The sequence below is a fragment of the Somniosus microcephalus genome, chromosome 9, assembly GCF_052327205.1.
Source record: "Somniosus microcephalus isolate GS21.2 chromosome 9, FLI_Smic_1.0, whole genome shotgun sequence".
NCBI classification, from domain to species: Eukaryota; Metazoa; Chordata; class Chondrichthyes; order Squaliformes; family Somniosidae; genus Somniosus; species Somniosus microcephalus.
Genome location: NC_140995.1, coordinates 94,189,379 through 94,333,557, shown reverse-complemented (window position 1 = coordinate 94,333,557; position 144,179 = coordinate 94,189,379). Strand labels below are relative to the sequence as shown.

Genomic DNA, 144,179 nt, shown 5'->3' with positions numbered 1-144,179 from the left:
CTGTTTTGGTGCAGCTCCAACAACACACAAGAAGCTCAACACCATCCAGGATAAAGTACTCCGATTGATCGGAACCCCATGCACTAGCTTAAATGTCCACTTTCTGTAATACCATCCACTCCAGTACTGTAGCTGCAATGTGTGCTATCTACAGAATGCATTGCAGCAACCTGCCAAAGCTTCTTCAGCAGCACCTCCCAAACCCGCAACCTCCACCACCTAGAAGGACAAGGGCAGCAGGTGCAGAGGAACACTATTGAGCTCCCCGCCAAGTCACGCACCATCCAGACTTGGACATATATCGCTGTTCCTTCATTGTTGCTGGGTCAAAATCCTGGGAGCTCCCTACCTAACAACGTTCTGGGAGCACCTACCACCTTCTCTGGGCAACTAGGGATGGGCAATAAGTATCGGTCTTGCTGGAAATGTCTACATCCCAAAGCATGATAATAAAAAATTGAGTCTAAGGTCCAAAAACAACTGTCTGGCGTGCACCCTCTGTTGCTGCTGCTGTTACTCATCCTCCTCTTCCAGAACCTTCAAATACAGTGAGATCAATGTTCCCTTTAAGCTGCGAGGCCGCGCAGCGCTCTGGAGCTCACTCGCTGTTGACTCACCAGCTTTTAAATGGGAAAAAGTGGGCATGCGTGTTATTTTGAATGGGCCGCGCAGTCCCTTAAAGGGGTCGCGCACCCAAACAAAAATTAAAGGGAACATTGAGAGGATCCCCAGAAAGATACCCATAGAAGCAGTACACTATGTAATTGATATACCTATCAATTCGTCCAATGAAAAGCGACGAGTTAAGAAAGTAATTATAGGTTTTTATTGACTAAATAACAGAGCCCACCCTCGTGGGTGATCGGATCCAAGAAGGAGGAATACCAGCCAGTCGACCACCTTTATACCTGGGCAGGTAGGTGGAGCCATGGGCGGAGTCGGCAGTGGTCAGCCCAGGTATAGCAGCGTGACAAGAGGCGACCTCGTACAGTGATACAACAATGTGAACAGTGATAACTATAGGGAAACGATCTAACAGTGATAACTATAGTGTAACGATAGTGAACGGTAAAAGTGGTTTACCACATTCACCCCTTGATTAGATTTGAGTCCGGCGGGGTGAAGTGTACTACCAGTTCTGGTATGTCAGTCTGCCCGGAGGCCTCGTAAGCCTGTCTGATCGTCGCAGCGGCGGTGTTGCGTTCTCCGGTGTTAATGCTGGCGTCTGCGAGGTAGGCGAAGGCTCTTGGGGTTCCGGCGTACCGTCTACCTGGGCTGGAATTGGGGGGGTGGTGGGGGGGGGTAGCGGTGGTGTCTCCGGAGTGCCCGAGGGTGCGAGGTCTCGTAAGGAGACTGTGTCCTCCCGCCCGTCTGGGTATGCCACGTAGGCGTACTGGGGGTTGGCGTGCAGGAGGTTCACCCTCTCGACCAGGGGGTCCATTTTATGGGCCCTCACGTGCTTTCGCAGCAAGACAGGCCCCGGAGAGGTCAGCCAGGTTGGTAGCGTGGTTCCCGTAGTCGACTTCCTGGGGAAAACAAACATTCGTTCATGGGGGGTGGCGTTAATGGCAGTGCAAAGTAGTGACCGGGTGGAATGCAGCGCCGCCGGGAGGACCTCCTGCCAGCGAGAGGTTGGGAGGCCCTTAGACTTTAAGGCTAAGAGGACGGCCTTCCATACCGTCGCGTTCTCTCTTTCCACCTGGCCGTTCCCTCGGGGGTTGTAGCTGGTGGTCCTGCTAGTGGCGATGCCTCTCGCTAGTAGGAACTGACGGAGTACCTCGCTCATGAAGGAGGCGCCCCGGTCACTATGTATATAGTTTGGGAACCCGAACAAGGCAAAGAGGTCGTTCAGGCATTTAACGACCGTGGTGCTGGTCATGTCTGGGCAGGGGAAGGCAAAGGGGAAACGGGAGTACTCATCAACAATGTTGAGGAAGTACACATTACGGTCAGAGGACGGGAGGGGCCCCTTAAAATCGATGCTCAAGCGCTCGAAGGGGCGGGTGGCCTTGATCAGGCTTGCTCTGTCCGGCCTAAAGAAGTGCGGTTTGCACTCGGCACAGGTCTGGCAGTTCCTGGTCATGGTCCTGACCTCCTCGATGGAGTAGGTCAGGTTGCGGGCCTTAATGAAGTGGTAAAGCCTGGTGACCCCGGGGTGGCAGAGGTCGTTGTGGAGGGTCTGAAGTCTATCAATTTGTGCGTTGGCGCATGTAATTCGCGATAGAGCGTCAGGGGGTTCGTTCAGCTTACCAGGCCGGTACAAGATATCATAATCGTAGGTGGATAGCTCGATTCTCCACCTCAAGATCTTGTCATTCTTGATTTTACCCCTCAGCTTGTTATTAAACATAAAAGCGACCGAACGCTGGTCGGTGAGGAGGGTAAATCGCTTGCCTGCGAGGTAATGCCTCCAGCGGCGTACCGCCTCCACAATCGCCTGGGCCTCCTTCTCGACCGAAGAGTGTCGGATCTCAGGGCCCTGTAGGGTCCTTGAGAAGAAGGCCACCGGTCTCCCCTCCTGGTTGAGGGTAGCGGCTAGGGCGAAGTCGGATGCATCGCTCTCCACTTGGAAGGGGATGGACTCATCCACTGCGTGCATAGTGGCCTTAGCAATGTCTCCCCTGATGAGGGAGAAGGCCGCGCGCGCTTCTTCCGTAAGGGGGAAGGAGGTGGACTTCATGAGGGGTCTGGCTTTGTCCGCATAATTCGGCACCCATTGGGCATAGTAGGCGAAGAGCCCCAGGGTTCTCTTCAGCGCCTTTGGACAGTGGGGAAGGGGTAGCTCCATGAGGGGACGCATTCTTTCGGGATCGGGCTGCTCAAGTGACGACATTTTAAAATTTAGTCAATAAAATTGATATACCTATCAATTCGTCCAATGAAAAGCGACGAGTTAAAAAAGTAACTATAGGTTTTTATTGACTAAATAACAGAGCCCACCCTCGTGGGTGATCGGATCCAAGAAGGAGGAATACCAGCCAGTCGACCACCTTTATACCTGGGCAGGTAGGTGGAGCCATGGGCGGAGTCGGCAGTGGTCAGCCCAGGTATAGCAGCGTGACAAGAGGCGACCTCGTACAGTGATACAACAATGTGAACAGTGATAACTATAGGGAAACGATAGTGAACGGTAAAAGTGGTTTACCACAGTAATATTACTGACAAAACAGGCGGAGCTAGCGGATAGAGTGTAGCTTTAAGTTGACAGTAATGTTATTTGTTGGAACAACAAAAATAGCGGTAAGGTAAGTGAAGAATATGCAGCTGGTTCTTGCAGCATCCATACAAATACTTTAAGAGCAAGGATGAGGCTTGCTTTGCAACATTATGGGGCCCAACATTAATTAAGATTTTTTTTCTCACCCTTAATGAGCCTAGCGCAGGACTGGAGTGAACGCACTGAGCGCCATCGTGTTTTCCAGCTGGATTATAGTGCGTCATGTGTACTGGGTGTTGAGTAGGCCTCAGGCTTCAGTACGCCATAATGTGAGGAGGCTGTGTCTAAATAACATAATTTAAATAATTGTCTTTTTAAAGAGTTAGTTTAAGGTAAACCATGAAAAGAATTGTCAAATTTATATTGAGAAAATAACCTGTCCTTATTATAATATATTTTCTAGTTATGTTTGAACTTACTTTCAACACATTACTAAATTACTTTGTAAGGATGGTATATGTGAAATAAAATTAAAAATAATTGTGCATGATGTCTGGTCTTTTATTTGTAAAAAGTCTGACAACTCCCCCTCATCCATCCATTAGACTAATTATAGAGTATGGCACCAGAACATTGCCCGTTAATGATCAATTAATCTGTCAAATGCATGTGAAGACTGTTAAAGAAATGCAGTCTGTGCCTGGTAATTAATTTTAACATTTTGAAATTATCAGTGTGGGTTTTATTGAAATTCAATTTGCTCAGAAAGGTTTTGAATAGCATAATTTTTTTTGGAATTTTTCACTGGGAAGATATAATTTGTCAGATAGAATTTTTGAAAGCTGAACACAAAGCAACATTAAATGATCAATTACAGCATGATAAATGTTTTTAACTGTTCTGCACAGGCTGATTTTTGGCTCTCAAGTTTATCTTTGAAATTAACTATGATATTGACAGCAGCACTCTGCCTGTGTACAGTTCAGACTCAGGGTTTTGTGATACAAAAATTCAAAAAGCAATGGCTTGCTCACAGTGGTTTCATTCTCTTTAAGTCACAGGTGTGGGCTGGATATCGATGGTTTACATGCAGGGAATTATTGATCAAGACGGAACTTTTTGACTCCTGCAATGGCTCTGAGTTTATCCAGTGTGTAGCTGAACCATACAGACCAGGACGGTTGCAGGCTCAATCTGCAGTCTGATTCAGATGATCTTAGCCACGAGGCAGTGTGGATGCTGTAACTGATCTCAGCGCTCCTGGGTTAGGGACGAGAAAATAGGCTGTGGTTCCTGCTCATGACCACTATTCAATGACCCCTCCTGAAATTGTGCATGTGTGGAAATAGGGTGAGAACAGACTTGGCAGTGATGCCCTCTGCGGTTGAATAACCTGCTAACAAACACTATCAAGATTCACAAATTAAGTTTGGCCACTTGATTGAGGTATTGAAGATCAGCCTGCACCAGGAACCTATAAAATCATCACAGTTTACAGCACAGAAATATGCCATTCAGCCCACTGTGTCTGTATCTGCTCTTTCCTAGCACAATCCAAAACTACTCCCAATGCCCCACTCTCTCTCCATAGCCCCGTATCTTGCTCTGCTTCAAGTGTTTATCAACTCTTCCTTTAAAAGATGGCATAGCTTCTGCCTCATCTACTTCCTGTGCCAAGGTAATCCATGTTCCAACATCCCTCTGTGTAAAGGAAATTCTCCCAACCTCTCCCTCATGCTTTTAATTACAATTTAAAATTGAAAACCCCTTGTCACTGACTCCTCCCACCAGAGGCAATAGTCTCTCTCTCGTCACCCCATCAAAACTTTTGATAATTTTAAAACCATCTATTAAATCTCCTCTTAGTCTTCTCTGCTTTAGTGGAAATAGCCTAAATATCTCAAGTCTTTCTTCATAACTACAGTTTCTCAGCCATGTTATCTTCTTGGTAAATCTACACTGTACACCTCTATAGGTTTAATGTCCTTTCTCTAATTGGGTGCCAAAAAGTGCACACAGTACTCTAACAATTTCCTTGTACATATTTATCGGGGACTCTTTGCTCTTTTATGCTATGCCTCTATTTATAAATCCAAATATGCTATCAGTCTTTTTTATGGCATTATCTACCTCTACTTGCACTTGTAAGGTATTATGCATTTGCATCCTAAGGTCTCTCTGTTTCTCAATATCCTTAAACTTCTTTTCTTTGAGAGTGGTCTCCCATTCCTTGTGTTTCCTCCCAAAATGCATCATGTTGAACTTTTCCACATCAAGTTTCCTCTGCTAATAGTTTATCTATTCTGCTAACACAATTACTGAAAGTTAACATGCAGGTACAGCAAGCAATTAGGAAAGCAAATGGTATGTTAGCCTTTATTACAAAGGGATTGGAGTATAAGAGTAAAGAAGTCTTGTTACAATTATATAGGGCCTTGGTGAGACTACACCTGGTGTATTGTGTACAATTTTGGTCTTCTTACCTAAAGAAGAATATAGCCTCAGAGGGAGTGCAACAAAGGTTCATGAGGCCAATTCCTGGGATGAGGGAGTTGTTCCAGGAGGAGAGATTAAGTAGACTAGGCCTATATTCCCTCAGGTTTAGAAGAATGAGGTTATCTCATTGAAACATATAACATTCTTAAGGGGCTTGACAGGGTAGATGCTGGGAGGATTGTTAGGATAAAATTTGGTTTGAAAATAAACTGATCTTTAAACATCTGCAAAAAAAACAATTTTCTATAACATTTGTATTGAACATTAAAGTTTAAATAGAAATATTCTTAAGCCATTAAATTCTACATTAAATAAGATTGACACTCAGTGACATTAGCAAATAAAATGGAACTAGGATCTGACTTAAGAAACCACTAAGATGCTCAATATTTGACTAGTATAATATGTCTGAAAGGTACCATTCAGTCTTGTTAGGCTGGAAAACAAATGCAAAGCACCATGGGATATTTGGCTATATTAACCCTTTTTAAACTAACATAAATAAATTTAGCTGACCAAAGACATTCTGAAGTGTTGCTTGTAATTACAACTTGGTGGTAACTGTTTAAGAACGAGCCTGTTCTTGGAAGAGATAAGAGTACAAAGGCACGATTAATGAATAGCAGCAAATAAGGCCTTGAAGAGTAGTCAGCCAGCTGCATAATTCAACGTGGCTTTGTATTCATCCAGCCATGTCTCTGCTGAAAATACCTTCCCATACCGATAACAAGAGTAAGAGATAGCTCATGAATACAGAAGTTAGAATGAAGCCTCTACAGTCGATAAGCTTCTTACTGACATATCCAGGGGGTACTCGAATTCAAAGGACAGGCCTAATAGTTGATTGATTAATCATGTAAACCAATGAAGTATTAATATTCTCATGTATACACCCCCATTAGTAATAAGTGGGTGTTGTCTAATAAACTGTATAAACTAAGCTGTATTGCCACTTTTTCCCTTGGGAACGATGTCTCGCTAAGGGTAGCTGAGATAGTTCTCCCGTGTGCACTCGTAATAAAACTATTGATCTGGTAGTCTGTTAGTTCTGTTATACCTTCCAGATTTTCCTCGCTTACAGGATGTTTCCCCTGTCTGGGAAGTCTAGAACCAGGGGTCAGTCCCAGAATAAGGGGTTGGCCTCAGAATAAGGGGTCGGCCATTTAGGACCGAGATGAGGAGAAATTTCTTCACTCAAAGGGTTGTGAATCCTGGCAGGCTCAAAGGGCCGAATGGCCTACTCCTGCTCCTATTTCTTATCTTCTTATGTTCTAACCTATCTATCTCCTCCTGAGTCTTTACAGTCCAAATCAACAAACAAGAACAAAAGTGGACCCAGCGCTGATCCCTGGGTTAACCACTTCTAACCCTTCATCAAGCTGAGCAACACACATTAACTCTAACACTTTGTTTCCTGTCCATCAGCCAACTTTCTAACCAAGGCCACGAAATTCCACGTAGTAGCGCCGGCCGTTAAGGCTGGTTTTCTTGAAAAAATGGCAGCCGCTTTACATCCACCCACTTCAGGTGCGGGACATGGCGGCCGCCATTTTCACAGAATCACAGAAACCTCACAGTACAGATAGAGGCCATTTCAGCCCATCGAGCCTGCACCGACACATATCCCACCCAATCCCCGTAACCCCTACACCAACACATATCCCACCCTATCCCCGTAACCCCACGTATTTAATCCCCCTAACACTAAGGGTCAATTTTTATCATAGCCAATCAACCTAACCATTTTGGAGAGGTCGATAGTGCTGCTGTTGTCAGCGCTCACTTCTGCAATGCAAATGTGCAGATCGTGAAGTCAATCGGCGTGTAACGCCTGATTTGATGCACAACTATGATTTTGGACATTGCTGCAAGCTATAATGCCCTCTCCTGGGTGCCCTTTCCCTGGCCTGATGAACCATTTGTATTAGTGCTGAAGCAATTTTACCATTTTTTTACGTGCAGAAGGCAGTTCAGTTTTAAAAGCTGAAGACTGCCTCGTTTGGAATGATTTATAATGGTTTTTTTCAGAAGGCAGTTGAGCTTTAAGGGCTCAAGACTGCTTTCTAAAATGACAGCCTTGTTTTAAGTGAATGCAGACCTCGCTCCAATGGCCGCTACAGTGACGCAAAATTGGGCCTCCTGCTGAGTGCACAGCCTGAAGCAACACATTTGTTGCTGGGCTGTATGCTGAAATCATTCAAATCAGCAGGCAGCACCAAAATAACGTGCAGTATGTGATTTTTAAATGGGCGTGAGCACATCTCACACCATGGTACCACAGCCGGTTTTTGGGCCTTATCGAATTTCTAGGCCCATGTTCTTACATTTCCTCTTAAACCACTAACTTGGCCAGCGCCCCGGAAAAATTAGTGTCCCGTGGCTGAAATTCATCAGTAGTGCCCCAAAAGGGAAACGGGGTGCTACTGGAAGTACCCCGCCTCCCTCTTGGGGCGCTGCGAGAGAATATCACAGCGCTACATGCCATGGTACTGCAGGCCTTCCTCCCCTTCTTAAAGGGAAAGGGCCTAGCGCAGCGCGATCCGGGGCCCAGCTGAGCCACCAGGGATCAAGAGAAGTGCTGGGCTCACGGAGCGCAGCCGGCACTTCGCGGGGGGGCTTTAGAGGAGGCCCGGGACGGCAGAGGGGGCAGGTGCTGGCAGGCGGCCAGCAACATAAATGGCTGCCTGGCACCTTCCCTTTAATTAGCACCACCCCGGCCGCAGGTAGGCCCCCGTGACCCCGTCGGACATAGTGTCCGACAGTAAGTCAGGGGGCGGTACCTGTTGTGTATGTACCTTTAAGAGAGAACTGCTTTTATGCTGTAGTACCGGCAGTGACCACCCCTGTATATAAAGCAGTAGCAGGCTTCTGTACTCTCAGTTCCAGCATACTCTCAGTTCCAGCATACTCTCTGTTCAGTAAACATCTCTTATTATCGTTCTCCTGCAGTCCGTGTGTTATTGATGCGCGGACACTACAGTACCGAAGATCGCGGCCGGCGGCACAGCACCGTGGGGCACTAACGGTTACCGCTGCCACTAACCTCCCGCTGAATTTCGTGGGAGGCGTTGGCGGCGCCACGCCCGGGCGCTAGTTGCTTTGCGCCTCCTCTTAGGGCGCTAACGGGAGGCGCAAAGCAACTGAATTTTTAGGCCCTGAATTTTTTAACAACTTGTGAGACACCTTACCTAACATCTTCTAAAAATCCATATACACTACATCTACTGCATTTCCTTTATCTGTACAATCAGTTACTTCTTCAGTAAAAAACTCTATTAATTTTAACAAACACAACTTACCTTCAACAAATCCATGATTTGTCCTTGATTATCCCATACCTCTGCATGGAGTCAATGCCTTAAGCAGAGGAGGAGACAAGGTGAACATAAATAAATACAAAGTACATCATCTGTGCATGTACAGTGGCAGCATTTAAACCATTCTTTCTGGTTACTGATCTACAAATACCATATTGTTCTTAACAATCTAAAAGTAGTAACTCAATTAAAGGACACCAATTCAGCCTAAAGAGTATTTTACTGGGATCATGCACGTCCATATTGGATCCCAGACTGGTTCAGGATTATAGCCTTCATTAAAATGATTACAGATACTCTGGGATACATGCAGTTTGTCTCTGTAAGTGGATCTGGAGAGAAGGAGACCTAAAATGACAGGTCCCTGTGAAGCTCAAAAATCAATGGTATTTCAATAGTGGCATTTTCCCCCCCACATAGAGCTGGGGCATACTTTGAACAAAATATTCTCCTGCTAGACCCTGCTCTGAAAAATGTGACTTGTGGAAAAATCAACCCCGGCCTGTGATCAAACTGTTTAACTGAACTGGCCCTCAGGCTCAAATAAAACCTCTCATCACTTATTGCACAGAAATGCGACTGCTAAACAGAGGATAAATTTATCTGACTTTGCTGCAGCATTAAAATTCAGTATTCTTCGCCGTCGATTAAAATTGAATTCATTAAAGTATTTACAACAGTTATTAAAAGTTGACTGCCAATCAATCAAGACACAGATATTATTTGCAATATTTTTGTTAAGACTACATTTGACATTTTTATCTAAAGTGTCAAAATATAAAAGAAATATTCATGAACATGTTAAACATAGAAAATAGGAAATCAAAAATGCTGATACTAAGCCTGTCTGCCAGAGGATTTAATATTTCACTTGCGATTCATTATTTTCTGCTTGAGGAACGAACGTGATTTTAAATATCCCATTTCCCATTAAATGCAATACCTTGTTAGCAGTGTATGCCGAATTGCCCATCTAAAATGAAATCTTCTTTGAAAATCATTTCTCCTTGCGCCTGCTTTATCCATCCATGTAGAAAATTAGTTAAAGTGATGTTTTTTTTAATGAGGAAGCCTTCAGTGAATTGTTACACCATGTCAGCAATAGCAAGTGGGGCAACTTATGTCCCTACTTCACTAACAGTTATCAGGATTATAAATGATTGACAGTCACTGGCACAAAAACAAATGGTAAACATGTGATGAAGTATACAAATGTTGTGTTAATCCAGTCAGTTATTTACTGTAACAAATCTCTTTAGTGATATTTTATGCTCATGTATTAATCTTGCTAGGATAAGGATATTGAAATATCATTTGTTGTTATTATATTTTTTTTCATCTTCACTATTTTAGACAATTGCTCTGAAATTCTGTGGAGATTTGTCACGATTTCCCACCATAACATCAGCAGGACATTGGCGCAACTCCTGGAGAAAAGGCATGAAGATCTTTCAACATCCTTTGATGCTGTTTCTTTCGGGGATCCTGCCAAGTTTCTGCTGGATTTACAGTAGGAGAACCCCAATAGAGTTTCCATGCCTATAACTTTTTACTGAGGTACAATTCCGTGAGCAATGGCAGCCCCCAAGTATTTCACCCAACTGCCCAACGCATTACCGGCACCCGGCTACCGACCATAGAGCACATATACCAGAAACGCTGTTTACGGCGGTCACGGTCAATCATCAAAGACCCTACCCACCCCAGCCACAGTCTGTTCGCCCTCCTGCCATCTGGGTGACGCTACAGATGCATTCGCACCCGTACGATCAGATTTAGGAACAGCTTCTTTCCCAGGGCTGTCATCCTACTGAACTCCACAAATAAACTCTAAAGCCTGCACATCTGCCAATGCACTTTATTATGGTTATGTTTATGTTAATGTATTACAAGCCAAATGTATGTTGAATGTTTAAATGTCTTAATCTAAATGTACACTCTCGGGAGCCGCAAGCCTACATTTCGTTGTACTGCACTTGTGCACTAACAATGACAATAAAAGTTGATTTGATTTGATTTGATTTGATTCTTCCTGTGTGATCCCAGACAACAGGGTTAGCAGTCTGCTTGTCTGTGTTAGGTATCAGAACAGAGCTCAATCCTGGCCTTGGATGGGCCATTGGTGGTCACCATCTGTTTATAGCTACCAGTGATCTGTCTGAAGACAGAACACTGTAGATCAATTAGATCAGAGAAATCTTCACTTATTGTTAACTCAACTCATTTATAAGAATGTCCAGCCATGACTGTAGAATAGTGCTTGCCATGTAACTTAAAACCTTTGGAAGCAATGCTGCTATGTTACAAATTCCCTCAGTCACTGAATTATCTATTGCATTTACCATGTTAGTTGGTACCCACTCCACAATGGTTTACAGTGCTGCCATTTGTTTATCTAGCACATTATGGGCTGGATTTTGTCATTGGGGCGGGCTGGGGTCGTGTCATCTGCTTTTCGTGTTATCCACCCGATTCCAAATCGATGTGGGAGATTGATGCAATTTTCACAAAATTGGGGAATTGAGTTCCAGCGTGTGGGAACCCATGGCCCAATTATTTTTTTCAGTCTGAAACTCGCCTCCGATGACGTCATCATTGCTGCTGCATTTAAGGTCTGCAAGAAGCCTTGCTTCTTCTGCAGACTGACAATCTTTTAGCCTTTGCAATGAGAGGACCTGGAGGCAAAATGAGCAGCGGGAGACCTAAGTCTGCTCCCAGATTTGATGACGCCGCCCTGCAAGCTTTGGTGGAGGGAGAAAGAGCTAGTAAGGAGGTGCTCTTCCCTTCTTCAGGGAGGAAGAAACCACCCCAGCAGACCAAGGCTGTGTGGATCCAGGTGGCCCAGGAGGTCAACTCATTGTCGATGATCCGCAGAACCTGGCTGCAGTGCAGGAAGAGGTTTCATGACCTTCTGTGCACTGGAAAAGTGAGTATGACTTTCCCAGCACCCTCAATCTGATCCCCATTGCCTCTCCTCACCAGCACTCAGCTTTAGCAACTTCTTCCTCCACATCCCACTTGACACTGACATCCCTGCACCCTTACCCATTCCCTCTCTCTCTATGGTCACATTCACCTATCTATTCGACTATGCAGCCCTCACACTCCCTATCTGTGATGCTATGAAAACAACTTACAAAACACAGGGAGGGCCCTTGGTCTTGCCAACTCACTCCATCTTTGTCTCCTTCTAACCATCAATGATATGGATTCTCTACACTCACTCCTTCATTCTTACTCAAACTCCACTTGTCTCCCTCATTGCAGGAAAAGAGAGCTCACAATAAGAGAGAAAGAGCGAGGACAGGAGGAGGGCCACCCTCAGTAGCCCACCTCACCCCTTGGGAGGAGGCGATCCTGGAGATCGTGGGACTCGAGGATGATGTGCAAGTGGGGGACAGACAGACGGTGCATCAGAGAAAGCTGGTGACAGAATAGTTTTTCATCTCTCTCATTGACATTGCATGAGTCGCTGATAATGATTCTGAAGCTCCAACAGATGGACTTATGACCATCTGCAATATGCAATGTGCATGTTGTGATGAAATATTCCATTCATCACTGCCTGTGACTGTGGTTGGTTTCAGTTTCACTTCCCTTACCTCTGTTCCGTTTCCTCACCATTGTTTTGTACTATGTGTAGGGCTCCGCCCATACCTGGCCCATTGTATTGTACTATGTGTAGGGCTCCGCCCATACCTGGCCCCTATGTAAGCTGGCCCAGCCTGCAGCACATCCAGTACGGCAGAGCTCTGGATGGAAGATAGCTCTCTCCTGTGTGCTACCTTCTAAGTCAATAAAAGCCTTGTTTTGTTTCGCTAACATCGAGTCTCGGATTTATTGAGGCACATCACATGTAACCTTGGCCTCACATCTCTGACTCTTTCCTTTACTCCCCCACAGGACCATCGCAAGCATCCGTCCCCACTATCCAGGAGGAACAGCCTGAGCCTCCAGACTCCTCAGAGGAAGCTGCAACCTCTAAGGGTGCAGAGTCAGCAGAATTCAGCCAACCCAGCACCAGCGCAGACACTCACACCTCAGTGGGACCATCGCGAGATAGAGTACTGTTGTCACCTGGTGTATCACAGCTCACAAGTGAGCATCAGCAGATTGTGGAGACAGGGACAGCAGTGGAGAGTCCTAGTCGGAGGGCACAGGACACTCCCAGCTCAGCTCAGCTGCATGTCGACCCTCTGCCTCTGGGTCATTCCAGAAGAACAGCGGTACTGGAACTCCAGGAACAGGTGCAGGAGTCTCTGGCAGGTTTTGTCTCCAGGGTCGCTGTGAGTGTGGAGCAAATGGAGGAGTCCATCGCAAACATGAGCAGAGCCTTTGTGGAGTCATTGGCGCATGAACGCATCACCACGGAAAGGATGGCAACTTCCGTGGAAAGGATAGCTACAGTAGACGAGAGGATGGCTACGGCCATGGAGGAGCTAAGTCGCCAGAGTGTAGAAAACATGGTGAGTGTTAGGTCCGTGATTCTGAGAGTATGATGTTTTTCAATAACCACACGGATGCTGTAACTTAACAATAAACAGGTATTTACTGGAAGAGGGTAGTCTCAAGACTGGGGGTACAGAGGCATGCGCAAGGCTTATTTACAGGTGTGGTCACTGCCGGTACTACAGTATACAGGAGCTGTAAAAGTAGTTCTGTCTTAAAGGTACATACACTACAATTCCTCCTCTTTTAGATTAGTAGTACCCCTAATATTCAAATAACAATTAACACTTTAACATGTACATTAGACAACAATAGTCCATTTATAGATTCAGTCTTTGGGGCGGCTTCCTGACCCTTTCGGGATAGCGCCTTTCCTGAGGTTCTCGTTCTTGGTGCAGAGGCGATTCTGGCCCCTTTTCATCGGGTAGTTCATCGGTTTCCACTGCTACTGGTTCTGAGGTAGATGCTACCGGCATGTCGGGTTCATCCCCAGGTACTCGAGACATGGGGTTGACTCGTTCCTGTGACGCTAAGATCTGATCGACGTGGCGTCTCACAATGTTCTCCCCGACATCCACTGTGTACATTAATGGCCCCTGCCTTGTGCATATCGTTCCGGGTTGCCATTTCTCTGTTCGGTAGTCACGGGCCAAGACTGGTTGTCCTACATTGAAGCTCCTTGTCGGCTTCTCATTGATGTGCTGGAATTGTTTATCCTCAACATTTCTTCGCACATTTGGTCTGAGCAAGTCCAGACGAGATCTCAACCTTCGGTTAAAGAACATTATGGCCAGGGTCTGGTTGGTAACTGCATGTGTCGCGTTTCGGTAGGCTAATAAGAAATTGTCCACCTTATGCTGTAGTGGAATTTCATCGTCGCACATGGCCTTTATCGCCTTCTTAAAGGTTTGTACGAACCTCTCAGCCAATCCATTTGTGGCTGGATGATACAGGGCGGATGTGTAATGCCTTACCCCATTCCTTCTCATAAATTTTCGAGACTCTTCAGACACAAACTGTGGTCCATTATCAGAGCATATCTGCTCTGGCAAACCGTTTCTGGCAAATATGGTCCATAGGACTGCAATCGTTTTCTCTGTAGTGGTTGAGGACATTTTTATCACCTTAGGCCATTTCAAATGAGCATCCACTGCTATTAAGAACATTGTGTCCATGAATGGACCAGCAAAATCAATATGCACCCGTTGCCATGGAGAGGAGGGCCACTCCCATGGGTGTAGAGGGGCATGTGGTGGTGCATTTTGGAACTTCTGGCATCCTGAGCAGCTCTTAGTTAGGTCTTCGATTTGTTGATCGATTCCCGGCCACCACACATAAGCCCTAGCAAGGCTTTTCATTTTCACTCCCCCCAGATGACCTTCATGTAGCTCATTTAGCACTCTCTCCCTTAACTTGGGTGGAATTACCACTCGGGATCCACACATCACTGTCCCCTGGCATACTGACAGCTGTTCTCTTCTGGGTGAGAATGCTGGCAACAGTGAGTCGCCATGTGTTGGCCATCCCCTCACCGTCAAATCATATACCCGAGACAGCATCGGATCATTGCGGGTCTCCTTCTCTATATCCGCGTTCGTTACTGGCAATCATTCAATTATTGATGAATAAAATATCTCGATAGGGTCCACTGCTGGTGCTTCCTCCACAGTAGCCACTGGCAGGCGCGATAGCCCATCAGCGTTCCCATGCTGTTTCGTGCCTTTATATTCTATTTCATATTGATTCGCCCCTAGAAACAGGGACCATCTTTGTAACCGTTGTGCAGTCATCACTGGAATGCCCTTCTTAGAATTAAAGATGGAGACAAGTGGTTGGTGGTCAGTCAGCAAGGTGAACTTCTGCCCATGCAGATAGTGGTTGAATTTTTTTACTCCCCATACTAGGCTGAGGGCCTCCCTGTCTATCTGGGCATAGTTGCGCTCGGCTGAGGTTAGTGACCGAGACGCAAAGGCTACTGGCCTCTCCAACCCGTCTGGGAATTTGTGCGACAGCACCGCTCCAATACCATAGGGTGATGCATCACATGCCAAACGAATTGGTAGTGCTGGGTTGAAATGGGCCAACACCTCTTTTGATGTGATCAATTCTTTACACTTCTGGAAGGCTCGTCTACGTTCGTCATTCCACTTCCATGGTACCCCTGTTTGCAGTAGGGTGTTCAGTGGGTGCAATACCGTGGACAAATTTGGTAAGAACTTGTGGTAATAGTTTACCAGCCCGTGGAACGACCTCAGTTGTGACACATTTTCCGGTGCTGGAGCCTTGACTACTGCCTCAATCTTTTCAGGGGACTTATGTAACCCCTCTTCATCGATGACGTGGCTACAATACGAGATCTGTTTCTGGAAAAACTCGCACTTGTGGTGATTAGCTTGTAGCCCATACTCCTTTAATCTGGTGAGCACCTTCTCCAAGTTGGCGAGGTGATCATTGTCATTTTCGCCCGTGACCAGGATGTCGTCCAAATAACACTGGGTCCCTGGAATCCCTTGCAGGATTGATCCATTGCCCTTTGCCAGATAGCCGGAGCCGAGGCTACCCCGAACACCAGCCGGTTGTATTGATAGAGACCTTTATGAGTGTTAATCGTAAGGTATTGTTTCGAAGGTTCTTCTACCTCCATTTGCAGGTACGCCTGGGCTAGATCAATTTTGGTGAAGTGTTTACCTCCAGATAGCGAGGCGAAAATATCCTCAATTCGTGGAAGCGGATATTGTACCATGTGAAGGACTGGGTTCACTGTCACTTTAGACGCGGACCTTCTTTGGTTCCCCAGGCGTATTACTCAACGACCTCTTCATTACAGGAACGATGGGTGTAGCCCACTCGCTCCAGTCCACTTTGGACAGTACTCCTGAACGTTCCAACCCTTCCAGCTCTGCTTCAACAGCTGGTCTGATCGCATAAGGCACTGGTCTGGCCTTAAGAAACTTTGGGCTTGCAGTTTCCTCTATTTTAATCATTGCTGTTATGCCTTTTAGTGTTCCGAGTCCCTCCTGGAACACTTCTTTTGCATCAGTTAGCATTTTTGACAGTCGTCCAGGTGTGACGTCGTCATCCTTTTTGGCCTCAACCTTCAGTGCCTGTATGGAATGCCAATGTAATTGTATCTTCCGGATCCATTCTCGTCCTAGCAGTGGTGGTCCTCCATCTGGCAATACATATATATCCATTTTAGGTATTTCCTGGCCTTTATATATCACTTTCACCCTTATTTTTCCTTTGGGGTAGACTTTTTGCCCCGTATACGTCTTCAAGACAATCTCTGTAGCTTTCAAGGGTATATGTGAAAATAGCCGCTTGTAGTCCCTTTGGTTTATGACTGTTAGGGCTGATCCTGTGTCCAATTCCATTTTCACTTGGACTCCGTCTATCTTGAGTGTAACCCAGATAGACTGGTGATCCTCCATTTTGGTTACCTTATGTAGTTTCAGACAACCCAGCTCCTTGCTTCCGGAGTCTGTGTCACTTTTCTGTTCATCTGAACCACTGTCCATCACCTGGTGTACCTTTTTGTACTTCTCCTGTGGAGATTTCTTACTGTTGGTTTTCTTCCCAGACCTGCAGACTCTTGCTATGTGTCCTGTTTTCCACACTGTCTGCACACTTGGTCCTTGAACCAACAATCCTTCTGGTCATGTGTTGTTCTGCCGCAGCGATAGCACTTCCCTGCTCCATAGGACATTTCATTGGTGCCATATTCTTGCGGTCTCCGTTGTATCTCTGCAGCGCCTCTTGCGGCTGCTTCGTGTGATACTGCCATACTGAAAGCCTTGTCCAGCGTAAGATCCTTTTCTGATAGAAGCCGTTTCTGGGTTCCTTCACTTTGTAGCCCACACACAAACTTGTCCCTGAACGTATCTGCTAGTCCCGCTCCAAACTGGCAGTGTTTTGATAGCTTGCGCAGTTCCGTTAGGTACTCAGCATTGCTTTCGTCTTTGTGTTGGTTCCTTTTATGGAATTTAAATCGTTCTGCTATCAGCAGCGGTGTGGGGTTTAAGTGGTCCTGTAGGATTTCTACTATGCTTTCGAAACTCTTGTTCACTGGCTTCTCTGGGGTTATTAGATTTCGCAGTAACCCATAAGTTTTTGCACCCATGGAATTGAACAAAACCAGTGCTTTCCTAGCATCTGGCACTTTATTCGTCCTGCAGTACACCTCAATACGTTCCACATATGTCGCCCAATCTTCGACTTCATTGTCGAACGTAGAGATACTGCCACTCTTCGGCATCCTTGGGTGTGATTTAACTGTCAAAAATGGCATCTCCCGTGCTTCCCCTTCTTCTCCGCTGGCACAAAATGGCGTCTCCCGTGCTTTTCCTTCTTCTCCGTGGCTCAATGGCGTCTCCCGCGCTCTCCCTACTTCTCCCCGCGGACACTGTTCAGCCCTTGAGCCCTGGCTGTGCTCTGCGCGTTCTTTTTTTTTTTCTCGACGCCGCTCGGTCCTGAACCCGGCTGTTGCTTTACCCTCTCTCTCTCCGTTTTGTTTCTTTTTTTCTTTTTTCTCGACGCCGCTCGGTTTTCAACCCCCGGCTGCACCCTGTGCGCTTCACCCTCTGTCTTACCCTGTCGACGCTGCTCGGCTTTCTCTCCGCCGTCGGTCGGCTCCAGCCGCCGCTGTCCTGGAAGGGTCTGTGCTGGACCTGTCGTCAGTCTCTTGCTGATCGTCATGGCTGGGGAACCAAACCCGGCTCTCCACAGCCTTCCCTGCGATGTTCACTCTCTGCCGGACGACTGGGCGGTTGCTCGTGGTCGACGCCCGTGTTCCTGGCCTCGACTTTCTTACACCGCCCTCCCGGAGCAAATCCTCGAAGGGAAATGCAGAGTTGCAGGTAGATTCGAATCGCCACTCGTCGCCACTGTTAGATCCATGATTCTGAGAGTATGATGTTTTTCAATAACCACACGGATGCTGTAACTTAACAATAAACAGGTATTTACTGGAGGAGGGTAGTCTCAAGACTGGGGGTACAGAGGCATGCGCAAGGCTTATATACAGGTGTGGTCACTGCCGGTACTACAGTATACAGGAGCTGTAAAAGTAGTTCTGTCTTAAAGGTACATACACTACAGTGAGTGTTCAGAATAGACTGAAATCTCTGGAGGAGCGATGGTCAGTTATGAAACAGAGAAACCAGACCTTCATGGAAGTCATTCTGAGTAGGACTGCCAGTGCAGAAACGGGTCCCCATGGCCCCCCTGATGTGCAGCAAGGTGCTCTCAAGCCACTTGCAAGCGCTGAGGTGGACCTGACCCATGAGAGTGATGTTGGTGGCAGAGAACAAGGAAGTGGGGGTTCCTCGCCAAATGCCCACATTTCCATGCCACTGCCAAGTCCTCGGTCAGAGCCCCACCAGAGTCCCCACCCAACTGAGATCGGCGTCTCAACACCTGCACAGCCGCAGGAGCAGCAGACTGTTGCCGAGCCCTCATAGGTTCGCAACCCCAGAGGACGCCCGCCAAAGGTGTCGAGACAGGAGCAGCAGGAAAGTGAGCAAGGGGCCTCCACATCTGCTGAAGCCACAGGGGAAGCACCACGTAGGAGCACGCTTAAGAGAAAGATACTGCACAAATAGTCACAAGGGTAGTCACTTGGGTGAAATCTTGTGTTTATTTTTAAAATGCCATCAGTTGGTTATTGTAAATAAAAATTCTGATGGCAACTGTTGCAGTTGTGGTGTTTGTCATATCGCAAATGGGACTTCCACATTGAGGGCTTAGGATTACTTACAATTGTCAGTATGGTGGTCAGAGTGCTAGGAATCCGTTGGTTCTTGGCCATTGTCAATGCTCTGGTAAGAAGCTGCGAGGCAAAAGTGTTTGATTGGCTAGGCTAAGCAAATCTGGCCAGGATGAGTGCGTTCCTTGCATCCCGGGCAGCAATGTTCTCACGTACTGCTGCCGCTGGTTGATGCGCCTCTGCAAGATGTTCATTTTCGCTCTCCTCCTCCTCCTCAGATGAGGAGGATATGTGAGGAGCCATTTGGTCCTCAGGAATCTGCAAGCCACGACGCTGTGCCATGTTGTGAAGTGCACAGCAAACCACGACGATTCTGGAGACTCTGGCTGCTGAGTAGTGCAGGGCTCCACCTGATCTATCCAGGCATCTGAAGCGCATCTTCAGCATGCCGATGGCTTGCTCAATTATGGATCTGGTGGAAATGTGGATGTAGTTGTAGCTCTCCTCAGCTTCGTTGGATGGGCTCCTTAATGGCGTCATTAGCCACGTCTTCAGGGGATAGCCCTTGTCTTCAAGTAGCCATCCGTTAAGATGGTCTGGCGGACTGAAGAGCGGAGGCACACTAGACTGGCGAACTATGAAGGAGTCATGGCAACTGCCAGGGTACTTGGCACAAACATGCAAAATATCCTTCTAGTGGTCACACACCAGCTGCACGTTGAGGGAGTGGAAGCCCTTGCAGTTGACAAAAATACCTGGATTACGATGGGGTGATTAAGGGTCACATGTGTGCAGTCAACGATGCCCTGCACCCTTGGAAAGCCTGCCAGATTAGCTAATCCAACTGCACGCACCGTGACACTTGCTTGATCCTTGGAAAAATGGATGTGATTGTGTGCGATTTCAAAGAGGGCATCGGTTACCTGCGTGATGCAAGTATGTGTGGCCGCCTGGGAGATGCCGCTGATGTCTGCTGCTGATCCCTGGAATGAACCTGAAGCAAAAAAGTTGAGTGCAGTGGTGACTTTGACGGCCACTGGTAAGGGTTGTCCACCTGCTCCTCTGGGCTCCAGGTCTTGCTGCACCATTGCGCAGATGTCACCCACTACCTCTCGCAAAATTCGGAGCCACCTTTGGCACTGCTGCTCACTCATGCTGAGGTAGCTGATCCTCTGTCTATAGACCCTGTTTGGGGGGTATCTCCTGCGCCGACGGGCTTCCATGGGCTGGCACCTTCTGGCTTGTGCAGCTTCAAGTGGGTGAGCAGCAGCTTGGCGCTCCTGTTGTTGCCGTTGCTGTTGGTCTTTGTCTGAATCTGATGTCCAGGAGGAAAGGAAATAAATGGTTCCCATGCATCTGGTAGATGCCTCAGTTGAGGAAGCACTCAGTCAAGGTGGTGAGAGGGGTTTCCCAGGAGGTCATACTGGAGATGGGTGTCAGTCTCCAAACTTCCACAGCTATGGTTATACTTCCCCCAGACCTGAGACAACAAAGTCCTGCCACCTGCAAATGATGACTGATCAAATCTCCTATTTAATGGTGGAGTTGCAGCTGATAGTCAGCAATCCAACTGTGCTCCCGCCAGGTTTCACCGTCGTGTTTCAGAGGAGACGTGAATCACGTGGGAAATGTGTTAAAATCGGAAAGGCCTCTCAAAATGGGATTATAGAGGCAATTTAGTGGTTGTTCAGGGCCTTAAGGGCTATCCCGCCTCTTGGAGGTGGGACGGAGACGGGATCAGAAACCACGCAGTTGGGAAAATTGCTTGGAGGCGGGATGGAGGCGGGGTCGAGCCCGCCCACCACTTTTTACAATTTTAACACCCCACACGCCTCCATTCCCGCCTCCTCGAGCCCTATGTATACTGAAGACGAATCTTTCCATCTTACTGTGTATGGTGGCATTGGCACCCAGAGGGTGAAAAACTTGTAGATTAAGCCATCGAAGAAGACAATATAAATGGATTCAAGACATAGTTAGAAAGTATTGAAGGATACGAGGACTAATTCCGTGAATTAGCTCTCCAGTGGGGACTGACACTCGTAGAGAGTGCACCTTTGAAAATCACAGGCACGTAGCCCGTGATTTCCATTCCATTAAAATTACCGGATGAAAATTATGGGCTGTGCACCTGCAGTTTCCTAAGTTTCCCTCCCTGATGATTCAATCTCCTCTTTAATCTGAAACACATTTCTGTAATTCCAGCATGTTATTGAGCTAAGAACTCTAATGCAGTCTATTGCCAGTGCCGGAATAGTGACAGATGACTTAATTGATGATGAAGACAGATCAATAGAAGGCAATACTTGAAGAAGCGTCTGAAGCAGATATTGTACAGACAGCCTATTTGATTGATTATTTTGAAGTTTCAAAGCTATAGGGGATTTTAGCTGGCAGTGGTTCTCGGGTGGGCCGTGCATCAATTCCCCTGATGGCATCAACTCGAGGCCCAGGCTATTTAACCTCATTTACATCCCGCTGACAGGCAACGATTGGGCAGCCCAGTAGCCCGGGGTGGTGGGGGGTGGGGTGTTGGCTTGGCAGAGACCCTCAGAACCCCCTAGGTGAAGAAATTTCCCCTCAAATCCCCTCTAAACCTTCCCCCAATTACTTTAAATCTGTGCCCCCTGGTTTTTGACCCCTCTGCTAAGGGAAATATGTCCTTTCTAGCCCCTTTATCTATGCCTCTCATAATTTTATACACCTCAATAAGTTCTCCCCCCAGCCTCCTCTGTTCCAAGGAAAACAGACCCAGCCTATCCAATCTTTCCTCATAGCTAAGATTCTCTACTCCTGGCAACATCCTTATAAATCTCCTCTGTACCCTCTCTAGTGCAATCACATCTTTCCTGTAATGTGGTGACCAGAACTGCACACAGTACTCTAGCTGAGGACTAAATAGTGTTTTATACAGTTGAAGCATAACCCCATGCTCTTGTATTCTATGCCACGGCTAGTAAAGGCAAGCATTCCGTATGCCTTCTTAACCACCTTACTTATCTGGCCTGGTACCTTCAGGGATCTGTGGACATGCACTCCAAGGTGCCTTTGTTCCTCTACGCTACTCAGTGTCCGACCATTTAATGTGTATTCCCTTTCCTCGTTAGCCCTCCCCAAATACATTATCTCACACTTCTTCGGATTGAATTCCATTTGCCACTGTTCTGCCCACCTGACCAATTTATTGATATCTTCCTACAGTCTACAACTTCCTTCTTCAGTATCAACCACACAGCCGATTTTAGTATCATCTGTAAACTTCTTAATCATACCCCCTATATTCAAGTCTAGATCATTGATATATACCACAAAAAGCAAGGGACCTAGTACTGAGCCCTGCGGAACCCCACTGGAAACAGCCTTCCAGTCACAAAAATACCCATCAACCATTACCCTCTGCTTCCTGTCCCCAAGCCAGTTTTGAATCCAACTTGACACTTTGCCCTGGATCCCATGGGCTTTTAACTTTGTGACCAGTCTGCCATATGGAACCTTATCAAAAGCCTTGCTAAAGTCCATTGGGGGAAAAATTCAGTATCGCCCTGTTTGGGGCGCCATTATCGGCCGTGCGCAAAGTTTAGCGCCTGGCGCTAATTATCACCTCCGGCAGCAAACTTGGCCTTTATCGCCCCTGGAGGTGATTGGAGCGCCAAATCAGGTGCTTCACACCTGTTCTAAGGCGCAAAGGCCGAGGAGCGAGGCGCTACCTCAGAGCGCTGGCGAAGCAAGGAAGAGCAAATCAAAATGAACCTGCAAAGTGCTGCTCAGTACTCAAAACTCCTTCACACAGCGTTGAATCTCTCCAGAAGTCTCTCTCACTCTCTCAGAATGCGTGATGCAAAAATGTCACTGACAAGAAAAGGCAGGAAGCGGTCGCCTTTAAATAGCGGTCCCCTAGTCCCTTTCTGACAGCATAACGCTCCCCTCAACCTGTCGTTGCTAGTGGCAGGCGGTAAGGCAGGGGGCGCCACTCAATATCCGGTCTGGGGCACTAACAGGCTGTTGCGCACTCAACTGATGTCACAATCTGCCGGCGCAGGAGGTCGTGGTGGTAGTGTTTAGCGCACCGCAAAATGTCTAGTTAATTTCGCGAGCGGCGCAAACATCGTCGTGCCCGGGCGCTAGTTGCTTTGCACCCCATTAGCGCCCTCTTAAGGCGCTAACGGGAGGTGCAAACAACTGAATTTTTCCCCCATATACAGTACATCAATCACACTAACCTCATGTACCCTCCTTGTTACCTCCTCAAAATATTCAATCAAGTTTGTCAGACACAACCTTCCCTTAACAAATCCATGCTGACTCTGTAAGGGGTTTTAGATCGCAAAGGTTTCTCTCTCTAGAGGCCTCTCTCTCTTGCACAGTAAACCGTGAGTGGTTCGACCCACTCGCCCCTTAGATTCTGTACTCTGGACTTTGGGGCAGGAACTACAATGTAGAGAAAACTCTTATAGACCAAGTTTGATGAAGCGAAATGGAATTTTATTGCATTATTTAAAACAAATCAAATGCAAGCAAATAAGAGGGTACATGGGAGGGAAAAACACAAACAAATCATAATGACACAATACTAACTAAGGCAAATACAGGCATATTATACTCTACAAAGATCATCAAGAAATGGGGAAACACACGGAACATCGAGGGACAACAACTCATGTTAATTATACCCTTAAATGTCCACCCCCTTAAACCTATCTAGATCTGATTATGAAGGGCCAGAAACATGCTCACCCATCCAACTAGGGAGTGTAAGGTTTTAAAACAGGTCTGCGTTTGATCCTTTCAGGCGTCCTGTCTCCACGTGGTTAGTGGAGCCCCAGCGAGCTGCGCCACATCTCTCTCCTGAGGTGGGGGTCGGGGATGGCTGGACACAGGCTGGCCTGGATGTCGGCTGGGTCGGGGATCGTCTGCTCGACCCCGGTCAGAGGAGCCTCGGGCTGGCCCCCATAGTTTCTTCGGTTTTTTATTGTCTCTTCTCCCGAGCCGGAGTGGGTCGATGGCCTCCCGTTTCGTCAATGGCCCGGGGTTGGTCGATGATCTCCCGATGTTTTACCCCGGGGCGGGACGCCGGCTCGAACCGTCTTCCTCTCCTTCTTCTAGCGATGATGCCACCGATACGATGGTAGCACCACGATGGCTCTCTTTTTCTTTCTACCCCTGGGTTCCCAGATATACTTCTCATCAGAAGCCCTTATCTCGCGCCAAATTTTGGCGGGCTGGGAGCACAATGGGGTAGTTATTAAATTTTAAACTGGTTTTGGATGGCTGGTAACGGGCCATCTCTGGTCTGGAATGACCTTCATTGTTTTTAATGTCCTGGTGATGTCCTTAATGGGTCCTTGATGCTCTTCTCATGAATATGAAACTGTCCCCTTTTGTCTGGGTAAACATTTAGATGGCCTTTATCTACAGGCCGATCTTGACTGGATCTGCATCCAATCTATATATGTATATATGTGGGTGTCTGGTTTCGTTCTCTCAGAAACGGCTTCCAGAACTTATTGTGGGCTGAATCCACAAAGCTGTCTGAGGACTGCAGGAACCATTTTAAAGTGTCCCAATAAGTTGGTCACGGGGTCTGGTGGCCATTTTGAATGCCCCTTTTTCCTAGGCTTCTTTTAAAACAGTCTTTAAAATCATGGCCTCTTCTGCCATTCGACCCTTTATAATATAAAGTTCAATTTTGCGAACCCTACAACTATCCTTGGTTAATCCGTGTCTTTCTAAATGAAGATTTACCCTGTCCTTCAGAATTCTTTCCAATAATTTTCCCACCACCGAGGTTAGGCTGACTGGCCTGTAGTTACTCGGCCTATCCTTTTCTCCCTTTTTAAACAAGGGTACCACATTAGCAGTCCTCCAGTCCTCCGGCACCACACCTGAAGCCATTTCCTGCTATTTCCTCTTTTGCTTCGCTTAACAGCCTGGGATACATTTCATCCGGGCCTGGGGATTGATCCACTTTTAAAGCTGCTAAACCCCTTAATACTTCCTCTCTCACTATGTTTATTTCATCTAATATTTCACACTCCTCCCCCCTAATATCAATGTCTGCTTCGCCCCTCTCCTTTGTGAAAACAGATGCAAAATATTCATTAAGAACCTTACCAACGTCTCCCGCCTCCACACACAAATTACCCTCATGATCTCTAATAGGCCCTACCCTTTCTTTAGTTATCCTCTTACTCTTAATGTATTTATAAAACTTCTTTGGGTTTTCCTTGATTTTACTTGCCAAGAATTTTTCATGCTCTCTCTTTGCTTTCCTAATATCCTTTTCAATTGCATCCCTGCACTTCCTGTACTTCTCTAAAGATTTGGGAGTATTTAGCCCTTGGTATCTGTCAAACGCCTCCCTTTTTTTCTTTATCCTACCCTGTATATCCCTAGACATCCAGGGGGCTCTAGATTTGTTAGTCCCATCTTTTTTCTTTAAGGGCACATATTTGGTCTGAACATTCCGGATCTCCTGCTTGAATGCCTCCCACTGCTCTGACTTTACTTTTACCTTCAAGTAGCTGTTTCCAGTCCACTATGGCTAAATCCCCTCTGAGCTTAGCAAAATTTGCTTTTCCCCAATTTAGAATTTTTATTCCTGGTCTATCCTTGTCCTTTTCCATAACTACCTTAAATCTAACAGAATTATGGTCACTAGCACCAAAATGCTCTCCCACTGATACGCCTTCTACCTGCCCAGCTTCATTTCCTAAAACTAAGTCCAGATCTGTCCCCTCCCTTGTTGGGCTTGCTACATACTGGCTAAAGAAGTTCTCCTGGATGCATTTTAGGAATTTTGCACCCTCTATACCCTTCACACTAATTTTATCCCAGTTAATATTTGGGTAGTTGAAATCCCCTACTATTACTGCCCTATAGTTTTTGCACTTCTCAGAAATGTGTCTACATATTTGTTCTTCTATTTCCCTCTCATTGTTTGGGAATCTGTAGTACACTCCCAGCAGTGTAATCGCCCCTTTTTTGTTTTTCAATTCGACCCATATGGCCTCGTTTGATGATCCCTCCAACATATCATCCCTCCTCACAGCTGTAATAGTTTCTTTAATCAATACCGTGACACCCCTCCCTTTTTACCTCCCTCTCTGTCCCATCTGAAAATCCTGTAACCAGGAATGTTGAGCTGCCATACCTGCCCCTCTTTCAGCCACGTCTCTGTAATAGCTATAATATCATTGACGTGAATCAGTCATCCATGAAAGAAAGACTTATGAAACAATACTGAGCGGCCTACGGGTGGCGCTGTCCAGGGAGAGTATAAATACTCGGGCACGGGCCCAGCTTGTGCAGGACATTCTTAACAGGAACTAGTGAAGGACACAACTAGACCTCCATGTTGTAAAACAGTTGATTAAAGCTTTGTTTAATGCTTGGACCAAGTGCCTAGTAGTTTTCTTACGTGAATCATAGTCCCAAATATCTACCTGTGCCCTCAGTTCATCTGCCTTGTTCGCTATACTCATTGCATTGAAGTATATACCATTTAGTACAGGCAAACCTCCTTGTTGACTACTATCTAGCCCTTGATTCCTCTGTCCTTCCAAATTATTTTCTACCTTTTTCTTTTCCAATTCCAGTTTTTCTTCCCTCCCTATTGACTCTATACTTAGGTTCCCATCCCCCTGCCAAGCTAGTTTAAACCCTCCCCAACAGCACTAGCAAACTTTCCCGCGAGGATATTGGTCCCGTTCCCATTGAGGTGCAACCCGTCTGGCTTGTAGAGGTCCCACCTCCCCCAAAAACGGTTCCAATTCTTCAGGAATCTAAAGCCCTCCCTCCTACACCATCTCTCCAGCCACGCATTCATCTGCTCTATCTTACTATTTCTGTACTCACTAGCACGTGGCACTGGTAGTAATCTGGAGATTACTACCTTTGAGGTCCTGCTTTTTAACCTCTTTTCTAGCTCCCTAAGCTCTGCCTGCAGGACCTCATCCCTCTTCCTACCTATGTCGTTGGTACCAATATGGACCACGACCTCTGGCTGTTCACCCTCCCCCCTCAGAATGCCCTGCAGCCGTTCAGTGACATCCTTGACCCTGGAACCAGGGAGGCAACATACCATCCTGGAGTCACGTCTGCAGCCGCAGAAACGCTTGTCTGCTCCCCAAACTATTGAACCCCCCATCACTATTGCTCTCCCTCTTCTCTTCCCCCTCCCCCAACCTGTCCAGCTGAGCCTTCCATGGTGCTGTGGACTTGGCTCTGGCTGCACTCCCCAGAGGAACAATCGCCCTCACCAGTACTCAGCACCGAATACTGGTTGGTGAGCAAGATGGGTTCAGGGGCTGCTGCGCTACCTGCCTGGTCCTCCTCTTCTGTCTGACAGTCACCTATTCCCTCTCTGCCTTCACACTCTTAAGCTGCGGGGTGGCCACCTCCCGAAATGTGCTACCCACGTAGCTCTCAGCCTCGCGGATGCACAGCAGTGACTGCATCCGCCGCTCAAGCTCCGTAACCCGGTGCTCGAGCTGCTGTAGCTGGCGACACTTCCCGCACATGTGGTTGTCCAGACCACGGGAGGTGTCCAGGACTTCCCACATGGCACAGGATGTGCATTCCACAGGTGTGAGCTGCCCTGCCATACCTCTAATTAATAGACTATTTACTAACCTAGCTGGAATAAACTTAAAAACTCACTGTCATTTTTTTGTCCACTTCCCGCCTGACAGCTGGACAGATTGACAGGCTGGCCGGTTGAAGGGTGGGAAAGCCAAAGGCAGAATGCCAGTGCCGGGGACCGTAGGGGACAATCCTTAGCAATTGGGAAAGATCAGGAATTTGTGGAGGCCAGGGCGCCAGAGCCCAGCAATCAGGAAGGGGGTGGGAAGTGATTAATCATGGGTTGGTGTGATGGGGCCGGAGCCCAAAAATCAGGTGGGGGGGGGAGTGATACATCATGGGTTGGTGCGATGGGGTCGGAGCCCAGCAATCCGGAGGGGGGGGGAGTGATACATCATGGGTTGGTGCGATGGGGTCAGAGCCCAGCAATTGGAGGGAGGCGTAGGCCAATTGCAGCAATGAGGAGAGGCCACGATCAGCAGAAGGTTTGCTTGAGGGCAGGGGAGAAGCAGTCCTGCTCCTCCTGGCTCACAAGCAGTGCTCTAAAAAGCACTTACCTGCTTGATCCGGCTGCTCCCATCTCCATTTAGCTGCCGGGTTTCCCGAACCCTGGGAAATCTGTCTGGCAGCCATTAAATTTAAATCAGGCTCCTAATTGCACTGTGAGAGCCTGATTTAAATAATATAAGGAAGTGTCCCACCTCTCCAAGAAGGGACACAGGCACGTCATGCAACCAGCTGCCTTAAAAATGGCGGTAGGCATGTACACGCTGGGTTGGGGCCACGTTTTACGATTTTTCACTTTTTTTAACCCTCTCGTGCCTGTTGTGGGAGGATTAATATCATCCCCAATGGATCACATTAAACAATCACACAGATTGTATTTAGCCCAAAGCATACGTGAATTTATTAAACCACACCAAGTTCAACATGTGTTCAATGGGAGCATTTGTGATCTACAATCATCAGACAGGTTTCTTCCAACTGAAGTATGATTTATTGGAGAAACGGCAATACCTACATAATTAAAAAGGGACACCATTCTATTTTTAGAATGAAAAATCTCAGCACTAGCAAAATCCTTTGCCAAATGTTTTAGAAACATAGGGCTAGATTTTCAGTTGCTTGCGCCAGCAGTTAGCGCCTTAAGAGAAGTGATTTCCGGGCGCTATGCGTGTAGCACCCGGGCGCAGCGCAGTTTGCGCCCCGCCACAAATTAAGTTGCCCGTTAGCGCCGGTGCAAAGTTTAGCGCCCGCCCGGATGCGCGCGCAGAAAATGACGTCACATCCTCGTGCAACGCCCTTTGGCCGCCCCGATTGCAAACTTCAGTCGGACCGCCCCATTGTGCGGCGGGCGGCCGGAGCGTTTGGAAAAAGGAACGCAACACAACCAGCGCGGGCCCCGGGGGGCGCTAATTAAAGGGAACGTCCTCTCCAGTATAAAGGCCATCCTTTTTTCAGAAAACAGTCTTGTGCAACGCATTTCTGGAGACACAACAAGGAGGATAGCTAACTGGTTTCAAGCAGCAAGAGCCAGGTATTTTTGGACTCAGGCAACAGCGCTGCAAGTGGCCATTTGGAAATTAGAGTGTTTGCCAGGATTTGATGGGGGTTGCATGGGGTGCCAACGCGGAGCTGCAGCTCCATGTCCGTAGGGCTCGCAGACGCATTGTGAGAGGGGCAGCCCTGGCTAGAGGCAGAGGGGGCTACAGGCGTCGGCCACGTAGGCCTTACCCAGTCAGGCTATACCGCCAGCAGCGCTCCTACCTAAACATGAGTGCCGCGCGATGTGTTAAAAGGCTCCGATTCCGAAAGGGGGTGATTGCAGAGATCTGCCACCTGCTTCGCCGAGATCTGCAGCCAAAGCTCAGGTGCAGGACGTCTCTGTCGGTGGAAGTGAAGGTGACGGTGGCATTGAACTTCTATGCCACCGGCTCCTTCCAATACACTGCTGGGGACATAGCAAACATCTCCCAGTACGGCGCGCATCGCTGCATCCGCCAGGTGACCGAAGCACTGTTCAGAAGGAGAAGCCAATTCATCTCCTTCCCCATGGCCCTGGAGAGCCAGCATCAGCGCGCATTGGGATTTTCCAGACTCGGGGAATTCCCCTTGGTGCAGGGCGCCATTGACTGTACGCATGTGGCTTTGCGGGCCCCTCTGGAGCATGGCGAGCAGTATCGCAACAGGAAGGGCTACCATTCTCTGAATGTGCAGCTGGTCTGTGACCACAAGCAGCGCATCATGGCAGTCAATGCCAGCTTCCCAGGCAGCAGCCACGATGCCTTTATCCTGCGGCAGAGTACTGTGCATGACATGTTCCAGGCACAGCCTCCCCCAAGAGGATGGCTACTCGGGGACAAAGGCTATCCTTTGTGCACCTGGCTCAATACCCCGCTCCGCGCGCCCAGGACCGCTGCTGAAGAGGCCTACAACGAGAGCCATCAAACCACCCGCAACATCATCGAGCTAACTATTGGGGTCCTCAAGCAGCGGTTCCGCTGCCTTGATCGCTCCGGAGGAGCTCTCCAGTATTCGCCGGACCGGGTCTCCCAATTTGTGGTGGTTTGCTGCATGCTACACAACCTGGCTATCCGCAGGACTCAGGCACTGCCACCTGACGTTGGACCAGCACCTCAGGAGGAGGAGCAGGAGGAGCATGAGGAGGAGGAGGAGGAGGAGGAGGAGGAGCAGGAGTACGTTCCCAGGAGGGAGCGACCAGGGCCAAGGGCCGCACGACGCCACCTTATTACACGGTACTTCTAAGCCCCCTGTCAGGGAATGGCCAGGGGCCATGAGGGAAGATGAATGCAGCCGCTCCGCAAGCCCTCAGCCGGCGAAGCCAACAAACACTAAGAAGAACAACCATGGAGACTGCATGAATAAAGATAATTTTTTATTACACAAAAATGAAAAGCCCTTCCCACATGAATCCCCAAAAACAATAAACGGGCCCCACAAAAAGCCCAACAAACGACTCACTCCCACAAACTGGGGAGGAGCCACTCCACCTTTATTGAAACCGGGCCTCAACGTCGGCCTAACGCAAAAAAAAAGCCCTCCAAAAGCACAACCATGGGCAAAATAAAGATGGCCACCGCCATATTAAAGGAAAGCTGGCCACACCCTCTACTGAGTGGCCCGCGAGGGCGAGACCTTGGCCAGCATTTTGCCTCCCCTGCCCTGCCTGCTGCTCCTTCGCAAGCTCTGCCCAGTGGCTGCTGCGAGGCTGGGGGAAGGCGCCTGAGGCTCAGATGCCCTTCCGCCAGATGCCGCTGGGGGGCGGCCTACACGGCGTTTGGGCCTCGAGGGGCCGTCTCCTGAGTGGCGCACCTGAGCCTGGCCACCATCAGCTGCAGCCGCTTGCCCTTGACGCCCCAGAGGGGGAATGGCGGCGACGGATGGCGCAATGTGGGCCAGCTGGCGTCTGGGATGCGCTGGCTGGTGCTGTGGCGCGGTGGCACTCGGCCGGGCCCGCACTGCAGGATCCGCAGCAATCAGCCGACGGCCGGCTTGCTGGGATGGTCCAGCGCGGCGCCTGCCCTGGCGATGCCTGCCTGAGACAGCGCGTGTGGCAGCAGTGAGTGGCCCTGTGGTCCTGGTGTGCGCGCGCATCACATCCGCCAGGGTCTTGACGGCATCAGTTAGCATGCGGCCAGTCGCGGCAGTTGCTGCCCCGAACTCGCGCACACTGGTCGCCAGCGACTCGATGGCCTCAGGCATGCGCCCCACCACGCTCATGAGCTCCGTGTGGCGCCGGTCCGAGTCGTCGGCCATCTGATCGAGCTTCCGCACCTCCTCCGAAGTGAAGGTGTCCGGACTGGAGTCGCGACTCTCCCGCTGGGGAGGAGGGGGCCGAACTAGGGGACCCTTGCCGCGTTGGTGACGGCGAGTGTGCCGAGCAGCAGCACTCCCCTCTGATCCTTCCCCCCTTTGGGGGGAAGGCCGCGGGCCACGCGCATGGCTGCTGGGTGGCTGGACGCCACTGGTCCCAGAAGCTGCATTGCCCTGCGACAGTTCCTCCAGGCACTCGTCCAGTGAGGAGGTGTCAAGCATTTCCTCCTCTCCTGCGGGACGTGACTGTTCCCCCGAAGGTCCGGCTTGCTCCTCCTCCTCCTCCTGGTTGGAGGTGCTGTCACTGGCAGCCTCAGGGTCCTGGTCGTCACCAGCTGAAAGCAGGAATGCACAAGAGTAGCTTCAGAGTGAGGAGACGGCGTCAGCGAGGGAGTTAGGACTGGTGGGATTCAGCGCATTGGTGGGACAGTGGCAAAGGAGGTAGCTCGGATGGGCCAGTGCGACGCGAGAGGGCCAAAAGGCGAGGTCCTTACCATTGCCGGGCAGTGGAGGGTCGGATACACCGCACGCTGTGGGGACAATCACACGGGCTCCCATGAGCACACACACGCGCTCCTCCAGCCGAGTGAGCTTCTGCAGCTTGGCGCGGCCACCCCTGGCACGGGCCTGGCGATTAAACGCTACTTTAGCCTGCAAGAGAAAGGACGGGCTGTAAGTGCGCAGTGAAGCCCTGATGTAGTGTGCACTGCCTCCCATGGTGGAATAGCTTGGACAGAGTGAATCCCTGATGTACTGTCCACTGCCTCCCATGGTGGAATAGCTGGGCCAAAGTGTAGAGTGCCGAATGGCCATTTGATGCTCATGACTGTCCCAATGCTGCTGGCTGAGGGCTGGCCAAAAGGACTTTCAGGTCCCTTTGCCCATCATGTCAGGTGTACATGCAAGAATGAGGAGGAGACTGGAAAGGCTACTCACCCTCACAATCCTGGTCAGATCGTTGTATTTCTTACGGCATTGTGTGTGGGTCCTGGGGGCCTCGCCGGTGAACGTCACCCTCTGGGCGATCTGCTTCCAGGCTTTGGTGTAGTCGTGGTGGGTTGGATTCCTCCCACTCTCTGGAAACAAGATCTTGCGCCTCACCTCCAGAGCTGTGACCATTATGTCCAGATCACCCTCTGAGAAGCGCAGGGCACGCTGACGGGCCTTCTCTGGCGTTGCCATGACTCCCTGGGGCTGAGCAGTAGTGTTGAGGCCTCTTTGCAAGGCTGCAGTGTGCAGGGCGTGGCAGCAGACCAATTCGTCCCTTCCCCCTTTAAGAGCTGGTCGGCACCACGGGGTCTGCTGTCAGTGCAAAAATGACCGCACCCGTGCTGCGCCCCGCCTGGGCGCTATCCCTCTGGACCGCCGGCTTAGCGCCTAAAGAGAGTAGTGGAACGCCTCTTTTAGCGCTCCACCAACCTCTTAGGGCGAAGCCACTGAATTCCCGGCAACGGGGCGCTACTTTGGGGCGGGCGCTAACTTCGGGCGGGCGCTGAGGTTAGCGCCCCAAAACTGCCTATACTGAAAATCTAGCCCATAGAAACATAGAAGATAGGAGCAGGAGTAGGCCATTCGGCCCCTTGAGCCTGCTCCGCCATTCAATGCGATCATGGCTGATCATTCAAATTCAGTACCCTGTCCCTGCTTTCTCCCCATACCCCATGATCCCTTTAGCCTTAAGAAATATATCTAACTCCTTCTTGAATATATTTAATGAATTGGCCTCGACTGCCTTCTGTGGTAGAGAATTCCACAGGTTCACCACTCTCTGGGTGAAGAAATCCCTCCTCATTTCTGTCCTAAATTGCTTACCCCTTATCCTTAGACTATGACCCCTGGTTCTGGACTCCCCGAACATCGGGAACATCCTTCCAGCATCTAGTCTGTCCAGTCCTATCAGAATTTTATAAGTTTCAATGAGATCCCCTCTCATTCTTCTAAACTCCAGTGAGTATAAGCCCAATCGACCCAATCTCTCCTCATATGTCATTCATGCCTTCCCAGCTATCAGCCTGGTGAATCTTCACTGAACTCCTTCCATGGCAAGAACATCCTTCCTCAGATAAGGCGACCAAAACTGCACACAATACTCAAGATGTGGTCTCACCACGGCCCTGTACAACTGCAGCAAGCCATCCTTGTTCCTGTACTAAAACCCTCTCGCTACGAAGGCCAACATACCATTTGCCTTCTTAACCGCCTGCTGCACCTGCATGCGTACCTTCAGTGACTGGTGCACAAGGACACCCAGGTCTCGTTGCACTTCCCCTTCTCCCAATCTATTGCCATTCAGATAATAATCTGCCTTCCTGTTTTTCCCACCAAAGTGGATAACCTCACATTTATCCACGTTATATTGCATCTGCCATGCTTCTGCCCAATCACCCAACCTGTCCAAATCATCCTGTAGTTTCTCGGCATCCTCCTCACAGCACACACGCCCACCCAGCTTTGTGTCGTCTGCAAACTTGGAGATAATGGCCCAGAAATTAGGTTCGGGGGTTTGCCGCGCGTGCAAGCCCCCGATGTGCACTTACCCGGTGCGCTGACATTTCAATCCTGGCCTGCATTGCATTGCCTGTCACTGGCCCGCTTCAGGTCCTGCCGCGCTGTGCGTGCATGACCCAGCGGCGTACTTAGTGCGATGAGCCGGCTGGGATCACGAGGGCACTGTGCATCCAATGGGAGGCTGCAAAAGTTCATTCATGAGTTTGATAGTAAGAACTGTCAAACTCATGAAAACTCCTGGCCCCAAAACATTACTTAAACTTGAAAGAAAATTTTAAAAAACATCGCACTACTTAAATAAACTATAAATAACTGTAAAAAACTATTTTAAACAATAATTTTAAATTATTATACAAAAAATCGGGGCTAAAAATACACTTACCTTACTGTAAATTCTTCAAAAAAAATGAACCTGTGGAAAAATTTTCTAATTTTACTTAATAGACCACTTACCTGTTAAAAGTAAGTACTTACGGCTGCTTTTTCCATGCATAAAAACCAGAGTCTTTTCCCCACGGGCAACTCTTCAATAAAAAGGGAAGTTCAGCGCACACGCGCTACCTGAACCCTCGCACGCGTTCCGCCTCTTAACCCCTTGGGTCAGAGGAGAGGAAATGCCGGTTTTCCCCGCATGCACTGTGCATGCTGAAAACCGACAATTCCTCCGGGCCCACGCATGAGTACCCCGTCCGTACTCACGCGTTGGGACAGGAATTACTGGCCCATCACATCTCGTTCCCTTGTCTAGATCATTAATATATATTGTGAATAGCTGGGGTCCAAGGACCGATCCCTGCGGTACCCCACTAGTCACTGCCTGCCACTTGGAAAAAGACCCGTTTATTCCAACTCTTTGCTTTCTGTCTGCCAACCAGTTCTCTATCCAAGTCAATACCTTGCCCCCACTCCCATGTGCCTTAACTTTACACGCTAATCTCTTATGCGAGACCTTATCGAAAGCCTTCTGAAAGCCCAAATACACCACATCCACTGGTTCTCCCTTATCTATTTTACCAGTTACATCCTCAAAAAATTCCAGTAGATTACTCAAGCACGATTTACCTTTTGTAAATCCACGTTGACTTTGTCCGATCCTGTCACTGTTTTCCAAGTGCTCTGCTATTACATCTTTTATAATGGACGCTAGCATTTTCCCCACTACCGATGTCAGGCTTACCGATCTATAATTCCCTGCTTTTTCTATACCACCTATTATGAATAGTGGGGTAACATTAGCTACCCTCCAATCCATGGGTCCTGTTACAGATTCCATCGAATGTTGGAAGCTGATCAGCAATGCAGCTACTATTTCTAGGGCCACTTCCTTAAGTACCCTAGGATGTAGATTATCAGGCCCTGGGGATTTATTGGCCTTCAATCCCGTCAATTTCCCTAACACCATTTCCCTACAAATATTGATTTCTTTCAGTTCCTCCTTTTCATCAGACCCTATGTTCCCCGACATCTCTGGGAGGTTATTTGTGCCCTCCTTTGTGAAGACAGAATCAAAATATGTATTTAATTGGTCTGCCATTTATTTGTTCCCCATTATAAATTCCCCTGATTCTGACTGCAAGGGACCTATGCTTGACTTCACCAATCTTTTTCTCTTCACATATCTATAAAAGCTTTTACAGTCAGTTTTAATGTTCCTTGCAAGCTTACTCTCATACTCTATTTTCCCCCTCTTAATTAATCGCTTTGTCCTCCTTTGTTGAATCCTAAACTGCTCCCAATCCTCAGGTTTACTGCTTTTTCTGGCCAATTTATATGTCCTCTCCTTGGATCTTATGCTATCCCTAATTTCCCTTGTTAGCCATGGTTGAGTCAACTTTTTTGTTTTATTTTTATGCCAAACTGGGATGAACAAATTCTGTAGTTCATCCATGCGGTCTTTGAATGTTTGCCATTGCCTATCCACCGTCAACCTTTTGAGTGACATTCCCCAATCAATCCTACCCAACTCGCGCCTCAGACCATCGTAGTTTTCTTTATTTAAATTCAGGACCCTAGGGCTAGGTTTTCAGTATAGGCAGTTTTGGGGCGCTAGCTTTAGCGCCCGCCCGAAGTTAGCGCCCGCCCCAAAGTAGCGCCCCGTTGCCGGGAATTCAGTGGCTTCGCCCTAAGAGGTTGGTGGAGCGCTAAAAGAGGCGTTCCACTACTCTCTTTAGGCGCTAAGCCGGCGGTCCAGAGGGATAGCGCCCAGGCGGGGCGCAGCACGGGTGCGGTCATTTTTGCACTGACAGCAGACCCCGTGGTGCCGACCAGCTCTTAAAGGGGGAAGGGACGAATTGGTCTGCTGCCACGCCCTGCACACTGCAGCCTTGCAAAGAGGCCTCAACACTACTGCTCAGCCCCAGGGAGTCATGGCAACGCCAGAGAAGGCCCGTCAGCGTGCCCTGCGCTTCTCAGAGGGTGATCTGGACATAATGGTCACAGCTCTGGAGGTGAGGCGCAAGATCTTGTTTCCAGAGAGTGGGAGGAATCCAACCCACCACGACTACACCAAAGCCTGGAAGCAGATCGCCCAGAGGGTGACGTTCACCGGCGAGGCCCCCAGGACCCACAAACAATGCCGTAAGAAATACAACGATCTGACCAGGATTGTGAGGGTGAGTAGCCTTTCCAGTCTCCTCCTCATTCTTGCATGTACACCTGACATGATGGGCAAAGGGACCTGAAAGTCCTTTTGGCCAGCCCTCAGCCAGCAGCATTGGGACAGTCATGAGCATCAAATGGCCATTCGGCACTCTACACTTTGGCCAAGCTATTCCACCATGGGAGGCAGTGCACACTACATCAGGGCTTCACTCTGTCCAAGCTATTCCACCATGGGAGGCAGTGCACACTACATCAGGGCTTCACTCTGTCCAAGCTATTCCACCATGGGAGGCAGTGCACACTACATCAGGGCTTCACTCTGTCCAAGCTATTCCACCATGGGAGGCAGTGCACACTACATCAGGGCTTCACTCTGTCCAAGCTATTCCACCATGGGAGGCAGTGCACACTACATCAGGGCTTCACTGCGCACTTACAGCCCGTCCTTTCTCTTGCAGGCTAAAGTAGCGTTTAATCGCCAGGCCCGTGCCAGGGGTGGCCGCGCCAAGCTGCAGAAGCTCACTCGGCTGGAGGAGCGCGTGTGTGTGCTCATGGGAGCCCGTGTGATTGTCCCCACAGCGTGCGGTGTATCTGACCCTCCACTGCCCGGCAATGGTAAGGACCTCGCCTTTTGGCCCTCTCGCGTCGCACTGGCCCATCCGAGCTACCTCCTTTGCCACTGTCCCACCAATGCGCTGAATCCCACCAGTCCTAACTCCCTCGCTGACGCCGTCTCCTCACTCTGAAGCTACTCTTGTGCATTCCTGCTTTCAGCTGGTGACGACCAGGACCCTGAGGCTGCCAGTGACAGCACCTCCAACCAGGAGGAGGAGGAGGAGCAAGCCGGACCTTCGGGGGAACAGTCACGTCCCGCAGGAGAGGAGGAAATGCTTGACACCTCCTCACTGGACGAGTGCCTGGAGGAACTGTCGCAGGGCAATGCAGCTTCTGGGACCAGTGGCGTCCAGCCACCCAGCAGCCGTGCGCGTGGCCCGCGGCCTTCCCCCCAAAGGGGGGAAGGATCAGAGGGGAGTGCTGCTGCTCGGCACACTCGCCGTCACCAACGCGGCAAGGGTCCCCTAGTTCGGCCCCCTCCTCCCCAGCAGGAGAGTCGCGACTCCAGTCCGGACACCTTCACTTCGGAGGAGGTGCGGAAGCTCGATCAGATGGCCGACGACTCGGACCGGCGCCACACGGAGCTCATGAGCGTGGTGGGGCGCATGCCTGAGGCCATCGAGTCGCTGGCGACCAGTGTGCGCGAGTTCGGGGCAGCAACTGCCGCGACTGGCCGCATGCTAACTGATGCCGTCAAGACCCTGGCGGATGTGATGCGCGCGCACACCAGGACCACAGGGCCACTCACTGCTGCCACACGCGCTGTCTCAGGCAGGCATCGCCAGGGCAGGCGCCGCGCTGGACCATCCCAGCAAGCCGGCCGTCGGCTGATTGCTGCGGATCCTGCAGTGCGGGCCCGGCCGAGTGCCACCGCGCCACAGCACCAGCCAGCGCATCCCAGACGCCAGCTGGCCCACATTGCGCCATCCGTCGCCGCCATTCCCCCTCTGGGGCGTCGACGGCAAGCGGCTGCAGCTGATGGTGGCCAGGCTCAGGTGCGCCACTCAGCAGACGGCCCCTCGAGGCCCAAACGCCGTGTAGGCCGCCCCCCAGCGGCATCTGGCGGAAGGGCATCTGAGCCTCAGGCGCCTTCCCCCAGCCTCGCAGCAGCCACTGGGCAGAGCTTGCGAAGGAGCAGCAGGCAGGGCAGGGGAGGCAAAATGCTGGCCAAGGTCTCGCCCTCGCGGGCCACTCAGTAGAGGGTGTGGCCAGCTTTCCTTTAATATGGCGGTGGCCATCTTTATTTTGCCCATGGTTGTGCTTTTGGAGGGCTTTTTTTTTGCGTTAGGCCGACGTTGAGGCCCGGTTTCAATAAAGGTGGAGTGGCTCCTCCCCAGTTTGTGGGAGTGAGTCGTTTGTTGGGCTTTTTGTGGGGCCCGTTTATTGTTTTTGGGGATTCATGTGGGAAGGGCTTTTCATTTTTGTGTAATAAAAAATTATCTTTATTCATGCAGTCTCCATGGTTGTTCTTCTTAGTGTTTGTTGGCTTCGCCGGCTGAGGGCTTGCGGAGCGGCTGCATTCATCTTCCCTCATGGCCCCTGGCCATTCCCTGACAGGGGGCTTAGAAGTACCGTGTAATAAGGTGGCGTCGTGCGGCCCTTGGCCCTGGTCGCTCCCTCCTGGGAACGTACTCCTGCTCCTCCTCCTCCTCCTCCTCCTCCTCATGCTCCTCCTGCTCCTCCTCCTGAGGTGCTGGTCCAACGTCAGGTGGCAGTGCCTGAGTCCTGCGGATAGCCAGGTTGTGTAGCATGCAGCAAACCACCACAAATTGGGAGACCCGGTCCGGCGAATACTGGAGAGCTCCTCCGGAGCGATCAAGGCAGCGGAACCGCTGCTTGAGGACCCCAATAGTTAGCTCGATGATGTTGCGGGTGGTTTGATGGCTCTCGTTGTAGGCCTCTTCAGCAGCGGTCCTGGGCGCGCGGAGCGGGGTCATGAGCCAGGTGCACAAAGGATAGCCTTTGTCCCCGAGTAGCCATCCTCTTGGGGGAGGCTGTGCCTGGAACATGTCATGCACAGTACTCTGCCGCAGGATAAAGGCATCGTGGCTGCTGCCTGGGAAGCTGGCATTGACTGCCATGATGCGCTGCTTGTGGTCACAGACCAGCTGCACATTCAGAGAATGGTAGCCCTTCCTGTTGCGATACTGCTCGCCATGCTCCAGAGGGGCCTGCAAAGCCACATGCGTACAGTCAATGGCGCCCTGCACCAAGGGGAATTCCCCGAGTCTGGAAAATCCCAATGCGCGCTGATGCTGGCTCTCCAGGGCCATGGGGAAGGAGATGAATTGGCTTCTCCTTCTGAACAGTGCTTCGGTCACCTGGCGGATGCAGCGATGCGCGCCGTACTGGGAGATGTTTGCTATGTCCCCAGCAGCGTATTGGAAGGAGCCGGTGGCATAGAAGTTCAATGCCACCGTCACCTTCACTTCCACCGACAGAGACGTCCTGCACCTGAGCTTTGGCCGCAGATCTCGGCGAAGCAGGTGGCAGATCTCTGCAATCACCCCCTTTCGGAATCGGAGCCTTTTAACACATCGCGCGGCACTCATGTTTAGGTAGGAGCGCTGCTGGCGGTATAGCCTGACTGGGTAAGGCCTACGTGGCCGACGCCTGTAGCCCCCTCTGCCTCTAGCCAGGGCTGCCCCTCTCACAATGCGTCTGCGAGCCCTACGGACATGGAGCTGCAGCTCCGCGTTGGCACCCCATGCAACCCCCATCAAATCCTGGCAAACACTCTAATTTCCAAATGGCCACTTGCAGCGCTGTTGCCTGAGTCCAAAAATACCTGGCTCTTGCTGCTTGAAACCAGTTAGCTATCCTCCTTGTTGTGTCTCCAGAAATGCGTTGCACAAGACTGTTTTCTGAAAAAAGGATGGCCTTTATACTGGAGAGGACGTTCCCTTTAATTAGCGCCCCCCGGGGCCCGCGCTGGTTGTGTTGCGTTCCTTTTTCCAAACGCTCCGGCCGCCCGCCGCACAATGGGGCGGTCCGACTGAAGTTTGCAATCGGGGCGGCCAAAGGGCGTTGCACGAGGATGTGACGTCATTTTCTGCGCGCGCATCCGGGCGGGCGCTAAACTTTGCGCCGGCGCTAACGGGCAACTTAATTTGGGGCGGAGCGCAAACTGCGCTGCGCCCGGGCGCTACACGCATAGCGCCCGGAAATCACTTCTCTTAAGGCGCTAACTGCTGGCGCAAGCTACTGAAAATCTAGCCCCTAGTCTCTGAGTCAACTACTTCATTCTCCATCTTAATGAAGAATTCTATCATGTTATGATCACTCCAACCAAAGGGGCCTCGTACAACAAGATTGCTAATTAATCCTTTCTCGTTACATAATACCCAGTCTAAGATGGCCTGATCTCTGGTTGGTTCCTCGACATATTGGTCCAGGAAACCATCCCATAAACACTCCAGGAATTCCTCCTCCACAGTATTGTTACTAATTTGGTTAGCCCAATCTATATGTAGATTAAAGTCACCCATGATGACTGCTGTGCCCTTATTGCACACTTCTTTAATTTCCCTTTAATGCCATCCCCAACCTCCACATTACTGTTTGGAGGTCTATATACCACTCCCACAAACATTTTCTGCCCCTTGGTATTTCTCAGTTCTACCCATACAGATTCCACATCATCAGAGCTAATATCCTTCCTTACAATTGGTTAATCCCTTCTTTAACCAGCAATGCTACCCCACCTCCCTTTCCTTTTTGCCTATCTTTCCTGAATATCGAATACCCCTGGATGTTGAGTTCCCAGCCTTGGCCACCCTGGAGCCATGTTTCCGTAATCCCAATCAAATCATATTCGTTTACCTCTATTTGCGCAGCTAATTCATCCACCTTATTATGAATGCTCCTCGCATTAAGACACAAAGCCTTCAGGCTTGTTTTTTTAACGCTCTTAGACCTATGAGAATTATTATTTACTGTGGCCATGTTTGATTTAAACCATTGATTTCTCTGACTGCCACTTTTGTTTTTCTCCTTCCTAGCTTTTGCTTTTATCCTTGTTTCCCTTTCCTCTGTCTCCCTGCTCAGATTCCCAACCCCCTGCCATTTTAGTTTAAACCCTCCCCCAGAGCACCAGCAAACACTCCCCCTAGTACATCGGTCCCAGCCCTGCCCACGTGCAAACCATCCGGTTTGTACTGGTCCCACCTCCCCCAGAACCGGTTCCAATGTCCCAGGAATTTGAATCCCTCCCCCTTGCACCATTCCTCTAGCCATGTATTCATCTGAAATATCCTTCTATTTCTACTCTGACTAGCACGTGGCACTGGTAGCAATCCTGAGATTACTACCTTTGAGGTCCTATTTTTTAATTTACCTCCTAACTCCCTATATTCAGCTTTTAGGACCTCATCCCATTTTATACCTATATCATTGATACCTATATGCACCATGACAACTGGCTGTTCACCCTCCTCTTCCAAAATGTTCTGCAGCCGCTCTGAGGCATCCTTGACCCTTGCAGCAGGGAGGCAACATACCATCCTGGAGTCTCATTTGTGGCTGCAGAAATGCCTATCTCTTCCCCTTACAATAGAATCCCCTATTACTATAGCTCTACCCCTCTTTTTCCTCCCGTCCTGTGCAGCAGAGCCACCCCTGGTGCCAGGCAGTTGGTTGCTGCTGCCTTCCTCTGATAAGCCATCCCCCTCAACAGTATTCAAAGTGGTATATCTGTTTGAGAGGGGGATGTCCACAGGGGACCCCTGCACTACCTGCCTGCGCCTACTCCTCTGTCTGTTGGTCACCCCTCCCCTTTCTGTCTGTCCAACCTTTTAATTGATATGCTGTAGCATTACGGATAAATGCAATTAGTAACTTTCATCATGAAAGGGGTTCCATGCCTTCTTCCTGATGCAATCCCCTTGGCAATAATGAAGTAACCATAGTCTGTTTGAGTGCTCTAACTGTGGTAAGACATTGCCAATCATTTCAGCTCCCTAAAAATAATAACAATTATTTCACAGCCAAACCCCCATTAAAAATTAATTTTACTTTTATGAGTATCATTCAAGCACAATCTAAACACAGCAATGTTACTCAACTCAGGATAGATTGCACACATGTAAACAGCATCCTCCCATTCCCACTTCCCTTATGGTTAAAACTGCAAAGCTTCAACCTGGCTCTCTCTATAACACAACTGCTTACTGTTGCTATTTGTTGAAATTTAACATAATAATTTGGAATATAGTACAAGGTTCTCTTCTGCCATTCACGGATATTGATATTTGGATTGGCAATTATTAGATTGGATATATTATGTGCAAATTAAGCAATCTAGTTGGACGATTATGCTATAACTGGATGTATACTCAGTCGCGCTGAGCTGGGTGAGATAATAACATTATTTCTGAGTCCAGGAAAGCATCTCAAAGGGGGTGAAATACCACTTTTGATGAAAAAGCTGGAGAAATACATTTTTTTCCAGAATGAAGGACCCAACAAAATTGTCCTTTTGAAAACTATATGCTTCCGCAATTTCATTCATGGGTTATTATGAAGCAAAGCAGATATTCTCCTGTTTTTCATCGAGAGGAATTTTTACCTCAGATGATGTTTCTTAAAAACACCACAGGTCACATGAATTATTTTAGAAAACATAGGTTTGTTGCCAGAAATCAGTACTATATAACGTTTTTAACATAATGAAATATATTTCTTGGGACAAATTTTGGTTTTACTGTGTTCCACTTTGTACAGCAGTTTAAAATGAGATCGATCAGGTTATTGTATGATAAAACATTTTTAACGCAGTCAAATATTATGCTGTTACACCCTCTCTGGTTAGAAATTGAAACAAGATCCCAACAAAAAAGATAGAAATATAACATTATTTCATGTTTTAAGTTCCTATTTTAAAATGACAATGTTACTTTTGTCCATCGATCATTTACTGTTGAGTCTACTGTCAATCAATTCCCAATCCACATGAATTTGTTAAATTAGCTTTCAATCAATTGGAGCTCCATCAATCATATTGTGAAAACTGGAATGAACCTGTCTATTTTTCATTACTTTTTAAATTTCTTGCAGTCAGTGACTTCTAGAAATTACCTGCACTCTTTTTGCTCTGCAATAGGATTTAGGCAAAATAAATATATAGCAGCTCTTTGAAATAATAAAATAGACTGCAACTATTTTGCAATAGAAAATAATGTTGGTGATACATCTAGGGCTAGATTTTCAGTTGCTTGCGCCAGCAGTTAGCGCCTTAAGAGAAGTGATTTTCGGGCGCTATGCGTGTAGTGCCTGGGCGCAGCGCAGTTTGCGCCCCGCCCCAAATTAAGTTGCCCGTTAGCGCCGGCGCAAAGTTTAGCGGCCGCCCGGATGCGCGCGCAGAAAATGACGTCACATCCTCGTGCAACGCCCTTTGGCCGCCCCGAATCCAAACTTCAGTCGGACCGCCCCATTGTGTGCCTGGCGTCCAGAGCGTTTGTAAAATGGAACGCTACACACCCTGGGGAGCGCAAATTAAAGGGCACTCGTACAAAAGGCACTCTGCATGTGTTGTGTGGAAGTAAGCTGTGTGTTGTTCTGAACGGTCCTCCTCCTCCTCCTCCTCCTCCTCCTCCTCCTCCTCCTCCTCCTCCTCCTCCTCCTCCTCAAGATACTAGTGGAACGCCTCTTTTAGCGCTCCACCAACCTCTTAGGGCGAAGCCACTGAATTTCCGGCAACAGGGCGCTACTTTGGGGCGGGCGATAACTTCGGGCGGGCGCGAAGCTTAGCGCCCCAAAACTGTCTATACTGAAAATCTAGCCCTTAAGGTTTATTGTGCCCATTTGTTACAAAAATGTGCATGTTAGCAGTGATTTCTACTTCTCTGGTATCCCTCTGATTGGAAACAATTCCCATGCTTTTGATAAACAGCCTGCAACATTGGAATTTAACCTCAATTATGTTACAGTATTGGCCTTGTGTCAACCAAAAGTAATTTAAAATGTGCTGAAATAAACTTACAAAGGTTTTCTCATTAAGTCTAAGGGCTAGATTTTCAGTTGATAGCGCCAGCAGTTAGCGCCTTAAGAGAAGTGATTTTCGGGCGCTATGCGTGTAGCGCCCGTGCGCAGCGCAGTTTGCGCCCCGCCCCAAATTAAGTTGCCCGTTAGCGCCGGCGCAAAGTTTAGCGCCCGCCCGGATGCGCGCGCAGAAAATGACGTCACATCCTCGTGCAACGCCCTTTGTGCGCCCCGATTCCAAACTTCAGTCGGACCGCCCCATTGTGCGGCTGGCGGCCGGAGCGTTTGGAAAAAGGAACGCAACACAACCAGCGCGGGCCCCGGGGGGCGCAAATTAAAGGGGACGTGCTCTCCAGTATAAAGGCCAGCCTTTTTTCAGAAAACACTCTTGTGCAACGCATTTCTGGAGACACAACAAGGAGGATAGCTAACTGGTTTCAAGCAGCAAGAGCTCAGGTATTTTTGGACTCAGGCCAGAGCGCTGCAAGTGGCCTTTTGGAAATTTGAGTGTTTGCCAGGATTTGATGGGGGTTGCATGGGGTGCCAACGCGGAGCTGCAGCTCCATGTCCGTAGGGCTCGCAGACGCATTGTGAGAGGGGCAGCCCTGGCTAGAGGCAGAGGGGGCTACAGGCATCGGCCACGTAGGCCTTACCCAGTCAGGCTATACCGCCAGCAGCGCTCCTACCTAAACATGAGTGCCGCGCGATGTGTTAAAAGGCTCCGATTCCGAAAGGAGGTGATTGCAGAGATCTGCCACCTGCTTCGCCGAGATCTGCGGCCAAAGCTCAGGTGCAGGACGTCTCTGTCGGTGGAAGTGAAGGTGACGGTGGCATTGAACTTCTATGCCACCGGCTCCTTCCAATACGCTGCTGGGGACATAGCAAACATCTCCCAGTACGGCACGCATCGCTGCATCCGCCAGGTGACCGAAGCACTGTTCAGAAGGAGAAGCCAATTCATCTCCTTCCCCATAGCCCTGGAGAGCCAGCATCAGCGCGCATTGGGATTTTCCAGACTCGGGGAATTCCCCTTGGTGCAGGGCGCCATTGACTGTACGCATGTGGCTTTGCGGGCCCCTCTGGAGCATGGCGAGCAGTATCGCAACAGGAAGGGCTACCATTCTCTGAATGTGCAGCTGGTCTGTGACCACAAGCAGCGCATCATGGCAGTCAATGCCAGCTTCCCAGGCAGCAGCCACGATGCCTTTATCCTGCGGCAGAGTACTGTGCATGACATGTTCCAGGCACAGCCTCCCCCAAGAGGATGGCTACTCGGGGACAAAGGCTATCCTTTGTGCACCTGGCTCATGACCCCGCTCCGCGCGCCCAGGACCGCTGCTGAAGAGGCCTACAACGAGAGCCATCAAACCACCCGCAACATCATCGAGCTAACTATTGGGGTCCTCAAGCAGCGGTTCCGCTGCCTTGATCGCTCCGGAGGAGCTCTCCAGTATTCGCCGGACCGGGTCTCCCAATTTGTGGTGGTTTGCTGCATGCTACACAACCTGGCTATCCGCAGGACTCAGGCACTGCCACCTGACGTTGGACCAGCACCTCAGGAGGAGGAGCAGGAGGAGCATGAGGAGGAGGAGGAGGAGGAGGAGGAGCAGGAGTACGTTCCCAGGAGGGAGCGACCAGGGCCATGGGCCGCGTGACGCCACCTTATTACACGGTATTTATAAGCCCCCTGTCAGGGAATGGCCAGGGGCCATGAGGGAAGATGAATGCAGCCGCTCCGCAAGCCCTCAGCCGGCGAAGCCAACAAACACTAAGAAGAACAACCATGGAGACTGCATGAATAAAGATAATTTTTTATTACACAAAAATGAAAAGCCCTTCCCACATGAATCCCCAAAAACAATAAACGGGCCCCACAAAAAGCCCAACAAACGACTCACTCCCACAAACTGGGGAGGAGTCACTCCACCTTTCTTCAAACCGGGCCTGAACGTCGGCCTAACGCAAAAAATAAGCCCTCCAACAACACAACCATGGGCAAAATAAAGATGGCCACCGCCATATAAAAGGAAAGCTGGCCACACCCTCTACTGAGTGGCCCGCGAGGGCGAGACCTTGCCCAGCCTTTTGCCTCCCCTGCCCGGCCTGCTGCTCCTTCGCAAGCTCTGCCCAGTGGCTGCTGCGAGGCTGGGGGAAGGTGCCTGAGGCTCAGATGCCCTTCCGCCAGATGCCGCTGGGGGGCAGCCTACACGGCGTTTGGGCCTCGAGGGGCCGTCTGCTGAGTGGCGCACCTGAGCCTGGCCACCATCAGCTGCAGCCGCTTGCCCTTGACGCCCCAGTGGGGGAATGGCGGCGACGGATGGCGCAATATGGGCCAGCTGGCGTCTGGGATGCGCTGGCTGGTGCTGTGGCGCGGTGGCACTCGGCCGGGCCCGCACTGCAGGATCCGCAACAATCAGCCGAGGGGCGGCTTGCTGGGATGGTCCAGCGCGGCGGCTGCCCTGGCGATGCCTGCCTGAGACAGCGCGTGTGGCAGCAGTGAGTGCCCCTGTTGTCCCGGTGTGCGCGCGCATCACATCCGCCAGGGTCTTGACGGCATCAGTCAGCATGCGGCCACTCGCGGCAGTTGCTGCCCCGAACTCGCGCACACTGGTCGCCAATGACTCGATGGCCTCAGGCATGCGCCCCACCACGCTCATGAGCTCCGTGTGGCGCCGGTCCGAATCCTCGGCCATCTTATCCAGCTTCCGCACCTCCTCCGAGGTGAAGGTGCCCGGACTGGAGTCGCGACTCTCCCGCTGGGGAGGAGGGGGCCGAACTAAGGGACCCTTGCCACGTTGGTGGCGGCGAGTGTGCCGATCAGCAGCACTCCCCTCTGATCCTTCCCCCCTTTGGGGGGAAGGCCGCGGGCCACGCGCACGGCTCCTGGGTGGCTGGACGCCACTGGTCCCAGAAGCTGCATTGCCCTGTGACAGTTCCTCCAGGCACTCATCCAGTGAGGAGGTGTCAAGCATTTCCTCCTCTCCTGCGGGACGTGACTGTTCCCCCGATGGTCCGGCTTGCTCCTCCTCCTCCTCCTGCTCGGAGGTGCTGTCTCTGGCAGCTTCAGGGTCCTGGTCGTCACCAGCTGAAAGCAGGAATGCAAAAGAGTAGCTTCAGAGTGAGGAGACGGCGTCAGCGAGGGAGTTAGGACTGGTGGCATTCAGCGCATTGGTGAGACAGTGGCAAAGGAGGTAGCTCGGATGGGCCAGTGCGACGCGAGAGGGCCAAAAGGCAAGGTCCTTACCATTGCCGGGCTGTGGAGGGTCGGATACTCCGCACACTGTGGGGACGATCACACGGGCTCCCATGAGCACACACACGCGCTCCTCCAGCCGAGTGAGCTTCTGCAGCTTGGCGCGGCCACCCCTGGCACGGGCCTGGCGATTAAAGGCTACTTTAGCCTGCAAGAGAAAGGACGGGCTGTAAGTGCGCAGTGTAGCCCTGATGTAATGTGCACTGCCTCCCATGGTGGAATAGCTTGGCCAGAGTGAAGCCCTGATGTAGTGTGCACTGCCTCCCATGGTGGAATAGCTTGGCCAGAGTGAAGCCCTGATGTAGTGTGCACTGCCTCCCATGGTGGAATAGCTTGGCCAGAGTGAAGCCCTGATGTAGTGTGCACTGCCTCCCATGGTGGAATAGCTTGGCCAGAGTGAAGCCCTGATGTCGTGTGCACAGCCTCCCATGGTGGAATAGCTTGGCCAGAGTGAAGCCCTGATGTAGTGTGCACAGCCTCCCATGGTGGAATAGCTTGGCCAAAGTGTAGAGTGCCGAATGGCCATTTGATGCTCATGACTGTCCCAATGCTGCTGGCTGAGGGCTGGCCAATAGGACTTTCAGCTCCCTTTGCCCATCATGTCAGGTGTACATGCAAGAATGAGGAGGAGACTGGAAAGGCTACTCACCTTGACAATCCTGGTCAGGTCGTTGTATTTTTTACGACATTGTTTGTGGGTCCTGGGGGCATCGCCGGTGAACGTCACCCTCTGGGCGATCTGCTTCCAGGCTTTGGTGTAGTCGTGGTGGGTTGGATTCCTCCCACTCTCTGGGAACAAGATCTTGCGCCTCACCTCCAGAGCTGTGACCATTATGTCCAGATCACCCTCTGAGAAGCGCAGGGCACGCTGACGGGCCTTCTCTGGCGTTGCCATGACTCCCTGGGGCTGAGCAGCAGTGTTGAGGCCTCTTTGCAAGGCTGCAGTGTGCAGGGCGTGGCAGCAGACCAATTCGTCCCTTCCCCCTTTAAGAGCTGGTCGGCGCCACGGGGTCTGCTGTCAGTCCAAAAATGACCGCACCCGCGCTGCGCCCCGCCTGGGCGCTATCCCTCTGGACCGCCGGCTTAACGCTTAAAGATAGTAGTGGAACGCCTCTTTTAGCGCTCCACCAACCTCTTAGGGCGAAGCCACTGAATTCCCGGCAACGGGGCGCTACTTTGGGGCGGGCGCTAACTTCGGGCGGGCGCTAAGGTTAGCGCCCCAAAACTGCCTATACTGAAAAGTTAGCCCTAAATCTTTTAAATTGGAGGTAAGAAGGATTAGAAAATTCAAATAAATGTTTACAAATTTGACGAGGTATAGATTAATGAATAGAAAAACTGCAAACCTTCTATCAGACTTTTTAGTGTAGTCTGATCGTATGTTCTTTTACCTGGATGTGCAATGAGTAACTTCAAGCAGGAGCCTTGAATGTCAGTGTGAATCTAAAATAGATCACTTGTATGCATTTTTCCCCTTTTTCCCCTTTTCCCCTTTGAACTATAAGAGGGAATCTCAAAGCCCAGTGAACTGATCTACAAACACTCGTATTTTTTTTCAGTCATGACTCAATTCCATTTTGAGAAAGTTGGTATTTTTAAAAGGCCTGAGATTTTCACAGGTTTTCGACATATCCATCCAAATTGCAAAGGAATAATAAAAAGGAATCATATACATATATTTATTTGAACTCATTCAGAATCCTCCTGTTATTCGTTATAAACCTATAACATATCAACTAGTTAACAGAGCAGAAACTATCATAATGTTAACTGCATTGTTAACTTTGCTGTGTTTGAAGTGTATTGAACAAAATCTGTTTTGAGACTAGGCTGAATTTTCCTTTGAGATATTGGCCCAGAAATTCAGGTCGGAGGCTTCCCGCGGGTGCAAGCCTTGGACCTGCACTTACCTAGTGCGCCGGCCGTTGAGCTGTGGACCTGCTTGGGATTCTGATCCTGGGCCTCCTCCAACTGCTGGTGCGCAGTGCTTGCGTATCCCAGGGGCGCAGTTAGTTCGACGCGTCCCCTGGGATCACGTGGGCCATGGAGAGCCAATGGTAGCAGGAAGAGCTGTCAAACCTATAAATACTATGGGCTAGATTTTCAGTATAGACAGTTTTGGGGCGCTAACCTTAGCGCCCGCCCGAAGTTAGCGCCCGCCCCAAAGTAGCGCCCCGTTGCCGGAAATTCAGTGGCTTCGCCCTAAGAGGTTGGTGGAGCGCTAAAAGAGACGTTCCACTACTATCTTTAGGCGCTAAGCCGGCGGTGCAGAGCGCAACACCTGAGCTCGGGCGCAGCGCACGGCAGACACTCTGGTGCCAGTGAGCTCTTAAAGGGGACGGGTGCATGTGTTTTTTTCAAAGGCAGAGTCTGGGGGGGAAAACAGCAGGAGGAGGAGGAGGAGGAGGAGGAGGTGGTGGTGGTGGTGCCCGGAAAATACACCGTTCACAACAACACACTGGATCCTTCCACACAACACATGCAGACTGCCTTTTATAGTGCAGGAGGAGTGCCCTTTAATTTGCGCTCCCCAGGGTGTGTTGCGTTCCATTTTACAAACGCTCTGGACGCCCGCCGCACAATGGGGCAGTCCGACTGAAGTTTGGATTCGGGGCGGCCAAAGGGCGTTGCACGAGGATGTGACGTCATTTTCTGCGCACGCATCCGGGCGGCCGCTAAACTTTGCGCCGGCGCTAACGGGCAACTTAATTTGGGGCGGGGCGCAAACTGCGCTGCGCCCGGGCGCTACACGCATAGCGCCCGAAAATCACTTCTCTTAAGGCGCTAACTGCTGGCGCAAGCAACTGAAAATCTAGCCCTATAAGCCCCAAAACATCACTAAAACTTCAAATACATTTTTTTTTAAATCACATTTTTAAAATAACTATAAATTATATAAAATAACTATTTTAAACAATAATTTAAATTTTTGAAAAAATTAATTACATTTTCTAACAGGGCTAAAAATAAACTTACCTTTCTTTAAAGTATTTAAAAATAATAAACCTGTGGGGAAAATGTTTTAATTTTAATTAATTCACCACTTACCTTGTTAAAAGCAGGCCTTGCGCCTGCTTTTTATATATGTAACTCCTGGAGATTTACCCTCCCGGAAAAACCTGGAAAAAAAATGTAAGATCAATGCGCACGCGCTGCCTCTCCGGCACACGCGTTCCACCTCTGAACCCCTTCTTTCAGGGGAACGGAAGTGCCGGTTTCCCGCATGTGCGCAGTGAATGCACAAAACCGGCACTTCCATTGGGCTTACGGGTGAGTACCCCATGCATACTCACCCGTGGAGGCCCAAATTTCTGGGCCATTAACTTTTTTCAGGTTGTTTTGAGGTGCAAAAATGAGTAACATCCAACTGTATTGCCATCTCATCCCAGGCAATCCATGCTACTCTTTTATTTGCAGAAGAAGATGGTCTTGAAAAGGTTCCACTGTGTTGGGCCAATGGTGGCATATGCCCAGTAAAACTTCTCAACCTCTACGCGGAGGCCATCCTGGTGACCGTAGGCTGGAAAGTTGTACAAAACACTTTCTGCAATGATAATCATACATGTGCACATAGGCAATGATTTTCATTTTCATCATGTTCAAATCAGTGTTTGCACTCCTCCATAAGACATAGCAAAAGGCATAAACCAGGAGAACTAAACATAAGAACATAAGAAATAGGAGCTGGAGTGGGCCATTTGGCCCTTCGAGCCTGTTCTGCCATTCAATAAGATCATGGCTGATCTTGTACCTCAACTCCACTTGCCCGCATGATCCCCATATCCCTTAATTCCCTTAGTTCCCAAAAATTTATCAATCTCTGTCTTGCATATACTCAACAACCGAGCATCCACGGCTCTCTGGGGAAGAGAATTCCAAAGATTTGAGTGAAGAAATTTCTCCTCATCTCAGTCCTAAATGGCCAACCCCTTATAGAAACATAGAAACCCCTCGAGCCTGCTCCGCCATTCAATGTGATCATGGCCCGGTCCCTGCTTTCTCCCCATACCCCTTGATCCCTTTTGCCTTAAGAAAAATTTGAGACTGTGACCCCGTGTTCAGATGCATTGATATAACATTGCAAAAGAATCTAGCATTTAGAAGAATGTTTTCTCCACACAGAATAGTTGATATCTGAAATAGACTCCTAGCAAAAACAGTAATGCTACATTGATTGACTGTTCATAATTCAAATGAAAGTTCTCAAAATAAGGTTTTGATTCCTTATATGCCCTTGGCTGGTGATGCTCCCCATCAGGAGATCAAAGTCAGAAACTTATCCCTTCTGAGCAAAGCTGTGAGTTCTGCGAGTGGGCTAAAATAAGGGGGAAAAGATATTTTATTGAACACACTAAGAGCAAATTAAATCCCTCAGTGGGTTAGTGTCATCTGATCCTACCTTTGACCCCTTACTGAAATACAGTTCCACAGGACCTTGGTACCTTGCCCAACCAGTCTTTATTCATGTGAGCCTTGACAGTGAGAAGTTGACAGGCTATTCCTCCGCAAGGGGCATCAAGGCCAAGCCCAATCCTGTCCTCACCCTACATTAATGAATGTACACTTCCAGCAGAGGTTGTTGGTTAGCAATAAGAAGTAGCAATCCTGCCTGATTTATCCCTTTCTTATCCATGTTTACCAAGACCAATACTAGCATTATGCCACTACCCAGCTGGGATGATTTAGCACAGACTAGGTATTAAATCTGGGGCCTGCCTGATCTGTATATCTCGGCAACTTGCTGGATAGATTCATTGAGCCATTGGTGCAACCATGATAAAATATTCCTCAGAACAACGGGACAGAGATTTTGCTGTCAAAATAATGGTGAGGTTAATGGCGCTCGTCGTTATTTATGCGCAAATGGCACAGCAACTATAAGCAAAGGGCAGATGTGCAGTTAAACCCAAAAATCCAAATGTTGCTGTCCAAGTTGTGCTGCTCCACCATCAGCTTCATAAAAAGGACGTCTCGCTGTCTGCCTCACCATTGAAAGGCATAAGGTTGCTATATCTGCACGGTAGATATAACCTAAAATCACCACAGAAAGTTAAGTCTTGTCCATTTCAAGTCTAAGTACTCTGTTAATGATGTAATAAGTGTTAATTACTGCCAATCAACCTCTTTGGCACTGAAAATGAACTATTACAAGTATGGAGACTCAGGGCTCGATTTTGCCAGGGCCGAGGAGGCGGGATTGAAGGCGTGTGAGGTGTTAAAATCGCAAAAACTGGCGGGCGGACCCGATCCCGTCTCCATCCCGCCACCGAGCAATTTTCCCACATGCGAGTTTTCTGACCCGGTCTTCATCCCGCCTCCAAGAGGTGGGATAGGCCCTTAAGGCCCTTAACAACCAGCTAAGTGCCTCTACTATCCCATTTTGAGAGGCCTTTCTGATTTTAACAGTTTTCCCATGTGCTGCACGCCTCCTCTGAAACACGCCAGTGAAACCTGGCGGCAGCACAAGTGGATTGCTTACTAACAGCTGCAGCTCCACCATTAAAAAGGAGTTTTCAGCAATCTTCATTTGCAGGTGGCAGAACTTTGTTGTCTCACATCTGGGGGAACTTTTAACAGGCCTACTCATTGTTGTGGAAGTTTGGAGCCTGACACCCATCTCCAGTGTGACCCCCTGGGAAATCCCTTTCCCCACCTTGAGTGAGCGCTTCCTCAACTGAGGTATATACCAGAAGAATGGGAATCATTCATTTCCTTTCCTCCTGGACATCAGATTCAGACGAAGACCAGCCGCGGCAGCAGCAGAACCCTGAACAACAGCAGCACCAACTGCAGGAGCAACAACAGGAGCTCCAAGCTGCTGCTCACCCACCTGAAGCTGCACAGGCCAGAAGGTGCCAGCGCATGGAAGCACGTCAGCGCAGGAGATACCCCCAAAACAGGGTCTACAGACAGAGGATTAGCTACCTCAACATGACTGAGCAGCAGTGCCAAAGGAGGCTCAGACTTTCGCAAGAGGTAGTGGGTGACATCTGCGCAATGCTGCAGCAAGGCCTGGAGCCCAGAGGAGCAGGTGGACACCCCTTATCAGTGGACATCAAAGTCAACTTTTTTGCTTCAGGCTCATTGCAGGGATCAGCAGCAGACATCAGCGGCGTCTCCCAGGTGACTGCACACACTTGCATCACGCAGGTAACCGATGCCCTCTTTGCCATCACGCACAATCACTTCCATTTCTCCAAGGATCAAGCCAGTGTAACTGCACGTTCAGTTGGATTTGACAATCTGGCAGGCTTTCCAAGGGAGCAGGGCGTCGTTGACTGCACACATGTGGCCCTTAAGGCACCCCACCACAATCCAGGTATTTTTGTCAACGTAGAAACATAGAAACATAGAAGATAGGAGCAGGAGTAGGCCATTCGGCCCTTCGAGCCTGCTCCGCCATTCAATGAGATCATGGCTGATCATCCAAATTCAGTACCCTGTCCGTGCCTTCTCCCATATCCCTTGATCCCTTTAGCCTTAAGAAAAATATCCAACTCTTTCTTGAATATATTTAATGAACTGGCCTCCACCGCCCTCTGTGGCAGAGAATTCCACAGGTTCACCACTCTCTGGGTGAAGAAATTCCTCCTCATTTCAGTCCTAAATGTCCTGCCCCTTATCCTTAGACAACCGCAAGGGCTTCCACTCCCTCAACATACAGCTGGTGTGTGACCATAAGAAGGACATTTTGCATGTTTGTGCCAAGTACCCTGGCAGTTGCCATGACTCCTTCATCCTGCGCCAGTCTAGTGTGCCTCTGCTCTTCAGTCCGCCAGACCAACTTAACGGATGGCTACTTGGAGACAAGGGCTATCCCCTGAAGACATGACTAATGATGCCGTTGAGGAGCCCATCCAACGAAGCTGAGGAGAGCTACAACTCGAGCCACATTTCCACAAGATCCATAATCGAGTTTGCTCAAGATGTGCTTCAGATGCCTGGATAGATCAGGTGGAGCCCTGCACTACTCAGCAGCAAGGGTCTCCAGAATCATCGTGGTTTGCTGTGCACTTCACAACATGGCACAGCATCGTGGCTTGCAGATGCCTGAGGAACAAGTGACTCATCACATAGCCTCCTCAGATGAGGAGGAGAGCGACAACGACCAGCTTGCAGAGATGCGTCAACCAGCGCTAGCAGCATGTGAGCACATTGCTGGCCGGGATACAAGGCACGTACTCATCTTGGCCAGATTTGCTCAGCCTAGCCAATCAAGCACTTTTGCCTCACAGCTTCTTATCAGAGCATCGACAATGGCCAAGAACCTGTGGTTCCTACCACTCTGACCACCATACTAACAATTGCAAGTCATCCTAAGCCCTCAATGTGGAAGCCCCATTAGCAATATGACACATGCCATAACTGCAACAGTTGACATCAGAATTTTTAATGACAATAACCAACTGATGGCTTTTCAAAATTAAACACAACATTTCACCCAAGTGACTACCCTTGTGACTACTTGTGCATTATCTTCCTCTTACGCGTGCTCCTACATGGTGCTTCCCCTGTGGCTTCAGCAAATGTGGAGGCCCCTTTCTCACTTTCTTGCTGCTCCTGTCTCGTCACCTTTGGCGGGCGTCCTCTGGGGTTGTGAACCTGCGAGGGCTCAGCAACAGTCTGCTGCTCCTGTGGCTGTGCAGGGGTTGAGACGCCGATCTCAGTTGGGTGGAGACTCTGGTGGGGCTCTGACTGAGGGCTCTGCAGTGGCATGGTCGTGTGAGCGCTTGGAGAGGAGCCCCCACTTCCTTGTTGTATGCCACCCACATCCCTCTCATGGGTCAGCCCCACTTCAGAGCTAGCAAGTGGCTTGACAGCACCTTGCTGCAATTCAGGGGGGCCATGAGGACCTCTTTCTGTACTGGAAGTCCTACTCCCGAGGACTTGCATGAAGGTCTGGTTTGTTTGCTCAAGAACTGACCATCGCTCCTCAAGAGATGTCAGTCTATTCTGAACAAATACCATGTTTTCCATACCCTGGCGACTAAGCTCCTCCATGGACATAGCCATCCTCTCCACTACCGTAGCCATCCTCTACGGTAGCCAGTCTTACCATGGAGGTAGCCATCCTTTCCACGGAGGTTGCCATCTTTTCCATGGTGATGCGTTCATGCGCCAACGCCTCCACAAAGGCTCTGCTCAAGTTAGCGATGGACTCCTCCATTCGCTCCACACTCGCAGCGACCCTGGAGACAAAATCTGCCAGATTCCTGCACCTGTTCCTGGAGTTCCAGCACCGCTCCCCTTCTGGATGGACACGGAGGCACAGGGCCGACATGCAGCTGAGCCAAGCTGGCAGAGTCCTGCGCCCTCCGACTAGGATTCTCCACTGCTGTCCCTGTCTCCACCATCTGCTGATGCTCACTTGTGAGCTGTGATACACCAGGTGACAACACTACTTTATCTCGCGAGATTCCCACCGAAGTGAGTGTCTGCGCTGGTGCTGGGTGCGCTGAATTCTGCTGACACTGCGCCCTCAGAGGTTGCAGATTCCTCTGAGGAGTCTGGAGGCTCAGGCTGTTCCTCCTGGATAGTGCAGACGGGGGCTTTCGATGGTCCTGTGGGGGAGTAAAGGAAAGAGTCAGAGATGTGAGGCCAAGGTTACATGCACATTGAATATTGCAGATTGTAGTAACCTGGGAGGTTATGAGTAACCTGATCCACCAGGTGGTGCTGTGGCAATTGGTCTCCTGAGTTAAGTCTGGTCTGTACTGGTTGTACTCTTTGTTTTGCTGCCTCATGGCAGAAGCTTTTATGTGCAAGTGTTGATTAAACCATGTTACGGAGTTAACCTGTGTCCGTCTCCATCTATGGCCACCTCAAGATACCACACAGATGATCAAAAGTCAATCTGTTAGAGCATCAGAATAATTATCAGTGACTCATGCAATGTCAATGAGAGAGATGATAAACTATTCTGTCATCAGCTTGCTCTGATGCACCCATCTGTCCATCCCCCACTTGCGCATCCTCCTCCACTCCCACGATCTCCAGGGCTGCCTCCTCCCAGGGGGTGAGTTGGGCTACTGAGGGTAAGTGTGAGTTAGGGTAAGTGGGGTGTTAGGTGCTCTTTTCAAACTTTAACTCTGTGGGTTGTAGTTAATAAGGCCTTTCTGGTGCAGAGTGACTGTTGGTAAACCATTTAACTGGTGTAACTAGAGGGATTGATTTAATTTAAATCCAATTAATTAAAGGGGATACTAGCATCTAAAGTCGGGCAGAGGGTGTCCATAACTAACAATAAAAAATTTAATTAATTACATAGAATGGAGCAGGTGATGTGTTACTGTTGCGAGATGTGGGAGCTGGTGAACCCCATTGAGGCTCACGGTGATTATGTCTGTGACAAGTGTCTGCTGCTACAGGAACTCCAGCTCCGTGTTGATGAGCTGGAGTCTGAGCTTCAAACACTGCGACACATCAGGGAGGGGGAGAAGTACCTGGACTCTGTGTATCAGGAGGTGGTCACACCTATGAAGTTAATTAATTCAGATGTAGCCCATGGTCAGGGACAGGACGGTGTGACTACGAGTGAGGCAGGTACGGGGATCCAGGAGGTAGAGCTGGAGGAGCTGCAGCCCTTGCTCTTGTCCAACAGGTTCGAGGTTCTTACTCCCTGTGGGGACAGGAGCAGGGACTGCAGGGAGGATGAGCAACCTGGCCACAGCACCGTGGAACAGGGGGCCATGCAAGAGGGGGGAGTAAATAGAAATGTTGTAGTGGTAGGGGATAGTATTATTAGGGGGATAGATAGAGTTCTCTGCAGCCGAGAGCGAGAGTCCCGAGGGCTGTGTTGCCTACCCGGTGCCAGGGTTAAGGACATCTCCTCTGGGCTGGAAAGAAACTTGCAGTGGGAGGGGGTGGATCCAGTTGTCGTGGTCCATGTTGGTACAAACGACGTAGATAGGACTAGGAAGCCGGTTCTGTTAAAGAAGTATGAGCAGAACCTGAAGGGTAATAATCTCTGGATTATTACCTGAGCCACGAGCAAATTTGGCTAGGACAAATAAAATTAGAGAGTTAAATGCGTGGCTCAAAGACTGATGTGGGAGAAATGGGTTTTGCTTCCTGGGACACTGGCACCAGTACTGGGGCAGGAGGGAGCTGTTCCGTTGGGACGGGCTTCACTTGGCCAGTGCTGGGACTAGAGTCCTGGCGGATCATATAACTAGGGCTGTAGAGAGGGCTTTAAACTAACTAGTGGGGGGGGGGAGGTTCCTAGAGAGCAAATAATAAAAATGACAACAGAGACGGTCATAGACTTAGGTAGCAGTGGGGAAATTAAAAACCAGAGCGTGTCAGGAAGGGGCAGAAGGTATGGAGTAAAAGGTAAAGTAATAAAAAGGGCAAAAGCAGGAACTAAGTGTCACAAAACATATTTGAAAGTTCTCTATCTGAATGCACGTAGCATTCGTAACAAAATAGACGAGTTAATGGCACAAATAACTACATATGGGTATGATCTTGTGGCCATTACAGAAACATGGCTGCAGGGTGACAATGCCTGGGAATTAAACATACCAGGTTATTTAACGATCAGGAAGGACAGGCAGGAAGGAAGGGGAGGTGGGGTGGCTATGTTAATAAAGGAAGGAATCACTGTAATACAGAGAAATGATCTTGGGTCAAAAGATCAGGATAATGAAACAGTTTGGGTGGAGGTAAGGAATAATAAGGGGAAAAAAACACTAGTGGGCGTAGTCTATAGGCCTCCGAACAGTTGCAACTCTGTTGGACGAAGTATCAATCAGGAAATAGTTGAGGCTTGTAATAAGGGAACATCTATAATTATGGGGGATTTTAACTATCATATTAATTGGACAAATCAAATTGGGCAGGGCTGCCTTGAGGATGAGTTCATTGAGTGTATTAGGGATGGGTTTCTTGAGCAGTATGTAACTGAACCGACCAGGGGGCAAGCAACCTTAGATCTGGTCCTGTGTAACGAGACAGGATTAATTAAAAATGTCCTAGTAAAGGATGCCCTTGGAATGAGTGACCATAACATGGTTGAATTCCATATTCAATTAGAGGGTGAGAAGGTTGGATCTCAAACAAGCGTGCTAAGCTTGAATAAAGGAGACTATGAAGGTATGAGAGCGGAATTGAGTAGAGTGGATTGGGAAAATAGATTAAAGGGTAAGACGATACATGATCAGTGGTGTACATTTAAGGAGTTATTTTACAACTTCCAAAAAATATATGTTCCACTGAGAAGAAAAGGGTGTAAAAGAAAAGACAGCCATCCGTGACTAAGTAAAGAAATTAAGGATAGTATTCGACTAAAAACAAGGGCATATAAGGTAGCCAAATCTAGTGGGAGGATAGAGGATTGGGAAAACTTTAAAAGACAGCAAAAAATAACAAAAAGATTGATTAAGAAAGGGAAGGTAGATTATGAAAGTAAATTAGCAAAAAATATAAAAACAGATAGTAAGAGTTTTTATAGTTATATAAAAAGAAAAAGGGTGGCTAAAGTAAATGTTGGTCCCTTAGAGGATGAGACTGGGAAATTAATGGTGGGAAATATGGAGATGGCAAAAACACTGAATGAATATTTTCAAATCAAATCAATCAAATCAAATCAAATCAGCTTTTATTGTCATTGTTAGTGCACAAGTGCAGTACAACGAAATGTAGGCTTGCGGCTCCCGAGAGTGTACATTTAGATTAAGACATTTAAACATTCAACATACATTTGGCTTGTAATACATTAACATAAACATAACCATAATAAAGTGCATTTGCAGATGTGCAGGCTTTAGAGTTTATTTGTGGAGTTCAGTCGGATGACAGCCCTGGGAAAGAAGCTGTTCCTAAATCTGGCCGTATGGGTGCGAATGCATCTGTAGCGTCTCCCAGATGGCAGGAGGGCGAACAGACTGTGGCTGGGGTGGGTAGGGTCTTTGATGATGGACCGTGACCTCCGTAAACAGCGTTTCTGGTACATGTGCTCTATGGTCGGTAGCCGGGTGCCGGTAATGCGTTGGGCAGTTTTGACTACCCGCTGCAGGGCTTTCCGGTCATAGTAGCTACAGCTGCCATACCATACTGTGATGCAGTTTGTCAGGATGCTCTCTATTGTGCAGCGGTAAAAGTTAGAGAGGATCAGGGGTGACAGGTTACATCCCTTCAGCCTCCTTAGGAAATATAGGCGCTGCTGGGCCTTCTTCACCAGAGAGGAGGTATTGAGGGACCAGGAGAGGTCTTCCGTGATGTGGACTCCGAGGAACTTAAAGCTGTCCACCCTTTCCACCACAGCCCCATTGATGTGGATGGGGGGGTGACTTCCGCCTTTGGACTTCCTGAATTCCACAATGATTTCTTTGGTTTTCTTGATGTTAAGGGCCAGGTTGTTATCGGCGCACCACTTCACGAGATGCTGGACCTCCTCCCTGTAGGCTGACTCATCGTTGTTGGTGATCTGGCCTACTACCGTGGTATCATCCGCATATCAGTCTTTACAGTAGAGGACACTAAGAATATCCCAACACTGGACAAACAGGGGGCTATGGGGGGGGAGGAGCTAAACATGATCAAAATCACTAAGGAAGTGGTACTCGGTAAAATAATGGGACTCAAGGCGGATAATCACCTGGACCTGATGGCTTACATCCTAGGGTCTTGAGGGAAGTGGCGGTAGGGATTGTGGATGCATTGGTAATAATTTTCCAAAACTCCCTGGAATCAGCAAAGGTCCCGGCAGACTGGAAAACTGCTAATGTAACACCCTTATTTAAAAAGGGCAGTAGACAGAAGGCTGGAAACTATAGACCGGTTAGCCTAATACCTGTGGCAGGTAAAATTTTGGAGTCCATTATTAAGGAGACAGTAACAGGACATTTGGATAATCATAATTTAATAGGACAAAGTCAGCATGGTTTTATGAAGGGGAAGTCATGTTTGACAAATTTGCTGGAGTTCTTTGAGGAAGTAACATATAGGGTGGATAAAGGGGAACCAGTGGACCTAGTGTATTTAGACTTCCAAAAGGCATTTGACAAGGTGCCACACAAAAGATTATTGCTTAAGATAAAAAATCACAGGATTGGGGGTAATATTCTGGCATGGATAGAGGATTGGCTATCTAACAGAAGGCAGAGAGTTGGGATAAATGGTTCATTCTCAGACTGGCAATCAGTAACTAGTGGTGTTCCGCAGGGGTCAATGCTGGGTCCCCAACTCTTTACAATCTATATTAATGATTTGGAGGAGGGGACCGAGTGTAACATATCAAAGTTTGCAGATGATACTAAGATGGGAGGGAAAGTAGTGAGTGAGGAGGACATAAAAAACCTGCAAGGGGACATAGACAGGCTAAGTAAGTGGGCAGAGATTTGGAAGATGGAATACAATACTGGAAAGTGTGAGGTTATGCACTTTGGCAGGAAAAATCGTAGAGCAAGTTATTATCTTAATGGCAAGAAACTGGAAAGTACTGAAGTACAAAGGGATCTGGGGGTCCTGGTGCACGAAACTCAAAAGATTAGTATGCAGGTGCAGCAAGTGATTAAGAAGGCCAATGGAATTTTGGCATTCATTGCTAGGGGGATAGAATATAAAAATAGGGAGGTATTGCTTCAGTTGTACAAGGTATTGGTGAGACCGCACCTGGAATACTGCATACAGTTTTGGTGTCCATACTTAAGAAAAGACATACTTGCTCTTGAGTCAGTACAAAGAAGTTTCACTCGGTTAATCCCAGGGATGAGGGGATGGACATATGAGGAGAGGTTGAGTAGATTGGGACTCTACTCATTGGAGTTCAGAAGAATGAGAGGCCATCTTATTGAAACATATAAGATTGTGAAGGGGTTGGATCGGGTGGATGCGGGGAGGATGTTCCCGATGATGGGTGAAACTAGAACTAGGGGGCATAGTCTTAGAATAAGGGGCTGCTCTTTCAAAACTGAGATGAGGAGGAACTACTTCACTCAGAGGGTGGTAGGTCCATGGAATATGCTGCCCCAAAAAGCTGTAGAAGCTACATCATTACATAAATTTAAAACAGAAATAGACAGTTTCCTAGAAGTAAAGGGAATTAAGGGTTATGGGGTGCGGGCAGGAATTTGGACATGAGTCTAGGTTCGGATCGGACATGGCCCTGTGGGTAGCGGAGCGGGCCCAGGGGCCGTGTAGCCTGATCCTGCTCCTATTTCGTGTGTCTAATTCTGTTAGATTCAGGAGATGGTTCTGTGATAGTAGATTGGCGGTTAGGATCAGATCAGCCATGACCTTATTGAATGGCGGAGCAGGCTCGAGGGGCCGATTGGCCTACTCCTGCTTCTATTTCTTATGTTCTTATGCCCCTCCTCCTGTCCTCACTCTTTCTCTCTTATTGTGAGCTCTCTTTTCTTGCAGTGAGGGAGACAAGTGGAGTTTGATTGAGAATGAAGGAGTGAGTGTAGAGAATCCATATCACTGATGGTTAGAAGGAGACAAAGATGGAGTGAGGTGGCAAGACCAAGGGCCCTCCCTGTGTGTTGTAAGTTGTTTTCATAGCATCACAGTGATAGGGAGTGTGAGGGCTGCATAGTCGAAGTTAGGTGAATGTGACCATAGAGAGAGAGGGAATGGGTAAGGGTGCAGGGATGTCAGTGTCTAGTGGGATGTGGAGGAAGAGGTTTTCAAAGCTGAGTGCTGGTGAGGAGAGGCAATGGGAATCAGATTGAGGGTGATGGCAAAGTCATACTCACTTTTCCAGTGCGCAGAAGGTCATGAAACCTCTTCCTGCACTGCAGCCAGGTTCTGCGGCACATAGACAAAGAGTTGACCTCCTGGGCCACTTGCACCCACACAACTTTCGTCTGCTGGGGAGGCTTTTTCCTCCCTGAGGAAGGGAAGAGCACCTCCTTATTTCCTCTTGCTCCCTCCACCAGAGCTTGCAGGGCGGCATCATCAAATCTTGGTGCAGACTTTGGCCTACTGCTGGACATATTGGCTGGAGGAATCTATCACAGCAAAGGGCATAAGGTTTGCAGTCTGCAGAAGAAGCAAGGCTGCTTGCAGGCCTTAAATCCAGCCGCACTGATGACGTCATCGGAGGCGACTTTCAGGATGGAAGGACTAAGTGGGCCAGGGGTTCCCACACGTTGGAAATCAATTGCCCAATTAGGAGAAAATCGCCTATTTTTCCCACAGCAAATTGGAGTCGGGTGGCTAACACGAAAAATGGCTGACACGCCCCCAGCCCGTCCCAATGGCAAAATCGAGCCCTCAGTCTTTCAGGTTTTAATTGTTCGAGATTTAAAAAATGTCAAATCTTAAATTTTACTTTTCCTTTCTGTTTGTACATTTCATACACCTACCTTACTATTCACTCATTAACTTTTCAAAGACCAATACACCAATTCCCCAAAACAACTGGGTTGCAATATCCTCTTCTTCTGCTTAGTGTTTTTAACTTTTTTCTAACTTTTCCTTTCTGTCTCTTTTATCTCTCTCCCTTAATCCAATTTTGCTTTCCCTCTCTTTATTTCTCTTTCTGTACCTGATTTGACATTGAATTCACCCACTCCACTTCACCCTCCTTCTCAGTCCTTCCACTGTTAATTTCTCAACCCTTCAATCTGATTGGTTAAGAAAATACGCAGTTGTTTTCCCTGTTCATGCATGTCGCAGAGGCCCAGTTTCCCTCGCTGCGAAGTTATCAGCTCACATTTTCAGCAACTTGCCATGCAAAAAATTGAAAAACCTACACATGCAAATGCAAGTCTAACTCTAACTAATGGCAGATGCTGTTAGATACCCTGCTACAGCAAATTATGGCCCAACATGCTTTTTGCATTTCTGAGATCGTGGATGAATCAACTGTGGAATGTAACTGACCACAGTTGTAATTTTCTGTTGTAAGGTTAGGCTAATATTCTGGAGTTTTGCTTGATTACCCTTGGGCGGCAGAGGAAAATTTCACAGCAATTTACTTTCCTGGGAGCATTCAATTGTCTTCTCTATGAAACTGTGTGGGTTGAACAGAGTCCAGCAGAGGTTTCGATTTTTATGTAAAGTATTAGAAAATGATGTATAGTGAAGCCAAATACTTGCCAGATGTACTTGTGTGGATTAAGCATGAATACTTTGCAATGTAATATATATTAACTTATTTGACCAGTTTTTGTTTTACTCAGTTCTTTCCCCAAGTGTCTTCCTTTCTGTGCTAGTTCTTCATTCTGTTTCCATATAGATATTACAGCATAATGGTCGTTCCTCCCCAAAATAGGCCCATTAACTTTGGAAGAACTATTTTATACAGACAGTTGCCTGAATCCTGTTTTATGGATTTGTTCATTGAGCGTGTAACTTCCATTGTGCATATCAAGATATACTTTGACTTTTATGCACAATTGTTGCATAAGTGAATAGTCCCTTCATTGTCTATTGAGAATATAAAAGTGCAATGGAGTTTGAATGGTTTCAACAAATATGATTCTATGATTATATATATGGGACAAACTGTTGATGTTGCTAATGTTTGTTATTATCATTTGATGGTGCAAATTAATGTTTCTGTCTGCTATTATACAAAAAAGAAGAAACATAATGACTTACGTTTGTCCATGATATTTAACTTTATTTCAAGTGTGACTTACAAGTTGTATAAAGGATCGGTAATATTGAAATACTGTATGCAGGTTTCTGGAGTTTGTTTGATGCACCATTTAAAAGCTAGCCAGTTGAAACTGCAGGGGAGGTTTTGCTCTGTCCTACACCTGGGGAATCAACGGTTCCCAGGTGCAGGGCAGAGGATAAAGGAGCAAAGATTTGTTATGCCAAGTCTCTGCCCCCATTGCATCACACTGGTATATCCAGGGGTATCCTCGGGAAACAAAACTGGGCTTGCACCAGTAATACACTAATAATTGATATCAAATTTAATTGATAAGGCTGTATTATAGAGGTAATCATGAATAAGTGTTCATAAAATTAAAGAGGGTTAAATTAGATAAGGCCCGAAAACAGGCATGGGATCACAGTCTGCGATTAACCCGTGCCCGTTCATTGTGCTGCAGACAGCATGTTAAATTTGTGCTACCTGCTGATTTCCAAGATTGCTGTGTGCAGCCAGCGCTACCCATGCTGTTCATTGGCTGAAAGCATCAGCAGGGGACCGATATCGCGAGTAGCTAGCGCTACTTAAAGTCAGTCTGCACCTTTTAAAAGGGAGGTGCATTGTAGCTGCTGGAGGTGGTGTCAGGAAGTGAATTGATTTTCAAGAATTTTGTCAAGGTGATTCAGCCTGCGAGAGAGTGAGCACCAAGGTTTTCTGACAATGCACTGGATGGAGATCTTGCAAGACACGGAGAGAAGGAAAGACATGCTGTACCCATGGGCGGGGGGACGCGGGGGGGCAGGAGGTACTGCAAACATATGCTTAGGAGCCAGTGGGAAGAAGTAGTGGCAGGGACCAATGCCAGGAGTGTAGCTCCCAAGAATATGGATGTAGTGCAGGAAGAAGTTTACCGATCTGACACGAGTTGTCAGGGTGAGTGAGTTAAATCTTCAAATGGCATAGCCTACCAGCTGCACCACTAGCCTCATCCACTGGTCAATTCACTACACCTCCATCACCCATCTACCAGTAATCTCTGTCAATCAGTACTCAACCCTTCAATTCATATGGTTTACCTCACCCTCACATATGAAGCACACACCCACAACTCACAGCTAGCACACACTGGCAGCTATTCAATCATAACAGCCACATCACCAACACATATTGCAGGACACTCACTGGCACACTTCCTCTTTCTTGCAGGAGAAGGTAGCATTTAACAGGAGGCAGCAGCAAAGAACTGGAGGAGACAAGCGCACCTACACATTTTAACCCCCATGTAGGAGACAGTGCTGGCCATCGTGGGACGGGGCATTGCTGAGGCCATGGCCATTGGCGGCACTGTAGGGATCAATGATGAGGGTATCTGCATACCTAACCCCCCTTCACTCTTCCCACTTCTCCCTCATCCCACAATCTCTTCTGACTCACAAGTTACTGATGTTGTAAGCACACATTTCTTACTTTCTCCTCTCCCCTCACCACGACCCAACCCTTTCCCTTTTTCATTTCAGATACTAAACAATGGGAACCTTTCCAATCAGAAGAGAAAGAGGAAGAAGACAGTGAAGATGAAGAGGCACTGTCACTCGATCTTACACTCGCAGCCACCAGCTAACAGACTGACACTGCATGTACTTTAGGCGCTAGGATAGAGGAGGGATCGGCATGTGGTGAGACACCGGGCACAGGTGCACAGGAACCAGGGCAGCAGGAAAGGATAGTGCAGGTACCAGCTCACGGGAGGACAAAGAAGGAGAACACAAGTTCTGCAGCAGAGGAGTCAGATGAAGATGTCAACGGGCCAAGCTACAGAAGAAGGTTGATGGGTGTACATAACCAAATGTTTGGTGCGCTTCCAAGAAAGCCTGCACTCAGTGTCAAGGAGCATGGAGGAGTCCAGCACCAACTTGGCACAGGGCTTTGCGCAGAGCTTGGAGCCCATCCTTTCCAGCATGGAAGGGGTGGTCACCTCCATCACACACCTGTGGAACCCACCATGATGCTGCATCTGATGGCCGATGTCACTACTTCCATTGCAGCACAAACAGCTTCCATCAAAGGTCTGAGAGCTGCAGAGGAAGCTCAGACTGCTGCCATCATGACTTTGGATACCACTGTTCAAAGGGGCTTCCAGGGCATCACAGCAGTCCATCAATCTGTTCTCCAACAGATCAGCAGGATTGCTGAGGTGCTGCCCCGGGAGAGTGGTAGTGGCTCCATTAAACATGAACCTGATGTCCTTTCACAGGATGACAACATTCCTGCTCCCACCGCTGCCACTTCGCCAGTGCTTTTGCTGTTGCCTGTCAATCAGCCAGCCCAGACTGCTGCAACCCAGGCCCAGATGGTGCAGTCTGAAGCCAGGCCCTCTAGGCCCAGAGCTGCTTCAGGTCACCCTCCAAGGCCATCTGCAGTCTCCTCAATTAAAGGTCAGCAGCCTTCCACCTCCCACGTTGCAGCCAATGGAGAAACATCTCATAGGAGCACTAGGATAGGCAAAGGCACACAGAAGGCAGGCACTAAGGGAATGTACAAGGGTGATTATTTTTTTATGTATTATTTAATGAGTGAATTTATGTTTTTTTTTTGTGCAGTTAGAAAGAGGTCAATGTGATGGCCAGAGATAGAGAAAAGGTAAGGAATGTGGGACTGTTGGTGAATGGGGAAGTTTAGTTGAGGTTACTGGTAAAAAAATTGCCGAGTTCAGATGAGGAGCACGCAAGGCAATGTGCGTTTAGTCAATAACACCCTGAACTATGGGGAAGCCGTGCAAGACGTTGTACTTGCTCCTGCTGCTTGTTTCTGGCAAGAGGGGATGAGATGAAAGTGTTTCTCTGTGTATAGAGAGCCTCAGTGACCTCCCTTATACAACAGGGCATTGCAAACTGCAAGATTTTGCTTATATGTTCAGCAGCATCCTGGAACGAGCCAGACGCATAAAAGCTAAGAGCCATGGTCACCTTGACAGTCACAGTTAATGTTGTCCTTATCCTGCTTTAAGGCTGAAGTTGTGGCTGCAGCAGTTGGCAGATTTCAGTCACAACCTCTTCTGTGAAGCAAAGACGTCTCAAACATTGGTCGTCGCTGAAGCTGAGGTAAGAGAATTGCTCCCTAAAGACCCTCGGTGGATATGGCCTCCTGCTGAGAGCCCTTCTCCCCCTCCTCCTCCTCCTCCCTCTTCTAGCAGCTTGTCCTGCTCTGCATGGCCTCTCTTCATTCTCCCAGTCATGTTCAATTCCCAGAGGAAGCCCTACCAGGCCACCCATGTCTGGAAGTAACTTCTTCCAATGCAATATTTTATATGACAAAAATGTACTGCAAGACCAGCCAGACCATTCCCTGTAACGTATTCAAACTTTAGCCAAGGACAGGAAACCTCCAAAAATTCATATAATTGCACCAGCAGCCAGAGGAAATAATCCAGCAATTAACCTGCAAGTACTTCATGATCCTTTCAAATAGAGCTGGTGGAGGGGTCCTTCATTCTGTTTAACATCATGTTCAGCTTTGTGAGGTTAAGACAAGAAAGGGTATTGGCTGGAGTGTTGAGCTGAAAGATGACAGCGGTGGCTTTAAATCAGCGTCACACATTGATTTGCGTCATGATCTGCCTGCCCTGCATGCTGCCGGCAGTCGTTAGGTGCACGTGTGCAAACCCCTTTACCAAGATGGCGTCCTGCACACTTCCCAGCGGAAGCATGTGCACATCTTGGACTCCATTTTCTAGACTTATTTGGCTGTGTAGCGCCTAAAAAAAACGCTTAATGGCTCAATTTATCTGCCATGATAGCCATTTCCCTTTTTATATTAGGATATATAAAAGGCATGCAGGATTTAGTGCTTGAATTTTGTCATTCTATGCCAGTCATGCTTGATAATTCCTGCAGTCTATTTAATGATCTACCCCACTTCGGTCTAAAGTATCTGTCACATTTCAGTCTAAGATATCAAGGGACAGTTGGCATGTTTGTTCAAAGAATTTATCATGATGGCTAGTATACTAATTGATGAAAGAGGGAGAGTTGCAGATTTAAGAGTATCATTAAGTGAAATAGTGTAAAAATCTCAGTTTGAATGATTGTTCCTCTTGCTGTGCCGTAGGCTGCATTGCAATTCCCGAATCACTTATTTTATTATTTTTCCATTTTTTTAACTATTAGAATATTACTATCGGTTCCTATATTCTGTCTCCATGATTGCAAAATGGCTAAAATATGGAGGCATACAAGATCAAATTTTCAAGAATAGTGTCAAAAATAATTTATTCCAGCCACCATTCAAGTATATATTTTTTTTTTTTGGTTTCAAATGCTGAATTATAGTACATTTCATGCTGGAAAGTGCACCAAAAAAAAGTCAAAAACAAAGGGCTAGATTTCTGTGGAGCCATCAGGCGGGGTTTCAGGCGTGTGGGGGGGGGGGGGAAATCCCGAATTTGGGGGTCCCGACACCATCCCGCCCAAAACCCCGCCCCACGTAAGTTTCAGGGTCATCAAACTTAATTCAGGGTGTTTTTCAGTTTAATGTTGTTTCCTGAGTTGTCAGTTTTGGGGGGCCAATACCAGCTTGTTTGAAGCTTTTTGTATTGTGCTTTTCTGAATTATGTAGGTTGCATGCTGTAATGTATGTACCTTTAAGGGGGAGAACTACTTTTTACAGCTCCTGTATCCTGTAGTACCGGCAGTGACCACACCTGTATATAAACCCTGAGTAGTGATCTGTACAGTCAGTTGCAGTTTGTGTTGAGTCTGTGTTTTCAAATGTAGTTATGCTGAATAACAGACACAGACTACAGAAATAATTAAACAGGTCTTTAGTGATTGAGGGTCAGGGCTGAACTGGGATACACTTTGCTCCGCAGGGTTTATATACCGGTGTGGTCACCACCGGTACTACAATGTACAGGAGCCATCAAAAAGTAGTCCATCACCTTAAGGTATCCTCTTAAGGTGGTACAGGTTACATACACTACAATTCCTCCCCTTTTAGCTTAACAGTGTACACCCCAAATTAAACATTACATGGATAACATATATACAATTTTCACACAAAACTGTTCAAAGATTCAGTCTCTGAGGAGGCCTCCTGATCCGGGCCGGATAACGCCTTTCAGGGGTCTCTGGTTCTCGTTGCTGGGATGACTCATCCATTTGATCTCCTATGGATTGAACATCATCATGTACGTTCGAGTCTGAGGTAGATGCTACAGGCTCAATAAATTCTTCAACTGGTGTCTCTGCCGTAGACATGGGGTCGACCCTTGTTCTCGATTCCACAAGTTGGTCAGCATGACGTCGTATTACGTTCTCTCCAACGTCTACCGTGTACATCAAGGGTCCTTGTCGGGCACAAATTGTTCCGGATTGCCATTTATCATCCCTATAGTCCCTGGCCAACACTGGTTGTCCTATTTTGAAACTACGAGTGGCCTTGTTATTTACATGCTGGAATTGCTTGTTTTCGACTTCCCTTCGCACATTGGGTTTTAACAAATCCAACCGGGACCGCAACCTCCTGTTATAGAACATTATGGCAGGGCTTTGATTTGTCACTGCATGCGTGGCGTTTCGATACGCCATCAGGAAATTGTCCACCTTGTGATGTAGTGGAATATGGTCTTCGCTCATGGCCTTTATCGCCTTTTTGAACGTTTGTACAAATCTCTCGGCCAACCCATTTGTAGCCGGATGATATGGGGCAGATGTGTAGTGTTTCACCCCATTCTTTTTCATGAATTTCTGGAATTCTTCTGACACGAACTGTGGTCCGTTGTCTGAACATATTTGTTCCGGCAACCCATTCCTTGCAAATATGGTTCTTAGAACTGCGATCGTCTTCTCAGAGGTAGTGGTCGACATCTTAACCACTTCTGGCCATTTAGAATGTGCGTCTACTGCTATCAAAAACATGGAATCCATGAATGGACCTGCAAAGTCGATATGCACACGTTGCCATGGGGTTGAAGGCCATTCCCACGGATGCAGCGGTGCAATTGGAGGTGCATTTTGAACTTTCTGGCACCCTGAGCAGCTTTTAGTCAGATCCTCTATTTGTTTGTCGATACCTGGCCACCACACATAAGCCCTAGCAAGGCTTTTCATCTTGACTCCCCCCAGATGACCTTCATGCAATTCTATCAGAACTCTCTCCCTTAATTTAGGAGGAATAATCACCCTTGTTCCATACATCAATGTTCCTTGACATACGGACAGCTGTTCTCATCTGGCTGAGAATGCTGGTAACAGTGGTTCGCCATGTGCTGGCCATCCCTTCACTGTCAAGTCGTAGACCCGAGACAGTGTCGGGTCATTTCGGGTCTCTCTCTCAATACCTGCATTGGTGACTGGTAAGCATTCGATGATGGTCGAGTGAAATATCTCGACAGGGTCAACTGCCGGTGCCTCTTCCACTGTAGGTAATGGCAGGCGCGACAGCCCATCAGCATTACCATGTTGCTTTGTACCTTTGAATTCAATATCATATTGATGTGCCCCTAGGGAAAGGGACCATCTCTGAAGCCTCTGCGCCGTCATTACCGGAACACCCTTCTTAGGGTTGAAGATGGAAACCAACGGTTGGTGATCTGTCAGCAGCGTAAACTTTTGGTCTTGCAGGTAATGGTTATATTTCTTAACTCCCCACACGAGGCTGAGAGCCTCCCTATCTATCTGAGCATAGTTGCGCTTAGCGGAGGTCAATGATCTGGATGCGAACGCGACTGGCCTTTCTGAGCCATTTGGAAACTTATGTGAGAGCACTGCCCCGATACCATATGGAGAAGCATCACAAGCTAAGCGAATAGGCAGCATTGGGTTAAAGTGAGCCAACACTTCCTTAGAGGTGATCAGTGCCTTGCTCTTTTGAAAAGCCCGCTTACAATCATCGCTCCACTTCCATGGTATTCCCATTTGCAAAAGAGTGTTTAGCGGGTGTAACACCATTGATAAATTTGGAAGATACTTGTGGTAATAGTTAACCAACCCAAGGAACAACCTCAACTGGGATACATTTTCCAGTGCAGGAGCTTTCACAACAGCTTCGATCTTGTCAGGTGACTTATGGAGCCCCTCCTGGTCAATGACGTGGCCGCAGTACGAGATTCGCTTTTGAAAGAACTCACATTTCTGGCGATTAACTCTGAGCCCATATTCTTTCAATCTGATGAGCACCTGCTCCAAATTTGCGAGGTGATCCTTATCGTTATCTCCTGTAATCAGAATGTCGTCCAGGTAGCATTGTGTGCCTGGGATTCCCTGCAATACCTGCTCCATGGCCCTTTGCCAAATCGCTGGAGCCGATGCCACTCCAAAAATCAGTCTATTTTCCCGATATAAGCCCTTATGTGTGTTGATCGTGAGATACTGGCGTGACGCTTCATCAACTTCCAACTGTAGGTACGCCTGCGCCAGGTCTATCTTGGTGAAGTGTTTCCCGCCAGACAGCGAAGCGAAGATATCTTCAATCTGCGGAAGCAGATACTGCACCGTGTGAAGAACCGGATTAACAGTGATCTTGAAATCGCCACAGATGCGAACCTTCCCAGGTTCCCCCGGCTTGTTGCTCAACGAACGCTTCATGACAGGAACAATGGGTGTGGCCCACTCGCTCCAGTCCACTTTGGACAGTACCCCTGAACGTTCTAGCCCTTCCAGCTCTGCTTCCACAGCAGGTCGTATCGCATAAGGTACCGGTCTGGCTTTGAAAAATTTTGGGTTTGCATGTTCTTCAACTTTGATGTTTGCCGTAATTCCTTTCAGTGTTCCCAGTCCCTGTTGGAACACCTCCTTAGCATCGTCTAATATTTTGGACAGTCGTTTAGGTTTGACGTCATCCTCCTTACAGGCATCTACAGTCAGTGCTTGTATGGAATGCCAGTCCACATTTATTCTCCGGATCCATTCCCATCCCAGTAGTGGCGGACCTCCATCAGGTAACACATACAAGTCCATTTTCTGACTTTCTTTACCATTGTAGACCACATTTACTTTTATCTTTCCTTTGGGGTATACTATTTGCCCTGTGTATGTTTTCAATACAATCTCCATATCCCTCAGGGGAATGTGCGAGAATAACCTTTTGTAATCTTGCTTATTCATGACCGTTAATGCCGACCCAGTGTCCAATTCCATCTTCACTTGGACTCCTGCTATCTGAAGCATAACCCAGATAGTCTGGTGGTCTGCTGTGTTACCCACATTATGTATTTTTAGACAACCCAGTTCTTTACTGCTGGAGTCTGATTCCACCTTCTGTTCATCCGAACTGTTCTCTTTCCCCTTGCGTACTTTTTTGTACTTCTCCTGCGGCGACTTTTTGCTGCTGGTCTTCTTTCCTGACCGGCATACTCTCGCTATGTGACCAAGTTTGCCACATTGCCTGCATTCTTTATCTTTGAACCAGCACTGGTTCTGGTCATGCGTTGTCCTTCCGCAACGATAGCACTTTACTGCACCCAATGCCATTTCATTGGTGCTGAATTCCAATGGGCTTTGCTGTATCTCTGCAGCGCCTCGTGCTGCTGCCTCGTGCGATGCTGCAATGCTGAAAGCTTTGTCCAGCGTAAGGTCCTTTTCCTCTAGCAGTCGCTTCTGGGTTCCTTCCCTTAGGAGCCCACACACAAACTTATCTCTCAGTGCGTCTGCTAGTCCTGTACCGAACTGACAGTACTTTGATAACTTGCGCAGTTCGGTTAGGAATTCAGCATTGCTTTCTTCTTTAAGTTGAATTCTTTTGTAGAATTTCAATCGTTCCACTATCAGCAGTGGCGTGGGGTTTAAATGCTCTTGCAGGATAGTAACAATATCCGCGAAACTCTTCCCGACTGGTGTTACAAGGTTCCTTAATAACCCGTACGTCTTTGCACCCATCGAGTTTAATAGGGTTAGTGCTTTCTTATCCTCCGGTACCTCATTCGTTGTACAGTAAACTTCGATGCGTTCTGTGGTGTATGTGCCTTTAAGAGCCCCCTGTGTACTGTAATGCCGGTAGTGGCCACTCGGGCTATATAAGCCTGTATAGTGTCTTGTATCTGTCAGTTCATCTCCAGACTTTGTTCAGTAAACACCTGTGAAACCAACTCCTGCATTCCGTGTCTCCATTAACACACGGATACTACAGTGGCGACAAATTGCAAACGGACTTACCTGCAATTCGGCAGCACCTCAAGGAGATCGATTCCTCAGACGAAAGTCGAAGAAAAACAAGAAAGAAAAAAAAAACTCTGGTTTCACCAGCTAGCCGAGCTGGTGGCAGGTACTGCAATAATCCTTCCTGGGCGGCGGGCTTGGGCTTCTTCGGCTGGCTCTGCAGCAGGGCCAAGCAGCGAAGGCGGAGGCAAACAGAGACAGAGGGTGGAGCACTCGGGAGACGGCCGGCGCTGCAAAGCAGGTCGGCGTTCGGACCAAACAGAGGGAGGGAAAAGTCCCAGAGAGTCCGGCGGGAACGAGTCTCCACCTATTAGAAATACCTATGTAAATAAAAACCACGGAGAACAGCGTTGTCAGCAGCGGCAGCGGCGGGAAAGCGCAGGAGGCGCCATTTTTTTTCTGCGGGGAAGAAAGGAAAGCGCGGGAGGCGCCATTTTTTTCAGGATGCCTAAGACTGGCAATATTACTGCTTTCGATAGCGATATAGAGGATTGGACCACATATGCGGAAAGAGTGGAGGTATATTGCACAGCAAATGAAATAGAGGATGATAAAAAGGCATCAGTACTTCTAAATCTAATGGGCGCAAGGACATACAGGCTGTTATGAAACTTAATCACTCCAGCGAAACCGAGCGACAAGAATTTTAAGGAGATTGTTGATACCCTACAGGAGCACTTAAACCCAACACCGCTGCTGATAGCGGAATGATTCAAATTCTTCAGGAGGAATCAGCACAAGAATGAAAGTAACACTGATTACCTCACCGAATTAAAGAAGCTGTCAAAGCACTGCCAATTCGGGGCAGGACTGGCAGATTCTCTTCGAGACAAATTCGTCTGCGGTCTCCTAAGTGAAGGAACACAGAAAAGGCTACTTTCTGAGAAAGATTTGACACTGGACAAGGCTTTCAGTGTGGCTGTATCATACGAAGCAGCCGCAAGAGGAGCTGCAGAGATACAGCAAAAGCCACAGGACTTCGGCACCCATGAAATGACACAGGGTTTCGAGAGATGTTATTGCTGCGGCAGGTCCACCCATGACCAGAGGGACTGCTGGTTCAAGGACAAAGCATGCAGGCAATGCGGAAAGATTGGACACATTGCATGTGTATGCCGATCTGGAAACAAAAAAATCCATGGACAGGAAAAAAGTCAATAAGTAAAAGTACAGAAAGGTACAAATGATGACGGACAGTAGCTCCAAAGACCAGAAGAGTGATAGCGACTCCGGAAACAAGAGACTAAGCTGTCTCAAATTACATAATGTAATTGCCAAAGAAGATTACCAGATCATTTGGGTTACCCTCATGATAGCGGGGTCCCCAGTTAAAATGGAGCTAGATACAGGATCAGCTCTGACCGTCATAAGTCGACGGGATTACGAGCGGCTATTTCCGCATAGACCTTTGAAAGACACACCCATTATCTTGATAACATATACGGGGCAGAAAGTATACCCCAAAGGGAAAATAAGGGTGCCTGTTGTATACAACGGCAAGGAAATACAGAAGTTGTATTTATACGTTCTGCAAGATGGTCGTCCCCCGCTGTTGGGACGTGAATGGATCAGGAAGATACATTTAGACTAGCACTCCATTCAGGCACTGACAGTGACCAGTAAGAAAAAAAATGATGATGACGTCATACCTGAACGATTAAAAGACATCTTGGCCAACGCCAAGGAAGTGTTTCAACAAGAACTAGGAACCAGATGAACCCGACACTGGCATTCAAGCCGAATCGACCTTGCCAAAAGAACCTACTACACCACCAGAAACTACTACACCACCGAGGCGTTATCCGGACTGAGTCAGGAAGCCTCCAGAGAGACTGACTTATAATTGATTAACTGCAGCAAATGTGTAGATTATTGTTCTTGTAACATGTTAATTAATGATTACTTAAAATGTTATGTACTGGTTGTCTAAAAGGGGAGGAATTGTGGTGTATGTGCCTTTAAGAGCCCCCTGTGTACTGTAATGCCGGTAGTGGCCATTCGGGCTATATAAGCCTATATAGTTTCTTGTATCTGTTAGTTCACCTCCAGACTTTGTTCAGTAAACACCTGTGAAACCAACTCCTGCATTCCGTGTCTCCATTAACACACGGATACTACACATTCCACATAAGTGGCCCAATCTTCCACATCATTATCAAAAGCAGTGATGTTACCCGTTTTTGGCATCCTTGTTGAGTTTCCTTTCCTTCGGATATGATTATTATTTTATTTTATTATTATTTTATTTTTTTTCAAAATGGCGGCTTTTCCTGCGCTTGTCTTCTTCCCCCGCCGACCCAAAATGGCGATTCCCATGCTGTTGCCATTCACGCCTCCCAGCGGCCCTTCATTTTCCCCTACGCTGCTGCTCTTGTTCCCCGCCGCTCTCGCGGTCCTTGTGGTCATAAACGCTTTTCTGGCTGCTGCGCATCTCTGCGCCGATTGCAGTCCGGCCCCTGCAAAACAAGTCGGCGTTTGGACCAAGCAGAGGGAGGGAAAAGTCCCAGAGAGTCCGGCGGGAACGAGTCTCCACCTATTAAAAATACCTATGTAAATAAAAACCGCGGAGAACAGCGTTGTCAGCAGCGGCAGCGATGGGAAAGCGCAGGAGGCGCCATTTTTTTTCTGCGGGGAAGAAAGGAAAGCGCGGGAGGCACCATTTTTTTTCAGGATGACTAAGACTGGCAATATTACTGCTTTCGATAGCGATATAGAGGATTGGACCACATATGCGGAAAGAGTGGAGGTATATTGCACAGCAAATGAAATAGAGGATGATAAAAAGGCATCAGTACTTCTAAATCTAATGGGCGCAAGGACATACGGGCTGTTACGAAACTTAATCACTCCAGGCAAACCGAGGGACAAGAATTTTAAGGAGATTGTTGATACCCTACAGGAGCACTTAAGCCCAACACCGCTGCTGATAGCGGAACGATTCAAATTCTTCAGGATGAATCAGCACAAGAATGAAAGTAACGCTGATTACCTCACCGAATTAAGGAAGCTGTCAAAGCACTGCCAATTCGGGGCAGGACTGGCAGATTCTCTTCGAGACAAATTCGTCTGCGGTCTCCTAAGTGAAGGAACACAGAAAAGGCTACTTTCTGAGAAAGATTTGACACTGGACAAGGCTTTCAGTGTGGCTGTATCATACGAAGCAGCCACAAGAGGAGCTGCAGAGATACAGCAAAAGCCACAGGACTTCGGCACCCATGAAATGACACAGGGTTTCGAGAGATGTTATCGCTGCGGCAGGTCCACCTATGACCAGAGGGACTGCTGGTTCAAGGACAAAGCATACAGGCAATGCGGAAAGATTGGACACATTGCACGTGTATGCCGATCTGGAAACAAAAAAATCCACGGACAGGAAAAAAATCAATAAGGAAAAGTACAGAAAGGTACAAATGATGACGGACAGTAGCTCCAAAAACCAGAAGAGCGATAGCGACTCTGGAAACAAGAGACTAAGCTGTCTCAAATTACATAATGTAATTGCCAAAGAAGATTACCAGACCATTTGGGTTACCCTCACGATAGCGGGGTCCCCAGTTAAAATGGAGCTAGATACAGGATCAGTTCTGACCGTCATAAGTCGACGGGATTACGAGCGGCTATTTCCGCATATACCTTTGAAAGACACATCCATTATCTTGAAAACATATACGGGGCAGAATGTATACCCCAAAGGGAAAATAAGGGTGCCTGTTGTATACAACGGCAAGGAAATACAGAAGTTGTATTTATACGTTTTGCAAGATGGTGGTCCCCCGCTGTTGGGACGTGAATGGATCAGGAAGGTACGTTTAGACTGGCACTCCATTCAGGCACTGACGGTGACCAGTAAGAAAAAAAATGATGATGACGTCATACCTGAACGATTAAAAGACATCTTGGCCAACGCCAAGGAAGTGTTTCAACAGGAACTAGGAACCAGATGAACCCGACACTGGCATTCAAGCCGAATCGACCTTGCCAAAAGAACCTACTACACCACCAGAAACTACTACACCACCGAGGCGTTATCCGGACCGAGTCAGGAAGCCTCCAGAGAGACTGACTTATAATTGATTAACTGCAGCAAATGTGTAGATTATTGTTCTTGTAACATGTTAATTAATGATTACTTAAAATGTTATGTACTGGTTGTCTAAAAGGGGAGGAATTGTGGTGTATGTGCCTTTAAGAGCCCCCTGTGTACTGTAATGCCGGTAGTGGCCACTCGGGCTATATAAGCCTATATAGTGTCTTGTATCTGTTAGTTCACCTCCAGACTTTGTTCAGTAAACACCTGTGAAACCAACTCCTGCATTCCGTGTCTCCATTAACACACGGGTACTACACATTCCACATAAGTGGCCGAATCTTCCACATCATTATCAAAAGCAGTGATGTTATCCGTTTTTGGCATCCTTGTTGAGTTTCCTTTCCTTCGGATATGATTATTATTTTATGTTATTATTATTTTTTTTTTTTTCAAAATGGCGGCTTCCCGCTCTTGGCGGCTTTTCCCGCGCTTGTCTTCTTCCCCCGCCGACTCAAAATGGCGATTCCCGCGCTGTTGCCATTCACACCTCCCAGCGGTCCTTCATTTTCCCCTACGCTGCTGCTCTTGTTCCCCGCCGCTCCCGCGGTCCTTGTGGTCATAAACGCTTTTCTGGCTGCTGCGCATCTCTGCCCCGATTGCAGTCCGGCCCCTGACACCGGCTGCGGTCGTGTTCTCCGCCCTTTTCGTCATTTCCCTCCCCTTCACTTACTGACAACTTGGTCGACTTCACCCCCGTGCCGCTCGATCGGGCTTACCCGCCGCAGTCATCGAAGGGATGTTCACTGATGTTTGACTTCGTGGCCAGAAACCAACCCGGGTTCCCGATGGCCTCCCGTGCGATGCAGTGCCCAGCAGGATGTTGAGGGTGGATGTCCTTGTTCGACGCCCGTTTCAGAGGACGAAGCTTCCTTTGATGCAACTGCCGCTAGGTAAGATCAGACTCGTTGCCACTGTTGAGTCTGTGTTTTCAAATGTAGTTATGCTGAATAACAGGACACAGACTACAGAAGTAATTAAACAGGTCTTTAGTGATTGAGGGTCAGGGCTGAACTGGGATACACTTTGCTCCGTAGGGTTTATATACCGGTGTGGTCACCACCGGTTCTACAATGTACAGGAGCCATCAAAAAGTAGTCCATCACCGTAAGGTATCCTCTTAAGGTAGTACAGGTTACATACACTACAGTTTGAACCCTCATTCAGTAAACACCTGTTGATCGTTCCCTGCAGTCTGTTGTCTGATTATTGAAGGACACAACATCAAGATACACGGATATAACATTGGTGACGACGCAGATTCAAACCTACCTGCAACTCTGCATCACTTCCCAAGGATTCGCTCCTGGGGAACAGTGGAAGGAGGTCGAGTCCAGAAGCACAGGCGTCGACCATGGGCAACCGCCCAGACATCCAGCGGAGATTTGAGCATCGCAGGGGAGGCTGTTGAGAGCCAGGCTTGGCTTTCCTGTCACGGTGGTCCAGCGAAACGGGCTGGCAACAGGCACTGCGCAGACCCTTCCCAGACAGCGGCGGCTAGAGCCGACAGAGCGGCACTGAAAAAGGCCGAGCAGCATCGACGGGGGAGAGAGAGAGGGCAGAGCGCACAGGGCGCAGCCGGTGTTCAGGACCGAGCGGCGTCAATGGGGAGAGAGATGAGAGAGAGCAGAGCGCAGCCGGTGTTCAAGGGCCGAGCAGCGTCAACGGGGGAGAGAGGCGCGCAGGAAAACGCGAGACGCTGCCATTGCCATGAGGAGCGCAGAGAGCGGCATTGGCAGCAGCGCAGGAGCAGCGCATAAAACCCACAGGGCATCGCCATTTGCCACGAGGACCTGCGAGAGCAGCGTTGGCAGCAGCGCGGGAGATGCCATTTTAAGCCGCAGCGGGGAAGAAAGGAAAGCACGGGAGACACCATTTTAAGCCAGTCTAACCACACCCAAAAATGCCGAAGAGTGGCAGTATCACAGCGTTCGACAATGAAGTCGAAGATTGAACGACATATGTCGAACGCATAGAAGTATACTGCAAGGCGAATGAAGTGCCAGATGACAAGAAAGCGCTGGTATTGTTGAATTCAATGGGTGCAAAAACATATGGCTTACTACGAAACCTAGTAACCCCAGAGAAGCCAGTAGAAAAGGATTTTGAAAACATAGTGTCAATCCTACAGGACCACTTAAACCCCACACCGCTGCTGATAGCAGAAAGATTTAAGTTTCACAAAAGGAACCAGTATAAAGATGAAAGTAATGCTGAGTATTTAACGGAACTGCGCAAGCTATCGAAACACTGCCAGTTTGGAACGGGACTAGCAGATACTTTAAGGGACAAGTTTGTGTGTGGGCTTCAAAGTGAAGGAATCCAGAAACGGCTTCTATCAGAAAAGGATCTTACGCTGGACAAGGCTTTCAGCATTGCAGTATCACACGAAGCAGCAGCACGGGGCACTGCAGAGATACAATGGAGACCGCAAGAATATGGCACAAATGAAATGTCATACGGAACAGTGAAGTGCTATCGCTGCGGCAGAACAACACACGACCAAAAGGATTGCTGGTTCAAGGACAAAGTGTGCAGACAGTGTGGAAAAGTAGGACACATAGCAAGAGTCTGCAGGTCGGGACAGAAAACCAGCAGCAAGAAACCTCCACAGGAGAAGTACAAGAAGGTACATAAGGTGACGGAGAGTAGTTCAGATGAACAGAAGAGTGATACAGACTCCGGAAGCAAGGAGCTGGGTTGTCTGAAACTACATAATGTGATCAAAACGGAGGATCACCAAACTATCTGGGTCACGCTCAAGATAGCAGGAGTCCAAGTGAAAAAGGAATTGGACACAGGATCAGCCCTAACAGTCATAAACCGAAGGGACTACAAGCGGCTATTCTCACATATACCCTTGAGAGATACAAAGATTGTCTTGAAGACGTACACGGGGCAAAAAGTCTACCCCAAAGGAAAAATAAGGGTGAACGTTATATATAACGGCAAGGAAACACCAAAAATGGACCTATATGTATTGCCAGATGGAGGACCACCACTACTAGGACATGAATGGATCCGGAAGGGACAGTTAGATTGGCATTCCATACAAGCACTGACTGTAGATGCCGAAAAGGATGACGATGCCACACCTGGACGACTGTCAAAAGTGCTAACTGAAGCACAAGAAGTGTTCCAGCAGGGACTCGGAACACTAAAAGGCATAACAGCGATGATCAAAATAGAGGAAAATGCAAGCCCAAAGTTTTTTAAGGCCAGACCGGTACCTAATGCGATCCGCCCAGCCGTTGAAGCAGAGCTGGAAGGTTTGGAATGTTCAGGAGTACTGTCCAAAGTGGACTGGAGCGAGTGGGCTACATCCATCGTTCCTGTAATGAAGAGGTTATTGAGTAATACGCCTGGGGAACCAAAGAAGGTTTGCATCTGTGGGGACTTTAAGGTGACAGTGAACCCAGTCCTTCACACGGTACAATATCCGCTTCCGCGGATTGAAGATATTTTCGCCTCGATATCTGGAGGGAAACGCTTCGCTAAGATTGATCTGGCCCAGGCGTACCTGCAAATGGAGGTAGAAGAAACCTCGAAACAGTACCTCACGATCAACACTCATAAAGGTCTCTACCAATACAATCGGCTGGTGTTCGGGGTAGCATCAGCTCCGGCTATTTGGCAAAGGGCAATGGAACAAGTCCTGCAAGGGATTCCAGGGACCCAGTGTTATTTGGACAACATCCTGGTCACGGGCGAAAATTACAGTGATCACCTCGCCAACCTCGAGCAGGTGCTCACTAGGTTGAAGGAATATGGGCTCCGAGCTAATCGCCACAAATGCGAGTTTTTCCAGAAGCAGGTCTCGTATTGTGGCCACGTTATTGATAAAGAGAGGTTACATAAGTCCCCTGAAAATATTGAGACAGTAGTCAAGGCTCCAGCACCAGAAAATGTGTCACAACTGAGGTCGTTCCTCGGGCTGGTGAACTACTACCATAAGTTCTTGCCGAATTTGTCTACAGTACGACACCCACTGAACACCCTACTGCAAACGGGGGTACCATGGAAATGGAGTGACAAATGTAAGCGAGCTTTCCAGAAGAGCAAAGCATTGATCACATCAAAAGAGGCGTTGGCTCATTTCATCCCAGCACGACCAATTTGGTTGGCGTGTGATGCATCACCCTATGGCATTGGAGCGGTGCTGTCGCACAAATTCCCGGACGGCTCGGAGAGGCCAGTAGCCTTTGCGTCTCGGTCACTAACCTCAGCCGAGCGTAACTACACCCAGATTGACAGGGAGGCCCTCAGCCTAGTGTGGGGAGTGAAAAAGTTCAATCACTATCTGCACGGGCAGAAGTTCACCTTGCTGATTGACCACCAACCACTTGTCTCCATCTTTAATCCAAAGAAGGGCGTTCCGGTGATGACTGCGCAATGGCTACAAAGATGGTCCCTTTTTCTAGGGGCGCACCAATATGAAATCGAGTATAAGGGCACGAAACAGCATGGAAACGCTGATGGGCTATCACGCCTGCCACTGCCTACTGCGGAGGAAGCACCAGCAGTGGATTCTGTCGAAATATTTCATTCGACTATAATTGAATGCTTGCCAGTAACTAACGCTGGTATAGAGAAGGAGACCCGAAATGACCCGACACTGTCTCGGGTATATGATTTGACGGTGAAGGGATGGCCAGCACATGGCGACTCACTGTTGCCAGCATTCTCATCCAGAAGAGAACAACTGTCAGTATGCCAGGGGACCTTGATGTGTGGATCCCGAGTGGTAATTCCACCCAAGTTAAGGGAGAGAGTGCTCAATGAGCATCACGACGGTCATCTGGGAGGGGTGAAAATGAAAAGCCTTGCTAGGGCTTATGTGTGGTGGCCGGGGATCGATCAGCAAATCGAGGACCTGACAAAGAGCTGCTCAGGATGCCAGAAGTTCCAAAATGCACCACCACATGCCCCTCTACACCCATGGGAGTGGCCCTCATCTCCATGGCAACGGGTGCATATTGATTTTGCTGGTCCATTCATGGACTCAATGTTTTTAATAGCCATGGATGCGCACTCAAAATGGCCTGAGGTGATCAAAATGTCCTCCACCACCACGGAGAAAACTATTGCAGTCCTACGGACCATTTTTGCCAGGAACGGCTTGCCAGAGCAGATTTGCTCTGATAACGGACCACAGTTTGTGTCCGAAGAGTTTTGAAGATTTATGAAAAGGAATGGGGTAAGGCATTACACATGCGCCCCGTATCATCCAGCCACAAATGGATTGGCTGAGAGGTTCGTACAAACCTTTAAAAAAGGAGTAAAGGCCATGTGCGATGACGACATTCCACTGCAGCATAAGGTGGACAGTTTCCTGTTAGCCTACAGAAATGCGACACATGCAGTCACCAACCAGGCCCCGGCCATGATGTTCTTTAACCGAAGGTTGAGATCTCATCTGGATTTGCTCAGACCAAATGTATGAAGAGATGTTGAGAGTAAGCAATTCCAGCACATCAATGAGAAGCCGACAAGAAGCTTCAATGTAGGGCAACCAGTCTTGGCCCGCGACTACCGAACAGAGAAATGGCAACCAGGAACGATATGCACACGGCAGTGGCCAGTAATGTACACAGTGGATGTTGGGGAGAACATTGTGAGACGCCATGCTGACCAGATCCTAGAGTCACAGGAACGAGTCAACTCATGTCTCGGCCATACGTACCTGGTGAGGAACCCGACGTACAGGCCGCATCTACCTCAGAAACAATAGCATTGGAAGCTGATGAATCAACTGACAACAGGGTGTTAGAATCGCCTCCGCACCAAGAGCGAGACACTCAGGAAAGGCGTTATCCAGAAAGAATCGGGAAGCCTCCCCAAAGACTGAATTTATAAATAGACTATTTTCAGTTGATGTTGCATGTTAAAAGTGTTAATTGTAATTAGTTTGATATTTAATTGTTAAATGAGTGTTATGGTACTGTTAATCTAAAAGGGGAGGAATTGTAATGTATGTACCTTTAAGGGGGAGAACTACTTTTTACAGCTCCTGTATCCTGTAGTTCCGGCAGTGACCACACCTGTATATAAACCCTGAGTAGTGATCTGTACAGTCAGTTGCAGTTTGAACCCTCATTCAGTAAACACCTGTTGATCGTTCCCTGCAGTCTGTTGTCTGATTATTGAAGGACACAACATTAAGATACACGGATATAACACATGCAACATATTTTTAGGCAAAGGACCCATCCAGGGGGCTAGGCCTGTATCAGGAATTCTCCCGGGCAATGCGAATGCAATGCAACTTCTTCCTCACAGGTGCCCAGGGAGAAAAATCTACCCTGGAATATTGTGTCTTCATTTGAGACCTGTAATCTCTTTTATTTCATAGAATCATAGAAAGTTACAGCACAGAAGGAGGCTATTTTGGCCCATCATGTCCCCGTCGGCCAACAAAGAGCTATCCAGCCTAATCCCACTTCTCAGCTCTTGGTCTGTAGCCCTGCAGGTTACAACATCCCAAGTGCACATCCAAGTACTTTTTAAATGTGGTTAGGGTTTCTGCCTCTACCACCCTTTCAGGCAGTGAGTTCCAGACCCCCACAACCCTCTGGGTGAAGACATTTCCCCTCAAATCCCCTCTAAACCTTCCACCAATTACTTTAAATCTGTGCCCCCTGGTTTTTGACCCCTCTGCTAAAGGAAATAGGTCCTTTCTATCCACTTTATCTATGCCCCTCATAATTTTATACACCTCAATAAGGTCTCCCCTCAGCCTCCTCTATTCCAAGGAAAACAAACCCAGCCTATCCAGTCTTTCTTCATAGCTAAGATTCTCTACTCGCGGCAATATCCTTGTAAATCCCCTCTGTACCCTCTCTAGTGCAATCACATCTTTCTGTAATGTGGTGACCAGAACTGTACGCAGTATTCTAGCTGAGGCCTAACTAGTGCTTTATACAGTTGAAGCATAATCCCCCTGCTCTTGTATTCTATACCACAGCTAATAATGGCAGGCATTCTGTATGCCTTCTTAACCATCTTATCTACCTGGCCTGCTACCTTCAGGGATCTGTGGAAATTTCACCCTGACCGATGGTCAGATCTAATATTGATTTACTTACGTTAACTTGCATGTGCTATGATTTGAAATACTTGTTTAGTCATAAGATCTGGACAGTTTAATAGTGTGTTATCGGATTTAGTTTTAAATAATTGGTAACTGTCACGATTCCCCGTGTAGAAACCAAGAATTCTCATGGCTTGCGACTAGTTGTCAGTTTGCTAACATTTAAATTGCTAATGTAGATTTAATTCCTCAGCTTATACAGAGAGGAATATCTCAAAATGTATCACTTGTTTGACAGCCACTAAATGAAAAGTACTTTTTTTCTGGATAATATTATTCTAGCTCTTTCCTATTGGAGCTGATGTCTGAATTCAGTTAATTAAATAAATCTGGAATAAAAAAGCTAGCATCAGTAATGGTGACCATGAAACTACTGGATTGTTGTAAAAACCCATCTGGTTCACGAATATCCTTTAGGGAAGGAAATCTGCTGTCCTTACCTGGTCTAGCCTGTATGTGACTCCAGACCCACAGCAGTGTGGTTGACACTTAACTGCCCTCTGAAATGGCCTAGCAAACCACTCAGTTGTACCAAACCGCTATGAAAAAAGACCTTCACCACACAGACTGCAGCGGTTTAAGATGGCGGCTCACCACCTTCTCTGGGGCAATTATGGATGAGCAATAAATGCTGGCCTTGCTAGCGACGCCCACATTCCGTGAATGAATTAAAAAGCAGGTTGTGAGTAAAATAATACAGCAGGTTTACCGGTGGTGAATGGTTTTGCTATTCAGGTTTGTTTTACTATTCCGGTTGGCAATCAGTGCATGCAAAGAGTCAGCTTTCTTCTAAATCAATGCATCCTAAAGCATTGCAAAAATTGTTTGACCAACCCTGGAGCAACTGGAAGAAGTGGGTGATCTGAGGTGCAAGTGCACTTGTGGAAGTCAGCGAGGTTGAATATCTGCAGTGGTTCTCCGATTGTTCGCTGTTAATCTGGTGGAAGATCCGTGGCAACTCCAGAGTTGCCGTGACTTTGGTGCAAAAACTGCAGAAACCCTGGAGAAATTACGTAAACAGCTTTTACACCATTATTATAAAATCATACACCACAGAAGGAGGCCATTCAGCCCACCTTGCCTGTGCTGGCTCTTTGAAAGAGCTATCCTATTAGTCCCTGCTCTTTCCCCATAGCCCTGCAAATTTTTCATTTTCAAGTACATATCTAATGGGGTTTACGTGGCTCTTCCACTGAAGTTACAGTCCATGAGCAGGAGAACTCTTATAGAAATTTACCCACTATGTTTCCAATTATAATACACATAAGAACAAATAGTTTCGGGTTCAAGGGCCCTGATATTAACGGGGAGCTGGAAGGGTGTGGGTTAGACCGAAATTGGCCGAAGAAACCCGCCAAGGGCAGGGACATGAGCAGGTCCTCATTAACATATTGTAGGGCCGCCTCCCACCTGGCCAAATGGGCAGCCTGGCCAGTGGGAGCACTAGTGGCAGGAGCCCCTTGGGAAAGGTCCCCGGCACTGGGAAGGGTGCTCCGGATGGCGATCGGGAGGGGGTGGTGAGGGTGTAGGTCGGTGATCGGGAAGGCTGGGGGTGGCCTACGATCAGGGTTTGGGGGAGGGTAAAGGCTTCCTTGAGAGGTATTGGGGGAGCACTCCTGCTTCTCCTGGCCCCCAAGGTGTGCTAAAAGAGCCACTTACCCTGGGGATCCAGCAGCTCCCACTTCGGATCAGCTGCCAGGAATCCCACAGGTCGGGCCTCCCCCTCATTTACTATTAAATTTAAGTTGCGGTGCCGATGAGGTCATCAAGCTGCGACGTTAGTATGTTAATTAGGCCCCCACCTGCCTTTTGCGGGAGCCTTGTCCATGGCGTTATTCCTGCACTTTAAAATTTAAAGGGCCAGGAATGGGGTCATGGTGCCCGATCCTGATATTTTAAGCCCACCCCGGCCCTTTCTCGCACATCGGGGGAGGTTGGTTAAAAATCAAGGACAAGGTTGTGGTGATTATTCTTGTTTTGTAATAAGCATTGCAATTGGTTGCCTGTTTCCTGCCTTGAGAGATATGCTGTAAACTCATTGGTGGTTGATGTCATGTGATTTGTGGTGGCCATCTTAAATTCAGTTCTCTACAGCCTTGGTTGGGACTGGGTGTTGAAGATGTGCTGCTGGGTTTTTAAGGTTAATAAAGCCTAGATTTAGAAAGGCAAATCTACTCTTTATTTCAATTTATTAACCTTTTGTTAGAATGGAGCGATATCTTCAACCGGAACGATTTAATGCTGACCCTAATTCTGCAGGAGTGGATGATAAATGGAAACACTGGTATCGTACATTTGAAAACTTTTTGGGTGTGTTGGATCAAGAGTCTCTAAATAAGTTGAATATACTGATCAACTACATTGCTCCGGATGTGTATAAGTATATCTTGGTCTGTGAAACTTACGAATTGGCTATTGCTACATTGGAAAAGATTTTTGTTAAACCAAAGAATGAGGTATTTGCACGTCACCTTCTATCTGCCCGTAGGCAGCAGGTGGGAGAATCTTTGGATGCTTATTTACAAGCACTTCGGCGCCTTGGTGCTAACTGTAATTATAAGGCCGTGTCGGCAGAAGAATATAAGGAAGAATCGGTACGGGATGCTTTTATTAATGGATTACTGTCTAGATCAATTCGTCAGCGGTTATTAGAAAAGAAGACTTTGGATCTCAAGAGTGCTTTTGAGCAAGCCTCTACATTGGATTTGGCTCAGAGAAGTTCGGATTCTTACACTCTTTTTAATTGGCCTGCGACTGTGGTTTCGGCAGTTCCGGATGAAAAGGAATTATGTGGACTTAATAGGAGTGGTTTACCAGATTCTGAAACAGTTTCTACTTCGGCTGCTGTTGCTTCTAGGATTCAGAAGTGTTATTTTTGTGGGAACGCCCGGCACCCTCGTCTGAAGTGTCCTGCTCGGGAGGCTGTGTGTAGTAAATGCGGCAAGAGAGGTCATTATGCACGTGTTTGTAAATCAATTGCCTCCTCTGCGACTATTCAGCCTTTAGATAGGGCATTTATTGCATCAGTTTCTGCTGCCTTTGCTCATGGCCTAAACAAAGCTATAGTTATGGCCCAAGTTAATGGGTTAGAAGTGAAGGCCCTTATAGATACGGGCAGTACCGAGAGTTTTATAAGTCTTCAGTTTGTGAAGGAGAAGCGTTTGAAAATTTTGCCTGTTACTTATCAGGTGTGTATGGCTCAGCCAACTCTTACCTCACAAGTAGCTGGTTGTTGCCTTGTGAAATTAATTCTTCTAGGTAATACGTATATTGATATACGCCTATCTGTTTTGCCTAATTTCTGTGTGGATATTTTGATTGGTCATGATGTGCTTCAATTACACGAGTCTCTCAGTCTTTCTTTTGGAGGAACTAAGCCACCTTTATCTATTTGTGGATTAACTTCTTTATCCATTTCTCCATTATCACTTTTTTCCAATTTGATGCCGGATTGTAAGCCAATTGCTACCAAGTCAAGAAGGTATAGCAGTCAGGATAAAGAATTGATTAATTCTGAAGTTTAACGTCTTTTATTGGAAGGAATCATTGAACCTAGTTGTTCGCCCTGGCGGGCACAAGTAGTTGTCACCACTAACGAGAGACATAAGAAACGAATGGTGATAGACTACTCTCAAACTGTTAATAGGTATACTCAATTAGATGCGTACCCTTTGCCTAAGATTGATGAGCTTATCAACAAAGTATCTCAGTATAAGGTTTTTAGCACTATTGATCTAAAGAGTGCTTATCATCAGATTCCTATCGTTAAGAGGGTTCAACCATATACGGCCTTTGAGGCTGGCGGAAAGCTGTATCAGTTTTGCCGAGTACCATTTGGTGTTACTAATGGTGTTGCCTGTTTTCAACGGGCAATGGATGCCTTTATAAGTGATAACTCCCTCTCTGACACCTTTTCATATTTAGATGACATCACGGTGTGTGGCAAATCAAGGGTGGAGCATGATTCTAATTTAGAAAGATTCCTTCAAGCTGTGGAAAAAGTTGGTTTAACTTTTAATAAAGAGAAGTGTATCTTTTCGACCACTGAGGTAAATCTACTGGGGTATATTATCTCGGGAAACAAGATTAAACCAGATCCAGAACGCCTGCGACCATTGATTGATTTACCTTGTCCTACTAATTCTAAGGCTTTGCAACGAGTTGTTGGACTGTTTTCTTATTATTCTAATTGGATTGCAAACTTTTTGCAGAAGATCCGGCCCCTTATTCGGGTTACGACATATCCTCTATCATGGGAGGCCAGGATGTGTTTTGATAATTTCAAAAAGGATATCCTTGGAGCAGTTGTGCATTCTATTGATGAGCAGGTTCCCTTTGTGATCGAGACGGACGCTTCCGATTTTGCAATTGGGGCTACTCTGAATCAAAATGGAAGACCTGTGGCCTTTTTCTCACGTACTTTGAACAATAGTGAGAAAAGACACTCCTCAATAGAGAAAGAGGCGTATGCAATAGTAGAAGCACTGCGTAAATGGAGACATTATTTATCGGGGCAACATTTTACGTTGGTAACTGACCAAAAATCTGTGTCCTTTATGTTTGATGTCAAACATTTTGGAAAGATTAAGAATGATAAAATAATGAGGTGGAGGATTGAGTTGGCATGCTACCATTTTGATATAGTTTACTGTCCGGGGAAGGATAATGTTGCTGCTGATGCGCTGTCGAGGGCTTATTGTTCTGTGATTCACGGAGATACGCTTATTAATCTTCATAATGCTTTGTGCCATCCTGGTGTTACAAGGATGATACACTTCGTACGCAGTAAGAATTTGCCCTTTTCAGTTGAAGACATCAAGCGGATGACTTCATCATGTTCTATCTGTGCTCGGTGTAAACTGAATTTCTTTAAGCCTCAACGAGCTCATCTTATAAAGGTTACTTCTCCTTTTGAACGTTTGAGCGTTGATTTTAAGGGGTCTCTTCCTTCAACGACTCAGAATCGATATATATTTACTGTTGTGGATGAGTTTTCAAGGTTCCCTTTTGCTTTTCCTTGCGCAGATGTATCAGCTGCTACAGTTATCAAATGTCTGACTCAACTTTTTGTCATCTTTGGGATGCCTGCGTATATCCATTTGGATCAGGGAAGTTCTTTTATGTCTTCCCAGTTGAAGGAATACCTCCAGAGTCGGGGAATCTCTACTAGTAGAACTACCCCGTATAATCCCCAGGGTAATGGACAGTGCGAACGATATAATGGGGTGATCTGGAAGGCAGTTATGTTGGCTTTGACATCCCAGAACCTAAAGAATACACAGTGGGAAATGGTACTGCCTGATGCCCTGCATTCCATTAGATAATTGCTTTCAACGGCTACTAATGTGACCCCCCATGAAAGGCTCTTTAACTATCCATGGAGATCTACTACGGGATATTTGGTACCTTCATGGCTTACTATGCAGGGACCTGTGCTGCTTCGACGCCATGTTAGATTGTCAAAATATGATCCTTTAGTGGAGGAGGTGGAGCTGTTGGAGGCAAATTCCCAATATGCTCATATTCGATTCCAAGATGGGAAGGAAAGTACTGTTTCAATTAAAGATTTGGCTCCTTGTGGTGGCCAGCCCTCTTCTGAGGATATTAACAATAGTCATGATTCAGATAATGTGGATGTCGTCACAGATACTACGAATATTTCCAATCCTATTGCAGATAATTATAATTCTATTAGTCAGCCCTCGATGGATGTTCATGACCGTCCCAGTTTACCTCCTGATGGGATTTCCAATCCGGAAACCGTTGATAATCGGGATATGGATAGCCTTCCTGCAGAAGATACTTCCGTGTCTACTGGTGTGGAAGGGCAAGGAATTTCACCAAGGTTAAGAAGGTCGACACGAACAAGATATCTGGTCGACTGATTGAAAATGGACTTTTAAAATAATTTGATAGTAATGTTTTAAAATTGTTGAAATATATTTGTATTGTTTTAGTTATAAATAATTAATTGTAAATTGTAAAGGCTACCTAGGTTGGAGTATGTTTTAAAAGGAGGGGTGAATGTGGTGACTATTCTTGTTTTGTAATAAGCATTGCAATTGGTTGCCTGTTTCCTGCCTTGAGAGATATGCTGTAAACTCATTGGTGGTTGATGTCATGTGATTTGTGGTGGCCATCTTAAATTCAGTTCTCTACAGCCTTGGTTGGGACTGGGTGTTGAAGATGCGCTGCTGGGTTTTTAAGGTTAATAAAGCCTAGATTTAGAAAGGCAAATCTACTCTTTATTTCAAAGGTTTCTGTCAATAAGGTTAGCAAACTCACTCAGTAATAAAAGTGTTTAGCTTTTCTCCTCAATACAAAAATTTGACCCACCTCTTCACTAATTGTAACAGTAATACTTGACTTGCAGCAGCGTCCGTAATATAACTGATCTGTGGTATTTTGTCGGACACAGGCCAGGAATTTTCTCGGATCTGTTCCTGCTCTGACGCCCAAGCCCTGTTTAAGAATTTAGCAATATACAATTAAATACAGGAAGGTACAGTTAAATTCCAGTCTCTACTTACCCGTTTACAACGAATAATAAAATAAAATACAAGTCAGAAAGATGATAATTAAAACTGAATTTTCTAATATTAGAAATTTGCACTGAATTGTCCATTTACATAGTTCATTAAGCATCAAATAATTGATTGTGAGATTATGATTAATTACACAAGCTTAATCTTCTAAATGAAAATGGATGTGTAGTGTTTACAATTAAACTAAGCTTGCAGAAGACTAAAACACTAATTACAGTGACCTTTTGTTAATCATGCATGAAATACACAATGGTATACTCTTTTTTCTCAGAACTTAGCTCATAAGGATGTAATATTATTTAAATGTCACAAATGCAAAACATACAAAACAGATTTTTTTACGACCTTTTTCACATCATTGGCCAATTGGTCCATTTTTGTGAGGTAATTACCAATGCTTGTGGTACCAACTTTATTTTCTTTTCCACTTGCTACTGGAGGGATGAACTGAAGAGATACAGTCTAACGTTACTGGGCCTAGGCAAGAGACAATAGACACAGGCTGTGCAGATATGGCTTACAAGTGGTGAAATATTGCTTTATTCTGGCCATAAAGAAGAAAAACACAGAAGGAGTTGGTCGAAAGGCTCTTCTAGGTAGCCACAAAATCACTGATAGAATGGGATGCAATCTCATCTAGAACCATCAGTTCTAGGTTCTACACTAAAATATGCAAGATTGTGGTTATACAATGCTATGCACCAATGAACAATACAGAACAAGAAATAAAGAACAGTTTCTATGACAGATTAGAAATAGTTCTGGACAAACAGACAAAGAAGAATATGATTCTGGTTATGGGAGGCTTAAATGCAAAGATTGGAGATGATAACACTGGCAGCAAATTAATTATGGACAAGCAAGGGATAGGTGAAATGAATGAGAATGGAGAACTCTTCAGTGACCTAGGTGCTTTTAATAACCTCATCATCAGCGGAAGCATCTATCCCCACAAAATGGTTCCAAGGCTACATGGGCCTCGCCAAACCATGTAGCACTAAAAATCAAATAGATCACATCCACATCCACCAGAAGTTTATGGGAGAGTGAAAAGAGGAGCAGATAAAGTCTCAGACCATCACCTACTTATGCGTAAATTCAGATTTAAACTTAAGAAATTTACTAACAGAAACAGAACTACTGACAGATATAATGTGGAGCTGGAATATTTTAGGAATATGAAAAGATCATTGTTTGATCTCAAATTCCACCATCTTTTCGCCATAAGATTAACACTGTGAATCTGGACAAAAACAAGCTCATGACCACTGCGTGCAAGCGCATTGGCACAATAGAAAGGGGAGACAAGTCATCAGGTTTGGCTGGGTCAGTGAACTAAAATAATTTCCATGTGCTTCCTGCATGTTTTTCATGAGCACACGGAGCATTATGGCTGTGTGTAGACAGGGAATAGGAAAGCCAGCATCATGGAAATCATGGGGAAACGGTTTACAAATTAAATTTTATTGAGGTAATTTTTTGACAACACTGGAACAGCAGTTGTAACAATGCATTGAAAATTAGATGAGCAATAAAGTGCCTGTCATGCAGTATTACCTTCCAAGTTCTTATTTGTTCTAAACAAATTATCACATGATAAAAAAAAAACCAGAAACATATTCTGGCTTGTGTCAAATGTCTGGTGTAATTTTGTGATTAAAAGGTTCAGAGAGAGAAATGCATATTATTGGAAGATTAAGGAGGAAAAATTCGTTGGTGCCCCTTGGGGCACTAACTTTGCCTGTGCGCTACTTTTAGCGCCCAAAAAGTTAGCACCCCTGCACTGTAAATTCAGTGGTAGCGCTCCAAGCAGGAGGCAGGGTGCTACTGGAAGCACTCCCCCTCCTTCGGGAGCGCTACCATGCAATATTGCTGCATTATGTGCAACAGCGCCACATGTGTCAGCACGCAGCGCCGCGGTATTGCACGCCTCCCTCCCCTGATTAAAGGGGAGGGGCCTAGCGCTGTGTGCACCAGGGCCCTGCTAGACCACCAGGGAACGGGGTGCCGGGAAAACAGCCCGGCACTGAAGCAGAGTGCCAGGCTGATCGATCGCGGCTGTCACCCCGCATAAAAAAGCAGAAGGGGGCAGATGCTGGCAGGCGGCCAAAAAAATTCGCTGCCTGGCACCTGCCCTTTAATTTGCGCCGCCACGGCAGCAAAAACACCACCCTGACCCAGTTGGACATATCATCCGGCGGTAGGTCAGGGGGCGCGACCAAAATTTGCGGCCAGGGCACGAGCGGGGCGCTGCGCATGGGGATGATGTCATCACCGGAGGCACAGTGCCGCGGGGTGTTATCGGCTACTGCCCGCCACTAACCTCCCGCTGAATTTCACGAGAGGCATTAGCTGCGCTGCGCCCAGGCACTAGGGGCTTTGCACCTCGTTAGTGCCCCCGGGGGCACTAACAGGAGGCGCAAAGCAGCCCAATTTTTCCCCCTAAAGCTTCAGATATCATCTCACTGCAGCAAATTTCAATGTGTCCTCTATATCAATGTTCACTATATTGTTTTACGGAAAGTAAATCATATTTTCTGGATCACTGAACTGAAAATTTAAAAGGTTACAAATCAACATAATGTCTTATTTCAGTTTTATAAATTATTAAAATATTTTGAGATTTAGCATATATCAGGTTAGCTGTGTAATCACTATTTTATTTTATGATGAAGAAAGGAGTTATTACTGTTTTAATGCATCGATACTCCAAAGCGTGGCTGCTAAGTGTCCTCTGCGGGTGCTTGAAAGGACCCTGTGGTATAAAAGTTTCAGGGCGGTGTTGACTTTCACTGCCACTGGGAGTGAAGTTCACATGCTTGACAGTCTCTTTAGGTCTTTGTATTTTAGACAATGGGCCAGAACTTCAGGTCCCCACGGGTGAGTACGTGCTGGGTGCTCCCGCGTAGGCCCAACAAAAGTGTCGGTTTCGTGCATGCACTGCGCATGCGCAGGAAACCGGAACTTCCATTCCCTTAAAGGAAGGGGTTCACAGGTCGAACGCGTGCGCTGGAGAGGCAGCGCGTATGCCTGGAACTTTCGTTTTTTTTGCAGGTTTATCCTGGAGGGTAAGTCTCCAGGAGCTACGCTTGTAAAAAGCAATCGCAAGGGTTGCTTTTAACAAGGTAAGTGGTGAATTAAGTTAAATTAAAACATTTTTTCCACAGGTTTATTATTTTTAAATACTTTAAAGAAAGGTAAGTTTATTTTTAGCCCCGTTAGAAACTGTAATTAATTTTTTCAAAAATTGAAATTATTGTTCAAAATAGTTATTTTATGTAATTTATAGTTATTTTTAAAAATGTGATTGTTTTTTAATTTTTTTTTTGAAGTTTTAGTAATGTTTTGGGGCTGAATTGTATTCATAGATTTGACAGGTCTTCCTGTCAAATCTATGAATACAGATTCCCTGCTACCATTGGCTCTCCATGGCCCACGTGATCCCAGGGGACACTTCGAACTAACTGCGCCCCTGGGATACACAAGCACTGTGCGCCGGCAGTTGGAGCAGGCCCAGGATCGGAATCCCACGCGGGCCCACAGCACAATGGCCGGCACGCTAGGTAAGTGCAGATCGGAGGCATGCACCTGCGGGAAGCCTCTGACCTGAATTTCTGGGCCAGTGTATCTCATTCACAGCGCTCCCACTGAGGCAGAGCCTCATTATGCATTACTCCTGCGTCACGATTAGATAACTGACCCTTTGGCCGCGATTTTGCCGGCGCTCAGGTTGCGGGTTCGGAGGCGGGTCCACTGTCAAAATTGAAATGATTGACAGTGGGTTGGGAGCCCGCTCCGAACCCGCCTCCATGTAAGTTTCCAAAGTGTCGGGTCTGCGATTTCAGAACAGACCCATCACCAAGTGGCAGGGGAGGCATTTAAGATAGTTAAATGCTTGTTAACTACTATTTTGCCAGTCTATTTCTATTTTCCCACTTTTTTAACGGGGTTCACATCGTTCACACCAGGTAAGTAGGTCGGATTCTCTATGTCTCCCCATTGCTGTGAATAGGTGACAGCTGCAAAAGTGGTATGAAAGCTACCATTTCACAGCTGTTCTCTTTCCAATGTCAGAAGCTTGAGCCTTCTGGGCGTGGAAGACACTTTTGAGCTGTATGCAGTTTGGAAGTGTTTGGAGTAAACTCTCTATCCACTGTCAGCTTCTTGGAGCAAGCTCTCTCACCATTGACAGATCGCTTCTGTCATCTCAACTTCACCCTTGAAAAAAAGTCATCTCAACCTTACCCTTGAAAAAATCTCACCTTGGTCCTCTGAATCCCTCCACGATCAGCCCCAGCACTAACATCGCCAGGCACACCAACATCACCAACAACAACACCAACCTTCTCCGCAATTACCTGATGCTGCACAGGACACAGGGCATCAGCACCCAACAACATTGCTGCCCGGGAGGCCAGCGATGGCATCACCATGGCTGCCACATGATGCGCCAGGTTGACACCACCCCACACCAGCACCATAAAGCATCCCAAACAATGTTCCAAGCCATTCCTTTCACATTCATCACAATTGGGGGTTGGCGGGGGGGGGGGGGGGGCGGCGGTGGGGGGCGTTGGGGGAGGGGAAGTTATGTCTCAACATTCACTGGAATGCACTAAGACACTTCCAAAGGTGAACACAGATCTGTCCAATAAGGTAAAGTGTTGTAAATATATATTTCAATGTTTGACAACTCATTAACAGAAACTTCACATGAACATTGGCTAAACTATCTAGGTGCCTACCCTTGTGTGTTGTTAGTTCGTATACTTGCAGTAGGTTGAGGGTGAGTGTGAGGGGTGGCTAGTGAGATGGGGAAGTGATAATGTAGATAGAGAGGGATGGGTGGAGGTGCAAGGTAAATTGGTGTAAGTAAGGATGTGCAGGAGTAGGTAGGGAAGGCAGAGTGATGGGGATGTCATGAGTGGCACAGCAGGATGAGGTTGAGTGTGGCTTGGCAGTAACATTTCGTGATCTATTAAGATCATTGAAAGGTTTGCGCCACTGCAGCCTGGTCCTCCTGATGACATTCCTGCTTGTGCCCTCCTGTGCAATGTGCAACCAGGCAGCGTTGATCTCCTGGGGAGGTCTCTTCCACCCATGGGAAGGGAAGGATACCTCCCTGTGTGCTGTGACTCCCTCCATAAGCATATGGAGGGTGTCATGGGAGAGTCTATGTGCAGCCATGCACCTTTGTGCAGTGCTTGTCAGTGTTTGCAGCACCTCAATGCTCCAGAATACTGACAGCAGAACTATCAAGATCAATTTGGACATGGCCCCTTTAAGGAAACTGACTGATGACGTGTCATCAAATGATGTCATCTGAACCACTTCCTATTAATTGGCCGGGAACCTTGCTTAACAAGCCCAATCAATGAAAAATCGCTTGGAGAGTGTGGGCTGCAGTAGGCAGTGGGCTGGGACTGCGAGACCGACCCCGGCCGCCCCGGACCCACCTTGGTCGGCAAAATCATGGCCTAAGAGAGTAATAATAAGGGACTTACACTAACAGATACCCACAATGGTCATTAAAGCTAAGCCATGCACCAGAAAACTCTTTCCAGCTGACGAACAGCATATCTGACATGGAGTTCCCCATTCACCTTTCATTTGGTCCCAGCATATTGTAGCGAGTGTCTCATGATTGCTCAAGTGCGCAATCAACAAAAATTCTATCATGAACTAATTTTAGCAATAGCAGCACTACTCAGACTAATGGTACAAATGGTCAAATAAATGATGTTATCACTTTCTACTGACATTATTTGTCCACAACAACTTTGTTGTAACAATGAATGCGGAGCAAAATGTGACCCTAAGGGGATGATTTTCACTCAGAAGTCGGGAAGGAGGCGGGACTACAACTTTCGGGGTTGTAGTCCCGCCTCCATCGAGATGCAGCCAATCCACGTGATTTTAACTTGATTGACCTTGTTGAGCCCGCCATGCGGGCTCAGCAGGCCAATTAAGAGCCACCCAGCAACAGGTGACATCACAGACTGAAATTTCATCTGTCAAGACATTTTGACAGATGAAATATCAGTGTTTCACAGCTGTTTGAAGCTGTCAAACACTGACAGTCTTACTTCTAACCTGAGTCCTTCTACACAGACTCAGTTAGAAATCCCTCTGGCACAGAAAGCTGCAGGCTGTCACTTTTGACAGTTCACAGCTGTTCTGCTTTCTCATAGAGTCATAGAGTAATACAGCACGGATAGAGGCCCTTCGGCCCATCGTGTCCGCGCCGGCCATCAAGCCCTGTCTAATCTAATCCCATATTCCAGCATTTGGCCCGTAGCCTTGTATGCTATGGCATTTCAAGTGCACATCCAAATGCTTCTTAAATGTTGTGAGGGTTTCTGCCTCCACAACCCTTTCAGGCAGTGAGTTCCAGACTCCAACCACCCTCTGGGTGAAAAAGTTCTTTCTCAAATCCCCTCTAAACCTCCCGCCCTTTACCTTGAATCTATGCCCCCTAGTTATTGACCCCTCTACTAAGGGAAAAAGCTCCTCAGCATCCATCCTATCTATGCCCCTCATAATTTTGTACACCTCAATCATGTCCCCCCTCAGCCTCCTCAGCTCCAAGGAAAACAAACCCAACCTGCCCAGTCTCTCTTCATAGCTGAAGCGCTCCAGCCCTGGTAACATCCTGGTGAACCTCCTCTGCACCCTCTCTAATGCGATCACATCCTTCCTGTAGTGTGGCGACCAGAACTGCACACAATATTCCAGCTGTGGCCTAACCAGTGTTTTATACAGCTCCATCATAACCTCCTTGCTCTTATATTCAATGCCTCGGCTAATGAAGGCAAGTATCCCATATGCCTTTTTTACCACCTTATCCACCTGTTCCACCGCCTTCAGGGATCTGTGTACCTGCACACCCAGATCCCTCTGACCCTCCGCCTTGCCTAGGGTCTTTCCATTCATTGTGTATTCCTTTGCCTTGTTAGTCCCCCCAAAGTGCATCACCTCGCACTTTTCCGGGTTAAATTCCATTTGCCACTGTTCCGCCCATCTGACCAACCCATCTATATCGTCCTGCAGACTGAGGCTACCCTCCTCGCTATTTACCACCCTACCAATTTTTGTATCATCCGCGAACTTACTGATCATACCCTTTACATTCATATCCAAGTCATTAATGTAGACCACAAACAGCAAGGGACCCAGCACCGATCCCTGTGGTACCCCACTGGCCACAGGCTTCCAGTCACAAAAACAACCTTCGACCATCACCCTCTGCCTTCTGCCACTAAGCCAGTTTTGTATCCAATGTGCCAAGGCACCCTGGATTCCATGGGCTCTTACCTTCTTGACCAGTCTCCTGTGCGGGACTTTATCGAAGGCCTTACTGAAATCCATGTATACCACATCCACTGCGTTACCCTCATCCACACACCTAGTCACCCCCTCAAAAAATTCAATCAAATTAGTCAGACATGATCTTCCCTTGACAAAGCCATGTTGACTATCCCTGATTAATCCTTGCCTCTCCAAGTGGAGACAAATTTTGTCCCTCAGGATTTTTTCCAATAATTTTCCTACCACTGATGTTAGGCTCACTGGCCTGTAGTTCCCCGGTTTTTCCCTACTACCCTTCTTGAATAATGGTACTACATTAGCGGTTCTCCAGTCCTCTGGCACATCCCCTGTGGCCAGAGAGGTCCTGAATATATGTGTTAGAGCCCCCGCAATCTCCTCCTTTGCCTCACACAGCAGCCTGGGATACATTTCATCCGGGCCTGGGGATTTATCCATTTTTAGGCCAGCTAAAACCGCCAATACCTCCTCCCTCTCGATGTTAATATGTTCAAGCATATCACAGTCCCCCCGCCCTATTTCTATGTCTACATCGTCCTTCTCCATAGTGAAAACAGATGCAAAAAATTCATTTAGAACCCCTCCTACATCTTCCGGCTCCACACACAGATTGCCACTTTTGTCCCTAATGGGCCCTATTTTTTCCCTAGTTATCCTCTTACCCTTAATATACTTATAAAACATCTTCGGATTTTCCTTTATTTTGCTTGCCAGTGTTATTTCATGGCCCCTCCTTGATCTCCTAATTTCTTTTTTAAGTATCCCCCTGCACTTTTTGTACTCCTCTAGGGCTTCCTCCGTCTTTAGCCTTTTGTATCTACCAAAAGCCCTCCTTTTTTTCCTAATCCATTCTCGTATATCCCCTGACATCCAAGGTTCCCTGTGGTTTTTGGAACCACCCTTGACCTTTACGGTTAGATGATGGACTCCCGAAACCTAGAGGAAGGAAGGCTAAAAAGGTAAGTACAGGTAATTTAAACTTCTTTACACACTTTTGACACACCAAACACACTTACCTTTGTACTCATGCACCCATCACTCACCTGAACACCGACACCTCGACACCGCCAAGTCCTTCAACCCGACTCTTCTAAATTGGCGTGGTTTGGAGCTGTCGGGAATCCCACACTTCAAGCTTTAAAATAGGGATTAGGCTAAAAACTGCCTGTTAACTACCTGTTAACAGGCAGTTAATTGGCACTAATCCCTTCCCACCTCGGATAGGCGGGTCCCAGTGCAGGGCGGGCACCCGCCTCCTTTGAAACTTACATGGAGGCGGGTTGGGGGCGGGATGGTGTCGGGACCCCCAAATTCGGGACTTTAACACCCCGCACGCCTCCAATCCCGACTCCACGGGTCAGTTAAAATCGAGGCCTAGGTATCTCTAAGCTATACTGCTATTCTTTTCTTGTTGCTTTGTAAGGGGTTTTCGATCGCAGAGGTTTCTCTCTCTAGAGGCCTCTCTCTCTCTTGCACAGTAAAACCTTGAGTGGTTCGACCCACTCGCCCCTTAGATTCTATACTCTGGTCTTTGGGGCAGGAACTACAATGTAGAGAAAACTCTTATAGACCAAGTTTGATGAAACAAAATGAAATTTTATTGCAAATGGAAACACAAATCAAATGCAAGCAAATAAGAGAGTACATGGGAGGGAAAAACACAAACAAATCATAACGACACAATACTAACTAAGGCAAATACAGATATATTATACTCTACAAAAATCATCATGAAATAGGGAAACACACGGAACATCGAGGGATAACAACTCATGTTAATTATACTCTTAAATATCCACCCCTTAAACCTATCTGGATCTGATTATGGAGGGCCAGAAACATGCTCACCAATCCAACTAGGAAGTGCAAGGTTTTGAATCAGTCTGCGTTTGGTCCTTTCAGGCGTCCCGTCTCCACGTGGATTGTGGAGCCCCAGCGAGCTGCGCCTCACCCCTCTCCTGAGGTGGGGGTCGGGGGCGGCTGGACACCGGCTGCTTCTGTCGTTTTATTTTTTCTCTTCACCCGAGCCTGGAGAGGGCCTCTCGTTTCGTCAATGGCCCGGGGTTGGTCGATGATCTCCCAATGTTTTACCCCGGGGCAGGACGCCGGCTTGAACGGTCTTCTTGGTGGCGGTTTAGTCTTCTTCTCCTTCCTCTCCGTCGATGGAGAGGAGTCCCGCTGATCTTCTCCCGAAGCGACTCCTCTTTACCCAGCTCAAAAGCTGGACATGCCTGCAAGCTGGAAAGCTGAAGAGCATGTCTCCTGTGTCTCTTTTTTTTTTCCCTACCCGTGTGTTCTCACAATTATACTTCTTTTCCAGAAGCCCTTTTCTCGCGCCAAATCAGGTTAGTCTTTGTTTAACTTTTGGCGGGCTTGTTGCACAATGGGGTAGTTATTATATGTTAAATTATTCTTGGATGGCCGGTAATGGCCCATCTCTGGTCTGGAATGACCTTCATTGTTTTTAATGTCCTGGTGATGTCCTTAACGGGCCCTTGATGCTCTTCTCATGAATATGAAACTGTTCCCTTTTGTCTGGGTCAACATTTAGATGGCCTTTATCTACAGGCCGATCTCAACTGGATCTGCATCCAAACTATATGTATATGTGGGTGTCTGGTTTCGTTCTCTCAGAAACGGCTTCCAGAACTTACTTTGGGCTGAATCCACAAAGCTGTCTGAGGATTTGCAGGAACCATTTTAAAGTGTCCCAATAAGTTGATCATGGGGTCTGGTGGCCATTTTGAATGCCCCTTTTTCTGGGCTTCTTTTAAAACTGTCTTTAAAATCATGGCCTCTTCTGCCATTCGACCCTTTATAATATAAAGTACAATTTTGCAAATCCTACACTCCCCGCTGATGATACTGTAACTTGCTTGAAGTATCATAATTCTGGGTGAGCAAAATTTTCTGACTTCCCATAATCGAACCATCCCCATTATTTACCTATCTATGACCCCATGACACATGCATTTCCCATTTCAGAAAAAAAAACTAGTATACATTAAGCATCTATAGATGGCATTACCTTGGAGTTAAAACCTGACAACTTACTTCCAGGCGTGGAGGGGGGCCTTATACCCCTACATCACCTGGTGCATGCACACTACCTTTTAATAATAACAACACATCTAATAAACTTCAATAAGAAAAAAATAAAGTACACACACGAAAATTAAAATGCACATGAATACATATCAAAAAATAATACAGAGGAGGGAGGGAAAACTTTAACTATATAAAAAGCAGCAAAAATCTAAACGGGTGTCTCTTCTTCTACCCGCACATAATGCTCCCTCCATTCCCCTCTATTCTCGTACTTTTGCGAATGTTTGACGTTTTTACAGTGTACAAACAGTAAATAAACTACAATGATAACTGGCACACTATAAGAATGTGGGAGGCTATCCTAATCCAAGAAGGGACTTCTATATTAGTGAACAGGTCCCACCACGGTGGGGTCACTATATCCAATATGTTTGCCCCTATCTCTAAAGTCTTCTGCTCCAGTGTATAGAAATGTTTCTGTGAAACAACAACGGCTTTTAATATCTTGGTGAGGTGTTCAGGGAGAGGGGGAATGATTTAACCAAAATGTGCAACGAATCGCTAAAGATCGGTGAAATTCTCTTTAACAGTGATGTGAACAGTGGAAGGTTCAGGAATGGGGACAATTCGCTCTTGGGCCACTTGAACTTCTGCCCTGGGCTTGAAACAGAAGCTGCTGTCACTAACCGGACACCAACCGTGCTGTCCATGTTGGTAGTGGGGCGCTGCAGTAGTGACACAGTATGTCCCACCTCCTATATGTGCCACCTGCAGGGGCACATGGCCTTGTGCCATTGCCTCCATGGTGCAATTTATAGGCTTCGCGCCAGCAGTTCTGAACCCTCACTGTGGTTTTGAATGGGCATTCAAGTGCTGGGGACACAGGATGATGTGTGCTCCCCGGCTCCGGCACCCCGAGAGGTCGGTACCCGTCATTGCATGCTCCCATCGAATGACGTAAGGTGGGACCCCTATGTAGCGAATGTGCGCACCCCCCTGAATGACTCCAATGTTCTCCACCCTGTATACCGGGGCGGGTTTAGCTGTCTTTCCCATCACCGACATTCTTACCACTATACCCATAATGGTGTGATTAGACCATCCACAGTCCACTGGGACTGGGTAGGCCTCTGAAGCTAGTCTGAGCTGGCACGGACTCAATGTATTCTCAAAAGGGTGGAGGGCTGCGAGGTGCTTGTTGCTGATCCAGGAGGGGACTAAACCTTGTTTCAAATCCTCCAGGTTACTGCGGCCCTCGCCCAGTAACCACGCCCCGTACAGCACACAAGCTTCGTTCTGCGCAGCCTGATCAGATGCGTTCCGATCCTCCCTGATGAGAGCATTTACCGTTTTGGCATGTTTCTCCAGCTCAGCTATTATCTCTTTTAAGTGTAGTGTCATGGCCTGGTCCTCATGTAACTCAGAACCCACTACCTTATTCTCGTCAGTCAGTATCTTTCTTAACTGTGTTTTCAAACTATTGATCTGGGTTTGCAGCTCCACATCATCCAGTGTTTTGATGACGGAAGTTCCTGTATTAAAAGCTGTGAAAATATCATTCACTGCACCCCTTCTTTGCCTCCCTATCCTGTCCAAGACCTCATGTGGTGTGGTGTACAGTTCGGCTCTGTCGACATCGGCAAAGTCGAATTCGTAAAACTGTTTCAACATGTTTGTTAACAGGACCTGGTATAATTGCTCCGTTTCCCTGGGGCACCACTCTGGCAACCGTACCTCGGTGAGGTTTAAAATCACCGAAGCCACTGCGTAGTGCACCCCTTGGTACAGCACCTGACCTGTGGGTACCAATACCAATCCGTTCCCGGGTCCCTTGGTTGTGGTGGGGCACCCTTCCTTGAGGGCTTTAGCCACCGGAATTGTGGGCAGGGGCTTGCGGGGTCGGGTGATGAGCTCAGTGGTGTTTACTGGGATCTGAGAGTATGGGACTCCACACGCCCATGTGCTGACATCCCACCTTATTCCTTGTCCAGCATCCTGCCACTGCCTTTGGAAAAAGATGGAGACGCCTGTGGGGCAAGCGCGTTCTGAACCCCACATACAAATGTAAATCCCCTCATCTGGTTCCCACCATTTGTCCCAACAGACACTCAACCCCCCTTGAGTCCCCGTAATAGCCCGATGGGTGTTGTTACCCAGTCTTTCCCATTCAACCGTGGAATTCTTCATGGTCTTACTCAGCTTCCTGAGCCACTACCAGCAACTCAAAGGTACATGTCCCAGACAGTTCAAACAAATCCTTTTCCCAACGATGACGCTGATTCTTGGTGCGATGATCCTCACCCTGGGGCACATCAGAGACGTTTCTCTGTATGCAAACCCCATCTGGCTGGAGTATTCAGTAGAGTTCGGCCCCAGCCAGCCTGGCCATCTCCCCTCATGGAAGTAGACAGCAGTCTCTTCAGCGGCCCGTGGGCCGGTTCCATCAGTCGCGACGGGGCCTCTGCTGCCAGAGCACCCATAAATGGTGGAGTCCTTAGTGCGGCCCCGATAGGCCCAGCTCCATCCGATCATCATGAACATGATGAGGATCCCTCTCATCTTTCTCCTGGTTCCTGCAACAAATTAAACAATGCCGCCAGGCTCCCGAGAGATTCTGGCTTAGGTGAAGGCATGATCGGGTCTTTCGGCCTCGTTCCAAAATAGCACACATACTGAGCAGATTACCAAAACTACTTATAACTCTTATCATTTTAATATTTACACACCTTAAACTTAAAACTTAAACTTAACTTATGTACAGCGCCGCCCGTCTCCAGGCGGCTTGCCTAATCCCTGATTGAACTGCAGCTCACCGCTCCCTGCGGTGGGGCTGCAGTGACCTGTGGCTAAGGTTCCCCGCAGCCTTTTGCTGTCAATCGGGGACTGCGTTTTGTCAGGGATTTCTCAAGTCGGCGTTTGCTGAGAACGGGGGAATCGGGCCAAGGTTTTACCGTCTGAGGCGTTCGAGTCGACCTGTGAAGAGGTACTTTGGGCGTGGCTCCCTTAGCGAGCGGACCTTCGGTTGGGACTTCAGCCCTCACAGCCCGTGGCATCTCCATGGCTGCTGGCTTCGGCTCCCTTCCTTCAGGCTCCGCCCCTTTGGGATTCGGGTCGGCTCCCTTGGCGAGTGGACCTTCGGGTGGGACTTTAGTTTTCACAGCCCATGGCTCCTCCACGACTGTGGGCTTTGGCTCCCTCCCCTCAGGCTCCGCCCCTTCGGGATTTGGGCCTGTGGCAGATGGCTCCTCCTCACCTGTCCCTACAGGTGGAGGATCTCTGCCCCCAATTTCTACCTCCCCCACGCTTGAGTCGAGTGCGGGACCTCCGTCCTCCGACTCCACCTCCTCCAGAATCGTGTCGAGGGCAGGGCCTTGCTGTTCGGGCTCCTCCTCGTCCGAGTCCCAGGCCACAGGGGAAGCCTCCCCCCCAGGTGGACGGGGGAGCTTCTCCTTCCAAGCAGGCTACAACGCCAGCTTGTGTGGTCTGTGACTCATCGCACGCCTCAGGCTGAGGATCTTTACCCTCAGACCTGGCTTCGGTTGCTGATACTCTAGCACCCGGTTTAAACAGTTTGCATCGTTTTATGTGAAACCACTTGTTGCGTCGGGACACCTCTACTGCGCGACTGGCGGGGGCCAGTGGATTTTGCACCGATTCCTGTCTCTCCTGGTCTGTGCCCCTCTCACCAGTGTGGAGGGTCAGTCCGAGGAATTTGACTTCCCGCCGGCCGACCTGTGCTTTCGTTGGATTTTCCTTGACACTCTCTATCCCTTTCACACTTATAACTGCTCCCCAGAGACAATGATTTCTTTGGTCCACATGGATCCCATGGGCTACCAAGAAATCAGATCCAAGAACCCCCGTTCCATCCCCCGCCTCCCACTTCATTAGTGTACATCTCCACGTGGTGCGGAGTGGTCCTCAATGAATGGAGAGGGGAAGGGAATGCGCGCCAGTCCATTCCTCACCCGTGAAGCCCGATAGAAGTAATGGAATCCCGGTGGATAGAGGCGAGGCGGTGGTGTTATCTGCGTGGATCACGGTGCACGATGCCCCCGTATCCAGCAAATAGGTCCCTTTCACCTCTTCCACCTCCATCTCCACGAGGGGTCATCTCCATACATCATATCGCAACGCACACAAGTAAACGGGCTACACCAGCTCTAGTCATGTGGGCACAGCGGTCGGGGTTTCGGGAGCGACAAGACCAGTGGTGACGGCTATCTTCCCCTGCGAAATCATCAGAGACCGCATTGTCTCTATGATTGATTCAGTCGCAGCAGGATCCATAACTACACCAGTTCCTTGTGCTGGGGCAGGAGCTACGGCTTGGGTTTGGGCTGGTGCTGGGGCGGCGGTCTGGGCTTGGGCTTGGCCTGCGGGAAATTTTCCCTTATTATCCTTCCACGGATTTCTACAGTCCTTGCGCCAATGTCCATCCTTCCCACACCCGTAACAATTGAGCTTGGCTTGGGTAGGGCGATTCCCCTCCTGACGCCACTCCTTCTTGCTTGGGGCTGCGGGTTTTGCCTCATGCACCTTTCCCGTCTGGGGAGGTTTTTCCTGACCTCTACAATTCTTATACGCAACGTTGAGCTGGCGGAGCACCGTCTCCTCCGTGACACCGGGACCTTGGGGATGAAACCAAGATCTGGCTAGGGCCCGTATCTGCGGCAAGCTGTTGGTAACCAAGCAACAGAGCCAATGAACCCGCTGTTCGTCATTCATTGCAACCCGTTCAGGCATGCCTGGACAGCTGCGTCGATACACAGGCCACAGCTTTTCTGCGAAAACCCGTGGGGGTTCTCCAGATAGCTGCACGGTCCCTTCCACACGGTCGAACGGACTACCGTCGTGCACTCCCATTACTTCTAAGACTTCCTCCTTGAGATCCGTATACCCTTTCCGTCCCCTCTTACTGTCATCTGAGAGGCACTGAAGGATTGTGCAATCCAGGGAGAAAAGGAACAGTTTCACCTGTTCCTGTTCATCACAGTCATTAATGGCTGCTGTTTCCTCTATCTCCCTGAAATGAATCGAGGGATCTCCCTTTACTGTGAGTCGTGTGAGGTGGCTCACCATGGACCTTAATTGCGGGGCAGCGTATGGCACCACGAGTTGGTTCTGGTGGGGTCCGACATCGCCATTGGCGGTGTTGGGACCGAACCTCTGGTGCTGAGCGGGACACATTGGTGCCGGTCCCGGCTTCGCTACCAGTGGCTGTTCTTCCTCACATTCCACCTCGGCTACCTCCTCTTTTACCACTCCCTGTTTTTCCGGCCAAGTCTCACTATAGCTCGGCGGTGCTGAGGGCTCGGTGGCTGGTACCGCAACTACTTCAGCTGGAATCGGCTGTTTCGATTCCTTTAAAAAGTCCATGTGACTGGCTTTCGGGCTGACGAGACACACCATGCCTTTTGCCTTAACCAGGGCCGTTCTTAGGTCCTCTATGGTCTTTTGGCAGGGGCCGTGGTCTGTGCTCTCAAGCCCGTGCTCAAGGGCTAGCTTGTAAGCTGCCTTAACCTCCACTACTCTCTCCTCCTGCGCTCTTAGCTGTTGTGCGAGGCGGGCGTTTTTCTCCCGGATCCTCGTTTCATTGATCTTTGCCTCAGTAACCTGGCCCTCCAGGTACTCTGTCCTAGCCTGATGTTGACTAGCTACCACTTGGCGTTCCTGATTCAGTGCGTGAAGCGCTGTGATGAGTTTTCCCCCACCCATGGCCTTTTCCTCTATCTCTGCTGCCTGGGTTGTGATCCTGGCTGCCTGTGCTGCAACGACCCGGTCCAAGATCTGGACCTGCTTCTTGTAACACATCAGCCACACTGCCTTCTCCACTGACTTCTTATGCTCTTTGCTCTCTGTCCACCTGATGGCTGCGTCCACCGGACGCCCATCCAGTAAGAGATCGGAAATCCACTGCTTAGTGAGATTTACCTTGCCAAAGACATAATCCGCTATCCTCTCATCCATTGCATTTCGACCATTCAAACTTGGATCTATTACATTGCAATCCTGCTGCCAGAGTCCTGCCGCAGTCGCCATTTTCTGTAAGGGGTTTTTGATCGCAGAGGTTTCTCTCTCTAGAGGCCTCTCTCTCTCTTGCACAGTAAAACCTTGAGTGGTTCGACCCACTCGCCCCTTAGATTCTGTACTCTGGACTTTGGGGCCGAAACTACAATGTAGAGAAAACTCTTATAGACCAAGTTTGATGAAACGAAATGAAATTTTATTGCAAATGGAAACACAAATCAAATGCAAGCAAATAAGAGAGTGCATGGGAGGGAAAAGCACAAACAAATCATAATGACACAATACTAACTAAGGCAAATACAGATATATTTTACTCTACAAAAATCATCATGAAATATGGAAACACACGGAACATCGAGGGATAACAACTCATGTTAATTATACCCTTAAATATCCACCCCCTTAAACCTATCTAGATCTGATTATGGAGGGCCACAAACATGCTCACCAATCCAACTAGGAAGTGCAAGGTTTTGAACCAGTCTGCATTTGGTCCTTTCAGGTGTTCCGTCTCCACGTGGATCGTTCAGCCCCAGCGAGCTGCGCCTCACCCCTCTCCTGAGGTGGGGGTCGGGGTCAGCTGGACACCGGCTGCTTCTGTCGTTTTATTTTGTCTCTTCACCCGAGCCTGGAGCGGGTCGATGGCCTCTCGTTTCGTCAACGGCCCGGGGTTGGTCGATGATCTCCCGATGTTTTAACCTGGGTTGGGACGCCAACTCGAACGGTCTTCTTGATGGCGGTTTGGTCTTCTTCTCCTTCCTCTCCGTCGATGGAGAGGAGTCCCGCTGATCTTCTCCCGAAGCGACTCCTCTTTACCCAGCTCAAAAGCTGGACATGCCTGCAAGCTGGAAAGCTGAAGAGCGTGTCTCCTGTCTCTTTTTTTTCCCCTCCCCGTGTGTTCTCACAATTATACTTCTTTTCCAGAAGCCCTTTTCTCGCGCCAAATCAGGTTAGTCTTTGTTTAACTTTTGGCGGGCTTGTTGCACAATGGGGTAGTTATTATATGTTAAATTATTCTTGGATGGCCGGTAATGGCCCATCTCTGGTCTGGAATGACCTTCATTGTTTTTAATGTCCTGGTGATGTCCTTAACGGGCCCTTGATGCTCTTCTCATGAATATGAAACTGTTCCCTTTTGTCTGGGTCAACATTTAGATGGCCTTTATCTACAGGCCGATCTCAACTGGATCTGCATCCAAACTATATGTATATGTGGGTGTCTGGTTTCGTTCTCTCAGAAACGGCTTCCAGAACTTACTTTGGGCTGAATCCACAAAGCTGTCTGAGGATTTGCAGGAACCATTTTAAAGTGTCCCAATAAGTTGATCATGGGGTCTGGCGGCCATTTTGAATGCCCCTTTTTCTGGGCTTCTTTTAAAACTGTCTTTAAAATCATGGCCTCTTCTGCCATTCGACCCTTTATAATATAAAGTACAATTTTGTGAACCCTACAGCTTCCGGTCAATAGAGCTTTCAATGGGGTTCCGTCTTCAGCTGTACAATTTTTCAATTGCCAAAAATCTATTGTCTTTGCATGCTTGTCCTATGCTGCTTGCATCCTGTGAACTCTACATCCACTCATAATGACAGCCTGAAATTACAATAGATGAGTTGACTAACACTTCTGTTTGATTTGGTAAAGTGAAAATACAGCAAGGATGTTTTCTTTTTTTCTTTTCTTGAACACGATTATAGCACAATTTCGCCTGACATTCCATCTCCATAGGCCAAGCCTACTTGTTATTCTTCATGTGTAACAGGTGTAGGAATTAAAACTACCGGGGTTGGGGTTATTGTTTGTGGCCAGTCAGAAGCCTCTGAGCTGCTCCAGGGACCCCCGTGCAGTTTTGAAGCACTCCCCTATTCCTGGTTCTGACCGCCGGACTTATTCGGTAGCGATGTAGACAGAAAAAAACGTAACTCGTGGTTTGGGTGCAAAACAGACCAGTATTTATTGAAACAAAAGAAAGAAACAACTTAAAATGTAATCGATACAGCACTTTTGCTTAACGCAGTACACTCAGTTTCCACTAGAGCGCTCCTTGCTCAGTGCAACACTCCTTTAATTACAGTACTTTAAAAACAGCTACACAATGTTCTCCACAGCACTTCTCTGCTAGGTGCAACACCCCTTTTAATACAGTTTCAATACAGAACTCAGTGTTCACTATAGCACTTTTCTGTTAGTGCAACACCGTCTTACTTAAATAGGGGAGGAGAAACGGACACAACGAGGAAAAATCGACTAAAATCACAGTTCTAACAAAATTCCCACTTAATTCCCACCCCTATGCCTATCCTAAGTTGCCTTGTAAAGGGGCCAGAAAAATATATGCTCACCAATGAAAATGCCTTCTCCGTGCCCTGCGATCTTTGATCTTCACTGCCCCAAAGTAATAACACCCCAGTATTTTAAAAGTAAACTGCTGGTGTTCCACTTCTTCAGGCAGACTCCCACGTTGTAGAGGGCACAGAGGCGAGGCCAGAGAGAGCGAGATGGCTTCTGAGAAGCTATCTTTTATACCCCATTTGGGGCCCGCCCAAATCCAGATGTATCTGGGCTAAACAAAAGGGATCCAAACTGCCCCATTGTCTTGTAATGGGTTTGGATGAATCACCCATTTGTTTAAACTGTTTCTAGTTTAAATGTGTCCTCATTGTCTGTGATGGCTTTGAATAAAGTTGCAGTTTAAATGTGTCCTCATTGTCTGTGATGGCTTTGAATAAAGTTGCAGTTTAAATGTGTCCTTTGAATAAAGCTGCCGTGGTTTGAACTATTTCCTTGATTGCTTGAGTAAACAGAGTCATTGTCCTTGTGGTCAGGCTGAAACTGCAGTAAATCTTTTGTGTACACAAAATAGCAGTTTCTGTAAACACATCGATTGTCTGCTGCAGGGAGGGGAACTCCCCTTTGATTGGCAGATTGACTGCCCCATTGAACCTTTTCACAGACACATCCAAGCTGCCTTTTCAAGTCGTTTATCTTCTGCCATGCGGCTCGACGGCCATTTTGGTCCCTGGATTTGTAAAGGTATATCACCCAGGTATTCTTTAATCAAAATTAATCTTCAGAACTGTAGGAAATTTCAAAATTATTGTGAACTCCCTACACAGGGTGTTGTAATTCCTTCTCTTTGTACAGCACCAGCACAGCAACTACATCAAAGTCTCCAGACGCAGAATCTTTTGATTTTAGGAAGATGATGCAGACTGCAATATACCCATAGAGACATCAGTGACAAAATAACTTTTAAAAATGTATTTCTTGCACCTTCCTCAATGCAAAGAGAGTAAACCAATCATTGACCCCTAGGACAGCAGCAAAATACTGCGGATGCTGGGAATCTGAAATAAAAACAGAAAATGCCTGAAGCACTCAACAGGGCAGGCAGTATCTGCGCCGAGAGAAACAAAGTTAACGATTCAAATCGATGATCTTTCGTCAGAACTCTTGACCTGAATTTGCTGAAAATGGTGCCATATTTTGCACTAAAATAGTCTTTTGCCTAAAAGACTTCAGTTCACCATTTATATTAGGTGATCATTAACACTGAACAACAAAAGTTGCTCACTTCATTACAGAAGCATTCTTTGTGTCAATTGAATTTTCCTTCATTTAAATCTAAGGCACACGCCACTAGGGTGCGCAAATTCTGGTGTGAGTGAGTTAAGCCATTACTTATGCCACGCTATAATTTGTTGGGACTTTTGCACTGCCCCACAGAGACCCTCACCAAAAAATTTAAACAATAGCCGGGACAAGCAAAATATGCTGACCTGCCACTTTAAATACAGAGTGAGCGTCCTCACTTCCCTGGAGAAACACTTTTCCCAGCTATATATTCAATGTTAATTTTCAGGATTAAAATACATTATTCAGACCTCATTTAGACTGGTAATAGATAAATCTATTTTCCTAGTTATAGTTGCATTATAGTAACTGCGCTGAGCTTTACAGTCTGTTAAAGGCATAGTCACACTCACTTGAACGTTGATTCACTCATTTTGATGTTCGGATCGATTAAAATTGCCAGACCACTTGGCCACTACCTGCTAGAACAGAACTTATTCAAATCTGTGCGAGTTGACTATTGAATTGTCTGTTGTGTGATTTTAAGTGCATAACACTAAATTGTCAGTGATCCTGGCGATGGAACTGCCTTACTAATTACTTTGGAGCAACATCTTGAAATTTTTTTGTCGAGTATATTTATAATAAGGCTAACATTTATAAGTAAAAGTCAGAGAAATAAATGTTTAGCTGGCTCAAGTTGCTGTGATTATCCTGTTCTTCACATTTTCTGACAGTAATCTATTTGGTGACATTCATATTTTTGAACAGACCAGTGGCAACACGAGTGAGAGATTACGAGAAATAACTCTGTAATGAAAGAAAGTCTGCAATGTTAAAGGAGATCACCATGTTCAGAAGTTCTTCAGGTAAAATTATGTTACCCAGGGATTTATTTTTCCCCTCTGGCAAGTCAACTGCAAAATAATTGAAACCCAATTATAAAGAGGCCCTGCTCCCTCTGACACGATTTCCATTAAACATTGAATTGAACGTACACAAAGGATTGCCACATTTCCAGATTTATGTTTTATTATCTAATCTAGTTTACCTTTATTGTGGGAGGTGGGGATATTTGATTTGTTTAATATTCCCAGAGAAAAAAGGAAGTACAAATTCCGTCCCATACAGGCCGGAGATACCTTCCCATCATCAGTAAATGCTTTCATGTGCACGGTTATTTGGGAAGGTGTTTGTGTAAGCCGCTAGTTGTATTTGCATCTTGAGAGAGACAGAGAACAGCCCAGCTGGTTATGCATGTAGCATAAAGCTGTAGAAGCGCTCAACGATCTGTAAATTCAGGTCCGCAACAGCACGTCAAAGTTATTACAGTGAACCACATATCATGTTTGTTATGTTCATTTTTGAGTTGAAAGGACACATTGGTCACTGAAATCTAATAGATGCTCACTTAATTTAACTTTCATATTCAATGTCCCAAGAAATTACAGTAAAATGAAACTTGACCGACAAAAAAAGTTTCCTCCACCAAAACGTACGCAATATACATACATAGGTCTTTTAAGATGTGAAACATGCTCCTGCGCCTGTTTTCACTAATTGTAAGAAAAACGTCTGTAATTGCTGGGCAAATAGCCCAACTCTGCACCGGCAATTGGGATTTCCAAGGCTGTGCGGTTCATCTGTCAAAGCGTACCTTGACAGATCGCAAGTTCAGGATTTAGCGCATGGACAAGCGCATGCAGAAATCCCAAGCTTGCGGTATATTTCAAAGGCGGTATGATGGCATACTCTCAGTACGCCGTCATACCCACCGCAAAATGCGGGTCAACAGAGATGTTGTCCTATTAGTGGGAGGTAAAACTCGGTGAAGTGAATTCCCAGGCCTGCATTTTACCTGCCAGTGGGGTATTTCCTCCTGCTCCTCCTGGCCCCACAAGGAAAGACAAAGTTTTAAAAACTTCCTTTTTTCAGGCCTCTTCCGACCCCCAATGCCGTTCCTCGCTAGGTTGGTCTGGCAGGAAACTCACCAAGGCTTCCCACTCAGGCTGCCGAGTTAAAATTGATGACGTTGTCAGGACCTGACATATACAAGCAATAAAGGACCCTGCCCGCTTTGGGTTGGAGTCCTTTCCACCTGCTCAGTTGAGCAGGATAAAATCCCAACCACTCAGCTCCCGGCAGCGCTAGAGCGGGTAGGTAACCTGGGCAATTTTAAATGCTCACCCGCCCGATTTCCACCAGGCGGGTAGGGTTAAAAAATCAATCCATTGTCCCTCACTGGGAACTGGAAATCAAAACACTAATTAAACACAAAAATTCCATTTACAACAGAGCTCATAATTTTATCTTGAAAATTTGCAGATGAATTACTGCAAATTATCAAGGAAAAAAACTATAAAGTTACCAATGTCTCTGGATGTATTAAAATTACAAACTTCTCATCTCGGTGTTGGGCAGGATTATAAAATAGACTTGTGCGTTAGGCTGAAATAACTTCCTACTGCAGCACTTCAGCCATTTTATACTGATTAAAAAAGGTCAGCAGCTGCATCAGTCAGATTGTTTAATATCCAAAATCAGACCAGCCCCAAGGAATACCATTCAGATTGGGTCATTTTGATTTGAACTAAATGTGACCTTTATTAATTCTAAGTATAATTAGGTCAATCATCAGTTTCTCAACATCAGTGATCAGGACAATTGCAGCTTTCTGTGAAATTAATCGTGTCAATGATAAGGACATCAAAAGCTGCTGACTGTGTGTGGTGCTGTTTTGGTGCGATCAACTAAAACTGTAATTTAACAAACATGCAACAAATGAACCATAACAAATTAAATTAAAATTACATTGCCGGGTGTGATGATGCACTCCAGTCCCTGCGGTGCCCACCGGTTGCGGAAGGCCTCGAGTGTGCCGGCGGACACCACATGCTCCAGCTCCAGGCCACCCAGGCGTGAACGTGGCCGCAGAAGAGAGGCAGGCAGTTGAACCAAACGACCCCCTCGACCGCCCGCTGCCTAGGCCAGTTAATGGCCACTTTGGCCAGGCCCAGGAGCAGTCTGACTGTGTGTGGTAGTGTCTTCAGACAAATGAGGAAACTGACATTGTCATTAAAATTTATGCCATTGGATTATTATTTCTTCTTTTGTTTCTCTTTCCAATTTTCTCTCCTCCTTCATGGAATATTTTGTCTTTGCTGGGATACTAGTAAAACGGTATTGTGTGTCAGGAAGCTATTCAACTTTAAGGGACATCATAACTAAACCTGTTCCTGGTCTCATCTGACTTCTGCACATATCCACTTTCAGCTGGGGTCACTGGATAGTGATCAGGAGCAGTGAAAGTGGCTAATTTACCCTTTCCTGCCCCAAGAGTGCTTAGGCCAATAGTCACAATCCTTCTCTTACCCCTACAGACTAACTAAGCACAGCTTGTGGATCATACCTGAAGCTCGTCCTGTTCTGAAACCCACTAAGTCATTGAGAAAGCCAGAGTTGCACTAGTTAATGTTGTAGGACTTCAGTTTGTCTGAGATAGTGCCAAATATGCAGAAGTTGTTGGTCTAGCAATTTGTATCAGTCAGTTTTCAGGCACCAAATGGTTGCCTGCTGCACATCCCCAGGCAACTTGCTGGCAAAGTGGATGTAAATTTAGGCCCCTGTGTTGCCAGCAATGGCCCTCAGGTAGGTTCTAGGAGGGGGGAGGCAATCAAGAGGGAGGAGGTGATGGGGAGGGGAGGTGATGGTGAGGGGAGGCAATGGTGAGTGAGAGAAGAGATTAGGAGGGAAGGGACAATCAAGAGGGGAGGCAATTAGGAGGGGAGAGAGACGATCGGGTGGGCGATTTAAAGGGGACCGAATGGGGGCCAGCAACAGTCTTTGGAACTCCTGGGAGCCAGGAGGAGCAGGAATGCTCCTACCAGTTCCACATTCCGGTAAGTATTTTTAAAACTTTTTAGTAGCAGCCAGTTAGGCCACATGCAGACTTGTTTATCCTAAAGGCAGCAAGCCTGGCTTCGGCTGCAGTCAGGTGAGTCCAATATCAGAAAGGGATCCTGAAACAGGCATCAGGCCTTTACTTGCATATGTAAAGAGAATAATGCCTGTTTCAGACCCAGGCCCTGGATGCTTAGACTTCAGCCTTTACCAATATGTCAGGCGGCGCACTTCTTGCACGGAACGTGCACACAAACACTGCCTTTTTGGATGCTTAAGCACTCGTTTTACGCTTATAAAATGGACGTGGCATCAACAAATATTTAGGCCAGTATTTTTCCACTTAATATTACTTAACTATAGATATTGTTCTAAAATCCTCTTTGTTTAAGGTTCAGACATTAGCTATAGAAACAGAAGCCCTGAAATTTCTACATTGGCAGGGTGGAAATTGGTATTTGCAGTGTGGGGGCAGGGATTTGAGGTGAGCCTAAGATCTACTGTGTTTCCATACAAATGCACTATGTCACAAATTCTGGTAGCTTTCGAGGTAGGCTGAAGGAGTGCTTACCCTCTTAATATTAACCATGGAGTTAGGATAGGATGATGTCACCCATCCTTGATTTTTTACAATTCCTTATACCCTTGTCTCTGGGCTGCTATATGCAAGGGAAAGAATGAATGACAAGGTAGGTGATTGGGTGCCAGTGTTTCCAGAGGTAGAGGGAACTTCAATCTTTTGGCCCATCATTATCATTCTCTTCTATTTCCTTGCTTACAGCCTCTAGGGTGGAAAAAATCTCTGTTAACTTGGTATATGTGACTAGCACAATATCTGAAACAGCTGCTTTGCAGGTCTCTTATGAGGGACCATAGCTGATGGAGAGATTGAAGAATACGTAGAAATATTGGCCCAGAAATTCCTGGAAAAATAAAGGTGAATTAACGGCGCTTGCCATTACTATTTTTTAAAAGCTCCAGCAATTTGTGGTGAGGAAGAGATATGCCATGAGTTCCGCTTCTCCACAAATTGCTGGACGATTTGCTCCACCGTTGGCCTCGACAAAACCAATTAAACTGCAACCTCACCGTGAGCCTCCTGATTGAAATTCATTTTGTGTCATGAAATTGCTCAATTTACGCCGTTAAAGTGAATTAAGCTTGCCAGAGCCATTTAGGATTGGTTATTCATAGAAACATTAAAATATAGAAGATAGGAGCAGGAGTAGGCCATTCGGCCCCTCGAGCCTGCTCCGCCATTCAATGCGATCATGGCTGATCATCCAAATTCAGTACCCTGTCCCTGCCTTCTCCCCATATCCCTTGATCTCTTTAGTCTTAAGAAATATATCTAACTCCTTCTTGAATATATTTAATGAATTGGCCTCTACTGCCTTCTATGGTAGAGAATTCCACAGGTTCACACTCTCTGGGTGAAGAAATCCCTCCTCATTTCTGTCCTAATGGCTTACCCCTTATCCTTAGACTGTGATCCCTGGTTCTGGACTCCCTGACCATCGGGAACATCCTTCCTGCATCTAGTCTGTCCAGTCCTGTCAGAATTTTATAAGTTTCAATGAGATCCCCTCTCATTCTTCTAAACTCCAGTGAGTATAAGCCCAATCGACCCAATCTCTCCTCATACATCATTCCTGCCATCCCAGGTATCAGCCTGGTGAATCTTCGCTGAACTCCTTCCATGGCAAGAACATCCTTCCTCAGATAAGGCGACCAAAACTGCACACAATACTCAAGATGTGGTCTCACCAAGGCCCTGTACAACTGCAGCAAGACATCCTTGTTCATGTCCTAAGGACTATGTTAATGTGTTAATGACATGATTTATGGTCCTAACATAACACTCAATCTTAGAGGCCCAGAAAGGGAACAATGAAACTGTGAAGTCTCACTCCAGCAGGTAGTGAATTGTTCCTGTAGGTTTTCTAAACTTTTCATCTGTCATGGCAGTGTTTTTGCACCAGTCTTTCCATCCACACTCCTGTTAGTGTCAGAAGGCAATAATTTTCAGGATGCAAAGCTGTTTTGACACTCATAAATGTAAATTAGATAGATTTCTTTCAGAAATAATTTTGAGATACAGCATATGAGTAAATTGAACAATGACGTGGTAGGTGTAGAATAGCAAAATACTGCGGATGCTGGAAATCTGAAATAACAACAGAAAATGCTGGAAACTCTCAGCAGGCCAGGCAGCATCCATGGAGAGAGAAGCAGAGTTAACGTTTCAGGTCTGGGACCCTTTGTCAGAACTGGAAAAAGTTAGGAATGTAACAGGTTTTAAGCAGGTGCAGATGCAGGGAAAGGGGGGGAGGGGAGGGGAGGAAGGAACTAACGGGATGGTCTGTGCTAGTAAGGAAGGCAGGTGAGATTAAATGTTGCAAATGGGGATGGCAGAATCATCAACAGATGCCGCCTGAAAAAATGTGATCCTCAGAGAACCTTGCAATCCAACTTATGCGCAACTGCAAATATAGAGGTAGGAGTTGCTTTATATTTTTGCAGATAGCTGATGTAAAGCTGAAGTCCATCAAGCTGTAAAAAATGTACCAGATTAGCTAGTATAGGAGTCAAAGTTATTTGAAATATATGCAGCTCATGTACAAAGTGCAGCAAAACACAATGAGAAAATCAACTACAATCATCGCACACAGAATAACTGAAAAGACAACAGTGACATCATTTGGTCAAATGTACTGTGCGGCATAGCATTGAAGCATACTGTGCAGGAGGTTTCGAGGTTTGATCCCTGGTGGTGTACTGGTCGAATACTTTGGGCTGGATTTTGCCAATGGGGAGCTTTTGGAGGCGGGTCTCCCATTTGTCATGTTTCAGTCCCACCTCTATCAACTTCTGGCCAACCCACACTATTTTCCCTTGATTTACCTTGTTAAGCCCACCCAGTGGGCTTAGCAGGCCAATTAAGGGAAAGCCGATTACAGAGAACGCCAACTTATGACGTTTCATCTGTCAAAAATTTTTGACAGATTAATTGTCATCGTTTGGCAGCTCTGTGAAGCTGTCAAACAGTGACATTCTCTGTAGCTTGATGAGTTCTTGAATTCAAGACCTCATCAAACCTCTTTCTTTTGCAGAAATTAGATGGTTGTTGCATTGGAGAATGCAACGGCCATCTGCCATCTCTACCGCGGAAGTGCGAGACTCTCCGCATACCCACCGATTAAAGCCTACAGGAAGAAGCAAAGGTAAGTACACTTTTTCTAACACTTTCCACTCACCACATACTTACCTCTCCACACTTGCACCCATCACTCACCTCCACAGCTCACTTTTGGACCCTTCTGACCCCCGCAGACCCATTACTCGCCTCGGTGACCCTGGCAGGTTTCGGAGCCTTCGGGAAGCACGCACTTGTTTGGGCAAAATGGGGATAATCCTCTTACCTACCTGTTAACTACCTGTTAACAGGTAGTTAAGTGGCTGTAATTCCTTCCTGCCTGCAAGGAGATGGGACCCGGCGCAGGACGGCTACCCGCCTCCTGGCAAGATGATATGGAGGCGGGTTGGGCACCCGCCCCAAATTCTGCCATTTTCCCGGCAGTCCTGCCTCCAAGCCTGCCTCCCCAAGGCTGGCAAAATCCAGCCCAGTGTATTTGCTAAAAGTGACAGACCACATTTGAGACGTCAAATGCCAGTACATTTTCTTTTGTATTCATTCATAGTTGTAAGGACATATTTGATGAATTCACACGCCCACTGTGGAGCTTTGCCCACCAGGAGCAAACATGAGGAATTCAGACTCGGAGGTCGATAGACTCCACAGGCCTTTCTGTCCATTGAAACAAATGGATGGAAAATCGTGCGCCTGAATTCCCAATGTGCACTCCTGGCAAACAACATTTGTGCCTGGAGCTCAGATGTGTAAAATATGGCCAATACTTTTCTGAAAAAATTGTGTTGTTCAATTTCAATTTCAATTTTATTTGTCACATAACCAAATACAACAAGTGAAATCCAGTCAGTGAAATGCTTTTTTCTTAACGAGCTGAGCGCACCAATCAGCAATGGACACTTAGCTGCCTGGTACACACGGAGCCCGCAAGGGCGGCAGCCATCTTCATTGGCGCCATCACAATAGGGTCCGCTCTCGCCTCGCTCCGCCTTTCCCGCACTCCTGCCCGACAATCTTCAGCCGCCGTGGTACCGATGTCCCGGGGCCTGCTTCTCCCTGGCTCTCCTTCCACCCGGTCTGACCTCCGAGCCTCCCGCGGTGTCCGACCTTCCAGGGCCTGCTTTTCCCGACCTCGGTACGCTGGTCGCATTCCCTCCTACTGGTTCGACCTCAGAGCCTCCCGACGAGGAGCTGCCGGCCGCCGTGCTACAGCGGGTCGTCATGGCCTCCATCGCTGCTTCTGGTGACTCATCGCTGACTCTTTCTTTCTAGAGGGACTCTTTTTGCCTGAATACCATTCAATAAAGAACAATGCAAAACCAAAGGTAGCATTGCCATGAAACCAAGATACAGCCAGTCATGTAGCTATGGTGATTCCTCACATTTACGACAAATCTTCAGAGCATCTGTTCTTTCCCCTCTTGGGCATACCCCACAGTCTCCATATTGCAGCTGACTACCATTTAGGCTTTCTGTTATTTGCTTTCCACAGTATAATCCAGGGCACATTAAATCAACATCCATAGTTCCATCTTAAGATGCAGTTGTACTTACAATGTCACTTCAATGCAAAGCACCTTAGGGTACACTTTAAAGGCAAAGTGCAATATATCGGGATCAAGAGCTGATGTTGAGCAATGTGAGATCTCTTTCAGGCAGCCATCTCGCACCACTTTGATTTTACACCGACAGCAGTATAACTCCAGCACAGGGTGAAGTTGAATTTTAAAAGTGTTCAGGTAGTACGTTGAACCACCTGCAACTTTTAAATGTGCATGAAATCTTTTTAATGTTAGAAGAAATTTGCCACCTGCACCTGCTCTTCTAACATTAAAAACTAGCTGGCTGGGAGGGAAACTTTACGTGTGTGCTTGGCTAAATCGGCAGAGCTCCTTTGTGGCTGAACTTGAGTGACCTGCAGTGATGTATCGTCACCAGTATAATTATGGTCTGCCAACTGTGAATCACACTACATGGATATTAGTTTCAATCATACAACTGCGGCCTTAATTAGTCTTTTAAACAGAAAGATGGAATATGTGGAAATGCAGGCGACTTCTAACTAGTGTGTTCACAACATTTTGGGGCCGGTGGTGTTTTAATGAACATGATGCACTTGGCTCAGTTTTATTATTTCACGTTCTGGATCTGGCACTTTTCAGAAGCTTAAGGCCGTCAGTGACAATAATTTTATGACACCATTCAGAAGCACTTACCTCCACTTTTGGCTCTGATGCATTAACACATTGGGTGACAGGTCTTTTATCAACAAAGTAGGCTTCATGTTAAATATGAGTGAGCTAGGTTTGCTTTGAAATGTGTACAGCATGACAATTCTGACCTACCCTACTATGTATTTCATGGTGTATGCCATAGGCCACCAAATAGTGAGAAGCAGATAGAGGAGCAAATTTGCAGGCAACTTTCAGAAAGGTGCAAAAACTATAGAGTACTGATAATGGGAGACTTCAATTATCCTGATATAGACTCATAAAATAACAATGTTAAGGGCAAAGAGGAGGAGGACTTCTTGAAATGTATACAAGAACTTTGTTGTATGTTTCTAGCCCAACGAGGAAGGACGCAGTGCTGGATCTTGTTCTAGGGAATGAAGTGGGGCAAGTGGTGGATGTTTCAGTGGGGGAGCAGTTGGGAAACAGTGATCACAATATCATTAGGTTTTGAATAGTTATGGAAAAGGACAAGGAACAATCAAATGTTAAAGTACTCAGCTGGAGGACTCATTTCAGTGAGTTGAAAGGGGATATGGTCCAGGTAGATTGGAATCAAAGATTAGCAGGTAAAACAGTAAATGAGCAATTGGAGGCCTTCAAAGAGGAGATAGTTCAGGTACAGAGTAGACACATTCCCATGAGGGGGAAAGGAAGGGCTTCCAAAGCTAGAGCTACCTGGATGATGAATGATATAGAGATTAAAATGAAACAGAAAAGGGAGGCTTATGATAAATGTCAGGCTCATAATACAGTAGAGAACCAAGCTGAATACATAAAGTACAGAGGAGAAGTGAAAAAGGAAATAAGATGGCAAAGAGAGTGTATGAGAATAACAGCTGGTAAAAGGAAACGTTCAGGCTTGGGCTGATGAGTGGCAGGTAACATTCACGGCACACAAATGCCAGGCAATGACGATCTCCAACAAGCAAGAATCTAATCACCACCCCTTGACATTCAAAGGCATTACCATCACCTAATCCCCCAACATCAACATCCTAGGGGTCACCATTGACCAGAAACTTAGCTGGAAAAGCCACATAAATACTCTAGCAACAAGAGCAGGTCAGAGGCTAGGTATTCTGCAGCGAGTGTCTCACCTCCTGACTCCCCAAAGCCTTTCCACCATCTACAAGGTACAAGTAAGGAGTGTGATGGAATACTCTCCACTTGCCTAGATGAATGCAGCTCCAACAACACTCAAGAAGCTCGACACCGCCCAGGACAAAGCAGCCCACTTGATTGGCACCCCATCCACCGTCGTAAACATTCACTCCCTCCACCACTGGCGTACCTTGGCTACAGTGTGTACCATCTACAAGATGCACTGCAGCAGGCTTCTTCGGCAGCACCTCCCAAACCTGTGACCTCTTCCACCTAGAAGGACAAGGACAGCAGGCGCATTGGAACACCACCACCTCCAAGTTCCCCATCAAGTCACACGCCATCCTGACTTGGAAGTATATCGCCATTCCTTCATCGTCGCTGGGTCAAAATCCTGGAGCTCCCTCCCCAACAGCACTGTGGGAGTACCTTCACCACACGGACTGCAGCGGTTCAAGAAGGCGGCTCACCACCACCTTCTCAAGGGTAATTAGGGATAGGCAATAAAATGCTGGCCTTGCCAGTGTTGCTCATATCCCATGAATGATTTTTTTTTTTAAATGGGTAGTCAGTAACTGGGTAGTCAAAGGAAGGATGGGGCCAATTAGTGACCAAAATAGGAGATCTTCTTATGGAGGCAGTGGGCATGGCTGAGGTACTAATTGAGTACTTTGCATCTGTTTTCACTAAAGAAGAGGTTGCTGCTAATGTCACAGTAAAGGAGGAGGTAGTAGAAAAATAGGATAGAATAAAAATAGATAAAGAGAAAGTACTTAAAAGGTTGGCAATGCTCACAGTATAAAAGTCACCCGGTCCGGATGGGCTGCATCTTAGGTTGCTGAGGAAGTAAGGGTAGAGATAGTGGAGGCTCTAGCCACAATCTTCTTTAGATATGGGGGCAGTGCCAGAGGCCTGGAGGATTGCAAATGTTATATCACTTTTAGAGACAATAATCTGAGCCAAAATTAATTGTCACTTGGAAAAATATGGGTTAATAAATGACAGTTAAAGGGAAATCATATTTGACTAACTTGATTGAGTTCTTTGATGAAGTAACGGAAAGGGTTGTTGAGGGTAATACGATTGATTTTGTGTACATGGACTTTCGAAAAGTGTTTGATAAAGTACCACATAATAGACTTGTTAGCAAAATTGAAGACCATGGGATAAAAGGGGTAGTGACAGTGTGCTTATGAATTGACTAAGAGACAGAAAGCAGAGAGAAGTGGTGAACTGTGGCGGAGCCACTAAGGGACTCCAATCAATTGTATATAATTCCCTTTAATAATATGTTGGCTGCAGCCTGAGTCTGTGTCTTTGTTTTCACTGTTTACATGTACAGAGCGCGATCACTTTAATAGCGTGGGAAAACGCGATGACGTCACACCGTTCATAACGTGATCCCCACCGGCGGGAAAAACGTGATGACGTCATGACGTCGGCCACGGGACCGCCCTAGCTGCCCTCGTGGAGCCTCCGAACTGATTAGACCTGTATTCGATGTTCTCCTGTAGTTATCTGTTAAACTCTGTTACTTTTCATTAAACCTCTTTTATTTGATCGCCTGAGTGGACCTCAGTCTTTTGGATAGGAACTAGACATTCCTACATTGGTGACCCCGACTTTTGCGAACGGTTTTCGCAGAAGTTACCAGACATGAAATCAAACGCCATTGCTTTAAAGCTACCACAGTTCTGGGAGCAACAGCCAGCTGCGTGGTTCATCCAGGCTAAAGCCCAGTTCGCCATCAGGAACATCATTGCAGATCAGGCCCATTACTATCATGTGGTCTCCGCCCTCGACAGTGCCACAGCCTCGCGGATCGTCAGCCTGCTTGGTAATCCACCAGAAGACCACAAGTATGATACGATAAAGGCGCGGTTGTTACAGGTCTTCGGGCTCACGAAGTCGGAGCACGCCCGCCGGCTACTTAATCTGCCCGGCCTCGGGGACTCCAAGCCGTCCGAGCTCATGAGCCAAATGCTCACGCTCCTGGGCTCCGAACCGGAATGCTTCCTATTAAGGGAGCTATTCCTCAGCCAGCTACCGGAGCAAGTTCAAGCTGCCCTAGCCAGGTCGGAAGCCACCGACTGCGCAGAGCTGGCTGCCAATGCAGACAAGATCTTCGCGGTGACACAGCAGTGCTGCGCTGCCACGAGGCGCCCATCCCCCATGGACGCTGCTCCAGCACCTCAACCTGCGGGGTTGTGCTTCTACCACACCCGTTTTGGCATGAAGGCAAGATGCTGCCGCCCTCCCTGCAGCTTTTCGCTCAAAAAAAACCAACAGCAGCCACCCTGTTGAAGGAGGACCAGTTATAATGAGCACCCCATGGCTGCGATGGCAATCGGTAATTCGGGAAAAATTCCTCTTCATCAACGATTCCCTATCTGGTCGACGTTTCCTTTGCGACACCAGGGCGCAGTGTAGCATCCTACCCGCGTCCAATCTCGATCTACAAGTTGGGGGGCACGGCCCCTCCTTCCAGGCGGCTAATGGCGGGGCCATTCGGACCTTCGGAAGCCGGCGGGTCCAGGTGTGTTTCGGCGGCCAGCAGTTTTACTGGGATTTCATCGCGGCCAAAGTCTCTCACGCCATCCTCGGGGCGGGTTTTTTGTGCGCCAACGGCCTCCTCCTGGTGGATGTACGGCACCGCCGGTTGATCAATGCGGCCACTTTTCACTCCATCCCGTGCTATCGCGGTAACACCATGGCGCGCACTGTCTCCTGCACGTCCCCACCTCCGGATGACTTCACTCGCCTCCTCGGTGATTTCCCAGACCTGACCAGACCCACTTTCTCTTCCACGGCCACGAAACGTGTTGAACATCACATCACCACTACTGGCTCCCCGGTCTACGCACAGGCCCGCGCCTCGAACTTGGCAAGCTCGCTGCTGCGAAAGCGGAGTTCGACATGATGGAGCGGTTAGGGATTATTCGCCAGTTGAATAGTCCCTGGTCTTCGCCCTCCACATTGTTCCGAAACCCGGCGGCGGATGGCGGCCTTGCGGCGACTACCAACGCCTGAACGACGCCACTACTCCTGATCGGTACCCGATCCCTCATATTCAGGATTTCTCTGCACATTTGGCGGGAAATACCATTTTTTCAAAAGTCGACCTTGTCCGTGGCTAACACCAGGTCCCCGTACACCCGCAAGACATCCCGAAAACTGCAGTCATCACCCCATTCGGCCTGTTTGAATTTCTGCGGATGCTGTTTTGATTTAAGAACGCTGCACGGGCTTTCCAGCGCTTGATGGACTCCGTGCTTCAGGACCTCAAGTTTCTATTCGTCTACCTCAACGACATCCTCATCGCCAGCCCTAATAAAGAGGAGCACATCTGCCATTTGCGCACCCATTTTAGGCGCCTCAGTCAACACGGCTTGATCATCAACCCGGCCAAGTGCCAGTTTGGCCTGCAGCGGATTGATTTTTTAGGCCATCGCATCACATCAGACGGCGCAATTCCCCTGCAAACGAAGGTGGAGGCAGTTACTTTGTTCCCGCACCCGCAGTCCATCAAGGCCCTGCAGGAGTTCCTCAGGATGGTAAATTTTTATCACCGGTTCGTCCCTAATGCAGCTCTGCTCATGCAGCCCCTGTATGAGGCCCTCAAGGGCAAGTCCAGCAAGGATCCGATCAGCTGGACGGTCGAAATGGACCGGGCGTTCGTCGACACAAAAGGCGCTTTAGCCAACACAACCATGCTGGCACACCCGCTGCCAGGTGCCACCATCGCCCTTACCACCGACGCATCAGACTGCACCATCGACGCAGTGCAGGAACAGTGGGTGCATGGGACATGGCAACCGCTGGCGTTTTTCAGCCGTCAACTGCGGCGAAACGAAAGAAAGTACAGCATGTTTGACCGGGAGTTGCTGGCCCTTTTTCTGGCCATCCGCCATTTCCGGTTCTTGCTAGAAGGACGTCCGTTCACAGCTTTTGTGGACCATAAGCCACTAATGTTCGCTATGGCCAAGACCGCCGAACCGTGGTCAGCTTGGCAACAACGTCAGCTGACGTTTATCTCAGAATTCACCACTGACATTCAGCATGTGTCCGGTAAGGACAACCTGGTGGCGGATTGCCTCTCCCGCGCGACCGTTCATGCAGTCCAGCTCGGCATCGACTATGCCCTCATAGCTGCGGATCAAGCCTCAGATCCGGAGGTCCAATCTTACAGAACCAACCCCTCTAGCCTCCAAGCGGCTGACGTCAAATTCCATGCCGCGGGCACTATGCTACTCTGCGACGTCTCCGTAGGAGATCCTCGCCCTATCGTCCCGGTCGCCTGGCGCCGAAAAGTTTTTGACGCCATACACGGGTTGTCGCACCCTGGCATGAAGACCTCGCAACAGTTGATGTCATCCAAATTCATGTGGCGGGGCATGCACATGGATGTTCATGACTGGGCCAACACCTGCATGGTCTGCCAAAAGGCCAAGGTGCAGCATCATGTTAAGGCTCCATTGGCCACTTTCGCCGTTCCGGAACGTAGGTTTGATCATGTGCATGTGGACCTGGTGGGGCCACTTCCACCTTCGCACGGGTTTACTCATCTTCTTACAATGGTGGACCGCACCACTCGATGGCCGGAGGCGGTTCCTCTGTCTTCCACCACCTCCGCAGACGTCGCCAGGGCATTCAACTCTTCTTGGGTTGCCCGCTTCGGGGTACCGGCAGACATCTCGTCCGATCGTGGGCTGCAGTTCTCTTCAGAACTCTGGAACGCTGTGGCTCAGGGGCTCGGCATCAAGTTACATTGCACCACCACCTACCATCCACAGGCGAACGGCCTGTGCGAACGATTCCACAGGTCGCTCAAAGCCGCACTGTGAGCCAGCCTTCAAGGTGCAGGCTGGGTGGACAGGCTTCCATGGGTCCTTTTGGGTCTTCGTACGGCACCTAAAGAAGACCTTCAATCGTCCTCGGCGGAGCTCGTGTACGGCCAGCCACTACGCATCCCAGGGGATTTCCTTCCATCTCCAACAGAGCCATGGTCCACATCCCAGCAGCTCATCAGCCACCAGGAGGCAGCCAAAAGTTTCGCTCCAGTGCCTACGTCGCATCACGGCTTGCAGAGTTCCCACGTCCCAGCTGAGCTGAAGAACGGTGACTATGTGTTTATCCGTCACGACGCTCATCGGGACCCGCTCAAACCCCCTTACACTGGTCCTATCCATGTGATAGAGCCGGGAGGCAAATCTTTTTCGGTTGATGTTGGAGGTCAACCGGACCACATTTCGGTTGACCGGCTGAAGCCTGCTCAATTGGGCCTTGACCGCCCAGTCGAGATCGCACAACTGCCAAAACGTGGCCGACCGCCCACAGTCGCCATGCCAGATCAAAAGCAATCGCCTGCCAGCTCGCCCACTGTCCATCATCTTCCACTTCAAGGCTACAGAAGTCGATCTGACAGGCTTGTCAGGCCTCCTTGCCATTTTACTTTTGCTATTAAAGACAATTCTGGGGGGGCGCATGTGGCGGAGCCACTAAGGGACTCCAATCAATTGTATATAATTCCCTTTAATAATATGTTGGCTGCAGCCTGAGTCTGTATCTTTGTTTTCACTGTTTACATGTACAGAGTGCGATCACTTTAATAGTGCGGGCAAACGCGATGACGTCACGCCGTTCATCACGTGATCCCCACCGGCGGGAAAAATGTGATGACGTCATGACGTCAGCCACGGGACTGCCCTAGCTGTCCTCGTGGAGCCTCCGAACTGATTAGACCTGTATTCGATGTTCTCCTGTAGTTATCTGTTAAACTCTGTTACTTATCATTAAACCTCGTTTATTTGATCGCCTGAGTGGACCTCAGTCTTTTGGATAGGAACTAGACATTCCTACAGAACAGTTGTTTTTCAGACTGGAGGGAGGCATACAGTTGAGTGTCCCAGAGGTCGGTGCGAGGACCATTGCGCTTTTTGATATATATTAATAACCAGGCATAATTTAGAGATTTTTGGTGACATGAAACTCAGAAATGTTGTAAACTGTGAGGAGGATAGAAACAGATTTCAGGAGGGCATAGACAGACTGAGAAAATCGGCAGACACATGGCAGATGCAATTTAACACAGAGATTTGACATTCCTCCTAGCAAGGACCTCTATGAGCCTTTGGTTTCTCTCCTCCATAGATGCCCATCTATCCTCCATAGATGTCCATCTATTTTGAATTGAGACCATGAGCTCATGTGACTGGCACATTATGTCCTCCATGTAGGTGGCCATCCTATCCATGGAGGAACCAGCAGTCATGTGTGCGTGCGCCACGGTGGTGCTCATGCTTAAGATGGACTCCTCCATTCTCTGCACACTCACAGTCATTGCGGTTGCAAAACCTGTCAGAGCTTCCTGCACTTGTTGCTCCAGCACCAGGATCGCCCTCTTCCTTGATGGCCCCCAAGGCTTAGCATCTGTATGCAGCTGAGCAGAGCTAGGAGACTCCTGCACCCTCCGACGCAGTGTCTCCACTGCTGACCCTGCCTCCACCATCTGCTCTTGCTCACATGTGATGTGTGAGACACCAGATGACAACACTACTCTACCTCACGACGGACCCACCGAGATGATTGTATCTGTGCCGGTGCTGGCTTGCCTTGTCTGATGTGATGGCGCGCCCTCAGAGGATGGAGCCTCCTCTGAGGTGTGCTCCTCCAGTTCCTCATGGACATTGTGGGGAGCTCTTGATGGACCTGTGGGAGAGTAAGGACATCAGTTAGATATATGATATGTCCATTGCATACAGATACCATTATACACATTATGAGCAATCAATTCCTGTTGACAGCAGCCCCCATATGAGTGACTGAAGAATGACATGTAGGTGTATGGAAAGTGATTCTTTCACCAGGTTGTTCTGATGAGCCCCTCTCTCCGTCCCCCGCTTCCGGCTGGTCTACCGCTCCAGTGATCTCCAGGGCAGCCTCCTCTGCAAGAGTCAGAATGGCCAATGATTGAGGGCAGCCTCCAGTTCTCTCTCTCTTGTTGTGGGCTCTCTTCTCCTGCAAGGAGGGAAAGAAGAGAAGATTCTGTGAGAGTGATAGAATGAGTGTAAGGAATGGCTGTGTTAGATCTTTCTAGGGAGGCTATAATGGAGTGGGGTGGCTGTTACAAGTCGCATCCTTTACTGTTGCTAGTTGGTGTCATTACATTAGGATGAGGGTGAGTGTGAGGGGTACATAGTAATATGGGGATGCAACAATGTAGATAGATAGAGAGGGATGGATGAAGGTACAAGGGATGTTGCATCGAGTTGCGATGTGCAGGAGTAGGGTTGGGAATGTGAGTGATGGGGAAGTGATAACAGGCACAGCAGCATGAAGGTGAGTGTGGCTTTATACTCACTTTTCCAGATCGTAGAAGATCATGAAAACGCTTGCGGCACTGAACCCAGGTACTCATCACCACACACCTGCCTGTTACCTCCTCAGCCATTTGCAGCCAGGCTGCCTTGGTCTCCTGGGGAGGTCTCTTCCACCCGCTGGCAGGGAAGAGATCCTCCCTGCGTGCTCAGACTCTCTACACAAGAGCATGGAGGGAGTCATCAGTGAAGCGAAGACAAGCCCTCTGCCTTTGTGAGCTCATTTTCTGAAGAAAACAAAGTATCTCTACACTGGACGCTTAAAATTGAGGAAGTGAAATGAAGTGGGGCCAGGGGCCCTTTAAATATACCGGCAAAAGAAGCATCAGCGCTGATGTCACCTGACCCACACCTTGTAATGTAGGGGTTCGCAAAATCCCTCAGCCCCGAAGATACTGGAGATATTAATCTATGTCATGGACGAAGACTCGTGGAATTTAAATTGCCTCTGGGTTGGACAATGTTTTAAAACATACCCAGAACTGAAAAAGGCTGCATTGAAAAGCTCGTTGGCAGGGCAGCACGTGGACAACACCGGAATCGAGGAACTTCGTGGAAAAATTCGCACACTTTAAGACAGTACATTTTTATTAATAAAATTGTTCCCTTGAGTTTGGTAAATTGCAAAGGGGTTTAATAAATGGCCATCAGAAAAGCATGGCAGGGACAATGGGGCTTGGAAAGCAGCTCGTGGATGTCTGTGAAAAGTGGGAGGATCAAGCCGTGGCAGTCAGATTCTGTCAATCAAAACCAGGGAGTTTCCCTTCCCTACAGAGGCAATGTTTGTTTACAGGAAACTGCAGGATGTTGACATAAGGGATTAAACCACTTGAGACTGCAGTTTTAGTGACCACAATGAATGGGTTTCTGTTTACATAGTAATCCAACTTCATTCAAAGCCCAGCACACAATTGAGACACACCTAAACTACGGAAGAGATTTTTTTTAGACTAAGAAAAGGAATGAATGGGTTTGAATCACCCATTACTCAGACAACAGGGCAGTTGGGTCCCTTTTGTTTTAGCCAGATGAACTCCAGATGTGGGCGGGAACATTTCGGCCCCAGAATGAAGACACATTCAAACCGCCCCAAGCTTTATTCAAAACCCATTCCAGACAAAGGAAGCAGTTTGGCCACTGGGAAATAGCCCGTTTGAATCAGCCAATCAGGGCCTTTCTCTTGTGTATTCGAACTTTTCGGCGCGAATTTGCACACAGACCTTTTCAGCGCCAAAAGAGCAGGAGCTCCCAGGATATAAAGATAGCTTCTCAGAAGCATCTCTCTCTTATTTTCCTTGGACTGCAGGTGAGCTCTTCGCTCTCCTTGGACCATAGGTGAGCAGGTTTCTGACTCCTCAGCAAGGCAATCTAGTAAGGAGTTAGAGGGGTGGTAATTTAAGGGAAATTGCTAAGATTGTAAGACTTACATTGTAGCCATTTATGCCTTGTTTTTGCCGTCTGCCTTCCCCTGTTAAGCAATTTTACATTGATCGTGTGGTGTAGTTTATTTAGTTAATAAAGTTTGATTTTCTCACATCCAGACCATTTGTCCATTTTTAATATATCATTAATTATAAGTTCCTCCAGTTAGAACTGGAAGGTGGGGTTTAGCGATTCGAAACCGCTGTTTGGGATTGGCCAGAGGTGCAGTGGCAAAAAGCTGCCTGACCAGGTGAATTACCGCAAACCAGGTAAAAGATTGGAATTGGTCACAGTGCAGGCAAAGGCTGCTGACCAGGTAAATTACCATAAACCCCAGAAAAGATGCCCCCCTACAGTAATAGGGTCAGGGAATGTGAAGGGTAGGCTTAACAAGGCCCATTAATGCAAAATCTTTTTTCTTGGCGGGATGTAGATGGCAGTGGGCTCATAACCTGACAACAACCTCACCCGCCCCGGACCCACCTCAATCGGCAAGACCGTGGCCATTGTGTCCAATTCTGGGCACCACACTTTAGGAAGGATGTCATGGCCTTAGAAAGAGTGCAGAGGAGATTCACTGGAATGGTACCAGGTGTGCAGAACTTCAGTTACGTCGAGAGATTAGAGAAGCTGGGGTTATTCTTCTTAGAGAAGAGATGGTTAAGGGGAGATTTAATACAAAATCATGAAGAGTTTTAATAGAGTAATTAAGGAGAAACTGTTTCCAGTGGCAGAAGAATCGGTAACAAGAGGGCACAGATTTAAGGTAAGTGGCAAACGAAGTAAGATGAGGAGAAATTTTTTTACGCAGCGAGTTGTCATGATCTGAAATGTATTACCTGAAAGGGTGGTGGAAGCAGATTCAATAGTAACTTTCAAAAGGGAATTGAATAAATACTCGAAGGGAAAAAAAATTGCAGGGCTATGGGGAAAGAGCGGGGGAGAGGGACTAATTGGATAGCTCTATCAAAGAGCCGGCACAGGCAAGTTTGGCTGAACGGCCTCCTTCTGTGCTGTATCATTCTATGATTCTATGGTGAACTGCCTTAATGAAGTACCATGCACACGTGTCACTCTACAAAGTTGATTCAGCAATGATACACAGAGTACGTATTCCAGCAGCTTGACAAATCATTGGGCTAGAAATTCATTATAGCCCAGGAATGGGCGGTAAAATTAGAAAAGCTAGAAAAGATGCTAATGCTTTAGACTGCACGTAAAACTCATTCTCACTGTTCAAAGAAATGATTGGGGAACTAAATCAGGTCTTAAAGGCCCAGCTCAAAGGGTGGACCAATATTGGGTGGAGCCTAATCTCAAATCATCATTGCCACAGGCTTTTCCCAGTACTTAAAGGGAAGATTCATTGATACTGTAGCACCTCATCTGCAGCATTGCTGGCTGTACAGCTGTCTCAGCAAGGAGAAGCACAACAAGGAGAAGGAGCTGGAGGACTGAAGCAGGTGTGCTCATGGCAGATCCACCTCAGTCGGGTGGTCAGGGTGATTGAATGCTTTAACAAATGCTACATACCACCATCCATATCACTATCTTCACACACTGCCCAAAGCACCGCACCACACCCCCAGCGCTCACCTACCAACACTCACACCCCATCTCACGCCTTGCACACAATGACAGCTATTCAACTATGGCAGGCACAAGGGTCATTAGTTATTAGAATGATTGTGATATGTGTGATATGTTTATGCATAAATGTATTAATAGAGTTTGCAATATTTTGTTTCTCTCATTTCACCTTTGCACCCAGGAGGATGCTGTGATATGGCCTGACACAGGGATGATACACTGGGCATGTGGTGAGCAAAAGGGATTTGGGGTTTAAGTCATCCTGGTGTGAGGCTGGAAGTCTGTTTGGAGGGGGTGGCAGAGTTCTGTGACCACCACCTTGGTGATATGGAGCCATCTAATACACTGCTCCTCACCTAATTGGAGATAGGAGAAGTGCTCTCAGAATACCCTCGGAGGGTAAGGTCTCCTGTTGACAGCCCTGATGGCCCTCCTCCCTCTGGCCACATATTCCAGTCTTTCTCGCTGCCTCCACTCCCTCTGCCGTAGATGCTGGAGGGCCAGGTAGACTGCCAGTACAGCTCCATTAATGTAAGCCAAGTGTAGCACTTTGATATTTTTTAAGATTAACTGTAACTACTCTTTAGTTACCACAACACTCCTGAACTTTTAAATGCCTGAATTAAACTGTTGCACAATGTCAAACTGGCAAGAAAGCACTGAAACTCCACTAACCTGACAGCTGGGACTCATTACTCATGATCCCTTTAAATAAAATCCCTGGAGTCAGCATCCGCCTGCTCGACGCCCCCTCTCCCTATCCTATCTGGTCGAGGTGCTAAGGTAGGTGACGAAAATCAATTTTGCAGATCGGGCGCCCAGTAAGTGTTGCACACTCACTGACGTCAAGATCTGCCTGCCGCTGAAGTCCTTGGCAGTATCTTGTACTGGTGGCACAACAGGGGGACTGGATGGCTGGCACTAACTGGAGGCGCTAACCAACTGAATTTTCCCCCCGTTGAATTAAGAGAGCTAACTGGAGTGGTCAATTGAGAACTCCTGAAAGGTATCCATGAGCCAAATTACCACTCCTAATTTAAGGCAATCTCACACGTTGTGTTTAAGTTACCAATGTGCTTCATCTATTCACTCCTTTAGTGCTACTCGCTCCTATAAAATAAGTGATGCAGGGATTCGACGTTCTAGTCTTTACTAGTTTCCTTCTTAAAGGTGTATTTGACCACAGGATCTAAAGTTGGATTTTTTTCTTGCTTTTTAGTTATCTTTGTTTAAAATACTTTATCCTGGATTTTAGTGCATTTCTTGCATCACAAAATTGTTTTGTTTCCACAGCGGTCTTGCTGATAACTGCAGCAAGCAAATTGCTCAGCATAAGAATTACTCTGGGTATGCCCATTATCTTCTAGTTTTAGGAGAGAAAGAGGCACTTCTGTGGAGGAAAGAAATGCACCCCACTTGCCTTCACCCATAGGGCTCACACGTACTTTACCTAGATATGTAAGATATGCCTTCGTCATCTACACTTAATGAGGGGGCAGTCACTCAGTATGCCATTTCCTCAAGCCTAACACAACAGCACCATACAGCGGCCCTGTGAACACACAGTCGCCCTGTGAACACACAGACCTCTGTTACAACTCTACCATGAACACCCATCAGCCTGATCCCATATATGTTCCTTCTCAAAAGGAATCTCGGGACTACAGTGAAACAAAGTGCAATCAATTTGTTTCTCACATGCACTGTTACTTTTCTTTCCCCTGTGTTTCCCCTTGGTGACATTATCTTCTCCTACCTAATCTAATGCTCCTACATCAGTGGGAAGAATACATGTGGCAGCAACCAGGTAGTATTATGATATATCTCATAAGTGTCAGCCATTATACAACCCGTGGAACTGCCCCAGTTGACTACAACATCCACTTGCCTCTAAGATATATAATCATTTGCTAAAAAAGCTGATTTTTTTTCTCTAATATTCTTTCTTCTGTTCCTATCCTCTGCAGAAGCTTGCAACTGATGCGGAGGTGTGGTCTATGGACACTAGTGGCCCCTCCAGTACCTCAACCAAGCGTTCATTCTCCGTATCCAAACTGACGAAATGAGACCCTGAAGTTCATGGCTCTACGCTCCACTGCCAGTTGTGCAGTGGGGTGGAATTTCCATGTGCCCATGGAGTTTAGTGCTGACCCCATCAAAAGCTCAGGGTCGGAAGATTTCTGGGTGGGATTATAATGCGAGTCCCACCAGCAATTAATTATTTATGTCCACGGAAGGCCAGAAAATTTGAAATTTGGTGTGTGTGTGTGTGTGTGTGTGTGTGTGTGTGTGTGTGTGTGTGTGTGTGTGTGTGAGTGTGCGTGTAGGTGTCTGTGTGTGTGGTGTGTGGTATGTGTGTGTGTGGTGAATTCTCTACCCCAGAGAGCTGTGGAGGCTGAGTCATTGAATTTTTTCAAGGCTGAGATAGACAGAATTTTGAAATACAGGGGAGTCAAGGGTTATGAGGAACAGGCAGAAAAGTGAAGTAGAGACCAAGATCAGATCAGCCATGATCTTTTTGAATGGCGGAGCAGGCTCGAGGGGCCGAATGGCCTACTCCTGCTCTTATATTTATGGGGTGTGGTGTATGGTGTGGGTGTGAATGGTGAGTGTGTGTGGTGTGTGTGTCTGTGGTGTCGGTCTGTGTGTGTGGTGTGTGTGTCTGTGGTGTCGGTCTGTGTGTGTGGTGCCGTGTGTGGTGTGTGTGTCTGTGGTGTCGGTCTGTATGTGTGGTGCCGTGTGTGGTGTGTGTGTCTGTGGTGTCGGTCTGTGTGTGTGGTGACACGTGTGGTGCGTGTGTCTGTGGTGTCGGTCTGTGTGTGTGGTTCCGTGTGTAGTGTGTGTGTCTGTGGTGTCGGTCTGTGTGTGTGGTGCGTGTGTCTGTGGTGTCGGTCTATGTGTGTGGTGCCACGTGTGGTGTGTGTGTCTGTGGTGTCGGTCTGTGTGTGTGGTGCCGTGTGTGGTGTGTGTGTCTGTGGTGTCGGTCTGTGTGTGTGGTGCCGTGTGTGGTGTGTGTGTCTGTGGTGTCAGTCTGTGTGTGTGGTGCCGTGTGTGGTGTGTGTGTCTGTGGTGTTGGTCTGTGTGTGTGGTGCGTGTGTCTGTGGTGTCGGTCTGTGTGTGGTGCCATGTGTGGTGTGTGCGTCTGCGGTGTCGGTCTGTGTGTGTGGTGCCGTGTGTGGTGTGTGTGTGTGGTGCCGTGTGTGTCTGTGGTGTTGGTCTGTCTGTGTGGTGCCGTGTGTGGTGTGTGTGTGTGGTGCCGTGTGTGTCTGTGGTGTTGGTCTGTGTGTGTGGTGCCGTGTGTGGTGTGTGTGTGTGGTGCCGTGTGTGTCTGTGGTGTTGGTCTGTGTGTGTGGTGCCGCGTGTGGTGCCGCGTGTGGTGCCGTGTGTGGTGTTGGTCTGTGTGTGTGGTGTGTGTGTCTGTGGTGTTGGTCTGTGTGTGTGGTGCCGCATGTGGTGTGTGTGTCTGTGGTGTCCTGTTGTGTGTGTGGTGCCGTGTGTGTGTCTGTGGTGTCAGTCTGTGTGTGTGGTGCCGTGTGTGGTGTGTGTGTCTGTGGTGTCGGTCTGTGTGTGTGGTGCCACGTGTGGTGTGTGTGTCTGTGGTGTCGGTCTGTGTGTGTGGTGCGTGTGTCTGTGGTGTCGGTCTGTGTGTGTGGTTCCGTGTGTAGTGTGTGTGTCTGTGGTGTCGGTCTGTGTGTGTGGTGCGTGTGTCTGTGGTGTCGGTCTATGTGTGTGGTGCCACGTGTGGTGTGTGTGTCTGTGGTGTCGGTCTGTGTATGTGGTGCCGTGTGTGGTGTGTGTGTCTGTGGTGTCGGTCTGTGTGTGTGGTGCCGTGTGTGGTGTGTACGTCTGTGGCGTCGGTCTGTGTGTGTGGTGCCGTGTGTGGTCTGTGTGTGTGGTGCCGTGTGTGGTGTGTGTGTCTGTGGTGTTGAATTGTGTGTGTGGTGCGTGTGGTGTTGGTCTGTGTGTGTGGTGCCATGTGTGGTGTGTGTGTCTGTGGTGTTGGTCTGTGTGTGTGGTGCCGCATGTGGTGCCGTGTGTGGTGTGTGTGTCTGTGGTGTCGGTCTGTGTGTGTGGTGCCGTGTGTGGTGCCGTGTGTGGTGTGTGTGGAAGAAAGGTGAAGTCTAAGGCCCAAAGCAGGATGTAAATGCCTACAACAGTTTAAAGACCAATTGGCTGGAGAAGAAACAGAAATGGCCCCTGCAAAAAGAGGGCTGCCAGTTTCACAGAGAACAATGTGGATGTACTGCTGGTCAAAGAAGGAATTAAATTCTTGGGTTCAGAGGCAAGAAACCTGCCAATACAGTTGCCTGTGTGATGTAGAAGGAGGTGGCAGTGGCAGTCAATGACACCTTAATAACACCAAATCCACTTCCTACAAGATAGGAAGAGGCATAATGAAGTGACACAGGCAGCAAAGGTAAGTGTCCAGTCAACTAATGCTATGAATGCTTGGTGAGACACTCAGGGCTCGATTTTGCCAGGCCCGAGGAGGCGGGATTGGAGGTGTAAAAATTGCAAAAACTGGCGGGCGGGCCTGATCCTGCCTCCATCCCGCTGCCGAGCAATTTTCCCACATGCAAGTTTTCTGACCCTGTCTCCATTCCGCCTCCAAGAGGCGGGATAGGCCCTTAAAGCCCTTAACAACCAGTTAAGTGCCTCTATAATCCCATTTTGAGAGGCCTTTCTGATTTAACTGTTTTCCCACATGCTGCACGCCTCCTCTGAAACACACCAGTGAAACCTGACGGCAGCACAAGTGGATTGCTTACTAACAGCTGCAGCTCCACCATTAAAAAGGAGTTTTCAGCAATCTTCATTTGCAGGTGGCAGAACTTTGTTTTCTCAGGTCTGGGGGATATTTTAACAGGCCTACTCATTGTTGTGGAAGTTTGGAGCCTGACAGCTGTAATGATCAATAACATGTCATTCTGGAGTGGTACACTAGATGGAGCTGTATAGAGCTGTATATTTAGTTGTATGTGTTTAAGACTACACTACCCATGATGCACTAGGCTACCCACAAGGCAGTAGTCAAGATGGCTGCCTGCACACAGAAGCACACATGCTGAATCTCTACAGATGCTGTACCTAGAGAACGTGTACTGAATAAATGTCTAGCTCTAAGCTAGCTGTTCATAATGCAAACGACTAGTTATTGATGAACATAACATGGTACCAGGATTGGTGAAGATCTGCTCAAAATTGTGAAATGCGACATGGAGAATTTGAAGCCACCGGAGTTTTTGAATCTCACGGGAAATGTCGACTACAATTGACGGACTTTCAAACAACAATTCGAACTCTACATTGCTGCCATCGGGTTCGGTACGAAGCCAGACACAAAGAAAATAGCGTTGCTGCTCACGGTTGCAGGCCCACAGGCGATAGAGGTATTTAATACATTTGTATTTAATCCAGAGGAGAACAGAAACAAATTAGACGATGTGCTAAAGAAATTTGATACACATTGTTCTCCCAAAAAGAATGAAACCTATGAGAGGTATGTGTTCTGTTCAAGGACACAGCGGCAAAATATGAGACCTTTGATAGCTTTGTGACCAATCTGAAACTGAAAGCACAGACATGTAATTTCTCTGAGCTGAAAGCATCCATGATTCGTGACCAAATTGTGTTTGGTATTCATGATAAAAAGGTCAGGGAACATCTGTTGAGAGAAACCGAACTGATATTGGAAAATGCTGTGAAAATATGCCAAGCCAGCGAGCTAGCTCAAAAGCATGTGAAGACTTTCAGTGAAATCAATAATGATGCGATAGTAGTAAGTGCTGCTGTTGGTGCTGTGTCCTATAAGGGGAAGAAACATGGGCAGAACAGAAATGAAAAGCAATCGGAGGAAACAAATTTTAATTGTAAACGCTGTGGTTACAAACATCAGTTAAGACAATGCCCAGTGTTTGGAATAATGTGCACAAAATGTCATGGAAAGAATCACTTTGCCAAACAATGCTTTTCAAAAGTAACAACAAAGAAAGGGCAACAAGTCAATAGGATTGAGGATCCAGATGCATGGAACAGGAAAGCTACAGTTCTTGAGGAAGTACGACCAAGGTCATACACTGTTAGAACTGAGGATGGACAGATTTTCAGGAGGAACCGCCGTTTCCTCCTGAAAACACAAGAAACTATCCAAGAGCAGATTGATGACAATGCCGCAACTGAATCTTGTCATTCACCACCAGAACAATCTCATGAAAACACATCAGACTTACCCGTGCTGAGAAGACCCACACGTGTAGTAAAAAAGCCTGATAGACTTAATCTTTGAGTAAAAAAAAAACTATATTGAAAATGTATTGACTGTTGTGAAAATGTTTATGTTTATAGAGCACTAACAAAAGTGTTACTGATATCATCTTTATCGTTTCTCTTGAAAGTTGATTGATATTGATTTTGTTAACCTCAAAGAAAGGGGGATGTAATGATCAATAACATGTCATTCTGGAGTGGTACACTAGATGGAGCTGTATAGAGCTGTATATTTAGTTGTATGTGTTTAAGACTACACTACCCATGATGCACTAGGCTACCCACAAGGCAGTTGTCAAGATGGCTGCCTGCACACAGAAGCACACATGATGAATCTCTACAGATGCTGTACCTAGAGAACGTGTACTGAATAAGTGTCTAGCTCTAAGCTAGCTGTTCATAATGCATCGACTAGTTATTAATGAACATAACACCCATCTCCAGTGTGACCTCCTGAGAAACCCCTCCCCCCACCTTGAATGAGCACTTCCTCAACTGAGGTATATCCCAGAAGAATGGGAACCATTTATTTCCTTTCCTCCTGGACATCAGATTCGGACGAAGACCAGCCATGGCAGCAGCAGAACCATGAACAACAGCAGCACCAACTGCAGGAGCAACAGCAGGAGCTCCAAGCTGCTGCTCACCCACCTGAAGCTGCACAGGCCAGGAGGCACCAGCGCGCGACCATATTGCTGCCCAGGATGCAAGGGATGCACTCATCTTGGCCAGATTTGCTTAGCCTGCACAATCAAACACTTTCGCATATTCTTATCAGACCATTGACAATGGCCAAGAACCTACAGATTCCTATCACTCTGACCACCATACTGACAATTGCAAGTTGCCCTAAGCCTTCAATGTGGAAGTCCCATTTGCGAAATGACACACGCCACAACTGCAACAGTTTGCCATCAGAATTTTTTCTGACAATAAGCAAGTGATGGCATTTTAAAAATAAACACAACAATACACCCAAGTGACTACCCTTGTGACTACTTGTGCATTATCTTCCTCTTCTGCGTGCTCCTACATGGTGCTTCCCGTGTGGCTTCAGCAGATGTGGCGGTGCCTTGCTCACTTTCTTGCTGTTCCTGTCTCGACACCTTTGGCGGGCGTCCTCTGGAGTTGCAAACCTGTGAGGGCTCGGCAACAGTTTGCTGCTCCTGCGGCTGTGCAGGGGCTGAGACGCTGATCTCAGTTGGGTGGGGGGGGCTCTGACCGAGGGCTCTGCAGTGGCATGGTCATGTGAGCCCCCACTTCCATGTTGTATGCCACCAACATCCCTCTCATGGGTCAGCCCCACTTCAGAGCTAGCAAGTGGCTTGACAGCACCTTGCTGCACTTCAGGGGGGCCATGAGGACCCGTTTCTGGACTGGAAGTCCTACTCCCGAGGACTTGCATGAATGTCTGCTTTTTATGCTCAATAGCTGACTATCGCTCCTCAAGAGATGTCAGTCTATTGTGAACAATATCCATGTTTTCACGACCCTGGCGACTAAGCTCCTCCATGGCCGTAGCCATCCTCTCCTCTACGGTTGCCATCCTTTCCATGGTGATGCGTTCATGCGCCAACACCTCCACAAAGGCTCTGCTCATGTTAGCGATGGACTCCTCCATTCGCTCCACACCCTGGAGACAAAACCTGCCAGAGACTCCAGCACCTGTTTCAGGAGTTCCAGCACCGCTGTCCTTCTGGATGTACCCGGATGCACAGGGTCAACATGCAGAGGAGCTGAGCTGGGATCATCCTGCTCCCTCCGATGAGGACTCTCCACTGCTGTCCCTGTCTCCATGTAAGATTCGCAAAATTCCCACATTCCCCCACCCCAAGGTTATTAATAAAAGGGACCCTGCATGGACATTTTAAAAAGGGTACCCAAAAGATGGCTTCCGCACCTCGTGACCAAAAGCCTGCAAGATTTTTAAAAGCTTGGACTCTGTGGCAGCACAAGCAGCTTAGGGAAATCGAAATTTAAAATGCATTTCTGTGGAAAGGACTTTTGTATTTGGAGGACCAGACAGCTAAGCAAACATTTGAATATGCATTACATCAGATCGGAGGCAGATCAAAACCAGTTAGGCCTATACTTGAGGCCATTAGTTTTTCCGCATAAATAATCAGAAACAGCTTAAGAAAGCCATCAAGGCTGGATAGGCCGATTAGGATGCATTAATGACAATACAGCCCGGACATCAGGCCATTAGGTGCAATAAACGGCCATCTAAAAACAGTTATTTTAGATTGCTATAATCATTTAAAACAGCCCACCAAAATTGAAACAATGAACTAACCTGATTTGGCACGCAGATAAGGGCCATCCAAGGGAGTATAACTGTAGGCCCTTGGTAGCAATCGCTCTCTTGCCTTCTTCTCTCTGGTCGCTCTTGTCAGGCTTGGGGCTGCCGCTGCTCGCACTCGTGCCCTGGCCTCGTGGCGGGTTCTCTCCTCGCTCCCCGTAGCAGCGTTCCAGCATTCTCGGACACCATACCAACTGCAGGGGAGGGGAACGAGACCCGAGCCCCTAGTCATCCAGGATGCCCAGGCCGCAAAAAGAGGCAAGACGAAACTGAGTAGGCAGCCCAGGACTTGTATAGTAACCAAACGAGACGAGATGAAAAGAGACGAAGAAGAAGGCGACAACTCGATAAGAGCAGAGCAGGGCAGCGAAAAACGTATTAATGAGGCCAAGCGCCTAGTTATAAGCTGGCGCTTGGTGAGACGAGCATCTTGTTGAACACTGTGATAACGCAGGTGTCCACGCCACAACGAATATACTGGCGTTTGATGCTTGGGTAGGAAAATCTAAGCAGTTATGACTGCCAACTGCCCTACAGGCACAACGTTACCGCCGACGGCCTCCCGAAGGAGAAGAAGAGAACCCATCGCGACGAGACGACGACGGCAGCTGAGGAGAAGAAAGGTGTGTCGCAGCAGCAGCTCCAGCACCGCACCGAGACCACGTGGCGACGGGGTACCTAGAAGGGCCAAAGACCAAACCTCAAAACCCGCATCCGTTAAAACTAGCTGGCTTTATTTTGGATTGGTGAGCATGAATTCTGGCCCCTCATGGCTTAATCTAGTTAGGTATAGGGGTGGGATAAGGATAAGGGGATTGTTAAAGTAATTGTTTTTCCCTTGATGTGCCGTGTGTTCCCCATTCCCTGCATATGTATAATTGTAGTGTTATATGCCTGTAATTGTGTTTTATACTAGTAATTTTCTCCTAAGACAGTTCTCATTTCTGTTTTAATAAAATCTTGGTTTGCTTACACCGAACCACCTGTCTACTCGAGTCTTTCTGTATCGCCGCCTGTACCTAAGTCTGGTGTCTAGAACCCAGGGGCGTGGGAGCGATTCGAACCGCTCACAAACAGTCAGGGGCATAACTGACTGGGCGCACGCGCCACACCCGCCACCCCCTACACTCCACCATCTGCTGATGCGCACTTGTGAGCTGTGATACACCAGGTGACAACTCTACTCTATGTCACGAAGGTTCCACCGAGGTGTGAGTGTCTGCGCTGGCGCTGGGTGCGCTGAATTCTGCTGACAGAGCGCCCTCAGAGGTTGCAGCTTCCTCTGAGGAGTCTGGAAGCTCAGGCTCTTCCTCCTGGACAGTGGGGATGGGGGCTTTCGATGGTCCTGTGGCAGAGTAAAGGAAAGAGTCAGAGATGTGAGGCCAAGGTTACATGCACATTGAATATTGCAGATGATCAAAAGTCAATCTGTTAGAGCATCAGAATCATTATCGGTGACTCATGCAATATCAATGAGAGAGATGATAAACTATTCTTTCACCAGCTTGCTCTGATACACCCGTCTGTCCGTCCCCCTCTTGCGCATCCTCCTCCACTCCCATGATCTCCAGGGCCGCCTACTCCCAGGGGGTGAGCTGGGCTACTGAGGGTGGCCCTCCTCCTGTCCTCGCCCTTTCCCTCTTATTGTGAGCTCTCTTTTCTTGTAATGAGGGAGACAAGTGGAGTTTGAGTGAGAATGAAGGAGTGAGTGTAGAGAATCCATATCATTGATGGTTAGAAGGAGACAAAGATGGAGTGAGGTGGCAAGACCAAGGGCACTCCCTGTGTGTTGTAAGTTGTTTTCATAGCATCACCGCGATAGGGAGTGTGAGGGCTGCATAGTCAAATAGTTAGGTGAATGTGACCAGAGAGAGTGAGGGAATGGGTAAGGGTGCAGGGATGTCAGTGTCAAGTGGGATGTGGAGGAAGAGGTTGCTAAAGCTGAGTGCTGGTGAGGAGAGGCAATGGGGATCAGATTGAGGGTGATGGGACACTCATACTCACTTTTCCTGTGCGCAGAAGGTCATGAAACCTCTTCCTGCACTGCAGCCAGGTTCTGCGGCACATAGACAAAGAGTTGACCTCCTGGGCCACTTGCATCCACACAGCTTTCGTCTGCTGGGGAGGCTTCTTCCTCCCTGAGGAAGGGAAGAGCACCTCCTTAGTTCCTCTTGCTCCCTCCAGCAGAGCTTGCAGGGCGGCATCATCGAACCTTGGTGCAGACTTTGGCCTACTGCTGGACATATTGGCTGGAGGAATCTATCACAGCAAAGGGCATAAGGTTTGCCGTCAACAGAAGAAGCAAGGCTGCTTGTAGGCCTTAAATCCACCAGCACTGATGACGTCATCGGAGGCGACTTTCAGGATGGAAAGACTAAGTGGGCTAAGGGTTCCCACACGCTGGAAATCAATTGCCCAATTAGGTGAAAATCACATATTTTTCCCCACGTCAAATTGGAGTCTGGTGGCTAACACGAAAAACGGCTGACACGCCCCCAGCCCACCCCTTGGCAAAATCGAGCCCTCAGACAAGCCATAATTTTCTGCCCTCCGTGTTTAGGCACTGCACTACAAGGTTTCACAAAACACATATTGTTTCATGTACCATGTGACTCTCACATAGATCCCTCCACTAAAACTGCTCTCACATCTTGCCATGCATGTGTGCCTTCTGAAGCTCACCTCTTATGTCTAAGCTCCGTATAGGTGTTTTTATTGCTTTCTGCACTTTAAATGCTGGCGATCACTTAAGAATAGCTGCTTACATTTCACATTTATGCTTTCTTCTTGCAGAAGAAGGTAACAGCACCGATACAGAATGGTATAGTACAGGTGGAGAACCTCCAGACATCCGGCTGTTAGTGGATCAGGAGGAAAACGCAACAGAAATACTCATCCCAAGCAATGGGAGATATTGAAGGGTCTGTGCCCACAGCCAGTTTGTGGTGAACAACGGGATACATTATTAACCTTGACTACTCTAACACGCCAACCTCTAAACATTGCTGGTTAGCAAAGTTGCGGAGGACAAAACAGGCTACCAGAATTCTTGAGACTGTGATAGGAGCATACTGAAGGGCACTCTGTGACCTATCCAGGTATCTGTATCTTCCTTTAAGTATGCCTATTGATTGCTTTAATCTAATTCTTGTTCTTATGTGAGAATCATTGCGTCTCTCTTCTGCTGCATTGATGGTCCTGGGCAGTGGTGCCAAGGGAGGAAAGGGTTACCTTTGTCTCCATGGAGCCATTCTAGCACTTGTCCTTCATTTTGCAACAGAGCAGGGATGCTCAGCTTCCAGAGGATGAATGCCTCATGGTGGCTGCCAGCAGACTTTGCATTCACGTGAAAGAATCTATGCCTGTAATTATTTATTAGTTGAACATTCGAGGAGTGAAATCCGTTTCTGTTAATTAAATGTTAAGGATTTTCAGTCAAGGCACGTATAGTCACATCTGTGCAGTGAATTACCCAAAGGTCCCTGGGAAATCCTGCAACTCTGTGGAAATGAATAGTATATTCATTAATGTGCCTCTAGCCAATTAGGCAGCCATGGCAAACAGTGAATTACCTTATGCTGGTATTGACTACAAATTGACTTATGTGACAATAGTCACCAATGGCACCTTGGAATGAGCTAGTTGTAAAATAATTTGAGTGGTGTTGTGACATTCTCGGTAACCATAAGCGCAATCCTAGCTCCAGCTACGTTCTGCAGTTTCAGTTGCAACAATAAGCAGAGGTTCTCCGGGGCATCTGGGCTGAATTGTTGCCTTTTTAGATACAACTCTATAAAGAGAGTTAGAAAGAGTACTTAGGTTATACAACCTGTTAGCAGAATTGCAGCAGGAGTGTCTGATAAATGTGATTAGGACTATTTGCTTGCTTGGAGGGTAAATATCATCACTGATTAGCTGGGCCAAATGGTCTCTTTCCATGTTG

General features: G+C 47.7%; 1 pseudogene; it reads left to right on the top strand.

Annotated features, from left to right (window-relative positions):
- The first annotated feature begins 63,259 nt into the window (after nucleotides 1–63,259).
- Nucleotides 63,260–133,733, top strand: LOC147112543 (uncharacterized; annotated as a pseudogene).
- Nucleotides 133,734–144,179: the final 10,446 nt, after the last annotated feature.